This window comes from Misgurnus anguillicaudatus, chromosome 15, assembly GCF_027580225.2.
Source record: "Misgurnus anguillicaudatus chromosome 15, ASM2758022v2, whole genome shotgun sequence".
Classification (NCBI taxonomy): domain Eukaryota; kingdom Metazoa; phylum Chordata; class Actinopteri; order Cypriniformes; family Cobitidae; genus Misgurnus; species Misgurnus anguillicaudatus.
Genome location: NC_073351.2, coordinates 34,999,808 through 35,143,986, shown reverse-complemented (window position 1 = coordinate 35,143,986; position 144,179 = coordinate 34,999,808). Strand labels below are relative to the sequence as shown.

Below are 144,179 nucleotides of genomic sequence, written 5' to 3'. Positions count from 1 at the left end.
CTTATATGGGCACTTCAAAAGCGGACTAGCGCACATACCTGTTCAGCTTCCCAATGAACCCGACATTATGTAAACAATGGATATAGTTTGTTTATCCAGGGTAGCAGCGATGTTGTGCAAGTGTGTTTTTGCAAGTGTGTTACGGACCCATGGGTTGCATGCGGTAAGAAAAATTAAATCAAATATCTGTGTTTTGTTGGCAATCGGCAAGTAAGTGCATATAATGTAAACAACACAAACATGTAGTGAATCTTAAGTTATCCAGAGATAGTGGGATAATGTTTTGTGTGTGTTGTTGCTCTTGACTCGCTCCCCCCGCGGTATGCCTCGAGGGGGTCGGGTTTATTCGGACAAAATTTATAAAGCTGATCTGTCTTTACTAAATCTGATAAAACTAAAGGGGGAATCAAAATTCAGGTGCTGCGTCCTTTGAAAGCAAATGACGTCACCGGGCCGTGACGTAGCCTGTCCCAATTCGAAGGCTCCTTCACATGCAGCCTCCAAATGTGGCATTTGTTTCCCCATAAATGGAACCCTCACAACCTTGTCAATCCCAAGATTCAATGCGCGCCTTGGACATCTGGATATTTTTCAATTCAATTCAATTTTATTTATATAGCGCTTTTCACAATTTGGTAATTGTATCAAAGCAGCTTTACATAATAGATGCAGTGAAAAGCACAGAAAATCGACAGATAGCACAACATAATAAACGATAGCACAAGCAGTTAAATTTGCTACGGCTATAAATCAACATTATAAGCAAACGTATTACTAATGTAACATTTTAAAATGTAGTTTAATAAAAGTTAATATTATTATAAAATAAAATTAATATTATTGCTGCAATATTGTGCATGTTGCATTTTACTTTTGTTTAGTTCTAAGGTTGGTAAATTTGATATAATGTTGGGTAGTTTAACCTGTATTAACATATCAAAATTTCTAAAATAAAATAAAAAAAAATCTGGCTCCATATTTATTTTTAAAAGTCTGATCTCAGCTGTTGTGTCCCACTGACAAGTGGTGTGTGCGGGAACAGCAAGTGATGCAACTCCCCCCATAGGCTAGACCATCTCAATTTATTTCATATGGACTTCAGAGACTGCAGCCTTCAAACACAGAGTCTTAAAAGTCAAAGACTTTTTTTTTAAACCGAGTTACCTTCAAAGTCTGCGGCTTAGAATGATCCAATCCCTGAATTGGGATGCACCCAGACTCGTTGGATATATAAATGATGTAATACTACTCTCACGATTAACATGACATAAGCAGAAACAATGTGTGATATGTGAGCTTGACTGAAAACTCTTTATAGTATCTAACAGAGTTGTTGTTAGGTTTACCATAAAATATTATTTTATATTATTTATTATTTATAAATCTGACCATGAGAAGAAAATCTGAATTGTATTTCTCTGCTTACATTTCAGCAAAAAGTTAAAATAATTGCATTTTTGTGAAGGTATTTTGTTAGAGATCTGATTCAGTGCGAATGTCAAAACATACATGGAGTGTAAAATTAATAATATTTTTTTGCTTCAGTTTTTTTTTATTGGGCCATCTAGTGGATAATTGTGGTATTACAGATAACCATAAAAACTCAGGAACAAGTTTTTTCATGCAAATGTTTTTTCCTAATTGACGAAATAACTCGTCAATGGTGGGGAAAGCGTTAAGTATAGACGGTTTCATCGGACGCACTTGCGCTGACGCGATACACGCCTGGATCCGAACTTTACTTCCGGGTCTTGTTTTTTTTAATGGTCTGACTAGTTGCTAAACTGATCTCTTGAACAAATGCCTCATTGAAAATAACAAATGTTTTGGTTTCCTAGGTAATCTATGTGTTATTTTTTGCTTATTATATAAATAAACTACGTTTAAAGAACTATGTTGTTATTTATTCTTAGCAGAGTTTACCGGAAGTTACGTGCGGACCACGACAGCCGCTTGTTTATGTTGTTACTGATGAAACTAACCTGTGTTATCTCACACGTGTCTCCTCCAGAGTTTCAGAAGAGATCTCAACTTTATCAAAAGCTGAAGCAAATTTGTCGTGAAACAAATGTCTGCCACCTCAGAGATTTCAAAATGAACTTGTGCATCATCATCTATAGCTGTGCTATTTACAGTATTTTTTTAGCTCTATCCTGCATGATGTCTCTTGTCTCATTTATGTCTATTTTTATTTCTCCTAAGGATTTAATGAAGAAAAACCTCAACAACAGCCTTAACTTTCATCAGAGGTCATAAGAAGCTCAGCAGTGACTTGTGAACACAGGTGAAAAGTGGTGCAGTTTGCCGGTCGCAATTGAAAGTAAAAAGTTTGTGGCACAATTTAAAGTTCTGCTCAGTAATTTTCCAATCCCTCAAGACCAAATCTCCAAAACATTCCTCTTTTTATTTATTTTTGGAAATAAGAGCAATCAAGTTTTTTCATGGGAGAATGTAACCCTGTAGCTGTCTGTGATGCTCAGGGAGGAAGGACAAGATATGAGAAATGTTATTTAAACTTTTCCATGTAATATATTTGTGCTTAATTAAATTATTTTGTCTTGTTGAATATATTTAAATATCTATAATAGCTTCCCCAGGGCAGTGCTAACAAAAACAGAAATGCATTTTGTTGTGATATCTCATAAAGATAAATGTTTCTGTGAGGGCTTATGAGAATTATATCCCTTTATGTTTGAGAATTTTGCATAAGGAAGGGGGTGACATAAACACAAACTGTAAGATAACATCTCATTGAAACTTTAACTGAAAACAAGTTTGTGTGTGTCTTTAATTTATTGTTTTGGACATTCTGTTCTTTAAAAAAAAATTAAATTACTGTCTGCAGTATTTTTATATTTCTGTTTGATCTTCCACTGATAGAAAATGGTGATTTGTTGTTGGTTAAATAGGTTTTAACTGAGAAACAGCAAAAGTAAGAAGACGACAGCGTGACAGTGTTTGTTTTCAGTCTTTTGTCTATCAAACAGAGTCCTGGCAAACGTACAGTTGGGCTCCATTCAGAATTACACTGAGAACACATTTTATATTCAAATTCCCGAGGAAGCAAACGGGACACAATTCAGGAAATTTCTCATCCTGTCATTCAAATTGAAACTCCTGGGAGCCACGGACGATTTATTTTAAGCTCTAACTTAGAAAGAGGAAAGGAGACGAAACTTAAGTACTTAAAAATTTTGTCTGAGCCTGACACAAATCTTTTCTCATCTCTCCATCTTTACTTTTACAATCTTTCTTTTGTTTCTGTGCGTGATGGGTTCAAATAAAGGTTGACTAAGCGAATGCCATGATACTAAAGTAAGGATGAAAATATAAAGCCAACACAAATGTCTGTCTGACTAATCTCCTCTTCTGTCTGTCTGTCTGTCTGTTTATACTCTCCTCTTCTGTCTGTCTATTTATTATCTTATCTCCTCTCTGTCTGTCTTTCTGTCTGTCTGTCCTCCTTTTATTTTCTCTCCTCTCCATCTGTCTGTCCTCCTCTCCTCTATGTCTGTCTGTTTATTTTCCTTCCTCTTCTGTCTGTCTGTCTGTCTGTCTGTCTGTCTGTCTATCCTCTTTTCTACTGTCTGTCTGTCCTCCTCTCTGTCTGTCTATCCTCCTCTTCTGTTTGTTTATCTGTCTATCCTCCTCTCCTGTCTGTCTGTATGTTTATTTTCTCCTATTCTGTCTGTCTGTCTGTCTTTCTGTCTATTTATTCTCTTCTCTCCTCTCTGTCTGTCTGTCCTCCTTTTCTCCCCTCTCCATCTGCCTGTCTATCCTACTCTTCTTTCTTTTCCTCTTCTTTCTTTCTGTCTGTCTGTCTGTTTATTCTCTCCTTTTCTGTCTATCTATCTGTCCTCCTCTTCTCTTCTCTCCGTATGTCTGTCCTCCTCTTTTCTCTTCTCTGTCTGCCTTTCTGTCTGTCTTTCTATCCTCCTCTCCTTTCCTCTCTTGTCTATCTTTCTATCTTCCTCGTCTGTCTATCTGTCTGTCTGTCCTTTTATTTTCGCCTCTCTGTCTGCCTGACTATCCTCCTCTCCTTTTCTGTCTGTCTGTCTCCTCTTCTGTCTGTCTGTCTGTCTGTCTGTCTGTCTGTCTGTCTGTCTATCTATCTATCTATCTATCCTTTTCTCCATCCGCTCCTCTTCTCCTTGTCTGTCTGTCTCCCCTACTTTCTTTTTTCTCCTATCCTCCTTCTCTTGTTGTCCATCTCTCTGTCTGTGTTCAGTATGTACATATATTTAATCTCCATCTGTCTGTCTATCATCCTCTTCTGTCTGTTTATCTGTCTATCCTCCTCTCCTTTCTTCTCCTCCTCTTCTTTCTGTCTGTCCTCGTCTGTCTGTCTGTTTATACTCTCCTCTTCTGTCTGTCTATTTATTCTCTTATCTCCTCTCTGTCTGTCTTTCTGTCTGTCTGTCCTCCTTTTATTTTCTCTCCTCTCCATCTGTCTGTCCTCCTCTCCTCTATGTCTGTCTGTTTATTTTCCTTCCTCTTCTGTCTGTCTGTCTGTCCTCCTCTCTGTCTGTTTATTTTCTCCTCTTCTGTCTGTCTGTCTTTCTGTCTATTTATTCTTTTCTCCCCTCTCCATCTGCCTGTCTATCCTCCTCTTCTTTCTTTTCCTCTTCTTTCTTTATGTCTGTCTGTCTGTCTGTTTATACTCTCCTCTTCTGTCTGTCTATTTATTATCTTATCTCCTCTCTGTCTGTCTTTCTGTCTGTCTGTCCTCCTTTTATTTTCTCTCCTCTCCATCTGTCTGTCCTCCTCTCCTCTATGTCTGTCTGTTTATTTTCCTTCCTCTTCTGTCTGTCTGTCTGTCTGTCTGTCTGTCTGTCTATCCTCTTTTCTACTGTCTGTCTGTCCTCCTCTCTGTCTGTCTATCCTCCTCTTCTGTTTGTTTATCTGTCTATCCTCCTCTCCTGTCTGTCTGTATGTTTATTTTCTCCTATTCTGTCTGTCTGTCTGTCTTTTTGTCTATTTATTCTCTTCTCTCCTCTCTGTCTGTCTGTCCTCCTTTTCTCCCCTCTCCATCTGCCTGTCTATCCTACTCTTCTTTCTTTTCCTCTTCTTTCTTTCTGTCTGTCTGTCTGTTTATTCTCTCCTTTTCTGTCTATCTATCTGTCCTCCTCTTCTCTTCTCTCCGTATGTCTGTCCTCCTCTTTTCTCTTCTCTGTCTGCCTTTCTGTCTGTCTTTCTATCCTCCTCTCCTTTCCTCTCTTGTCTATCTTTCTATCTTCCTCGTCTGTCTATCTGTCTGTCTGTCCTTTTATTTTCGCCTCTCTGTCTGCCTGACTATCCTCCTCTCCTTTTCTGTCTGTCTGTCTCCTCTTCTGTCTGTCTGTCTGTCTGTCTGTCTGTCTGTCTGTCTGTCTGTCTATCTATCTATCTATCTATCCTTTTCTCCATCCGCTCCTCTTCTCCTTGTCTGTCTGTCTCCCCTACTTTCTTTTTTCTCCTATCCTCCTTCTCTTGTTGTCCATCTCTCTGTCTGTGTTCAGTATGTACATATATTTAATCTCCATCTGTCTGTCTATCATCCTCTTCTGTCTGTTTATCTGTCTATCCTCCTCTCCTTTCTTCTCCTCCTCTTCTTTCTGTCTGTCCTCGTCTGTCTGTCTGTTTATACTCTCCTCTTCTGTCTGTCTATTTATTCTCTTATCTCCTCTCTGTCTGTCTTTCTGTCTGTCTGTCCTCCTTTTATTTTCTCTCCTCTCCATCTGTCTGTCCTCCTCTCCTCTATGTCTGTCTGTTTATTTTCCTTCCTCTTCTGTCTGTCTGTCTATCCTCTCTGTGTGTCTATCCTCCTCTTATTTTCTCTCCTCTCCATCTGTCTGTCTATCCTCCTCTTCTGTTTTTTTATCTGTCTATCCTCCTATCCTGTCTGTCTGTCTGTTTATTTTCTCCTCTTCTGTCTGTCTCTCTTTCTGTCTATTTATTCTTTTCTCCCCTCTCCATCTGCCTGTCTATCCTCCTCTTCTTTCTTTATGTCTGTCTGTCTGTCTGTTTATTCTCTCCTTTTCTGTCTATCTGTCTGTCCTCCTCTTTTCTCTTCTCTGTCTGTCTGTCCTCATCTTTTCTCTTCTCTGTCTGCCTTTCTGTCTGCCTTTCTATCCTCCTCTCCTTTCCTCTCTTGTCTATCTTTCCATCTTCCTCGTCTGTCTGTCTGTCTGTCTGTTTATTTTCTCCTCTTCTGTCCAACTGTCTGTCTGTCCTTCTATTTTCGCATCTCTGTCTGCCTGACTATCCTCCTCTCATTTTCTGTCTGTCTGTCTTCTTCTTCTCTCTGTTTATTCTTTCCTCTTCTTTCTGTCTGTCTGTCTGTCTATCCTTTTCTTCTCTCTCCTGTTTCCATCTTTCTATTCCTCCTCTTTTCTCCTCTCTGTCAGTCTGTCTATCTTCATCTTCTCTCCTCGTCTGTCTATAGTCCTCTTCTCCCCTCCCTCTCTTCGTCTGTCTGTCCTCCTCTTTTCTCTTGTCTGTCTGTCTGTCTACCCTCCTCTCCTTTCCTCTCTGACTGTCTATCTATCTTCCTCTTCTCTCCGCCTGTCTATTTTCTTCTCTTCTGTCCATTTGTCTGTCTGTCTTCCCCTTTTCTCCTCTCTCTCTCTCTCTCTGTCTGTCTGTCTATCCTCTTCTTCTCTCCCCTCTTTCCATCTATCTGTCCTCCTCTTTTCTCCTTTTCTCTCCATCTGTCTATCCCTCCTCTTTTCTCCACTCTGTCTGTCTGTCTATCCTCTTCTTCTCTTCTGTCTGCCTGTCCATTTATTCTCTCCTCTTCTGTCTGTCCGTCTGTCTGTCTGTCTATCTATCCTTTTCTCCATCCGCTCCTCTTCTCCTTGTCTGTATGTCTCCCCTACTTTCTTTTTTCTCCTATCCTCCTTCTCTTGTTGTCCATCTCTCTGTCTGTGTTCAGTATGTACATATATTTAATACTCAGTACTCGGTCATCATGTGATGGAATCTAGACGTCAGTTTCTGTGCTCTTCTCGTCACAGGTGTCCTCTGTTCCTCCTCTGCCCTGTGGCCCTCTCCTCTTTTGCGTCCTCATTTTCTGCTAGATATAAACAGCAGGGGTTGTTTGAAGAGCTCTCATCTGTTTTACCAGCGTTATTCAGCATCTTAACATAATGTGCTTGTCTCTTTCCAAGACTCATCAAAGAGGGAACCAGAACGGCTCGCTTTTATCTCTGCCCGGGTGTCGAAAAAGGCACAAAACAGTTTGAGTTTATGTAAATGAAAGCATGTGTCTGTGTGTATGCATCTCTCTGCGTGTTTATCTGTCTGTCTGTGTTTTGAACAGGAATGAAATCAGATAGATGTCCAAAAAGATGTTTTCAAGTAAATTCACTGGGGTGCCGGGAATGATAAAGACTTTAATGCAATCTTTTTTTTGTTTTATCAAAAGCAGTTGTGTTATCTTTCCTTATGTGATGTGATGCTGCCTGATGTCTTCCTCAAAATAAAATTATACTGTATGGTGTAATGAACTCATTTCAAATTTATAAAGATGCATACGCAAATATCAAACAAAAATGTTGTTTGGGTATAATAATGTTATGTCAGTTCAGACAAAAAATGTTTTCAATATAGGTGACAACATTGCTGGTCACTTTTTTCTGTTATTTCTTTATTCGCACTATGAATATCATATTGTGGTATTATTTGTATGTCAAATGATTTCTATATTGTATTCTTCCCAAAGGACTCTCTACGTTGAAAGAGGGACTTGAGCATCATCCAAAGATCAGAGTATTATAGAGACCTGACCATCCAAAACACGCTTAACACCTGGGAACATGTCAGAAAACAATAGCAACCAGATTGAAATGTCCTGGTACAGTTATATGTTATAGTTTTATAAAGTATTTACAACAATACACATTAATTTAGAGACTGAGGCATACGTTTTGTGGACCAACACTGCAAGAAATGATTTTCAAGAAAAAAATTCTCAGTATTTTTGTCTTGTTTTCAGTAAAAATAGCTACAATTCTTAAATTAAGTTGCTTTTACTTGATGAGCAAAATGACCCAAGAAAATAAGTCTAGTTTTTAGACCAAAAATATCAAATTAAAGTGATTTTGTGCATAAAACAAGCAAAAAAAATCTGCCAATGGGGTAAACAAAAATCTTGAACATTTATCTTAAACACTAAATTCAAGAAAAATTCAAGAAAAAGCATCTTAATTTTTTAAAATATTTTTACTGAAAACAAGACTAAAAAATACTGAAAATGTTTTCTTGAAAATATTTTTTTGCAGTGCATGGATGTAAGATTGCGAAGAATCATAAGTATGGGTATAAATCTTGAATGCACAAAATCACTTAAATTCGATATTGGTACTTTCTTGGGTTGTTTTGCTCATCAAGAAAAAGCATCTTATTTTTTTAATATTTTTACTGAAAACAAGACAAAAAAATACTAAGAAAATGTTTTCTTGAAGATATGTTTTTGCAGTGCATGGATGTAAGATTGCGAAGAATCATAAGTATGGGTATAAATCTTGAATTAATTACCATAATCATTAATTTCTTATGTTGTAGGCATGCTTACTTTTATTTAAAACACTAATATAGTCTTATAAATAGTACATATCTTCAATTCGTATAGGTAACAAAAAATGCAAGGCATGAATGCATTAAAAACTTTTCTCCGGTAAGTTTTTTTAAGCATATTGACCGGAGTCAACACAAGCAGGATTCACTTCTAATTAAATAACATTTGTAGACAACTTTTAGGGTTCATGTGGGGTTTTACTTCGAACAATGATTGAACAATGAAGTATCGCATAAATAGCTTTTTATTAAGTGAATCACATGTTATTAAGTTAATGTCTTGAAAAACATAATGCAGATCTCACGGAAAGTTGTGTTATAGTCACAAAATTTTTTATTAATTTATTTGTGTCCATGGCACGAAATTCAGCTTTTTTGTGTCTTGAGCACCGATGTCTTTTTCATGTCCCTCGCACAAATTTCTATAAATAGTTTTTCGTCCGTTGCACAACTTTTTTTCGTTTCATTTTATGTGTTGTTCCCCCCCCCTTTTTTTTCTTAACATTGTTGCTTGGGGTTGGAAAAACAAACTGGAGATGTATACTTAGTTATTGTCATAAAATGTTGTATGTTGTATTTAGCATTATAAAACGGTTAGTTCCAATCCTTGATTCTAATTGGTCAATAGGTGTGCTTTATTCACAACAAAACACTGCTATGACCGCTTCACCCAACGGTTCTATTTAATATCACTGCGCCCTTAGCAACACCCTTAGCAACACATACACATATAATGAGACAAAATCTGAGAACAGTTTGTTGTTTTTATTTGAGCTTCCATGTTGTTGTTTGCATTCAGGGACTATTTTTTCTAGCGGAAGGAATGCTTTTATTGATTTAACTTCATGAAAGTTGCACTAATTTTTTTTTACTTTAATATTGTGTGGTAACCGTTTTATAAAAGCAATAAGGTACTCGAGGCAAGTGCTGTATCGTGAATAAGTAACGGCTGAAGGGGTTGCAGGCACTCCGCTTCGCGTCGTGCCTAACAACGCCCTTCAGCCGTTACTTATTCACGATACAGCACAGCCTCTCGTACCTTATTGCTTAAATATATTAGTGTTTTAAAGAAAAGTTAACATGCGTACAACATGAGAAATTAGCAATTAGCCAATAAGCTAATATCCAAAACAGATAATATGTACACAATGTGTTATTCTCATCTCAAATTAGGTCCTACACTGCAAAAAATGATTTTCAATAATATTTTTGTAGTATTTTTGTCTTGTTTTCAGTAAAAAATCTAAAAATTATTAAATTAAGATGCTTTTTCTTGATGAGCAAAACCACCCAAGAAAATAATTCTAGTTTTTAAACCAAAAATAACAAATTTAAGTGATTTTGTGAATAAAACAAGCAATATATTCTGCCAATGGGGGAAGCAAATTTTTCTTGAATTTTTTTCTTGAATTTATTGTTTAAGAAAAATGTTCAAGATTTTTTTGCTTACCTCATTGGCAGATTTATTTGCTTGTTTATTGTATTGATAAGAAAATTGTTTCTTGAAAATAATTTTTAGCAATGTATGTCCCTTCTAATTTAACAATTTATGGTTTCTGAGGTTCTTTGGAATCTTTTTTGTATTTTCTGTGTTTTGATAACTGAATGACCAACATCCTGATACAAAACAATAGGATTAAAGCACACGCTCTGGACATCCATCTCTCTTGGCTTTGTTGTTGTAGGCAATGATGTCTTATTGTTGACATCTGGTGCACTTCATGTGGACTTACAATGGCCGCCTTGTGCACGTGTCCACAAGACTGGTGTCCTATTTGACATTTTAGGTTTCAAAAGGGTGCTCACAGGGGCCCCTTTTTTCAGTCAATATGCACCCTTGATGTGCATTTTTCCTTATCCTGCACTTGTCTGAGCTTTGCAGAAGACTTACGGTGGTATTATGTCACGAAAGTGTGGACTTCCATGAGTGTTTAGGGTGCCATTTGGGACAGGGCCAACCCAGATGCTAGGAAACACCAAGAAATGCCCTGGCAATCATCTATGAGACATGAACACTTCTTAAAGGGATAGTTCACCCAAAATGAATGAAAATTTACTGTCATGTTGTTGTCACAAACCTGTATAAATGTCTTTGTTTTGATGAACACGATGGAAGATATTTTGAGGAATGTTTGTAACCAAACCGATCAGAAGCCTCATTGACATAAATTGCACAGGAGTTCAGTTTTCCAAAACACTGAGAGGACAATTATAGTATGATATAGTGAAGAGGATATGGTATGCAAAACAGCGTGTGGGCGCTTATTAAAGAGAGGACGCACTGTAGTGTGAACGGAGCATAACTGACAAGCTATTTGGAGCATTCCTCCTGTCTGGATTATCCCAACGCTTAAATTAAATTATGTTTATTGAAACGAGCCAGGCGTGGACAGAGGCGCGGCGAATCTGCATAAAAGTAAAACTGTAGGGGGATTGTCCCTCCATCATTATTAAAATGCATGAGTTTTCCTCATGCACACACGGCTTCATCAGCGACGCTTTTGGCCAAGCACATCAGGACCGTAGCAAATGTTGGACATAAATACATAAGCGTTACTTGACCCTGTACATCAAATTCCATAATGTTATTTGCAAACACTAATTTTTCATCCGTATTGCTAGCCTTTCCATGTTTTCATAATTAAAATAAGGACTCAAAGTCGTTGCTTAGAAGCCCATGTTGAAATGATTAACATTGTGAAGGTTTTAGTGCACAATACGCATCCGGGAGGGTTGAGATTCAGCTTCTGGCCGTTTCTGCACACCTCAGCGACTGCATTAGCAGGCTGATTGGAATGGATGACTGTCATGTGCTGGATAGTTGTTTGGACCTTGAATAAGTATATGGCCATTGGGCAGATGAATAATGGAAACTGTGTGCTGTGGCTCATTTTCTTCACACCAGAAGCCATAACACAGACGTCTTTAACATTCCTCCAGTAGCTCTCGTGTCTAAGCCTTCGAGTTTGAGGTACAGAACGACTGAACTTTTTCAAATGGGCTTTTTTGTAGAGCGCCCCAATGACTTTAACTGTACTGAATAATAGTACAAGAGATGTTCTTCATGTGCTGTGATGGATGTCAGCAAGGCCAAGGTCTGGACCGGGACATTTATTTGTGTAAAAATTTAATTGTGAACCTTTTTTCCCCACCAGACCACATTATCTTATCACAAGAGGCGTCATGCACCATTTTTTTTTAAGGGGGCACAGTGTGCAAAGATACCCTTCATACTTTATTATTTGACATTTATAATTAGGATTAATCAAATACATCAAAACCTTTTTATAGGCTTTGTATGACAGAAAGGTAAGAAGCGTTTATTGATCAGCCTAATGTAATCTTACACAAACTAAGTGAAAAAAACCTCTTTTACACCGACAACTCTTTAAACGTTATAGTGATGCGCTCATCGGTCACGTCTGTGATTGGCTGATTGAATGAATGCTAAAATTAAATAACATCAAAAGCAAACAATAAAGAGTTATAGCCTATAAAAACCTAAATATAAATGATTAGCAGACCGCATCATATTTGACCTCAGAGTTAGAGCACATGTGATCGGCGCCCCCTCTAGGGGTGAATCTAAATATAATCTTTAATAAACTTTGGACTTTGATACATAATCTTTGGACAGTTACACTCCAAAAAAAGATTTTCAAGAAAAAAATTCTTAGTATTTTTGTGTTGCTTTCAGTAAAAATATCAAAAAATTCTTAAATTAAGATGCTTTTTCTTGATGAGCAAAATGACCCAAAAAGTCTAGTTTTAAGACCAAAAATATCAAATGTAAGTGATTTTGTCCATAAAACAAGCAAAAAAAAAAAAAAAAAAAAAAATCTGCCAATGGGGTAAGCATATTTTTCTTGAATTTAGTGTTTAAGAAAAATGTTCAAGATGTTTGCTTACCCCATTGGCAGATTTTTTGCTTGTTTTATGTACAAATTCACTTCAATTTGATATTTTTTTGTCTAAAAACGAAACTTATTTTCTTAGCTCATTTTGCTCATCAAGAAGAAGCATCTTAATTTAAGAATTTTTAGATATTTTTACTGAAAACAAGACAAAAATACTAAGAATATTTTTTCTCGAAAATCTTTTTTTTGCAGCGTAGGGCATTGCAAAAAAATTACTTTCTTAGTATTTTTGTCTTGTTTTCATAGAAATATCAAAAAATTCTTAAATTAAAGGATAATTCTGGTATTTAACACTTTGAGTCTCATTTCTGGTTTGTTTTGGATGAACTACAGTGATGGACACAGAAATTTTGACAATGGGTCGTGTCTTGACTTTTCGACTCATTTAGAAGCGTCTCTTGACTGCTTCAGAATGGAAGTCAATGACCATGCACAAAATGTCATTAAAACAACACTTAACGTTCATTTTCAAAACTGTACTACTCACCGAGTGGTTCGTGGTGTTTGTTGATGATGGACAGAATATTCGAATATTCGAATATTCTGGTCCAGCCCTACAAATATGGGAAAAATTTATTCTGAGAGAAAACGAGCGAAAAAACTACAACCACATGTAAACAGTCCCTTTTCTGTTTCCCGGCGGCGGAGTGATATATCAGCGAGCAATGAGTCTTCCAAGAGAAGTCAATGGAATTTTACAAAATGCCAAATAAAACACGACAGAAACTGTATTTCGCTACACAACTTGTTTTTAATCATCAACGAACACCACGAACCACTCGGTGAGTAGCACACTTTTGAAAATGAACGTTAAGTGTTGTTTTAATGACATGTTTGTGCATGACCATTGACTTCCATTCTGAAACAGTCAAGAGACGCTTCTAAACGAGTCAAAAAGTCAAGACACGACCCATTGTCAAAATTTCTGTGTCCATCACTGTAGTTCATCCAAAACAAACCAGAAATGAGACTCAAAGTGTTAAAGACACACTATGCAGTTATTTTACCTTAATATAACAGCTTCAAAGTCATTTCGATGGTAAACGAAGTCATAGTAGGGCGAATCATCCTCCTGTTGAAGCTCGGGGAGGACGCCGCTAGCAAAACCACCAATGCAAGCTTGAGAGAACCGCCCCTGACAAATCTCGCGAGAATCACGACTCGCTTTACGGCAACGACGTCACACACGTTAGGCTTGTTCGACTTCGTGCAGCGCTGCAAGAACCGGCAGTCGGATGACGTAAAAGTACTGCGAGAATGATCCGAGACGGCACTTTGACGTCATCCGGCAGTCGGTTCCTGCAGCGCTGCATGAAGTCAAACAAGCCTATAACAACAACTGCACGCGCGCATTTGAGACGTGATGCTCGATGAGGGAAACAGCTAAGAAAACCCGTTCGGAAGAGAGTAGAAAGCGAAAAAGAGAATCTGACCGAGTTAGGAACCGGACAAGAGTCCAACTCGGTCAGGTTTTTACTCGTTGGCGTGAGCTAATAGACAGCACTGAATGCAAAAGGGCTGCTGATCTGGCGATCTTGTTGATGGACAAGTAAGTAAATCTCTTATTTGTAAATGTGTTTGCGGTCTATGTTGTATGTGGTTGCGCTTGCTTGTAGTGTGTATTTTTTTACTATGCTGTTCATTCATCCAGTGTTGATAATTAGACCAGTAAAATAACTTCAACAAGGGTCTAGCTAGCTTACGATCATAAGAGCATTTAGCAGACTTGCTAACAAACACTCGTTTCTCTTACATGTTTTTTTTGCCATCTAAACTCAAGTGTTGTGTTGTGTACGTAGTCATTTGTCTAATTTCGATTTCTTATGGCCAACGAATAACGGCCAATGTTATGAAATAATGCAACGTATACATTACAATTAACTTTGTCAATGCATTTTGTAATGTTTACAATTAAATAACAAATGAAATTATACAGTAGACATAACGTTAGACTATAGACTGTTTACTTGTGATTAAGCTGCAATCTTGTAAAAACGTAATAAGCCAGCAAACGCGGTAGGCTACTTTATTATTATATGCCTACTCTACACTTGGCATAAACTTCTTATTATCCTATTACCATCTTCTGTAGTTAGTAGACATGCAGTAGCCTAATATTTGTATGAAATTGTGAAACATTCCCTGGTCATTATCTTAGGAGTCCATCTCTGCATATTCACGCCCAACACTATCCTTACAGGTGCGTACAGAGTGGGGGTGCGAAATTACGACAGTTGCAAGTTTTCCCCAGTGACTCTAGGGGTCGCTGTTTGACAAAAACATCAAACTGCATGGAATGCCTTTAAATACCGGAATTATCCTTTAAGATGCTTTTCTTGATGAGCAAAATGAGCTAAGAAAATAAGTTTAGTTTTTAGACAAAAAATATCAAATTGAAGTGAATTTGTGCTTAAAACAAGTACACATATCTGCCAATGGGGTGAGAATTTTTTTTTAAATTAGTTGACTTTTTTCTTAAACACGTAATTTAAGAAAATTGTCTTAACCTATTGGCAGATATTTTTGCTTGTTTAAAGCACACATTCACTAAAATTGTATATTTTTTGTGTTAAATCTAGACTTATTGTCTAAAACTAGACTTATTTTCTTCATTTTCATCATTTTGCTCATCATTGATCTAAGAATTTTAAGATATTTCTACTGATGAAGAGATGAAGCCTCTGTTATCACTGTAAAAAAGTTTTGCTGCCAGGCCAGGCCAGTAGATGGCGATGTTACTTTGTAAAGAAACACTACATGTTGGCACACATAAACAATTAATACTGCAGTGGATCGTCCGTGTAAATGGATAAAAGAAAGATTTATTACTACAAGTGATCCTGAACTATAAAGCAACAACATTTTGTAAACTTAGAGAATGTTAATAAACTTAATGTCTTTACTGCAAAAAAAAAGACTTATTTTCTGTACAAATATCTAAAAATTGTTAAATCAAGATGTGTTTTCTTGATGAGCAAAATGACCTAAGAAAATAAGTCTACTTTTTAGACAAAAAATACAATTTAAGTAAATTTGTGCTTAAAAAGGGGGAAAATCTGCCAATGGAATAAGCAATTCTTGAATTAAGCACAAATTCACTTAAATGTTATGTTTTTTTTGTCTAAAAAGTAGAATTATTTTCTTTTAATTAATATATGCACATGATGTCCATTTATCACAGATTCACGTTTGTGTAGTTTACACAGAGATGACAAGGCTTCATTATAAAATATAGCACTTTTTGGGGGTGTAAATGGCCCCTAAATGGCTTTGGATAAGAAAAGTCTCGGCTAAATGAATGATAGCAATGAAAGCAAACGTATGGTAGTTATAAACCTCCCTCACAGTTAAAGTCATCGATTTTGCTTGTGAGCACAACACAAAAAATCATTACCATCTTCATGACGGGTGATATTTTTTGAAGAGAAATCACAGCTATGGAGGAAAGTTTCCTTTTGTCCTTGAGAAACAAAGCAAGCCTGACATCACAATACTATGATTGATGATTCACGCGCAGCGTGTTTGTCAATCCCCATAACTTTTGCCAAAATGCAACGCTTTCTCCAATGAGGACGGATTGGATTTCCATTCTCATTTTAGTGCTATAACAACTCGTGATAATTTGTAGCCTCGCTGTTTAGCTGTTGGACCGCAGGCTTGTTTTAATGTAATGGCTTAACAGATCATATCATGTATTTCTATGGTGTCTCACAGGGAGAGAGGTTGAAATATTCATCTGTGATGTGCACACTGCCGTTTATAATACGCTGATTCAGTTTACTAGTTACCTCCGGCGGTACATTGATTTGGTTTGAAGAACTTTTAATTGTGATATTTGTGTACAAAAGTCTTTTACATGAATGTAACACACAAGATATACAAACATAACATCTGCTTCAGGGTTAATGGCACAAAAGTCTCAAACTCTTGTTTCTTACATATTAAAATAATCACATCGTTTTTAAGGAATGAATGAATGAATGAATGAATGAATTAATGAATGAATGAATGAATGAATGAATGAATGAATGAATGAATGAATGTTTTCTAGTTTGTTAGTGTTTGTGAATGGTTGTAAAATGTTGTAACTTTTGAAGGGATCTGAATGAAGTTTGAGTGTCAATCTCAGTCAGATCTCATCAGCTGAAGATCATCAGAGTCTCAGTCTTTCTTTCTTTCTTTCTTTCTATTCTTTCTCTTCTTTTTTTCTTTCTTTCTCTTCTTTCTATTCTTTCTCTTCTTTCTCTTCTTTTTTTCTCTTCTTTGTTTCTTTCTTTCTCTTCTTTCTTTCTTTCTTTCTTTCTTTCTTTCTTTCTTTCTTTCTTTCTTTCTTTCTTTCTTTCTTTCTATTCTTTCTCTTTTTTTTCTTTCTTTCTCTTCTTTCTATTTTTTCTCTTCTTTCTCTTCTTTCTTTCTTTCTTTCTTTCTTTCTTTCTTTCTTTCCATCTTTCTTTTTTGCGTTCTCCCATCCTTCTTTCTTTCTCTTCTTTCTCTTCTTTCTCTTCTTTCTTTCTTTCTTTCTTTCTTTCTTTCTTTCTTTCTTTCTTTCTTTCTTTCTTTCTTTCTTTCTTTCCTTCCTTCCTTCCTTCCTTACTTATATTTTTCCATCCTTCTTTCTCTCCTTCCTTCCTTCCATCCTTTCGTCCCCTTTTCTTTCTTTCCTTCTTTCTTTCTTTCTTTCTTTCTTTCTTTCTTTCTTTCTTTCTTTCTTTCTTTCTTTCTTTCTTTCTTTCTATTGTTTCTTCTTTCCTTCCTTCCATGCTTTTGTCCCTTTTTCTTTCTTTCGTTCTTTCTTTCTTTCTACTGTTTCTTCTTTCCTTCCTTCATCCTTTTGTCCCATTTTCTTTCTTTTTTTTTCCTTTCTTTCTTTCTTTCTTTCTTTCTTTCTTTCTTTCTTTCTTTCTTTCTTTCTTTCTTTCTTTCTTTCTTTCTCCTTCCTTCCTTCCTTCTTTCTTTCTTTCTTTCTTTCTTTCTTTCTTTCTTTCTTTCTTTCTTTCTTTCTTTCTTTCTTTCTTTCTTTCTCCTTCCTTCCTTCCTTCCTTCCTTCCTTCCTTCTTTCTTTCTTTCTTTCTTTCTTTCTTTCTTTCTTTCTTTCTTTCTTTCTTTCTTTCTTTCTTTCTTTCTTTCTTTCTTTCTTTCTTTCTTTCTTTCTTTCTTTCTTTCTTTCTATTCTTTCTTTCCTTCCTTCCATCTTTCTTTCTTTCCTTCCTTCCATCTTTATTTCTTTCTATTCTTTCTATTCTTTATTTCCTTCCTTCCATCTTCCTTTCTTTCTTTCTTTCTTTCTTTCTTTCTTTCCTTCTTTCTCCCATACTTCTTTCTTTCTATTCTTTGTTTCTATTCTTTCTTTTTTCTTTCTTTCTTTCTTTCTATTCTTTCTTTCCTTCCTTCCATCTTTCTTTCTTTCTATTCTTTATTTCCTTCCTTCCATCCTTCTTTCTTTCTATTCTTTGTTTCTATTTTTTCTTCTTTCTTTCTTTCCTTCCTTCCATCCTTTCATCCCCTTTTCTTTCTTTCTTTCTTTCTTTCTTTCTCTTCTTTCTCTTCTTTCTCTTCTTTCTCTTCTTTCTTTCTTTCTTTCTTTCTTTCTTTCTTTCTTTCTTTCTTTCTTTCTTTCTTTCTTTCTTCCTTCCTTCCTTCCTTCCTTCCTTCCTTCCTTCCTTACATTCTTCCATCTTTCTTTCTATTCTTTCCTTCCTTCCATCTTTCTTTCTTCTCTTTTTTCTTTCTTTCTTTCTTTCCTTCCTTCCATCCTTCTTCGTTCTCTTCTCTTCTCTTCTCTTCTCTTCTCTTCTCTTCTCTTCTCTTCTCTTCTCTTCTCTTCTCTTCTCTTCTCTTCTCTTCTCTTCTCTTCTCTTCTCTGTATCTCTTCTCTTTTTTCTTTATTTCCTTCTTTCCTTCAACCCTTCTTTCTTTTTTCCTGCACTTTTTGGAGTTCAAAGTCAGAAGTTGTTCCCTGATCAATGTTTTCTTCCTTTGTAAGCTTGGAAAATCATGGACATTTACTAAAATAACTCCAAATGTGCTTGTCTAAAAGATGATGGACGTGTATCTGGGATGACTATACTGTGTTAGACTTGATGAGGCTAGTTCTGGTGCACTTATGTATTTACTATATTTCCTCATCTTTTCACCACTGGACCAACAGTTTTGCATCTCTGTTTGGAGCTGCAAACGGGGCAGATCATGTTATTCTTTTAATCTGCTCTTCACAAATAGTTTGATTGATTGTGTTGCATTACACTGTGAGAAATATCTGTGCTTTATTCTTCGTCTCTCAGATGAAAAGCCAACACATTATTAATAAGGTACCAAACACTTTTGTCAGCTTTATGGACTTTATGGTGAGGTTTTGATATATATTCACAGTTTTATTTGATCTTTTCATCTATTGCCCTCATGTCATCTTACATTTGACTACAGAGACTTCTGTGACATTTCAAGTTTTATTCTAGCGCCCTTGGACCCAAAGGTAGTAGATCACACGCAGATTTATTTGATTTTGGGACGTCTCAGCGTGATAAACTTCATCAGGGTTAAGATCTCCCCGAGGTCTCAGAGAGATCAATTATTCTGACAGAATTATAGAAGTTTGTGTGTCTTACAGGAATAAATACTAAGCATTTTTGTAGCTACTGATTTAATAGAGTAGTTTTGTCCTTTAGTACACTGGAAACATAAGTTATATAAACATTAAAGTCTCTGTGAAATCAAAATGAACTACATGTTCCTGATATAAGTTTCTGATCTTATTGTGTTTATCAGCACCTGTTGTTTCAAAGGAAAATATGTGTAGTCAAAATCTTAGATTTGCATTATACAAAATAAGATTTGCATTACCTCTGAAATGACTTTGTTTTGACAGACATTACTTGCAGTGCTGGTGAAATTTATGTAAAGCAATAGGCTAGCTATTTAGACATTGTTTTAGTTGTAGATCATTACTACATACACGCATACATGCTCCTTATAGACCGATTTTACTTGTTTCTTTCTAGGAGACTAATTCGTTGATTGAGATGAACTTCAAAAAGAAATACATTTAGGAAATGCTCTCCTTTAAAATGAAACAACCCTTACTAAAGCTTTGTAAGAGAGCCAGTGAGCGTTTAATTGCTGTCTTGCATGTTTCATTTGCCTCTGTCAGGTGCGGTGCTGAGGATAGATGTGTTGGAGTCAGCGGAGGATTTGGATCAAACTTTGTCATTAATGCCCATCTGAATTTTGGCAAGAAATGTGAGTTTATATCCAACATAACCTTCTGTCTTGGTTTCTCCCAACAGTAAGAACATTTCTGCTTTTGATTTACTATATAATGGCAGTAGATGAGCTGTAAAAGAGATTTTCAAGGTTAGAAGACATTTTATAAATTCTGTGGACGACATTGATTTTACCCAACGTGATCTCATGAGAATGTGTATTTTTTCATGTAAAGTGTGGTTGTACCACACATACATTTACTTACATTTCCATACACACTTAAAGGTTTAATATGGATGTATTGACAGGACTAATACGTAAATTATTTAAAAATTAACAGCTTTACAGACGTACAGATTTGTACGTATTCCTATTCATAAATATAAAAATCTCAGGGATTGGTGTTTCTTAATCATATTAATAGCATTGACTTATTTATTTAAGACAGTTTACTCATTTACCTACACTGTAAAAAAAATCCGTAAAAAATTGTAAATCTCTGGCATCAATGTCGCCAGAGAAATTCCGTCAAATTACGGTAAAAAAATGTTTTTCAAAATTACATACAAAAACTGTAAAAATACAGAGAATCTTTTACAGTCCTAATTCATTAAATTACAGAATATTACTGTTAATAATTGTTATAAAACAAAACAGGTCAATCCCTGTAAATATACGGCTTTTATTAGTTATTTTATTAAATTGCTCTGTCTTTTAAAATACAGTTTATCTTTGTAAAATAACTAAAAACACCTGTATAAAAACGTATTAATTATGTGAAAATACATGAAGTATACAATGTTCATGACTTTCAAAGAAATATGTACTACACTTTAAAACCTTAAAACGAAAAACATTTAGTAACACTTCACTTGAAGGGGTGTTCATAAGACTGACATGACACCTTTATAATTATGATATGACACGCGTCATGAAAATGAAGGCGATTTTATGCACCTTTATGACAACTATCATTAAGTGTCATTCGCTCAATTATGTCATTTTTAATGCAAAGATAATTGTTTGAGATGTCTTTGTTATGACAAATATAATACATCAAAACTTGTCATGACAACTTGACATTACCAAGACAACGTAACTTGTCATAAAGCTGTCATAAACATAACATAGCAGATTAATTATTAAACTTAAGTAGCTTTATGGGTTAACATTACATTCAACCTCAACTACAGTGGTACAAATTGAACTGGTCATTAAAGTATAATTAAGTGTTAATAGTTAAAAATTGTTGTATAACAGCATCATAAATATTTTTCTTGACCTCAACTACAGTGTTACAAATTAAACTTGTTATTAAAATGTCATTAATACTCTTTTAAATAGTTTTATAACAGCAAATATTCTTAATTTCATAATGTTTTTTTTAGTTAGATAAATAAAATCAATCATCCAATAATAATAATAATTAAAATTGATAAAATTATATTTTATTGCATTTGGAGACCGATTAATCTAAGATTAAACAGTACAATAGAGGGTTAAGCCATGCAGCGTTTGGTCCACATCGTTGCAAAAAGTTAATTACATTAAATTAATTAATTTAATTAATACTTTTTTGGTTAGTGTTTCTTCTGTGTCAGAAAATGTCAGAACCCTCTGTGTGAGGAAAAACAAGTTCTGTTAGTTGTCATTTTTTTTATGCATTTTTATGCAGGAAACATGTTTTAAATGTGTTGAATAAAGTTGTTGAAAGCTTTGTGGTGATGACATTGATGTTGGGTTTGCTTGTGGCCTAAGGTTAGTTTTTCATTTCTAGTCAACGCATTTACACTTTACATTTTAATAAATTTATAAGAACTGTGACAATAAGAACTAAAACCTTAATATTTCTCTGTGAAGTAACTGCATTTAAAATACTTTCTGGCAACAAGAGGGAGTCATTTTAATCCATTCTATGTTTTCTATTTATAAAAAAAGCAATAATGTTTTGCTCATTTTATCTAAGCATATATATTTCTCCCACTGACAATCCTTTTTTAATATAAGATAAAAAACAGATTACTTTATTATTGTTATACAAAGTGAGTTTGTGTGTTCAGTTGTTCCTATAATCAACCGTGAAAAGCTGCCAAGCAATTTTTCGACTACATGGTTTAAACAATTTCTACAGCGTTGTGCTTTGCAGCCCTATCTACATCTCACTTTACATAACTATATAATAAACATACTGATAGGGTGATATTGTTTGACTTTATGTATTAGTGTCATGTTTGGTGTGATCAGATACATTTTTTCTTGCTGTGAAGGACTGTATGTTATTCTTGAGCTTAAATACATCAGTTGGCAAATCAGTCCAACATCGAATAACTGACATCATCGCACTTTATTCAAATGTTTTATTAAAAATCCATTAAAAAGTTTGTATGCATGTTGCATTGGTGAGATTGAAATAAAATATTTAAGATTAAGAAAGATTAGCTTTGAAAAGAATTCAAGAAGCTATAAAGTTACACACAACATGTATGTTAATAGATTAAGTTTTTTTTTTCTAGAATACATCTTGTAGTAGGCTACCTTCAAAGTTTAGTGTTTGGTCCATTTCTATCACACACCTCATATTTTGATAGTTTAATCTAATCTGAGTAGGCATTAAAAGCAAATGTTGTCTCCCGGACATCACTTTTGGGCACTTTTGTAAATCCAATCCTTAAATAAATCCAATGGGCAATTCCTTGCAAATGTCAACATTAGCATAAAAAGTAAATCTATATTTGGTAATTTAAATATTCATGCAAAGTGTCTCTTAATTTTTAAGGTATTTTTTCATTCTTTTCTATAGTTAAATAAGTGCAAATTTCAGAATTGTCACATTAATAAATGTCACATACCATTATTTGTTTCTTAAATGCACATAAAATGTTATTAAAATAAAATAAATGATTTTTTTTTTTTTGAAGAGCTGTCCTTTCTCTATTTGTTGGGAATTATTGGATCTGGTTTGTGCATTTTAATAAACAGAAATCCTACTCAGTATGTTGTCTTCCAAAAACTTGTTTGTCAAATCCATAATGCATGCATGTTTCCTCATCTAAAACTGTCACGACTGGTAACAGGAGTGAGGACGCAAGTGCTGGGTTCACCATGAAATAAATAACATTTATTAACAGAACGGAAATAAAACAACAGGCGGGTAAACACAGGAACATCCAACAGAAGGAACAGGAACAGACATGAACGTAATGACAATGACAATGATCCGGCGACAGGTGAGAAACAGACAGCAGTATAAATACCCAACACTTAACAGGGAACAGGTGTGATGAATCAGTCCGTGAATGTCCAGGTGACGTAATCGGAGAGACCAACAAAACATGACACGGATCACCGTGACATGACCCCTCCCTCTAAGAGTGGCTACCAGACACTCACCTAAACAAAACAAACACAAAAGTCCGGTAGCGAGAGTCCAAGGGAGGGGTGGAGGGCTTGAGGACCCTGGCGATGCCGGCAGCCGCCGGGACGAAACCAACAGGACGGTGGGCCGGACTACGCCAGGAGAACCGGAGCGATCGCTCCGAGAACCGAGGCAGACGAATTACCCCCCTCCTGGGAATCGCCGACGATCCGATGCCCCCCGGAAGTCATCTCCCGTCCCCTCGCGGAAATGGGGACCCTCACTTCGGTAGCCACCCCGGGGAAAAGATCGGGCGTGGTCCGTTCCGGATCCCCCTACGAGCGGGACGGTGGTCCTCCGAGGGACCGTCGACGACGACGACTCAACCGTTGGGGGACCGCCTGGGCCGATCCTCCTCCCCCAGGCCCGCAGGAGCGAGCGATCGCTCACGGTGGTCCCCAAGAGACATCGGGGCTGGTGGAGAATGAACCCCGATGTCACTACTCCCCCTCGACGAAACTCCTGGGGGAGCCGCCCTCCGTGAACCCGCTGCGTCCAGTCTGGCCGGATCATTCTGTCACGACTGGTAACAGGAGTGAGGACGCAAGTGCTGAGTTCACCATGAAATAAATAACATTTATTAACAGAACGGAAATAAAACAACAGGCGGGTAAACACAGGAACATCCAACAGAAGGAACAGGAACAGACATGAACGTAATGACAATGACAATGATCCGGCGACAGGTGAGAAACAGACAGCAGTATAAATACCCAACACTTAACAGGGAACAGGTGTGATGAATCAGTCCGTGAATGTCCAGGTGACGTAATCGGAGAGACCAACAAAACATGACACGGATCACCGTGACAAAAACAAAAAGTATAGACTGATATTTTTCTGATGTCTGGACTCTATCATTAGGGGTGTTGGAAAATATAAACAGATGGTTCAATATATTGGTAATAAATCCATTCTCTGTGAATTTACATTTCAAGTTTTGACTGCAGATGTCACATCCACAACACTGGCATTGCTCCAATGCAGTAATGTGAGCTTACATTCTTAAACATTGCCGCAGTACATTGTTTCTAGGAAATGATCATAAATATGCAATTTGCAAAAGTTTAATAACTTCTGAATATATTTGTTTGGAATAAATTAACTCGGTGCTTGTGTTGCTTTGTGGAACAGTGGCAGAAAATCAAAGTCTATGAACAGATTTGCATCCCTCTTGGCTTCTCCCTCTCTCTCTGTGTGCGTCTTTATGTGTTTGTTTTTTTGTGTTTGTCCAGGTGTTGTATTTGTGCAGTCCATACTTAGCAGATGCTGTGGTGTGTGTTCCTGCATACTGTGATCAACCTTCACACTGTCTTGTCAAACCCTGAAAAATGAACAAATATCAAGCCTTTACCCAAGGAGTCTCTGTGTGAGTCTAAGTTAAGATTGAGCATTCCTAATACTATGAGATGATGCGTCCTACGCCTTCAGAAAAAGGTTTAAAACTGTAAATTTTTTGTCGCTGGGGTGGTACCTTTACAGGTATACTAAACATAATACAATGTTGTACCTTTTTGGGGGTACATTACTGTACCTTACGGATGTATTGTGTACCTTTAAAGGTACAGTTCACGGTTTTGTACCCTTAACATTTCACTGGTACAAAATTATTTCTTAGGGTGCATAATAGTTTCTTAGGGTATACACCAAAAGGTATAACATTTTAATGTGTTATATACCCATAAAGGTAGAAAAATGTACCTTTGAGGATACCACCCCAGTGAGAGAAACTTTAGACAATTTTGTACCTTTTTCTGACAGTGTAGGAAGGCTGCATATCTCTTTTGCCACATCATCAAAGGACATCTCAATCCCAAGGATGCTTCGAAGGCAGCATCTGTTTTGTGCCCTTCATTCTGCCACTTTTAAAGGATGCATGCACTGTATCCTTCGTGCCTCAAATCACCCACAATCCTTTGCACACATTCAAAAAACATTGCAAGAATCAAATTGGCACTTTCATCTCCCATTTTCATTCTTAAAGGTGCAGTGTGTAATTTTTTGAAGGATCTCTTGACAGAAATGCAATATAATATACAAAACTACATTGTCATTGGTGTAATAAGACCTTTTTATAATTAATCATTATGCTTTTATTACCTTAGAATAAGATGTTTTTTTCTACATGCACGTGGGTCCCCTTACATGGAAGTTGCCATTTTGTGCCACCACGTTTCTACAGAAGCCCTTAACGGACAAACATTTTTGTCTCCGACGATGGGATGTTTTTCTGGTGGCGGCTACTGTAGCTTTTTTATGCATTTCAAAAGCGAAGGGTGAGCAGTGGACTGAGCCGTTGGTTGCAATTTGCAATCTCACCACTAGATGCCACTAAAATTTACACACTGTACCTTTAAACCATACAGTGTATAAGAGATAATGTACTGCCAGAACAAACTAAATCTGTGATCAGGACCCTGGGTAGATCACCCTAAAGAGATTTGTTTTGTAAAAATTTTTTGCATTATGGGTTGTAATTCTTCTAATGCACATTAAGGTGTAGACATTGTGTTATTGAAATCCAGTAAACTATAAACAAGACCAGTGGCGGCCACTGCCGGCCAGTCCCTTGTTTTTCGAGGGCGCACAAATTGCGAAGCTTGTCAAAACATATATTTAGCCCTTATGCAATCTCACGAAAATTTGTGTTATAGTCACAAAATTTTTGATTAATGTATTCGTGCTATTGACACTCGATTTTTCACTGTTTTCCGTGCCCCTGGAGCATAAATATCTTTTTCGTGGCACACAGCACAAATTTCTACAGTTTTTCGTTCCTGTTGCACGACTTCATGTATCGTCTCATTTTATATTTTGTTTTCTCATTTTTTGTCTCTTACCCAATTTATAAAAAACTGAAGCAAAAACTAATTTTACAACAGTTAAACTCTAACAAATCTAACAAAATTTCTTTACTAAAATGCAATTATCTCAGCTTTTTTCTCAAAATTTGTTCTTTTTGAAGAAACCTACCCATATTTGAGAGGTGATTAAAAGAGAGCAAATGAAGATAGGATGAAATGCCTTATTTGATATATTTGTATGTTTGTATGTTTATATATATTTATAAAATAAAATTTTCCTGGAAGGCATTTTGTGAAAATCACCAAAAAAATGCATGCAAGCAACTTTATAAAAAAAAGGCATGACGGGGAATGAGTTAATGGAAAGTTGTAATAACTTCATGTGGTGATACATTGCATTATCTTCAACTTTCAAAGTTGTCTTCAACCTTGAACTGTCAGAAGGACTAGGAAGTAAACAGCCTTCCTAGGGCACGTCCTCGCATTCAAGAAACACCACATGAATACTGGATAGTTTAACGCTCAATATGGCCGCTTTGGCATCAAAAGCCCGCCTTTCAGTTAAAAGGACCAATCATCAATCGCTTAAGGCTGATGATTCTATGGGGGAAGGGCTATAAGTACGCTTATACCAAATGTATATGTATGCCTATTGCCAATCCAGTTAACCAGATTGATGATAATGGCATACTAGTAAAATACAGAAAGGCTTTGTAAAGCTTTATAATGTGACCATTAGCTGCTGATTTACACACACTAAATTACACACACTGATTGAACGAGTCTGAGAGCGCATTTCAATTAAACCTCATTAAATATTAAGTTTTCTGCCGGCTTAACTTGAATCCAGGACTAGAGCTGGTTTGTGATAGCTTCAGATAGATTTCTTCTGCAGTGGGTTAGTTAAGTTAATAGCATGACCTTCTGTGTGACCGTGAAGTAGGTGTGCTAAATTTTTCCTTATTTCTTCAAGGTACAATGAAGATGGGGTTATCTTCTTGAAACAGGAAGCAGGATTTGGGTTGCTAGAGTTTTATAGCTTTCAAAGTACAAGTAAAAAAGTGAAAAATTGGGTTTCCAAACTCAACAGAGATAAAGTTATTCCTGCACGACTCTATACGCAAGAAGCAATTGGTTTGGTGTTTTGGACGCGTGCCAGTCGATGGTACAAAAAAAAAACTGGCACAGTTCATCAGAGCGGTGATTCTGTCGTGAATAAGACCATCCGTCCGTTACCAAGCAACGGTTCGGTTCGCTCCATCATCAGCGCCGGCCCGGGAGACAGTACTGAAATGTTGTTATTGATGGCTCTGTACACTCGTCTAATCTCTCGGCTGACACAGAGGGTTTAAATAACCGCAGGAGAAATGAGGACAGATGTCTGCGACTGTGCATGCTGCCCGTGCCCCTGCTGGCAAAGAGTCAATTAAAGTTGAAGAACTTTCCGATCGGAGTTAAAAGTCAAAAGTGATGTGAATAGAAGGCAGTTAATAACTTAAAATATTCCTACGTGTGTATATCTGTATGCATTCCAGATGCCGGGGACCGTGGTTGTCCTGAGGGTTGTCACCATGGAAACGAAATGACTTCGGTTGGACCAAATTTGGATTTAGATGAGCATTATTTCAACCATACAGTGTATAAGAGATAATGTACTGCCAGGCGATTGAACCTGTGATCAGGACCCTGGTAAGGTCACCTTAAAGAGATTTGTTTTGTAAAATTTGCATTGTGGGTTGTAGTTCTTCTAGTGCAAATTAAGGTGTAGGCATTGTTTTTTATCAAAGTTTTATTGTAACATAGTAAGAAGTAAACTATACACAAGACCAGTGGTGGCCGGTGACTTTTAAAGGCGCATGATGTGAAGCTTGTCAAGGCATGTATTTATCCCTTATGTGCATTATGTGTGATGTCAAAATACATGTCTGCTGCAGACGCTTTGAATGGGTTTATAATAAAAGAGACACTCATGAATAATCAAAGTTTGTGTTAATTTAGTGTATTTTATGAACGTGAGTGTCTCTTTTATCACGAACCCTTTCGACGTGCATGCAGTAGGCACGTATTTTGACAAGATGCATGATGCAATAAGCACGTATTTTAACATGATGAGCAACACACATGACAACCCAAACACACGTTCCTAGGTAGATAAGTCACTGGCCGCCACTGCACAAGACCATGCACAAAGAGTACTAAAGATTTTTTTAAATATATTAAATTAAATTCAATTTTATTTATATAGTGCTTTTCACAATTGGTAATTGTTTCAAAGCAGCTTTACATTGATTAAAGCAGGGAAAACACAGAAAAATCGACAGAAAGCATAACATAATACAGATAGCATAAGCAGCAGAATTTGCTGCAGCTATAAATCAACATTATAAGCGAGCGTATTACTAATGTAACGTATAGAAGAGGATGCTAAATTAAGCCAATGAAGGCTGACTCCCCGGGTGGAAAACCCCCTAGGAGAAAAACCCCCAGACTTTTTTAGCCGGGGGAAAAAAGTCCTAGGAGGAAAAAACCCTTGGGAGATATAGTATATATGTAAACGGGTTCTGCCGGTGGTCGTCGGTCAGGCATCAGCTGGGCATCACGTTGAAGGACGGCTAGTAAATCAGGGATGTTCCGACCTTCACATTTACCGGAACTGGGTCTGTTTGTCTCATTGTCCTCAAGATTGAGGACAAGACAGGGAGAGAAACAAAATCCTATTAGCGTTGGGGCCGTTGACATGTAATGTAAGTGTCACACAGTGATGTGGTTTAAGTTAGCTCGGTTCCAGACAGGCTAACTATTGCGGCATAAGTATATTACGCATAATTGAGGATTTAGCAAATTTGTGGGCCCAGGGTGAATCTATGTATGGGGGCCCCCATCTGATCTTCAAAACAGTAACAGAAACTCATTTGACTAAGGTCAGAAGCCCCACTGTCGTCGTTAATACTAACGTACAGTGGCAAACGGTTTTGTATGACATACTATTCTCAAGACCATGGAAAAACGCCAAATCGCAACCCGACCATACGTGCCAAATTGAGACTCAACCATCTACTAATTCAAAGTTTCAACATATTACTTAAGAATATTAATAAAATGTACCATGCTTTGAAGTAGGGATGTGCATCGATGCATCGCGTTCCCATTAAAAAGACCTGTCTAAAATTGATTCTGAATCGTAAGGCTCCGATTCAGTGTTTCATGCACAGCTTGTGCCTGTACTACGGTTCCGTGATCAGTAGGAAGTCCTTATCAATCTAAAATCACTACAAGTATAACCTGCATTTAAAAAAGCAACACTCGTCAAACACAATCATTTAAAATATTCTTTATTATCATGAAAATACCTGAAACAATCTGAAGAACAGCGATATAAATATGCCTATAGATATTTCCTGGAATAGTGTTAGTAATGCTATTTCTTCTGTGGCACAAATGGTGTTTCTAAGCGAGAGCGCCCCCTGGCTCTTGGATGTGGCTGCATTTCACCGTAATTCATTCAAATTCATTCATTGAGAAAACGTGCATTTGCCTGATTAATTGTCACAACCCTACTTTGAAGTGTTGATGATAATAAGGTTTTAATTTATTTATTTATTAGGTTGTACAAGCTAGCTATTGTGAGATAAGTACCATTACTAAACAAATTATGTGAATACCATGTTAAAGAAAAAGTCTTAAGTCTAGATTTAAAGTGATTGACTGTGTCTGATTCTCGGACATCGGTTGGTAAATCATTCCAGAGCTTAGGGGCTAAGTAGGAAAATGATCTGCCACCTTTAGACACTTTTGATATTTTAGGGATAATTAGGAGACCAGAATTTTGCGACCGCAGTGCACGTGATGGATTGTATTCTGATAGTAGTTGTCTAAGATATGAGGGTGCTAGGCCATTTAAAGCTTTTTATGTGATTAGTGATATTTTAAATTGTATGATCGAGCTTGCAAAAGCGTTTTGAACTAGCTGAAGCTTGTTAACTTGATTTGCATGGCATCCGAGTAACGAGTTACAATAGTCTATTCTAGAGGTCATAAAAGCGTGGATATACATGCAAACATTTTAGGACATGAGCATATAAGTAAACCCATTTGCATCTTCACGGTAAGAATATTCAACCCTTGGCATTTAAAACCAGTAATAAAGTTCTGTCTATGATAAGGTGTATGCATTGTATTTGGATATCTGTTTATGTATGCATCTTTGAATTCATAGACGTTATTTCTGCATAATCTTTGAGCAGACAAACAAAAGGATAAAACATTATTCATCATCAGTGCCTTGTGTGCAGGTAAGCTAGCCAAATCACATTCACATTGACTTTATGAAACCATTAAAAGTTGCTCGGGAAGTAAAAAAAAACAATAATATGCACACCAGTTGTCACTAACTTTGTGATTTATGCACAATGGACTACTGAATAATTCTGTGTAATGGGTTGAAGCGTACATTTTGTTTATGTACTACACTTTTATTGGTAGCTGAGAGCATACTCATATTAGGCAAAGTATTTATTACACATTGTGTGTAGGAGTTTGCTGAACGATTGCCGTTACAATTCTGCTGAGCTTTCTGTGGAGTTTGCAGATGCAAATTCATGTTTTTATCTTTTTTATGAGTCATGAGGTAGTTTCTCATTCTCAGAGTTAGTATGAAGTTTTGGGTTCTGTTGGAGGACTCTGGTACTGTAGTCATCTGAAACTCAAATTTACCCTGCACAAATGATTTGGATCGCAAATTCTTAATGAATTTTATTCACAGCGTATAATATATGTGCTGCTTTCAGCTAATACAAAAGCATTCATCGTCTACAAGCAGAAGTTTTAATCCTCTGCCCGTGAGCTTGCGCTAGTATTAGCTTTTCAAATTGAATTAAATAAGCAGTGGAGTTTCTTTTTGCTTTATACAAGAAAGCACTATTATGTGTACCCAAAAATTATAGTCAGGGTCTTTATACTTGTTTTTTTTACCCTTTTGATCTAATGAAAAGGAACATTGCATATTGTAGTGTACTTCTTACATGTGTTAATATAAAATAAAGTGACGTGTATGCTCAGAAAAAAGTCCAGTGTTAAATTAAGTCTTACAGACTCGGATAAGCCGGCGCACTGAATCCCTTACAAGAACCAGAGTCCCGCCCCCAACCAATCGACACCCACCAAGTATCATCAAAAACTGGGCTTTATACTACTCCCTTACTCGACACCCTCCTCCTCAAAAACCTCAGGAGGAGGGCCGAGCAAATGATAACATAATGCAGTACTTAGCTTTAAACTTTACTCTGGTTTGGGAATTAATAGCCCGATTTGGGGTTTTATTAGTCTTGTTTTAGAATTATGGCCTTCTTTAGTGGACTTCTTTTACTGAAAATGGAAAGAGGAATGTCAATATCTATGTGAAGTATTTTGGAAGAGGTGGGTTTTAATTGTTTTTTGAATGTTAAAAATGATGTGACGGACACAATGCCAGAGTTTCTTTGACTCACAAAAGTGTTAAAAAAGATTTTTTTCCCAATGTGCATATCATCGCTGTCCGATGAAAACCACGTCCATGTCCATTTTGCTGATTTTGAGATTTTTCAACGGATTGAACGTCCAGGTTCATTTCCGTATACAGTATGCTTCACATATCTAAATGGCCAATGAAAAGTTGTAAAATCATGTCATCTGATTTTCACGTATATCCATTTTGTGTCAAAGCTGTCAATCACGCCGCGTATCTCCCGCCCTGTGGAAGCATCTCGCTGGTCTCGTGAAGTTTCATCGAAGCTCAGCACTGGATAGCCAAATAAACAGCCTGGTGAGACAATGACTTTCCTTCATCGAGGTAAACGTTTCCCCCCTGAAGCCAGACGTACATCTAGGAGTGATAACATTACGGTAGGACTGTGCAAACAAAGTATCTGTCTAGCACCATGTCAGTGTTTTGATTCATTGTCCCTTCATAGTTTGCAAGAGACATTTAATAAATTTATAATTAATATTAAATAAACTAAGCGTATTTAACTAAGACGTAGGCTATTTAATAAACTGAGCGTATTCATCTGTCAATATGAAACGCGACTTGGCCTTTCTAATAAATGATCGGAAGAACGCGTATCGACCACCGTTACTGTAAAATATGCACGTATTTTAAACTCAATTTTGGTCAAATGTGGATTATATCATTTCACTGGCAAGAATATGGTTACATGTAAAGATGCCGTACCAAGTATGACATTGCTACATTCAACTGCTTTTGAAATACAGTGTTTTTTTCACTTCCTGAAAAGCAACTGTTTTGGACATACGTGAGTTTCATCGGGCAGCGACGATATGTAAAGTTTTAGCTCAAAATAGCTCAGATAATTTATTATAGCATGTTAAAATTGCCACTTTGTAGGTGTTGAGCAAAAATGTGCCCTAAAATATATTTTTGTACTTTAAAGGGGGGTCTCTCATTACTTATAGGAGGTCCGGGACCACCTCAGCCCCCCCCCCCAATTCGAACAGTCAAACTATCTTAAAATGCAAGTGCCTTTTGCCAGTAATTTCTTTTTCTAAGGCATGCTTAAATCAACAAAAGTCTAGTCCTGACGGCCAAAGCTAAGTCTTGTCTTTGAAACCAGGCTATAATCTGTTTAGTTAATTTTAAAAAAACTTTTAGGAGTGCACAGGCATAAATATGGCCTCAAAGAAATGGACTAAAAAGAGTCTTTAATACTCATAGTTTCCCAGGACACCCCTTACAAAAGTGGTAAAATAAAATTTAATGTCCTGAAAGATTAATAAACATTAGGGTGGTCTCTTCTGTCTGCAGCCTCATGATCATCCAGACTGCCAAAACATTAATGAGGCATTAATGATGATGCTTTAATGCCCACATCCTGTACATCCACACTGCACACACAGATAAGATGCTGGTGTTGTTGTTTTTATTAAGCGGTTTTATCTGCTGTGAAGCAGAGGGAAAAATACCTTAATTGAATTCCCATTTAGGTCAGAAGTGCAAAGCTGCCGGAGCTAAGATGTATACAGACTCCTTTACACATATTTAAATTAGATTAAACAATGGAAGCATTTTTATATTTTGATCTTATTTGCACAAAAATGTAATAAAGACAAGAATTATTTTATAGTGGTTAAAAGATTAGAAAAAGACTAGAAAAACGATTGACTGAATGGTTTTGGAAACCCAAAAATGGGTATTTTATGGCAATGCTGTGAAGAATTAAAGATGCACATTGTAACTTTTAAAAAGATTTCTAGACAGAAATGCAATATAATATAAATAACTATATTATCATAAAGACCTCACAAAATGAACTGTATTGTTTTTATTACCTTAGAATGAGACATTTATATCTACATACATCACGAGTTCTCTTACATGGAAGATGCCATCATGTTTCTACAGTAGCCCTAAACGGACAAACTGTATTTTGTTACTACGTTGTCTCAGACGAAGGCGTGTTTGTCCTGTGGTGGCTACTGTAGCTTCTCTATGCATTTCGAAAGGGAGGGGTGAGCTGTGCCGTGCCGTTGGTTGCAATTCACAATCTCACAACTAGTATTAAGTACTGTGATAAATGATGAAGAAAATATGAAGAGTTTGGTTCCAAAACGCAATAAAAAAGAGTTACCGCCAAAATCAGTGTATCAGGTTAGTATTAAAAAGTAAATTCTTAATTTTAGGTAAAATCCAATATCCACCGTGTTATTCTGTCATCTTTACTCACTTTTTCCCAAAACGCGATAAACGCCACTCCTCCTTTTCTGCAGAATGCAATAAATCCGCTTAACCAATCACAGCGCACCATTCCACGTATTGTAAACAACAATGGCGGTGCTTTGAATACACACAGAATCTTAGTTTTCCTCATCTACTTTGTACTTTGTGATCAACAAACAAACGAAAACAAAATAGTAATTTTGATGGCATTGATAAACCTGTGGTGATTTTCTGTTGCGGAGAAGAAACGTAAGCCATCAAAATCGAATAATTTATGCAAGAGGCACTCGGCTGAAGGAAAAATGCCGGCTGTTGCTTCTCACACGACAGCATCAAGCTTCTGTCATGCTAACACATTGACCTCAGAGGATCTTATGAAAAACTTTCCATTATTTTACTCAAAGTCAACAAAAATTAAGCAGGACCAAAACATTTTGCAGCTGATCGCTGTCAAAAAAGTTCAACGATGACGTCCCAACAATGACAATGTTCTTAATATGACAAAGTAAGTGTTTTGATTAATGCCAAATGTTTATTTTTTAAATCTGTGTATACTACTAGTCAACTAAATTAGTATAACATGGCAAAGATGAATGCACATTTATATATTAATTCAATAGATTTATTGAATTTTGTGGAAAAAAATATTTGTTTTTATAATAAATCTTTGAAAATCAAATGATGGATCTAAATTACTAATTTTATTATAATCTAAATATGCTATGTGAAAGCTTGTAACAGAAAATAGTGGTTTTCTTCTTCTCAATTTTTAGGTTTAGAAAACACGTTTTTACCTAAATTAGTCAAAATGAATTTATTGCATTTTGGAACCAAACTCTTCAAATATTATGTAAGTATTGTGATAAATGATGGTAAGCACACAGTTGATGATACCCACTGAATTCCATCGTATTTGTTTTTCCTACTATGGAAGTCAATGGTTACACTTAGCTGTGTGCTTACCATCATTTATTAAAATATCTTCTTTTGTATTCATCAGAAAAAATAAATTCATACAGGTTTACAACAACATGAGGATGAGAAAATGATGACAGAATTTTCATTTTTTGAGTGAACTATTTGTTACAAACTTTCCTTTAAGAGTTCAGTGGTGTGTTGTCGCTGTCCATGGTACTGATTATAATGTTATAATGAGAATTTCTTTAAACTCAGGTTTATACAGAGACCTCTGTATTATCATTTGCTGTTTTATATCAGACCAGAATCGTGATCACTATAACAGTGTAACTGTAATGCAAATAAAATGATCAGACAGCAGTAAAATAAAAATACACAACCTAATTTAATCAACAGGCAACTAACACTTATCCAGAATAGTCTTGATAATAATATGTAAGCTTCTATCATAAATGTTCACTTTAGTGTTGTTTTATTTCAGAGCTTTTGCACTATTTTAATTATAATAATCTATATGCTCTCTCCTCGGGCTTATTTAGGCAAACGTGACTATTTAGTGTTGGCATCAAACACATGTTGAACTCATTTTAGGAGACTGAAGTCCTGAAGTCATTAGATAAGAATGAGAAATTTGAATTTAATTTCATTTAGGTTTAAGAGATCCTGCAGTTTCCTGCTATTCCTCAACATGGGGCGGTTGTGGCGTAATGGTTAGAAAGTCAGGCTTGTAACCCGAGAGTTACTGTTTGGAGTCTCACTGCCGGCAGGTTGCGACTAAGATGTTTTGAGCAAAGCACCTGTTCCCCATACTTCCCTGGGCGCTACTATAATTTTATTCTTTTTATTAATACTGCATGCAAATTTCCTGCATTTTCCAATTGTGTTCCAACAAAAAGACAGAAATAATTAGATATGGTCATTATACCATTGCTAAAACAACAAATCTAATGAAAGCACCAAAGACTTTTGCACAATATTGGGGGTTTAAAATTAATTTGATTGTGTGTGTGAAATCAGATAAATTGTGTAAATGAGGTAAGTGTGTAGATTCAATACGACCGGACCATTTAAGTTGTCCTTATATACATATCTTTATTATATACCTCTCTTTACTCACACGTAGTGTTGTAGTACTCGAGACCATATTTTGGTGGTCTTGTCTGGGTCTCGACTGTCTTTGGTCTCGGTCTCGTCTTTGTGGTCTCAGGATTTTAATTTAAGACCACAACTGCAGAGATTACACAAAATTGCTGTTGCATTGTCCGATTTATGTGTTAACATCATTATTGTGATGGATGCAAAACATCTGGCTTTAAAAGCGATCATTGACTTCTTATTTTCTTGCTTGTAAGAGATGAACGGGGAATGATCATGAAAGAAATATGTCAACAAAATGAATACGAACGCCCACAATATCAAAGATGTAATTGCAAAAAAGGTACTTTGAGATCTTGTTTATTTATATTATAACATGTCACATGATCTAAGAAATGCTGAATATTGATTTTATACAATCGTTAACATACGTTAATAAGTGACTTTAACGCATGATTCTGTAACTGCAGTTGTAGTACATTTACATTGCATGTTTGAAGTGACTCAAGTATGATTGTATCCCTCATGTGGCACATTGTTTTGCCAAGTGTTTAGTGTAAATGCAGATATCAGATACGATTCGCTTTTAAAAGTTGATGTAAGCGGGTCGTCCAAAAAATTGGATACAGGCAACAAAACGGAATTGTGCATCAAAATTGGCAGTCTGAATCCAGAAAACTGCTCAGGTATTCATTAAGGAGAAAGTCATTAGCAGTGCTTTACTGATTCACAGTGGTTTTATTAGCTGTCTTCATTGCCAGTAAATGTAACCTTTTCTGCTCAGCACTTGTTAAATGTTAAGAGTTATTATTGTGGCATCACTACAATGGCCTGCTCAAATCTGTGCCAATTAAGGGTGAGACTGAACTTTATTTATGAGTGGGTGTCTGAAATCCTTTTCTCTCATGTATTAAGACCTTTCTCTGTCAATAATGTCTGCTTTACATTGCAGCTTTTGGACAAGAATGAAATACTTAAAGGAATAGTCTACTCATTTTCAATATTAAAATATGTTATTACCTTAACTAAGAATTGTTGATACATCCCTCTGTCGTCTGTTTGCGTGCGCGTGGGCGCTGGGGCGCGCTGCGGCGCTTCGATGGCATTTGGCTTGGCCCCATTCATTCAATGGTGCCATTTGGAGATAAAGTTAGAAGTGACCAAACACATCAACGTTTTTCCTATTTAAGACGAGTAGTTATACGAGCAAGTTTGGTGGTACAAAATAAAACGTAGCGCTTTTCTAAGCGGATTTAAAAGAGGAACTATATTTTATGGCGTAATAGCACTTTTGGGAGTACTTCGACTTAGCGCAGTAACACTCTCTCTCTCCCATTATGAGAGTGAGAAGGGGAGCGGACTTTTCAGGCGAGTCGAAGTACTCCCAAAAGTGCTATTACGCCATACAATATAGTTCCTCTTTTAAATCCGCTTAGAAAAGCGCTACGTTTTATTTTGTAGCACCAAACTTGCGCGTATAACTACTCGTCTTAAATAGGAAAAACGTTGATGTGTTTGGTCACTTCTAACTTTATCTCTAAATGGTACAATTGAATGAATGGGGCTAAGCTAAATGCTATCGAAGCGTCGCAGCGCGCTCCAGCGCTTACGTGCACGCACACAGATGATAGAGGGATGTATCAACAATTCTTAGTTAAGGTAATAACATATTTTAATATTGAAAATGAGTAGACTATTCCTTTAAATACTCATTTACATGTTTTTGAATGTCTTTTAATCGTGAAATTGGTGATATAACTATATCCGAAAACACTGACAATAAGCAATAATTTGTGTCTACACAGTGATTAGAGCTTTGACATTACAATAAAAATGTATTGTTAGTTAATGTTAACTCATGCATTAACTACAACCTGTATTATAAAGTGTTACTGATTTTATTTTACATACATAACGTAGAAATAATCTCATGACCATATAAAAAAGATCAGTTAAATTGTTTAAGAACGTAAAAAGATCAACTACCCACGTCCATTGCTTTTATATGATTTATATTTTCATAGGATAGGATCGGTAGGAGTCCTGTGTGGTTTAAGGATTCGCTGCAGGAATGTTAAACTGCCGGCCTATGGAGCAAAGCCCAACGATAGAAGAGACACAAGAAAGGAATGAGTCCATTAGGAGATATATATATTTCTCATGTCTGTCTTTCCCACTTCAGTGCAGAGGTAATGAGATCTGAGACTACATTTCCTTGTCTCTTAAAGCATGCTTTTTTAGCGAGTTTCTTTGTTCAGATAAGAACTGGGTTTCCCTGCGTGTCGAACGGGGAAATAAACAGACTGAGAGCAAATAGAAACTGAGGAAACTTGTTCAGGAGGCTTTTGTGTACCAGCGCAGATGAGAGGAGGTGCCAAAAATGCCTCTTCACAACTCAATGTCAAGCTATGCAGTTGAAAGGCTTAGAAATGAAGGGTTGGCCTTTACGGGCAATAAGAGTAAAACACAACTCATTGAGAACGGCGTGCAGAGGAGGAAACCATTTATGAACAGACTTATGGATGATAGAGTGCATCAATGAGAAAAGGGATTTACAGTGAACCCCAGAAATATTTAAGCCCCACTATAAATTCTCTGAATATCTGTCAATGTCACTTCATTAGATGTGTGTCCAAAATGGATGAGATGGTTAATGAATGAACTGCAGATGGTCTATAGGTGGCCCAGTTAGCCCGTGTCCCAAAAGGCACACTCCAGACTTGTGGACTTCCTCAGAGTCCACACTTTGATGACATCATGTAGTGCAGACTTTAGAGACCCTTGACGCGAGTCCATGAGGGCGCACCGGGGTCTTATTTTGGGACAGACTCAAGCGTCACGCCGGAATTAGGAAGAGAAGTGGTGTGAACTCCTCCCATCCGTCATCTGATTGCTCTTTTGCAAGGACTTCTGGGTTGGTAAAGTGTGTGGAGCCTGCAGAAGTGCGGCTTCACCGAAGACCGGATCAAGGGTGCAAAGGGGGCATACTTTGGAGCGTAAAAATGACGGATGGGACAACCTACGGACTCGTAGACTAAGCGAGCACACGCAATTTAAGACCATGAGTCCACATGAAGTATGCCATTTGGGGGCCATTAGATGGTGCCAAGGGGCCCCCAGTTTTATGACATTTTATAAAATACATAAATGTATCATACATTTTGTGTAATTAAACCTCAGAAACATAAGGCTACTAACAAACATTGCATAATTTAATGTTTTGTTTAATTTAAAGAGCCCCTATTACGTTTTTTAAAAACTAAGCTATTTTGTGTATTTGGTATAATACAATTTGTTCATATGGTTTATGATAAAAAACACATGATTTTCTACATACTGTACATTATTGTTGCTCGTTATGCTTTATCTCCCTAAAACACATTGATTTTGTACAAAGCTCATTATTCTGAAAAGCAGTGTCCTCCAATTGGCCAGCTAATAGAAACGACAAACAAGCGCTACTCTGCATTGCACAAAACTTGCGTTTAAGTCATGTTTTAAATAGTCACTGGTAAATTATTTAAATATGAAAACATATGGGTGGGTTGCACCAACAAGGATTAAGCCTAAATCTGGTTTAAATCAAAGCTCATTTAATAATACTGTTGCACCAAACATACGGCGGCGCTTCATGACAAATGCGTCGGTAGCCTACATCTTGTTCATTGTATCAATACAATAGATTGCTTTAATAGATCGTCAAATGCTTTTATTTGAATCAGGCAATCAGCCCTTTATAGATTACCGATGTATGTAGGTGATTTATAATACAAAAATTACATTACCTTTGCCTTCATAAACTGTTTATTTCCTTTTTGAATGACAACGTCAACAACGTTGCTGTTTAATTACACCAGAAAATTCATCATGGTGGACAAAATAATCGGAGATTAATGTTTTAATACAGTTTAAAGTTTTAATCTAAGATTTGTTAATCTGTGTTTCAATTTAAGTGGTGCAACACAACTCAAATTAAAATTAAACTGAGATCAACAAATCCTAGATTAGCTCCAAAGTCTGCTTAATTTAATCCTTGTTGGTGCAACTCACCCATACACTACTTACAGGCTACGAGTCAGTTGCAGAGATTATGATAATTCCCTTAGTGTCCAAGTAAGAAAATGTTGCCTACAATTTGTGTGTTTGTTTCAGGGCTTTGAACCAGATTTTTTTCCAATTGGTTCGTTCCGAACAGAAACAGTATTTTAACATTTCCGGTTTTCTGTTCAACCCTAAACTTGACGTTCCTGAACCGGTTAGAACAAAAAATAAAGTTCCCGAACCGGTTAATAACGTTCCATGTCAGCTGTGGGACATACAGATAAGTAGGCTGATTATTAGGACATTAAATTAAGTCTCTATCTTGTCATCAATCATTAAAAAATGCTACATTTCTGCCATGTCGTTTATTGGCAAACAACTTAAAAAAAATGTTTTTATTAGAAAAAGAATACTGTGGTGTTTCGAGATAATTTTGTTAGTATGTGTCCTGTCAAGAACAAAAAGATTGTTTGCTTGCTTTTTGAAACGCATCTCTCTGTGTATCCACTTTTGAGTGCACTTACCAATGTACTTAAGCGTATGGGTGCTGGAAGTTGGGCAACAGTTTGACGTCCCTTGACCAGTCGCTCTGCTCATAAGGATCCAGTCATTTGATTCCCTTTTTTTCATCATATCTCGTCTTTGCATTAGGATGATTTAGTTTTAAGCTGTATGATCCGACAACGTTTTCTTTAACCAGCTGCATTTTGTAGAATTATATTCTGTTTTTCACACTATTTTTTCATTATTTTTATGCCACAACACTATACCAGCCCATGTAAACGAGCCAAACATACCCATAATTCTTTGCGTTCTGATGACGTTGCCGCCTAGTTGGTCACATGTCTTAGCAATCTCTATAGGGATTTAAGTTGGAGACTCACTTCATCGTTGGGATTTGAAACTTTGCATATCGTTAACATGCACTAATACACACTTACACACCAAGGTGTAAATCGTGAATCAGAAAATATGTGCCTTTTAAATTTTACAATGTTTTATGTCATACATTTTTTTGGGGGGGCCACTAAGAGATGCACCGTACACAAAGGGGGGCACAGGGCAAAAAAGTGTGAGAACCACTGCTTTAAAGTTTTGAATGATGCATAAATCATATCTGTATGTTCAAAATCACCAAAGTAATTTGAGTCTGTTTTGCACGGATAAGAAAAAAGCAGGTAATACCCGATAAAGTCGACCCCTGGGTGTTAAAAGTAGATATGCAACTTATATATACTGATATAAGTACAGAAAAATGTCAGAATCTGACTGAAACACACACACATGCACACTTCAGATGCACATGCACTCTTCATATGCAAAATCTGCCATAGCTCAAAGCCAATACAGGCACACAGAGAATCAATTCATGTTCAGAAATGTATTCAAGTGTTTGTCTTTCTGACCTCACTGCCAGTAATAATGCATGTGTGTGTGTGTGTGTGTGTGTGTGTATGTGCCCATGCATGCGTGCGTGTGAAGCAGTAGTACATCTGAACCCTGCATGTAGAACAAAGACACAAGCTCATTAGAGTCTCATCTGTTCAGCTGACTGAATGCTTTCTCCTCTGTCTATTTTTTCTCTTTCTTTCTCATTTTCATGAATCTCTCTCTCTCTCTCTCTCGATCGCAACTGGAATTTGCACTTAATGATGTGATTCCTCCGCTCTGATTCCTGACTCTCATTACTACAGATTGTCCAGACTGTCTCATGACCACATGAGTCCACTTACATACATACACTTCAGTGTCAAAACCTTCATACTAATGTAGATATGAAATATTCATTATGAACCTGAAATGGTCTTGAAGAATAAAAAATCATAAAACTAATATCTCAGTTCTTTCTCTTAAATAATCTTAAATTGAGGGGAGTGACTGTGAAGAAAAGTCCCAGAAGTTGACCCTCCTTGTATACGTATGATAAGATAATCTCACTTGTTTCTCCTGTATTAGACTTTTCAAGATCTCAACCAGAAAATTTTAACTCAGATTTGTCAAGACACCGTAGTATATAATAAAAAATCAATATGTCCTTACAGATTACCTATCAAATTCTTCCAAGATCAAAATATCTGCTATATATGAAGATTTGAACACTAGTACTATATGGCAACAGCTGTCAGTTTAATTTGGTAAACATCATAAACAGTTGTTCGGTAAATTTCACAATGTGTTAAAGTAGATTTTCCCCCTGTAAAGCAAAATAAAAGATCACATTTTTACATATCGCAAAAAATATATTTTTAAATATAAATTTAGATATATTATAAAATGGCCCCAAAAAAAAACATATGTACTGAAATATATTTTGAAATATATTTACAATTGTTTATTTTTCACCAATATATTTTTTGAATATTTTGAAATATATTTTAAAAATAAATGTGTTTTAAAGTATTTATATTCACGTTGCAACTTTTTATGTTACAAAACTGTAAACATAACAGGTTTAAAAGATAAAAATATAGGATCACTTTACTACGGAGCCCCTCAGGGGACATAGAACAAAAATTTTAGGAAAAGTTTAGTTTTGCGTGCTCACTTGAAACTATTGCGTGCTTACGTGAAACTTTCGCGATAGTGACCATTATATGGTTTAGATACAACATTTAAAACAGATTTTAAAGTCTTGTAATCTGTTCCGGCGCAAGGGATACTACCGAGCCCCTAAGGTGACATTGGAGTAAAAAAATCGAAAGTTTAGTTTTATGTGCTCACGTGAAACTTTCGGGTGTTCACGTGAAACTTTTGCATGCTCACGTGAAACTTTCATGTGCTCACGCGAAACCTTCATATGCAGATTTTTATTAAAAAGTTAGTTTCGTGTGTGCACGTGAAACTATCGCGTGTGCACGTGAAACAATCGCATGCGCACGTGAAACTAAACTTTATTTAATTTTTCCTCCATGTCCCATTAGGGGCTCCGTAATGAGCAATACTTTGTTACAGTATTTATTAATCTTTGTTAATGTTAGTTAAGCTTTTAATTGTTTGTTCATGTTAGTTCATTAACTAATGCTAACTAGATTTTAACAAAGTATTAGTAATTGTTGAAATTAATATTATTAAAGATTAATAAATGCTGTATAAGTGCAGTTCATTATTTGTTCATGTTAACTTATGTAGTTAACTAATATTAACTAATGAACCTTATTGTAAAGTGTTACCAAATTATAATATATTTTCAACTGCAAAAGTATATGTATAATTTTATATTTTATACAAACTTTTATATTTTGGCCAAAAAAAATATTTTTTTGCGATATTGTAAAATTAGAAATGTATTTGTTGCTGATATACATTTTAAAATATATGCACTGTAAAAAATACTTTGCTGCCTTAAATTAACTCAGATTTACAAGTCATGTCAACTTATATTATTTATCTTGACAAGACATGAGTTGTTACAACTTATAAAATGAAGTTGACTTTTTCAACTATATTTTATTAGTTATAACAACTCACCTGTAGTCGTAACAACTCATCTCTAGTCAAGATAAATAATAGTAAGTTGAAATGACTTGTAAATTGATTCAACAACAAAAATTAAGGCAGCAAAGTATTAATATATGAAGGTTAAAACTACATTCAAAATATATTTAATTAAGCTTTACTTTCTACAAAATGTATTTTGTAACAGATTTTTGGGCAAAGAAATGTATTTTTTGCAGTATGGGTTTAAACACCCCAAAACTACATGTCAAATATTTGAAACTCCATTAAATCTTCTGGGCTATGAAAGAGCTTTAAAAGATTCTTCTGGGCTTAGTCACTCGTGTTTGACCTGAACGTTTTTATATCTAGATCTTTTCGTGAAGCTAATGACGTAAAGCCGCGTGTCAGAAAGCCCTGTCTTGCATATCCAATCTTTCTTTGACTGATTTCATCTGCTATCTCTCCCTCTCTCTCATCCTTTCTTCCTCAGACATGCAGAGTAGCTCGCCGCTCATCTCGACAGCTGTCCATCAGACCTTCACTGAGGTTAATGAAGAGGGGAATAAAGGCACACACACATTTTCCTCAAGCCATCCTTCGACTGCGGACAGTTTCATCATCCTGACGTGATCGTAAGGCCATTAAGACAGTGACAGATGATTATGTCGACCAATCCTGAATTCAGATTGATAGATAGGTGTGTATTTGTGTGTGTGTGTTCATAGGTACATTCATAAGATGCAGTCAACTTCAAGGTCGTTGATTTATCATGATTTTTTTCATCTTCTGCTGAGGCAGATCAACACATCAGTATGCAGGGTTGATGACACTTAAATCCTCATCAGAATCATCATGAGGTTCAATTAAATTACTCAAGCACTAAGCACAGATGGGTAAGTTATTTTCTAATATACAAGTCCAAAAAACATATTCCGTAAATACCCCGTAAAATGCCTACAACTAAGTAGTTTCCAATGTTCAGGATCAACATTATGCATGTATCTCTCATTCCACCGTACAGATCGTAGCCGACTACATTTTGGTTCGGATGTCACGAGAGTGAGATGCATTAGTGCCAGGATATTACTCTGTGGGTGCTGTGTCATTTCTCTGTGTTAAATCATTCAGGAGGGCTATGGCTTTTACCTCCTCAGCCAGAAAAATACCCAGAATGCAGTGTGACAGCGCAGCCCTCGAGCCACATCCACAGATATAACTTCAGTTCTAATATCTCGCCTTGTCCAATTTCGGTGTGCGCGGGGCAGAGGAGCATGAGAGGGGTTATGCATACAGAACGTTCCATCTCTTCTCTGGTCCCCGCTGCCATTGGAGACCCTGGAGAGCTATAGACACCCACCTCAAAATAATGAACTCTCACACAAATAGGGCGCTGCTAGCAAGTTGTCTCATTTGAAATGAGTGGGCTCGGTCGCTCTCAGAATCGAGAACTGGATCTTGTTCCAAACTCATTTTGTTATTCAGAAACATCTCAGAATTGATTGACAATGTTTGTTATGACAATCTGAGCATGCATTGTGTTAAGAAAGAAATATGCAGTCAAAGTTTATTCAGCATTTCTCACAATTCGCAGATGAATCATATTGGCAGACAGGGTTTAGATTAATCCAAGACTAGCCCTTAGTTATTTTAGGACATTGAAGTAGTTTTTGCAAGCACACCTTACAAAAAACAATACTGGTGTGCGTCTTATATAAGACAAAACAATGGCACTGATATATATTAAGATAGGTCAGTGCAAGATGTTTTTAAACTTAAAGGAATATTCAATTTTCTTAAAAGAAAAATCCAGATAATTTACTCACCACCATGTCATCCAAAATGTTTATGTCTTTCTTTGCTCAGTCGAGAAGAAATTATGTTTTTTGAGGAAAACATTGCAGGATTTTTCTAATTTTAATGGACTTTAATAGACACCAATAATTAACACAAGAAAAATAACAAATATACACTTTTAAAGCACAACTTCTCGTCTAGATCCGGTCGTGATGCGCCAGCGTGACCCCAAGCAATACGTCATGATGTCAAGAGGTCACAGAAGACGAACGCGAAACTCCGCCCCAGTGTTTACAAGTGTGTTGAAAGAGGACCGTTTCTACGTTGTTGTATGTCAACTGATACTAATTAATGTCTTTGTGTCAGTTTATTGTTTACAATGGTCCGCAAAAACCATTAAAACCAATAACATAATAGGGCAAAGCTTTATGCCTTCCTGCTAATTGGCCGAAACCATTACACCTTGTAATAGTGTGGACAAAACTTCAGATTACTAAATAAATAAATAAAGATATTGTCAAATAAAATAAAAATAAAAATAATTACAAAATTAAGGACAAAATAACCAATGATTACATAAACCAAAACCCTTTAAACAGTCAACTTGTGACTCATGCTGCAGTTATGAACGTGGCACAACCATGGGTACAAATAATAACAAAATACAAATGAAAATAAGACCCAAATCTCATTGTTCTTTTAATTCTTTTAATACTCAATTACACATGTGCACTCTAGCCAGAAAATTAAAATGAACGATACTTGTGCAGACGTTTTACAGGACAAAATAAACGGCATAAATACACAACTTATTTTTGGATACAAAGCAAATTGTTTTTCTCGCTGTACATTGAATGGTTTTCTTTTTTTATGCTTTTACTCTTTATCTCCCCCATTTAATTTTTTGCTTTTATACAATATTGCAATAGCAACACACACACGCACACACATTCGGCCGAATACTGGGCTTTTTGACGGGGTCGGGTTCGGCCGAATCCTAGATTTTTTTTCCACCGAACCCTAGGCTTGCGCTACGCTGGTCGACGTCACGCGGCCGTTGATTACACACATCGGGTGCTGACGTGGAGATGAGCTTTTTCTTTCGGTGAGCCTTAGGGGCTGGACACACCAAAACTTTTAAACACGTCTGAAAATGCCTTGAGGACGCCAAATGCCAGCTGTTTTTCAGCCGAGTGCTTGGTAGCTGTGATGCTTCAGCTGTGAGCCGGTTGGTTGCTGTGGTAATGTCCCGCCCCTCCTCCATTGTAATTGGACGGCCGTGTGAAAACTGACATTGACGAGCGGAGCTTCTCACTCAAAGTTAAATATAGTTTTCAGCGCGGAGCTGCTTGCTTATTGGAAAAACGAGCGTGTCGCAACGCATCGCTTTCATTATGCATATGCTTATGGTAATTGTCAAAATAGTTTTCCAACTTGTCATCCTGGCATAATGTACAGTTAAAATTAAATAAAATGAAAAATACACTGTTGTGGACGTTGTATAATTCATTAATGTGTTTTACTGTGTTAATGGAATAAGGATGCAAGTAGGATTCGGTATTCGGTTTCGGCCGAATCTTAAACGGTGGATTCGGGATTCGGCCGAACCTAAAAAATCTGGATTCGGTGCATCCCTACTTAAAAATAATGAATAAAATGAAGTTGACATATTTCAACTATATTTTATAAGTTATCACAACTCATCTGTAGTCAAGAGAAATGACTTGTAAATCTGGGTTTAATAAACAAAAATGCAGCAAAGAATTTTAACAGTGTGATGGAAAAAAAGATATATGGAAACATTTATTTCCAATTTATATTCATGCACTAGCTTTAAAGGAAATACATAGAAGTACAGGCTAATTAAATAAAGTGTGTGCAACTTTATTGTATGCATATTTATATGTATGCAATGCTCATGCCAAGATGCATATTATAGTATTGAAAATAATAACAGTATGTTTTGTTTAATTCTAATCAAATTCTTTAATTGTTGATTGTGATGGCTACATTAGGCCACATTAGTCAAAATTTGTTTTGTTTTTTTGTTTCTTTGACAGTCTGTTTTGTTTATTGGTTAAAGTGTTTTTCTTTTGTTTTGAATTGGTAGGATTTTTTTATAAAGTTGCTTTGTACCCAAAAATAAGTTGTGTATTTATGGCATTTATTTTGAATACGTCTGCACAATATAATATTTTTTTGTGGGAAATTCTTAAACGTGAAAATTCTTTATAGTAAATTGTAGTTCGAAAGGACATTAAAACCAGTAGTGGCTCCTGTGCTTTTTATCCTCAAGAATCTACAGAAATCAACATACATCAAGACTTCAGACAGTCGAACGGTTAAAGACTGAAGCATTGAGTATGGAAATCAGTAGGTGAGTCTTCCAACATCTACATCTATCTACAGCTAACTTACAAATGGTCTCTTTCAGACAGTTTAAGACAATGTGGAAAAAAACATTTATGAAGTCTTTTCTATCTTACATCAGTGAAAAAGAAAGTGCGAGTCTGTTCAAACCTCACCAGTGCCACGGTAAGATTGTCTGACTTTTTCTGAAAGTCATATTTGAATGTCGGCTGAAGTCGATCTGTGGTCTCTCTCTCTCACTCTCATATGATATCCAAAATTAGAAAGTGGAGGGAAAGCGAGAGAAAGATATGATAATGCACTTGTCCTTGTTAATCAGATCATCTTTTGGCCTTTTGTGTGTTCGGGCATGAAATTAAAAATGCATCGGTTGAAGTTCAGCCTGGGTGTTAAAGGGAAAATACGGCGGTGATAGAGATAGATGCGCTTTACACTGATGTACAGACCATCAGATGTTTAAGATGCACCAAAGCAGAAAGAAACGACTCAAATATTCTTCTGAGATGATTTAATATTGGAATAATTTAAATGGCAGAGGGTGGGACATGTGTGTTGAACAGTGATGCCACAGTTACTTTGAAAAAGTAATCTGATTACTGATTACTGATTACTCCTTTAAAAAGTAACTAAGTTACTTTACAGATTACTTGATTTTAAAAGTAACTAAGTTAGATTACAAGTTACTTTGTTAGTTACATTCCAGTAGCTGCCAACACCCCCACTGCCTCAACATTAAAAATGACAACCGGTTTTGCCAACACTCACTTTATTGGAAGTGCATTTTTAACAGTAACGTCAACAATGTATCTCCTGACATTTTAAGTTGAACTGTTGTGTTTTAAAAAACTAAAATATATATATATGAGTCTTTCTTGACTTCACTTAACATAAATAGGGGTGAGCAGGGGCCATTTTCAGAAAAACTTAATTTTAAAAGTTAATGTTTTAGACAGAGATATATTTTTGTTGTGGTCAATAACTCACAAGTGTGGTCTATCAAAACCAGCTGGAATTTTGAACAAATGTAAAACGACTTCTGTATAATTTCACTTTAAACAAGAGTAGTGAATTGTTACTTTTGACCTTGACAGCAGGGACGAAAGTAACACACAGGTGGGTCAAAAGTAACACAACAAAACATGATAGATTTTTGTGTTACACTTGTTTTTATTAAATATATATTACTATGACCTCTTTCATATGTAACTGCAAACTTATTTTGTCATTTATCTTTGTAAAATATAATTAAATTACATTTTTATTTTAAATTTCAGTTTTATCAAATGTTTCAAAAGCAACCAACAGTACAAACTTAAATTGCTGAGACTAAAAAAAATTCAATAGTTTGAACACTATGAAAATAAAATTAAATAAAATTAGAATAATATCAATTTTTTACCATATTATACACAGTATTAGCAGCGGGACAAAACTAACAAGTGTTACTTTTGACCCGACAGGATCTACTTACTCTATAAACTCGATTTACTTTTATTTTGAAAAACTGAGAAGTCTTCAGGATGTTATATACCTTGTAGATTTATCAGTATTGTAACAAATGAAATGAGAAACACGATGCGTTGTAAGAAAAAAAGACCGCTTTTGGAATGTACTTATCATGGTTGAAAACACAGTTCTGGATCTACACGTGGAAATCGGTGAGTAAATAACGCGATATTTGTCAACTCTTTCAGAGGTTATGTGCTAATGTGCTGTCATAGTGAGATTTAGATGTTATCGGGGCTCGGAGAAAATCGCTTTGTTACTTTCGTTCTTCAACTCTCCCACACTTACTGTTTTTGCACTGAAGTCCAGCTTTTGTTGTTTGGGTAGTGGATGAACTCCTGCTCACTGCTTCGCATCACCGGGTGGGACTTGCTCTTAGTTTGACTGTCTGCGCCGTGCCGCGACTCCAAAATGTTTTTTTTTTTTTTAATTTGACGTAGTGTTTTTGTAGCTGCATCTCTCTTCTCTCTCCATTGTACGTTGTTTACGTTTGTGTCGCTTACACGTGACCTGAATTGTCCTCGTGCTGAAAACGTGACTTGTCGCACACCTGACTTCACTTCCCGAGACGCAAGAAGAAATATACAAGAAAATATATATTTTACTAAGGAAAATTTCAAAATTAGTAACGCACAGTGACTTGGATAAGTAACTTTAATCTGATTACTGGTTTGGAAATATTAACGCGTTAGATTACTCGTTACTAAAAAAAGTGGTAAAATTAGAGTAACGCGTTACTAAGTAACGCGTTACCGGCATCACTGGTGTTGAATGTCACACAAAGCATTTTGGGGTTGGTTATTTATCCAGTGTGTGGATTGATTTGTGCCTAATTAAATCTCAATAACACATCAGAGGAGGGTAAGCTAATATTTCCACTGTCTCACTCTAGAGGCAAGACACCGCTGTAATTCATAATGAGGGAATTAAAAGATTATCCTAAGAAGATTACAATGATGCATTGTATATCCAAAGTTTTATTACACATTATAAATATTATAAGCCATTTATTTGGATTGATGATCTGCACTTGCATGCTTCTTGGCGTATTGGGTGTTGGATCAACGGGGACTTTTGTCATTGCTTAAACAATCTATTTAAAAAAACATTACCCTACAAGAAAGCAACACTGTCCAACAAAGACAAAGAGATGCACGGTGATTAAAACTTCAATGATATGATGCAATAAAACCCATTCTCAAATGTTCACTTCAATAAAATGGGTTGGGTAAAATATGGACACACCCAACTTTTGGGATTAAATTAGGTTACACTTTATTTTGATAGTCCACTTTGGACATTCTACTAACTATAAATAACTTTGTAACTACATGTTAACTAACTTTCATTAATTTCCAACCATATGTCAACTAACTGTCATTAGAGACTGTAAGGGTTAGGGTTAACTAACTTTCATGTCTACTAACTTTCATTAATTTCCCACTACATGTCAACTTACTTTCATTAATATCCCACTATACTGTATGTCAACTAACTTTCATTAGAGACTGTAAGGGTTAGGGTTAACTAAACACCTTTGGCGCTTTTCCATTGCATAGTACCCCACGGTTTGTTTTGTTTTAGTTTGGGTCGGGTCAGCTTACTTTTCCATTAGGTGCACAACGTGGTACCCGATACATTTTTTCGTACCACCTCGGTTGGGGTTCCAAGCGACCGGAGCTGATACCAAATGTGACGCGAAAACACCATAGATCACTGATTGGTCTGACAGAATCGTCACTAGAGCGTCATCGCTATAATGTAAAGTTTAGCTTCACTCAGTGTGCTAGCTTGCGCTGTCTCGAGCAAACATGTTGTCTTCTGTGCTCTGCTAAGTTCCCAAACGACCTTTTAGCGATAAAAAAACATCCACAGGTTGAGAATCAGGGACACCATAACAGTTTTTTCCATTCTTGCAGTTTGTGGTGGAACATTCGCGACGCGCACATTCGCATAGATGCTTAAATAAGGTATGTTGCTAACTGACTTTTTGGTTCTGCTCAACGAAACTCAAGATTTCCTCAAGCAGCGCGCGGTGTTGTGGAAAATAATGCTTTTGTTGGTTTGTTGATGCCGAAATATCTGAGTTTTTATTGTTAACATCACCGGAAGAAGCATAGGTACCTTTTCGTTTTCAGTCACCACCTTTCATGTTTAACTACTGGCCGTGCGAGCTCGCCAAAATCTATTGTTTGTAAAATCGTCGTTGTTTTTGCTGAAGTTGAGTAAAGACATTCTTGAAATTGTAAAGACATTTAGTTTAATTGCTAAACTACAAGTGAACGAAACTTTAATAAATTGAACGACGACCACAGGAGTTTTACCTCCACCAAAATCTGCTTGAATGGACAAAGAATGTGAAGCGGCCGTATAGCCATGTAGTAGATGTCTGTATATATAGACTGAATAAAGAGTGTTATTTGGTGTAATTAGTGTTTTTTTTTATATATCTTACATGTCAGAAGTGGAATATGTAGAGGATCTGGCAAACAGCTTATCCTGAAAGATTCAGGTCAATATCTCAAAAATGTAAAAAGTTATAGCAAAAATTTTATAATTTTCATGATTCAGTCACACATTTTCTAGAATTTTAATGGAAAACATGGGACAAAATAAAGTGATGATTTTCGAGTTTCAAATTACCAGTATTTTTTTATTCTTGAAAGCATAAACATGATCTTGGTCTCATTTAAAAGCTTTTTTCAAGCCCTTTCTATCTGAACAACTAGTTTTAATATTTAACTATTTAGAAAATTTTAGCAACATACCTACTTAAATGCAACTTAAATGAGGCTCAGCGGAGTGCCGTCGACTGACGCCACGGGTGTTTAAACAGAAACTGTCATGTGAGACAGAGGTAGTGATAAACACGATGTGCAAACATCTATTTTTGGTGGCCAATTTTAATTCTGTGGCGGACTGAGAAATAAATAAATGTATGGGAATGTACAACCGCGCTCTCACTTGTATGATGTCACAGCAGGAGGAAGCGCAAATATAACGGCACGCCTATAATCCCACTAAAAGGGGTTGTTTTGTAACGCCAGGCGACGTCTTTTTTTCGACGTCTTCTGCACATCTAAAGGTTGACATCCGTAAGACCTCCGTGTAAGGAAAAGAGACATGAAAAAAGCGAAAAGGGATGATTGTCTCTGCACTTCACCCATCCATCGCAACACCGAAACAATTCAGTCATTTCCGGCCAGCCATGGGATTCGAACTACCAATCTCTGGGTTACAAACAAGTCTCGCTAACCACTCAGCCACACGGCCATATCTGAACATTGTATATAAGGCACACTTATTGCATTCATAGCAAACTCTATGAGAATAGATATTTACGTCTTGCCCGTAAATATGACGTCCAAATGACGTCCAAAAAATTACCCAGTTCAAACGTCAAATGTTGCCGTAAATATGACGTCCAAATGAAGTCCCAAAAATTACCCAGTTCAAACGTCAAATGTTGCCCGTAAATATGACGTCCAAGTAGGGTCATGGTTGGACGTCCAAATAGAGGACCTAGTTTGGACGTCGAATAGATGTCCAGAATTGGTCATGGACCGACGGACCCAATATAGACATGATCTGCACGTCTATCCGACGTCCTGTGTTTAGTGGGATCCCTCCCACTGCGAAGTGATACTAAACTCGATGGAAAAGCTAACCACGCCAAAGTGAGGTGAGCTGACCCAACCCAAACTAAACTAAACCGTGGGGTACTATTCAATGGAAAAGCGCCATAACTTTCTTGTCAACTAACGGTATTAATTTCCCACTATATATCAACTAACTTTCATTAGAGACTGTAAGGGTTAGGGAAGAGGTTTGGGTTAGTGGAATAAGTTGACATGCACATTCAAAGATACTTATAGACAGTTGAATGTCTGTTAAGGGATCATCACACTACAATGTTAACCGGACATTCTAAAGTAAAATGTAAAATGTCTAAATTGGACTATTGAAATAAAGTGTTACCCTAAATGAACCATGGGTCAGAGTTATGGGTAACAATTTGTCCATATTTTAGCTTAACACTGAAAATGCTGAATTTGTTTTAACTCATGGTTTGTTAAACTTTAGATTGATAGGAGTTTAGAAACACATGAGGGATCACAAAACTGTTAAGACTTGTGGTGGACTGTTACTCTAATTCCACTATGTATTTCTTCAAGAGAAGACATTTTTGAAGATTTTAAAGCTGCTTTACAATGCCTGTATACTGTGGTAACATATTGCAGAGACGGTTTAGCATTTCTGTCTACCTTAAAGTCTATCAGCACATGTGGGTATGAAAATGTTTCATGATGGGCGTTTTGTGAAGATGTCCACGTCCGCTGGTTGGATAGGAAACGTGTCTTATCGCCCTACAGCAGAGGCCGTCACACTTATCTATTCATGCTGTCCTCAAAAACACTCAATGTGTTTAGATCAAACCTCAGGTGAGACATCACCCTGCTGGCCCAAAAACCTTAAGATCAAACACATGGTAATCTCTTCTGACATATAAATGCTTGTGATCCATTCGGGCTGAAAAACTGCCAAAACGGACAATAAACATGATTTCTGAGATCAGGTGATTGAACAGTTTAAACATTGACCTCTAGATGGCAGTGTGACTATAAAAACAATTTAAGTGAGAGTACATGTTGGGGTTATATAACATTTCTTAATAACCTGAATGCTCCATATGCAACCCAAGAAACGATGACAATGAGCAAGAAACGCAGGAGAAAGGAAGGTTAAGTAAGGTCAAACTGTGTTGTTTTCATTGATTATATGAGAGAAAGTTCAAAAGAAAAAAAGGCCATGCAGAATGCTTTCATCTAGGGCTGTCTTAAGATTTACTTCCCCAGATGCCAAGCGGCACCTGAAACCTACCAGAGGTAAAATAGAGCCATCGTAAATTTTTATGGACATCATAACGAAGCCATTTGGTCACGCCCTAAAAAAGATTATACCGGATGTAATGGGCGCTGTCTGGAGTGCAGAAATGTGTCCTCGGAGTCCTGGGGCTGTTGTGAGGGGTGTTGGGCCACAAGATTTAAAGGACAGTAAAGTCCTGACAGATTTGTCAGATTTCAGTATCAGACTCTGTGTGACACATGCACCTTTTCTGTCTATATTTCATCTTCAGTTTGTGTTACCACATCACTCTTTCACATTGTCTTTTGCTCACCTTTTTTTAACTTTTAAAGTCAACTTGTAATAGCATTTGGAACCCAGTTGACCTCTGTGAGGTCTATGAGGGTTTTATCATTATATGTATCTACTACTAAATGTAAGTTTGCAGTGGATTGTGAAGGATTCTAGGATTCTATTTTTTTTGACATTTTTTATGCATTTTGAAGAGACTTTTATCAAAAGCAACTTAAGCCTGGTACACCAAAAGATAATCGGGGTAAATTTTGTGATGATTCCCCCTCTTACGACAATCCTAAAGTCCTGATCATCTATGTGGTTGAACCGATTATTTTTCTTTGGTGCAAGGTGTGTTAAGAGCGTCTAAATCTGCTCGGAAGCACGTAGGAGGCGCTCCGATCGTAAACCTAAAATATTCAACATGTTGACCAGAAATCTTGTTGTGTGGGGGGAACCCTGAGGACAAACGCACACCTATATTGTGGATTGTCACTTGAAACAAAACGATACCCGGTCAGATGTAAAAAGCAGTCCACACACTTTAAAAAAATTATTTGCTGCCTTAATTGTTTTGTTCAATCAACTCAGATTTACAAGTAATTTCAACTTACTGTTATTTATCTTGACAAGACACGCGTTGTTACAATTTATAAAATAAGGTTGACATATTTCAACTATGTTTTGTAAGTTCTAACAACTCGTCTCTAGTCAAGATAAATAAACGTAAATTGAAATTACTTGTAAATCTGAGTTGATTGAACAAAACAATTAAGGCAGCAAATAATTTTTTTACAGTACAGTATTAGTGACATTTTATGCCGTCGTGAAGTATACCGTTTGAAGTAACGTTTAACCATGACAGACATTGCGAGTTTCCTTTCGAGGGAACTTGTGCTGCGTCGCCGTAATGGCACTATGGGAACGCCTCCAGGCGTGAGTGCGTTTAAATGTGTATATCAAAATTCAACCAATGGTGAAGTGTAACGTCACCGGCAGGGTGACATGGGAGCCAGGAAGTATAAAAAGCGACCTAAAAAATGTAGAAAATGGCGTAACAGGTACGTAGGACATATGGCAGGGAAGACGCAGCTTCTCGTTCCCTTCCCAAAAACAAGGGTTACATATGTAACCTTAGACGATTTCCTGTGTTCTCCGTTGAGACTCGCGTTGTTTATGAACTTATGTGAAGGGAATTTGTGGTGGTGTGACCACACACTAGAAACAAAACTGGTATTTTTTTCATCGTGTTTGTGGTCTCTCACATTTAGAAAATCTGAAAAGATTCAAAAAATCTTTTGATGTAGCAGTGCATTCAAGGTATTAAATTGTTTTGTACGCATGTGCATTATAGGATTCGAACCAATGACCTTTATGCCTAAAATCCTTTACTAGCAATGGGACTGCATTTTGTTGTTATTGCTGTAACTTTAAATACTGTAAACAGGTACATTGATAGTAATTATTAACGATTTTAGCAGTCTAAAACAAAACGTAAACAACTTTTCTCCACTGATGTCAACCAAAATGGTCAATTCAGAGTTTTTTTTATGAAACCTATAAAGACAGTTACTGTTTTGGGAATTACATGTACATGTGAGTCATGCTCAGTAGGGACTCGAAAGGTCAGTTTTGATTCTAAACATTTCCTCTGCCATTTCTGTTTACAGGTTGCAGGTCAGCGGAGACATTGAGATCTGCCAAGAGAGGAACTTGTGTTAATTAAGTCAGGATTGAAAACTCTCACGACATTAGAAGATCAGAGGCGGTGATGGATTTATCAAAACGAAAGCCTCTCTGAAGCGGGTTTGGTTTGGCTCAGGCCTGTGGCTTTGTGGAGTCCAGCCGGCCGCAGGCTGCCAGGTCCTGATCAGAGAAACTTTCACGCTTGTCTGATTTTCATCAGCTTCGTATTCCTCAACATAATCTCTCAGTCTGCCATAGTCAGTCCCTCATAGCATGCTTATCTCTCTAAGCCCATACTGTTCACTCTCTCTCGTTCTAACAATGGTGAGTTTTGGAAATCCGGCTGTCGTAAAGTATGTCTGCTTTGCAAGTGAAAAGGTCACTTGTTCCTTTTTCATCCCTTCCCTAAAGCGAAGCAGTCGACGCTACATGTTTTTTTGACCTTATGTCATATAAATCTCTGACTGTTCCAGAATTGACGCATCTAACAATCTGATCTTTGCCCCTCAGATGTCTTGACCTTGTGACTTCTCGTTGCTGGTGGTGTGATAGTTACTGGTAAGGTGTGAGAAAAAGCTGAGAAAGAGAAACTGGCTCGTCAAACTGGAACATCATGTTGCCACCAAAGCATGTATTACAAGGTCTGTATGTCCTTTTACTTAAAATCAGAATAGATGCACACAAACACACACTGTAAAAAAATAAGCATGAAGTTAAATCTATTTGGTTTTGCAAGTCAATTCATCCTACTATTTTAAGTTTTGACGTAATAAGTTGACATTCCATACAGCAAAAAAATATATATTTTTAATATATTTAAAAATATATATTTGCAGGAATATATTTTGGAATACGTTTACAAAAATAAATAAATTTTAAAGCATTAAAAATATATTTAGCCCTTCATATATTTGAATTCAAAGAAATATATTCACGTCGCATTGGAAGAAAAACTTTGTTTATGTTACGAACCTGTAAACAAAACCGTTTTAAAAAGGTTAAAAGTAAATATAGTTTCAACTTCAAATTAATGCAACTTATTTAGCACTTATTTAAAATATGTTTAGGCAAAAAATAAATTTTTGCCATATAGGATGTAAAATAAGAAATGTCTTTGCTTGCCCTTGAAATACATTTTGAAATAAATGTTGAAATATGAAGGTTAAAACTAATATATTTACAAATTTAAAAATATATTCAATTGAACATAACATTCTACAAAATGTATGTAGCATATATTTTAAAATATTTTTGGCCAGAGAAATAATTTTTTTTTTGCCGTATGGGATAACTTATAAAATCTTGAAAGCTGAAATAAAAAGTTGACATTGTATAACTTAATTCATTACGTTGTTATCAAATATATCAATATATGTTGATTTGACAAAAATTCTGCAAATTTTTAGATTTACTATTTTAAATGAGTTGATGTAACTTGTTGAAACGGCTTGTTTTGATGAAATAACATATTTAAAAAAAAAATAAGTCAACAATCATGACATATTAATCACATAATAGCTTTGTTATGAGCAATTCAGCGTTATGGATGTGACATTTGCAGTCAAATTTAGAAATTTTCGGTAATTGGATTTATTACCAATATATTCAACCATTTGTTTATATTTTCCTAAACCCCCTGATGACAGAGTCCAGACATCAGAAGGTTTTAGGGAGACAACATTTGTAGGATTTCTGTGAATTATAATAAACAATCAGAAGCAATAATACTCAAGAATGGAGAAGGGACTCTTCAAAGACCAAATTATATTTTTTTATTTTAATTTCATTGCTAAAAAGCCAATAGTTTGTGTATTTGGTATAATACAATGTGTTTGCGTGGTTTATGGTAAAAAACACATTATTTTTCACATACCGTACATTTTTATAGCTCCAGATATACTTGATATACAGATTGGCCAGCTAATCTGTACGTTGTGATTGGTCTAAATACCTCTGACGTCATCTGGAAATGTGACGCTCCTTACCATGTTTGAAAGATTCGCTCACAATGCAATGCTAACAATAAGTAAGTCCGAAGCGGGAGGAATTAAGATAATGCCGGTCTTATCTACGTCACCAATCCCAGGAAGTAAACTGTTGCCTACAATCCATGTGTTTGTTGTAATCCAAGAGAGAGATTTACGTTGGAGAGTATAACTCGCGTCACTGTTTACTTTGGGGTTTGTACCTTTTGCATATCATTAACATGAACTATTTACACACCAAAGGAAATGTAAAATCGTGACCATAGGTGCTCTTTAATTTGTATGTGTTCATTTATGAGAGGAAACAATGTTATGGATGTGATTTCTCCATTATGGACATGACAATTCGGAAAATGATGAAAACATGCTTTAAAAACTTTAACAGAGGCTTTGCATGGATCTTTAAACTGGAACTAAAAGCTAAATGCATTCTTTAAACTGTGAAGACATTTCCCATTGTTTCAGAGCAGTCGACCTTGGCCTTATGCTCTTTTTAAAGCAAGAATCTCCAAGTTTTTTAGGAGTTTGTAACATTTGGAGGATGATGTCTACGGAAATAGAAAGAATTGGTAAAATTGATGCCAAGTCATACTAATGATTTTAAATTGTTAAACGCCCTCTGGTCGCTGCACGGAGGATTTCACAATATTTTAGAGTCAGTCGTCTGATATGAAAGCCAGTGTTAACTAATGACATTTGAATCAGCCGCTGTGATCGAGCAACATAATGGATTAAATGGCCCTGACATTTCAACACATGCGGCAAATTTTACCCCTCATCTGTCACTGTTACACTACATGACCTCTGTGCTTTTAATCTGTCTCTTTCTTTCGGTGATAGTGATGTCCGGCTCATTTGTATGCTGTCTCTGGTCTGACTGTCTTGCTGGTGGCTGGAGCCAAAGTTGTGGGATGGAAGAGATGTTTAGATTTTAGGATATATCAAACGAAAACATGCCTGGGTCACATTTCAACCTGTTTTATACATCATTTCTCATATTAAGCCTTTCATAATACAGTAGGTTGACTATGAAAAGTTATAAAAATGTGGCACTATCAAAGCATGTGTGAAATTTGGCATTCAATTGTATGCTTCTCCTTTAAATTGTATTGTATATACACAATACAACCTGATAGTATTTAGTAGATGACCTTTAATTCTTAATGATATCAAATTAAACATTAACCATTGCATTAGAAAGATTTTTACTGTATCACATTAAAATGCAAAAAAGTGAAAGATCTACATTATGCTAATGACTATTTGAATGTACTGAATGTGTCATGAAGCCTATTTATAGAGATCATTTTAATCATATTTTTTTATGCTAAACATGTCTTTATGCAAAAATGTTTTTTGAGGTAAAATATGACCTTGGCATGTTTTGGGAGAATTCTTTAAATACATACAGCCCATACAAGTTATAAAGCATGGATCACGGTGTATTTTGTCCTTGTGTGGGGTCAGTTTTGTGTCAGATGGGGAGAACAGAATCTGAAACCAGCTTTCATCTGTGGTGGCCAGCGGTCCCCTTCCCACCCACTATAGTCTGGGTACAGAGAGAGGCTGCGAAACAGAAGAGGCAAAGATCTGAAAGTTTAAACTCAAGTTGAATACTGATGAGTCCTGGCTCTGTTGTAATGGCAAGCACAGACTGGGTGTCTTCATAGGGACACATGCATTAGTATGTAAAGCTTTACGTCCTTACGTGTTATGTTTTATTTGCACAACTAGACATTATGTTACATAAAAATGAAGTATTGATTATAGAAAGATAGTGATACAAAAGACTGCATTTACATTCATGCATTTGGCAAACTCTTTTATCCAAAGTGACGTAGAGTGCATATACATTTTTATCAGTATGTGTGTTTCCTGGGTTCAGCTATTTAGCTCAGAGGCTTATTTTGTAATGGTGCGTACATACCAAACGTGAAGCATTGCGTTCCTTGCTCTAGATTACTCACAGGATTTAATTTAGTATAATGCAATTTTTTTACTTAAGTAGAATATTTTCAACTTGCGCAAAGATGTGTTTGAGCTGAATAGCTTGTGTTTTTGCGGATCACCCTGCCCAATTTGTGTCATTCGCATTGCCCAACACAAGTTCGCGTCTACTGGCATCTTTACATTGACTTTGTTTGTAAATATTCTTGCAAATTGTTGAATTTGGTGTTTGGTGTGTATGCCCCATAATGCTGCGTACACAGCAAACGTGAAGCATCGCGTTTCTTGCTTTAGATTACTCACAGGATTTAACTTCATATTATGCAAATTTTTTACTTAAGTAGAATTTTTTTTAACTTGCGCGAAGACGTGTTTTTGTAGCAATCACCTTGCCCAATTTATTTCATTGGCATTGCCCAACGTCAGTTCACGTCTATTCGCTTCTTTACATTGACTTTGTTTGTAATATTTCAAATCATTGAATTTGTTGTTTGGTGTGTATGCCCCATAATGCTGTGTACACACCTAATGCGAAACATCCCATTCCTCGCCCTAGATTATTTGTGGGATTTAATTTCATATTATGCTAAATTTTCACTTGAGTTGAATATATTCACTTTGCGCGAAGACGTGTTTGAGCTGAATAGCGCGTGTTTTTGTAGCAATCACCTTGCCCAATTTATTTAATTGGCATTGTCCAACGTCAGTTCACGTCTATTCGCTTCTTTACATTAACTTTGTTTGTAATATATTCTTGCAAATCATTGAATTTGGTGTTTGGTGTGTATGCCTCATAATGCTGTGTACACACGTAATGCGAAGCCTCCCATTCTTCGCTCTAGATTACTTGCGGGATTTAATTTCGTGTCATGAAAATGTTTTGCTTGAGTTGAATATTTTCAACTTGTGTGTCTGGGGTTAAAGGTGTATGTTTTTGCGGCAATCGTGCTGCTCAACTTGCATAAGGATGAATTTAAGGCAAATAGCGCGTGTTTTCGTCGCAATCACACAGCCCAATTTGCATCATTCGCATCGCCCCGCGCGAGTTTGCATCTATTTGTGTCTTTACATTGACTTTATATGTAATCTATTCTTGTAAATCGTTAAATTCGCGTTTGGTGTGCACGCCCATTATACTGCGTACAAACCATGAAGCATCGCGTTCCTTGCTCTAGATTACTTGTGGCATTTAATATCGTGTCATGCAAATTTTTCTCTTGAGTTGAATATTTTCAACTTGGGCAAAGATGCGTTTGAGCCGAATAGCATGTGTTTTTTCTGCAATCACAGTGCCCAATTCGCGTCACTCACATCTCCCTGTTCAAGTTCCCGTCAATTTGCGTCTTTGCATGTCTTTGTATGTAATCTACTCGCTCAAATTTTAAATTTGGATTTGGTGTTTACTCCCCATAATGCTGCGTGCACACTAAACACAAAGCATTGCGTTCCTTGGTTTACAGAGCATACAAACGTGAGTTCAACGATTTGCGCGAGTAGATTACATAGAAAGTCAATGCAAAGACGTGATCAGACGTGTCCTTACGTGGGGTGATGCGAATGACGCGATATGGGCGGCGCTATTCGCCTCAAACGCATCTTTGCAAAATGTGCATGACACGTAGTTAAATCCCGCAAGTAGGCTAATCTATAGTGAGTACGGGATGCCCCGCGCTTTGTGTGTACGTAACATTAGATTACTAGCGGGATTTAACTTTGTGTCATGCTAATTTTTTGCTTGAGTTAAATATTTTTGTCTTGCTTGAAGATGCGTTTGAGGCAAATAGAACGTGTTTTTGTGGCAATCGTCCAATTAGCGCCATTCACATCTCCCCATGCCAGTTCGCATCTATTCACTTCTTTGCATTGACTCGCACAAATTGTTGAATCTGCATTTGATGTGTACGCCCCAATAAACTGAATATTCTTTACATATATCACAATACACCATCTGATTCCATCACTGTATGTTAAAATCACACCAATGGTTATGTAAATATAAGGTACAGGCTTTATTTTGTTAAACATAGTATACTGTGCAAGCAAACTGACACAGAAACCCAAGGATGCAGAAATTTTTAATAATAAGATGTGAATAAAATTCGTCTTGAAGAGACATACGGCAAAGAAAAGTACATGTAAAATGCTGAAATTGCTGTGAAAACAGAGCGGCAGACTAATTTCTGTCGACTAATTGAGACATACGGTGTTGATGCTTTAATGAAGGTTCTTATGAGTGCAATCAAAACATCCACATGAAATGTGATTTTGGTACTGAACTGATTTTAATTAGGGAAATCAAGCTGTCCATAATTACAGGAGCAACAGAGTCCTCACTCCTGTGTGTCAGGAAACCGCAGGACACTTGATGAACGTCAGGACTTCATTAGCACAGGCATGAGCCACTAAAACACAAAGAAAACAGGAAAACTCTGCAATTTATTTTCCCTAAAGAAACTTTTTAACAACCCTTCACACCATGTGAGCTCACACTGTCAGCTAAATAGACTTGAACTGTGTTACGTTCAATTAGGTAAGTATGGATGGTAGGCTAAATAAAAAATTGCATTGGGGAAATAAAAATGAGCCTTAATAAAAGAAATGTAATATTGCATACAGTAGCAGCACAAGATGCCACTTTGAAAAAAGGTCCCTAGCTGTCACTGTAGGGCAGTACCCAAAAAAAGCACATCTTTGTACGTGCAGAGGTTATATTAGTACATTAAATGTACATGTTGGAACACATATCTGTATCTAAATGGTATTTATTATGACCTTTTCAAAGGGTACTGTCCATTGACAGATTGGAACAATTTTTTGACCGTTTATTTTTTTGTGGGATGCCATGAATACAATACAGTATAACACAGACAGACCTATATGTTTTCTGTATCTGTTAAAAAGTTAAGGGTTACTTAATTAAAAAGTTGTCATGATCTTAAAAACTTCTTAATCTGTAGGCACATGCTTACATTTTTTAAATTAGGTTTATGAACAAATGTATATGTCGTTCATTACATGTGTATGTATGTATGTATCTATGTATCTATGTATGTACAGTAAATAGTACAGTATGTATGTATGTATGTATGTATGTATGCATGCATGCATGCATGCATGTATGTATGTATGTATGTATGTATGTATGTATGTATGTATGTATGTACTGTAAGCATTACTAAGTATGTATGTATTTATGTATGTAGTGTATGTATGTATGTATGCATGTATGTATGTATGTATGTATGTATGTATGTATGTATGTATGTATGTATGTATGTATGTATGTATGTACTGTAAGTATTACTAAGTATGTATGTATTTATGTAGTGTATCTATGCATGCATGTATGTATGTATGTATGTATGTATGTACTGTAGCCTATGTAAGTATGTATGTGTGTATGTGTGTGTGTGTGTGTGTGTGTGTGTGTGTGTGTGTGTATGTATGTACTGTATATATGTAGCTTATGTATGTACAGTAAATAATATGTATGCATGTACAGTAAATTGTATGTATGTACTGTATGTACAGTAAATAGCATGTATGTATGTATGTATGTATGTACTGTAAGTATTACTAAGTATGTATATAAGTGTGTATGTATGTATGTATGTATGTACTGTATGTTAAGTATAACTAAGAATGTATGTAAGTGTGTATGTATGTATGTATGTATGTATGTATGTATGTAAGTATGTATGTATGTATGTATGTATGTATGTACAACTAGTATGCATGTATGTACGTTAATTTTTTTTTTCAAATGGATGATTTGGACTGAATAATAAGGCAGCAAATAAAAGCCCAGAAAATATGCAAACATTTTAATTACTATTTAAAAAGCATCTCAGAGTAAAAGTTTGCTTGATAAAATGACAGGAAAGGCTGACTACACAGGTGATGTAAATTACAAAATAGTTTTATTTCTGATTAGTCACAGCATCATTTATATAGTTACATTTGTGTTATTTTATAATTTAAACGGGGTTTTTATTATTGTAAAATGTGGGGAAAATATAAACAAAACCGAACTCGTCTCTAACAGCAACACACCAACTATCGCGAGATGACGCGTTGCTATGCGACAGCCGTACACAGTTTCCACAAGCAGCGCTTCAGGAAGACAAACGCGTTAAAGTAAGTGACAACTCAATGCTTTCAAACGCAGTCTCACACTTATATACAGCATTGCTATTTAAGTTTAATCGTTTGTATACACGTTTATTAAATAACAAAAAGCCCGTTTTTGAAGCTCATCAGCACCATTCGTTTGGTTTTGCTCTGCTCTTAGATAATGCTAACATCCAAACGCAGTGGCTGCCAAACTAATGGGTATAACGTTATATTTAAACGCTTTTTTTAGTTTGGATAAACATTTAGTACTAACATACGTTTGTAAAGCTTTATTGCACTTTACAAAAACTACGGTGATATCAATGTGTGGGAAAGTATTGGTGTGTAAATTGAAATATGTAAAATGGCAATTGCAACACACAAGATGCTTCTTTGCTACATTATGGTATTTACATACACAGTAGAGTGCATTCAGTTTTTGACAGTAATCCCAATGTCAGTGTGTCTCACTCAACCTGAATGATATATAATTTTGCATTACTTTATGAACCATAAATACATTACATTACATTAAATACCATGTGTTTTTATATCATACTGCAGTATATAACTATGGTAAACATTTAATACTATGGTATATAAGATAAGTTTGCTTCATTGCATATGCACTATTTGACTTGTGTTCACTTCTGTGGCCTCTTTATGAATGAATTCAGTTATTTTGTGCTACTTTGTGCTGTGTTTTTGTCACTCAAAACTCTTTTCCTTTCAGGACACTTGAGTGGAAATTACAGCCTGTGAAGCTTACAGTCTGATCGCAGAGCACCATGAATTTAAACAACTTTGTGGTTCTTCCCAGCAAGCCGAAGTCAATGAAGTTAAATGTCAGGTTTGCACAGTTGCTTCCTTTCAGTTTATTTTCACGCTTCAGATTTTTCACATTAGCAAGTTAGATGTGGTCTTTGCAAATGGAGGAACTCTTTTTCCTGCCTTATGTACACTACTCAACATTTGAAGTGGATCAAAAAGTTAAAGGATTACTCCACTTTTATAAAAAAAAAAAAATCCTGATAATTTACTCACCCCCATTTTATACAAAATTTTGATGTCTTTCTTTGTTCAGATGAGAAGATTTTTTTCATTCCAATCCTTTCCAGGATTTTTCTCAATTTAATAGACTTTATTGGACCTCAACAGTTTACAGTTTCAATTGCAGTTTAAAATTGTAATGTCAATGCAGCTTCAAATGGCTCTAAACAATAGTCTCTTTCACACATACAGTCTTTACTGGTAATTTACTGGTAAATTGCAGTTAACAGATCATGTGTGAACAGAACCTTTCCGGTAAATCAGTGCTCCCAATTTACCAGTAAGACAGGTTGTAAGATTACCAGTAATTTACCGATAAGCGCTGTGTGTGAACGAAAATTATAGGATTACCGGCATTTAGAACGGACGACGTCAGACCGTGCTGACAGCTTCGGGCCAATCATAGCGTTTTAATACAGATGACGCGTTTACCCCCGCACTGTTTACTGACGTTTCCACACACATGCTGCTTGAAAGTTGAGCACACCTGCAGTTTACGTCCACATTTCTTCACCAAAGTTGATAAAAACAGCTGACCACCGAATTGCCGACGTCCTTAGCATGCTCTATGTGAAGCCTAAAGTGCAAACAGTACTGTTGTTAAAAACGCGTTTTCTGTTTGACGTCGTCTCATTCAATGTTGTTTGGTCATGAGCAACTTCGCGACTGTTTACCACAAACGTGAAAACAACAAAATACGGACCGTGGATGTGAACGACGTGGATTGTTTACAAATACAACACTGAGCTCGCCGCGTGCTACAGGTACTTCCGCTCATGGTAATTTACCAGAATTACTGTGTGAAAGAGGCTAATGTCAAACGAGGCATACGGGTCTTATCTAGAGAAATGATTGTCATTTTCGGCAAGAAAAAAATTGCACTTTTAAACAACAATTTCTCATCTTGCACTAGCTGTGTGACGCACCAGCCCAACCTTATGCATTGCGTAATCACGTCGAAAGGTCACGCATGACGTATGTGAAACTACCGCTTCAGTGTTTAAAAGTGTGAAGAAAGAGGACCATTCTGAAGTTGTTGTATGTGAAATGATACTAGTTAATGTCTTAGTGTCAGTTTATTGTTTAAAATGGTCTGCAAGTGTGCATTTCACATAACGGGTGACCTTTCGATGTTCTTACGTAATACGTAAGGTCGCGTTGGCGCATCACACGTCTAGTGCAAGACGAGAAATTGTGGTTACGCATGGTGATTTGGTTTGTTGTACCAAAGAAATAAATATTTTTCTATAAAAGTATGTGGTCACCTTTTAATACATTTGGCTATTTCAGCTACATCCATTACATTAAATGAAGCATACTGCCTAGCTTTTCTATGGTTTAAGCCAGGGGTGTCAAACTCATTTTAGGTTAAGGACCGAAAGGTAAATAACGTCACCATTTGAGGGACGGATACTTTTTTTTAAACCTAAGTGTGCTGCAGGCATTATGCTTTGAAATCGTGCTTGAATCGTTTCTTTGACCACCAGATCAACATCACCAGTTTTAGAGTACGTGCTACTCTCATTTCTATGTGAGTCCAGACCAGCCACAATATTTATTAGTAGTAACCCTTGTAGAAACTAGAACCCACTGCCGTTCGTCGTGTGTTGCCATTGCGGCTTGTTAAGGCAGAAACTGATTCATGGGTGTTTCACATGGTACGCAACAGGCAGCAGAATTTCCGTACGGCTGCCACTTTTCTTCTCACCTGCTTCAAAGAGCCATGCCCGCGGAAACGTCAAGATTTTTGGATGCACCAGCACCATGTGCGGTCTACGCTCCACCTGTCAAACCATCCGTGTTTTGTCGCTCTCCTGTTGAAAATTAACTAGACACTCGCAACTGCCGCGTCCCACCTGAAAGGGATTTTAAAATATTAATGTAATATTTCATAAACTGTATAAATCATCATGGAGGCCAGATTGGACACCTTGGTGGGCCGTGTTTTTACACCTCTCGTTTAAGCTGATTCAGATATGTATCTAAAAATATTTATCAGATGTGTGTGTATATTTTTTACCAGGAATCTTCGGGAGCTTCGTATGGAAAAGTTGCAGCTGGATCAGCAGACCAAAGAGATGGAGAGCAAGCTGGAGGAGCTGAGAGAGCGTATGAGTCAAGAGAAAGAGGAGAGAGAGTGAGTAAGACAATAGTAAAATTCATGAATTCATGAGCCTAAAAGAGAGAGTTTTGAGATAAAGGAGAAATGTAAACAATGATACATAGGAAAAGAGAGCAGATGAAAACTAAAAATTGGTGAAGTTAAAGTTTGGAGGCAAGCTAGAACTAGAAGATGGTTAAAGTGACAGTTCACCTGAACATACAATGTCATTATTAACCAATTGTGGGTTATGTTTCTTAATAAAGAGGAAGCAAAGACACTTAACATATAATAAGAGGCTGGAATCAACATGCATATGTGGCCAAGGTAGCAAAAGCAGGCAGGAATTTGAGAGAAATAGTGAAGGAGACACAATCAGCTTTACAAACCTGAATTTCACACAATGTTCCTGGAGGTGATCTGGAGAGAAGGTTTGGCTTCTGAACGCTCTGCTGATGGAATCGGCGTTGCCATCGAGTCGAGGGAAATTGAGTCATCGGCTCCAGTTTCTCTGCACCGCCATGCTTGTCTTCCCATTTCTCCCAAACAAATTAAGATTAAGTGGGACCCTACGCCAAAATGAGGAAGGCATGAAATTAGTTTCCTGTCAAAATTAAAGAATAGGAAAAAATAACATCAGTAGTTAATATTTTGATATCGCTCTCTCCTCTCAGCCTGGCCTCTTCTTTCTACTTCATTAATAACACTAAAATATGACCCATGTAGGTCCACCTCATGAATTTATAGTGGCATCTGTTTTATGGGTTTGTATCAGCTCATAACTCATAACAGGGATGGAAACACCATGGTATTAGGGTAGATACAGTGAATAGATGATTACATTTCAACACACTTTAATGTGAATGCATGCAATTGAATAAAAATGCATGCAATTGAATAAAAAAAATTAAGTTATCTGCGACTTTGAAGAATGTTTCGGCTTAATATAAGTGGGGTCCAACGACTGCATTTGTGGCATTTATGTTGGTTATTGAAGAAAATAAAGTCTTTATTCCTCAGTTTTTTTTAAATGGAAGAAAACTATAGGGCACTTATAAAGTAAATATAGGCTGGTCAATAAACATTACATTGTACAGTGTTTTTAAGGCCCACCCACAGAAATAATGCCAAACCAGTTCATCCAGCTAGAAAACTTTACAGCTCTAATATTAAACCGATTTTTACTGAATAATTCAAACATTTCTGCTTTTCAAGCTCTTTGCTTTGATCGTAAGTGCATTACAGGTACCGTGATTTTTGCTTTTTGTAGATACTGAGGGTTGAAATCATGATAATCAACATCATACATCAAATGCTGCTGGTTCAGTTTAGCTTGTATGAAACCCAGCGGAAAAGCGGAAAGACAGCTGGAGACGATACAATAAAGCCATTGTTGTGAGTTCTTCTCGGGAACTGACACCGTCAATTATAACCCCATATATCAATAACACACAGGAGCCCTTCGCCATAATCCGATGAATACAGCGGGGATGCAGCTTGCCTCAATGCCCCTGAGATCTGAACCCGCAGCCTCATTTCTTCTGCCGTGTACCGGAACTGTCATATTAAGAGATGTTAGCGGTACTATATCTAAATTACGAATGCCTCCGTACGGAAGTTTTTAAACAAAACCGTTTTAGATTAGTTTTTATCCGAGGTCATTAATCAAAGCAGAAGTTCTGTTGCGGGAGCTGTGCTGGGAATGGTTGATGTTATCTCGCCGCATGCTGAACCGCCTCTGTTTATCACAGCGCAGGCGAAGCACTAAAGGGCCACAGGTGAATTTATACCAGCAGATGAGAGCTGATAGACTCCGGCCTTCAGCGTGCTCAGTGGGCGTCTGAGATGTGTTCACAAACTAGGGTGCTTGCACAAACTTGCCATGTACTTTAGTGTTCTTTTTGTAATGTTTGATACTGTAGTTATCTGTTCTGCTGTGTTCTTAAATCTTGTCAACAAGCAAAAGTTTACTATTGTCTCCTAAAGCACAGAGTAAATATTTTACGTGAACATACGCGCACAGTCGAACGCGCGCCTTGCTAAGTATAGTTTATTTGACCCGTACGTGTACACAGACGTTCGACACATGCACATTACGACAAATTGCAATGCATTTCCTGGGCTACATACTACATTTTCCTGTAGGCACATGCACAACCTACGGATATAATGTACGGGGGTTCCAAAAATCTGACGGTGTGCGTGTACAGTACACGTCTCTCCTGATGCAGAAAATTGCGTCACGCCCTTGCGTACGCATAAAAACAGATCATATTTCGGCCTTAAAGGTACACTTTGTAACTTTTAGAAGGATCTCCTGACATAATTGCAATCTAATATTACCTTACCGTGGGTTCACACCAGCCACGTTTGAGGCGTCAAAATCGCGTCTAGTTTGCCGCTTGAACATTTTGAATACATCTGCACGTCTAGAGCCAAGTACACATGCAGAAAAAGCAAGCATTTGACTCGCGTCAGAGGCGAAATCTGCTTCTTGTGGGAGGGGCAAGTGCTATGCGGTTGTCTGTTTGCAAGATTCATCGAGAGAGTTACCGGTTTGTATTTGGCCACCTTACTATAGGGGGAAAATAGTTTAAAAAACGGCGGGAATGCCGTGAAATGTGTATTTACAACTTACCAGGTTGCCCAATGTCCTCACTGACACTCTTTCAAGCGAGGTCCATTTTATTCCTGTCTCTATAGAAATAAGAACTTGTGTGGTATAGCTCCGGGTGACTGCTCACGGACAATATCAAGCGTTCCTCCATATTGAATGAGTGACTCCGGGTGGGGCTGCTGCCACAGCAGCAAGCAGGCTCCTGATTGGTAAACGCGGTGCGAAAATCCGCCAAAGTTCAAATTTTCAACTTGGGCGTTAGCCGCAAATTCGTGTCAAACGCAAAATGCACAAAAAGCACCATTCGCGCGTAACGCGCCAGATGCTCAATTCGCGCAAACTAGACACGCAAATGAGGCAGAATCGTATCTACCGTGCCGCTAAACGCCTCATTCGCGCCGTGAGACCTCCAGACGCGCGTCAACGTGCCTTCACATTGACTTAACATTGAAATCACTCGCGCTTGACGGCTGTACCGCAGCTGGTGTGAACGCAGCATTAGAATGAGCCGTTTATATATACATACACAGCGGGTCCCCTACATGGAAGTTGGTGTCATGTTTCTACAGTAGCCCTAAATGGACAAACTGTATTACAGAATTCGTTTTAGCCATACTTTGTTTCATTTTCAGACATTAGCATATGCATTTTGAAATTGAGGAATGATCTGTTGGTTGCAATTCGCAATCTCACCATTAGATGCCGCTAAAATTTACACACAACAACTTTAAGTCAACTTAAGGTAACCACAAAGACAAATTTGCTTTTATATGGCACACATATAGTGCTTGCTCCTCTTAAAAAGTGTAATGTTTATTCGCAAAAGTGTCCCAATCAGTGTTGGGTAAGTTACTCAAAAAGTAATTAATTACTAGTTACTAATTACATCTTCAATCATGTAATTAGATTACTTTACAAATTACTCTCTCCAAAAAGTATTTAATTACTTATTACTAATTACTTTTTAAATCCTATTTAGTTAACGATACAAGGATAGGCTTGAAATGGCTCAAAGAAATAATATATAACAGTACATCAATTATTCTGGTCCCACTTTAGGGTCCAATTATCTCTATTAACTAAATATTAACTACTTTTGCCTCAATACTCCAACTACTGCTTATTAATACTAAAAAAAGTTGTTAATTTTAAGTATTGGTAGAAATTGGATGTAGAATAAGGTTTTGCAGAATCAGGCTTTAATATGTGCTATTAAGTATTAATAAATAGCCAGCATCTCATTAATATTAATGCTAATAATCAACCAGTGAATAGTGAGAATTGTAAACTTAAACCATGTTAAATCCACTATTGTATTATACTATACATAATTGTTTAAGAGTCCATACACAGTATTTAGTTACATCAGAAGTAACTGTAATTAGAGTAATCCCTTACTTTACTTTTTCAAGGGAAAAGTAATTAAATTACAGTAACTAATTACTTAGTAACTAGTTACACCCAACACTGGTCCCAATACATGCATCTACTATCCTATGGTATAATACAACATTTGCAACTCGTAAAAATGAAGTTTGGCTTCAGAAAACTATTTTTTTGGCTGTATGTGCAGAAGCATGCATTTGGCCCCCTTAATGAAAATATTTAAAATGAACCAGACAAACCTAAACATAACCATCACCAAATCACCACTAACCAGCCTAGAGCTACTTGGAAGTTCATACTGGTTAGACTTTCAGCAGGAGCATCTTCTGTGCTTTTCCAGATGTTTCTTTCATATGAGAAATCTGAAAGTACAAAGACTGTCAACTGGTCTTACTTTCTGAGTTTATGTAGTTTTTATCACTCTAAAAATTTGATTTAACAGAAGGTTAAGTGTGCAGTCATGTAACCTTTCACCTTTCAGTCCTTTTGTCATCACACACTGGACAGCCTGGTAGGTGAAAAGTTTGTCTTGTTGGTTTGCACTTGATGATAATCCGCCAGTTGTTAGCACAACTGCCACGTCGCTTGTGCGTTTTCCTATAGTGCTGACAGGCAGACTCGTACGCGGTTAATCCCCATCCCAAACACCCGTCTCCATCAGACTGATAAAGGCCAGCACATAAATGGCTCCTAATAAGAGTGGACAGCATGCAGAAGGAACGTCTTATACTCCCGCAGGCCCTTTCCCAATACTGTCCCTGCATAATATAAGATGGGTTTTAGTGAAGCTGGTGAGCTGTGCAGTATGTGTGCTTTTAATTATTAGTGGTGCAATGCTAAGGCAAACATCACTGTTTATATTGCTCATACTTATGATTGAGAATTTAAACTAAATGCTTTCCATACACTACAGTATATGGGTTGCTCTGTGACATTCAATTTGATTGGCAAACAGAAAAAGTGGGAGCTCTAATTGGCTTATCAATAATCTGACTGAGAAGTTTTATTAATATAATGTTTAAAATAAAAAGTGAAATGTATTTAGCATTTTTGCACGTTTCTGTTTGGTCAGATGTTAGTGGTCCAATTTAACTATGATTTAGTTTTAATGATGACAACATTATTAAGCCATGAAATGGTTGATCTATTATGTAACTATCACCAGCGTTCCCTTGAGAAGACACAGGTTGCTGTCAAGTCACTGTCTATTAAATCAACAGCTAAATGATAAATTAGTTGACTATTAATTAGTACAGTAAATAGCTCACACATGAATGCATATCTTGCTTTTGTCTGAGCACGTGAACATGCATTTTAACTAGGGTTGCAATAGTCTGGGAATTTTCAAGGCTGGAAAATTTTCATGGGAATTAACAGGAATATATGGGAATACATTTTAATAAATGGGAATATATGGGAATATATGGAAATTAATGGGAATATATAGGAATAAACTAGAAATTTGAATTTTTTTTTTATTATTATCACCTTTATTTAACCAAAAAGAAAACTCATTAAGATTAAAAATCTCTTTTTCAAGAGCGTTCTGGCCAAGACAGGCAGCAGCACAAATTAACAAGGTTACAGACATAACAACAAGAAACATGTAACATAAAACAAAGTACAATAAATAGTAAATTACAAGGTTATAAAATATCCAAATTTTCATATATATATTATCTCATGCGATAAACAACAGCAAGGATCATTCCAATAATCAATCGAAGCATTTACATCCATTTTGAGTAGCCTCCAAATCATTTAAAAGTAGTTTAAAAACACCTAAAGAAACTGGCTCCTTAAGATTCAAAACTGTTTGCAGCTGATTCCAAGCACAGGGGGGCGCATACTTAAAAGCCCCTTTTCCCAATTCAGTCCGAACTTGAGGGACAGATAAAACTAGTAAGTCCTCAGAACGAAGACAATATCCTGTACCTTTCTTTTTAATGTAAGATTGAAGGTATGGAGGAAGCAGACCGAGAATAGCTTTATAGATAAAAATGAACCAATGAGTAAGTCTACGTGTAGACAATGCAGACCAACCAACCCTCTCATACAAAGAACAGTGATGAGTAAGTGCTTTAAAATTCATGTATTTTCGTGTAAAATTATCAGTATTACGTTTCTTTAAAATTTGTATTACCTTGCATGCATGTCTGCTTATGACCAAACAAAATGTTAATATATGTTTGTATGTGAAATACACTCACCTAAAGGATTATTAGGAACACCTGTTCAATTTCTCATTAATGCAATTATCTAATCAACCAATCACATGGCAGTTGCTTCAATGCATTTAGGGGTGTGGTCCTGGTCAAGACAATCTTCTGAACTCTAAACTGAATGTCAGAATGGGAAAGAAAGGTGAAGCAATTTGAAGCGTGGCATGGTTGTTGGTGCCAGACGGGCTGGTCTGAGTATTTCACAATCTGCTCAGTTACTGGGATTTTCAACTAGGGTTTACAAAGAATGGTGTGAAAAGGGAAAACATCCAGTATGTGGCAGTCCTGTTGGTGAAAATGCCTTGTTGATGCTAGAGGTCAGAGGAGAATGGCCGACTGATTCAAGCTGATAGAAGAGCAACTTTGACTGAAATAAGAACTCGTTACAATCGAGGTATGCAGCAAAGCATTTGTGAAGCCACAACACGCACAACCTTGAGGCGAATGGGCTACAACAGCAGAAGACCCCACAGGGTACCACTTATCATCACTACAAATAGGAAAAAGCGGCTACCATTTGCACGAGCTCACCAAAAATTGACAGTTTTGCCTGGTCTGAAGAGTCTCGATTTCTGTTAAGACATTCAGATGGTAGAGTCAGAATTTGGCTTAAACAGAATGAGAAGATGGATCCATCATGCCTTGTTACCACTGTGCAAGCTGGTGGTGGTGGTGGTGTAATGGTGTGGGGGTTGTTTTTTTGCCAAACTTTAGCCCCTTAGTGCCAATTGGGCATCGTTTAAATGCCACCGCCTACCTGAGCATTGTTTCTGACCATGTCCATCCCTTTATGACCACCATGTACTCATCCTCTGATGGCTACCTCCAGCAGGATAATACACCATGTCACAAAGCTCGAATCATTTCAAATTGGTTGACAATGACAATGACAATGAGTTCACTGTACTAAAATGGCCCATTCTAAATAATGCTTTCAGCACCTTGTTGAATCAATGCCACGTAGAATTAAGGCAGTTCTGAATGTGAAAGGGGGTCAAACAAAGTATTAGTATGGTGTTCCTAATAATCCTTTAGGTGAGTGTAGTTTATATACATCTCCCAAAATTTCCCATAAATTCTCGTTAAATTTCCCTAGATTAGGTTTCGATGGAAAGTGTCTGGAAATTTCCTGGAAAGTTTTCGCCCCTTTGCAACCCTAATTTTAACAGAGGTACTGTAGTTCTGCCAAAATGTCACATGACCCCCGGTCATGCGACGAGCACACCTTTTATGAAAAGTCTTATTTTAGATGATGGAAACAACCTAAAAGTGGCACTAACCTGCAGGAAAGAAACATTTTAAGAGCATAGTTGCTGCTTCAAAACAAAAAACCTATTATTTTGGCAGAGGCATATAATATACATTTCTGTTCTTTGAACATACTGAGGCCTGCGGCTCCATTGCAACATGACAACCCATCCTAAACAAACAGCCTCCTCCACAATCATGATGTGAATTATTTAGGCTGTTGATTTCATGTGGCAACCAAAACAACACATCAGAAAACAGACTTCCATCTCTGTATGTGTATGAATTATGCAGGAAAAATGCTGTAATGTTCTGTTTGTGTTTGTTTTCTATACTATGATATGTGCATAATTAAAGGTTATCAATCAGTTTAAAGAGTTAATAGGACACCTCAACAAGTCACAGTATAAATATTATCCAGTGTTCCAGTTCTGTGTTGATCAGCCGTCTTTGAAATTCCCACACAGGAAAACGGGTGCATCCCGCTGGCGTTCCGCTCAGCCCAAAGTTCTCGCCCCAGCGTTCCACAACGCCAAGACTAACAAGGAGAATGCAACTCAAAGAGTAAGAGATCACCTTTTCTTCCTGGCACAGTAATAAAATCTGCCTATCTTGAGATCAGATCGGGTCTGCCTGCTCATTCAAACCAGAGTTGGTCTCAAATCTTGGACACAGCATCTAAAATAAAGTGCAAAAATGATTCCCTGCTGGATTTGGTGATAATGTGGTGTTTGAAATATGTTGTTTTGGCCAGCTCTCTCCAGGAAAAATGAAGATTAGAGTGCTGAAGGATGAGCCTTTGCCAGGTGGGTGGACTTGAATCTGAGATCTGCTTTGCTCGGCGCTACTTGAAGCTTTTGTTTTGTTTCCAAATGTATTACTTTAACACTGCACACCCTACTTTTCAGTCGTGTTTTTCTACTAAGTAAAAGTCATTTATAACTTTGTTTTTAACTTCAGTGATCTGCCTAGAATCAGATATTGTAATTTTGCTTCCTTTTATGCAAAAAATGAAGATACTAGAATGCATTGCAACAAGCTTATAGTGCGTTCACACCAGACGTGAATGAAGCATTAAGCACAAGTGCTTTACATGTTAAGTCAATGTAAAGATGCATGAGAGACATCATGCGGCGTGATTTGTGCGAATGAGGTGGCATGAATGATGTGGGGCGATTAGCTTGAATGAGCCAGCATGAATGACGCGGCATGAACGACGCAGCACAAATTTTGTGTGTTTGACGCATGTAACGCAGGATTTAAAAAATCTGAACTTTGGTCGATATTCGCGCCTCATTTACAATCAGGAGCTTGCTTTAGTAGTGACATGATTATGACATAGCGAGGTGAAATACGAAACAACAATGGAGGACAAAATCATAATCCCTGTATGTGGACACCCGGAGATGTACAACACATCTTCATACTTTTATAGAAACAGGAATTAAAAGGATGCTTGGAAGAAAGTGGGTGAGGAGGTCGGACAATCTGGGAAGTTTTAAAAAAAGATTTCTCAATTTGAGCTATATGTATATACATATTGAAACTACAAGCTAGCTAAAGCAGGCAAATTGAGCATATTCACGTCTGAATTTAATCCCGCCCAACTATGCGCAAATAGCGCAATATATTCGCGTCTGGTGTGAACGCACAGTTAATAGTAAAATTAATACACAATGGTGCCTAGGGCAGATCCACTGGAGTGGCATGGGGTTGGCACCCTAAGAAACCCTAAAAAAAACATTGCCATCCCATATGTATAAAATATACATTTGAATCAGTTTCTTTGACCGTTTTACAGCAACAATGCTTCAATGTGATGGAATGAAAAGACCACGTCCCGATAAATTTAGGGCTGGGTATTGTTAGGAATTTCACAATTCGATTCGATTTCGATTCTTGCGGCTTCGATTCGATTCGATATTGATTTTCTTGCTTCGATATCGATTCAATAATAAGTCAATACACGAGCAATTAAGTACCTCAGTTTATTTTTAAATAATGTGTGTAGTATTACTAATGTTTAAGAACAAATTGACCCCAGCACGTTTCCTGTCATGGTTTATTTAGCAGTGTGACAATGCTTACAGACCACTTTAGTTTTATCCACCTCGTCATTTGTTACCGGCTTACAGTAGAACCCAAAATGAGCCCAAACATCGCCTTTTAACGTTGATGGTGCAGGCTTGAAAGAAGTGCTGCTGTTTGCCATCTTTGATCTTTTTGTTTTGATAAAGCGCGTCTTGTACAACGCTGAACGCTCTCACTGGAGTGTTTCCCACAGCGCCGCCACTGGCCGGGGGGGCTGAATCGATTCTTAGGATTTGATGAATCGATATTGAATTGAGAAACAAATAATTGCAATGCACTGATGAATCGATATTTTTACCCAGCCCTAGATAAATTATGACAAGATAACACGTCTTTCTAATACAGTGATGTCCAAACAAACGACTCTTATGAACTAATGTGAATCAGTTTTAGTGAATCAGACACATTCAATGCAACCAACATTATCACTGATAACGAACACATGACTCTATTCAGCTCTTTAACAAATCGAAGCATTTGTTTCAGCTTGCATCTTCAGGATTGTCCAAACTTTTGACAAGTGACGACACGTGACAACAATGCATTTTGCACAGTCAATAAAGTTGCACATTAAGAAATGGTGGGCAAATAGATTGAAATGTCTGTTATAAAATATTGTGTGGTGTTTAAGTTGTTTGTGTTTGTGTAAACTCAGTTGTACAGAAGCAGGTGGTGGGACAACCGGCTGTCAAAACACAGGGTGCACACAGAAAACTCAGACTGAAGGGTAAAGTGTGTGGACAGTGTGAAGTTCAGCTGGCTGGACTGGTGAGTTTACATCTATTCTGTTATACGAGCTGTTATATAGTATACTTATAACTCAAGCTATCATGCTGTCTTCCGTTATGCAGCTATCTAGACAGCAACTCAGACAGTAAGCCAACAGACCACGATGCATATTGCACACAAATATGTTAAGAGCTGGTTCCAATCTGGCTGGCTGGATTTCAGAAAGTCAAAGTGCACAGGTTTTTATCAAAGTTCTCAGACTGCTGCTTTGAGCACTTTGGAGGAAGTACTGATAACTGGATTTGCCAAAGTGGCATCAAACCTTTGGAAGATACTAAGTGCGGACTAATTAGCAGTTAAACCAGATATCAATGAGCAGAATTGAGTGTTTGTGAAATTGTCATTATTTATTACCTCGGGACATGCAGAAGTTCTGATCACAAGTCTTTTTGCTTTCTCAGAACCAAAAGCAGGGCGGTTATAACCGGGTCCATATTCAGACATTCATAGTAGTTGATTGCATTTTAGGCATTTTCAAAAGATACATACAGTATAAAGATTTAAACGTTAAGTGAAAAGATTGCTGTGTCTGAATTGAAGCGTTTGTATGATGCAGTATGCCAAATAATTGTAATCTGCATAATGCTTCAGAATCTAGCACTCAGAACTGGACTGCAAGATTGCACTGCGATTGCATGCTGCAAATTGCGTTCATCACTAATGCACTTGTTGGTGAATTTTACTGTTATGTGATTTGCATAATACTTTCATGAATTGGAGTGTAAACAAACTGCTTTCGATGGGCACAATTCATTCCTAGTGAATTTCCTCTCAGTCATGTCATTTTGTAATATTATTGTGGAAGATCAGAACATCTTTAATCATTGTCCCCCCAAAAAAATTCTGGTTGCATAAATTGCATCCTACAAAATGTTTTTGGGAAAAAGAGAGACTGAGAAAGGTGCACTAAAAGTGTCATTGTTTTAGCTATGAACCTTTAAGCTAGGTGATTCATTACAGGCACCAGTAGACTCAATTCTCAGCAAGCCATAACCGAGACAGTGAATTAACGACTAATTATAGATCAGATATAGTCCAGGTTTGAGTAACCCCACTTCTACCCTAAATAACATTTAACATTTATAACGTAATAACATTTGGTTACATGCCGTTTTTGCCAAATAAACCCATACGGCAAAAATATATATATATATATTCAAATATAATTGTACATGTATTTAAAAATAAAATAAAATTGCCAAACAATGTTAGAGTATGTTTACAAATTATATGTAATTTTAAAATATATATTAAATTATAAATATATATATTTTTTGGCGAGTTTTTAAAATTGTATATTTTCACGTTTATTCACGTTCATTTATATTCACGTTGCATTGAAAGAAAAACTTCTATAAATAATATATATATAATATAATATATAATGTTATAAACCTGTAAATGTAACATTAAAATTACATTTATTTTCAACAGCAAAAATATACTTATAATGTTATATTTTAACTCCGCCAGCGTTTTAAAAAAAAGTTGCCAGCCAGCGCCAGCGTTTTTCATGATTTTCACCAAAGTTTAATGCCTTCCAGAAAATTTTCTTCTTTAAATATATAAACATACAATATACCAAATGAAAGAACAGACCCTCTGCTTTCAAACAAACAAAAAAAAAAAAAACGTTTCATCCTACCTTCAGTGGTTCTTTTGTAATCAGCTTTTGAATATGGGTAGGTTTCTGCAAAAACACCACATTTTGAGCAAAAAGCACAGATAATTCCATTTTTGTGACGGACTTTTCATAGAGCGATCTTTAAAACAGACACGGACATGCAGCTGCTTGCCATAGGGCATTACTTCCGGCGGAAGGGCGCCACCTGGTGGATAATAGCGATATTGCGGAAAGACGGAAAATCTCGTCATTGGCGGGGAAGCGTTTTCTCTTAATTGACGAGATATCTCATCAATGGCGGTGAAAGAGTTAAACAAACTTTTATATTTTGCTCATTTTTTTGCCATATGACTTGCAAAATGTATTTGTTGCCTCTGAAATGTATTCAGAAATATATGTTGATATATAAAGGTTAAAACTAAATCTATTTACAAATTCAAAAATATATTTAATTAAGCTTCACGTTCTACAAAATGTATTTAGCATATATTTAAAACATATTTTGGTCAAAGAAATATTTTTTTGTGTATGTATTATATTCCATAGTAAGCAAAGTCAACAGGTGTTCAAGGTGTTTGCTTTAATTTATTTAAAATTTTCTAAGCCTAGTTGCTTCGTGGTTGGTTAGACGTCTATTATGTTGCTTACACACTTTGCGTAAGTAAATCACAAAGTCATTGCAAAGGCGCGAACAGATGCAAACTCACACGAGCAATGTAAATTACGCAAATGAGGCAGCGCGTTTGCAGCAAAAACACATGCTATTTGCCTCAAACGCGTCTCTGCACAGTTTTAAAAATATTCAACTAAAGTGAAAATTCGCATGAGACGAAGTTTAATCTCGCGAGTAATCTAGAACGAGGAACGCGATGCTTCATGTTTGGTGTGAACGCAGCATTAGACTTTCACTGACAGCCAAATTTTGCCATGTTTTAGTCAAAATTGTTGCAAGCTGGGTTGGCAGCAGTAATCGCAAATACAATGTTTCTAGCACGAATACCCTCTTAAAAAAACAGTTTATAGAGAATGTCTTAGTAAAGCTGCGCTCATGTCCACTGATGTGCTGGTGTAATTTATGTCAACGGTGGTGTGCTGAAATGAGACCTTTTTTATGTGGCCATTAAAGGTGCCAGTAATGGACACAGCTGTAGATTCACAGAGCAGCACTGTATTTCCCCTTTCTTCATTCACCGTGTGTGTGTGGGGGGGAGTATTAAAGGGAACCCTGTCGCCCTGGGGAGATTTGGGGCTTTCATGCACTCTTCGGGTGTGGGTGAGGAGGGATAACTCTTTGGGAATCTAAAGTCTCGAGGGAAAATGTACCTGTGGAATTTGCACTGTGGCATTTGGCCGTCAAGGACAGAGAGAGAGAGTGTGTTAAAGTCTGTTTCAGTGGATTTATAGATGCGTAGAACTGAGAGTTCCTAGGGGTTCTCTTTATACTCGCGCACACACACAACCCTAAAGGTACATCCGAGCTACCTGCAGGAACAAATCTGAGACTAAAAACTTTGGCTAGCTGTGTTCAGAATGAAAAATAGTACTGCATACTGACTTCAAATAGTATGCAAACTTTTTGCATTTGGCAATGACAGTACGAACTGTATCTATGTTGTCTGTTTTGTGGGGTTTCACTCACTGATCTACTGTATATTGACGTCACAATTGTAAAACCCCCGCACCGCCATATTGGTATGCCCATACATTCTATTAAATTAATAGGACGTTATCATATTTTGATGTTAAAACTACTTTACCAGTTTCTGTTTTTATATCTGAAGTCTCCCTGTACATTATTACAACGGAAACGTCATAAGTATGTAGATTTTACTTTTTCAATTTGGGTGTTTTAAGCATAGAGAACTTTTAAGAAACTAATGAAAATCTTAAAAAAAAGTTTGGTTTATATATATCACAAAGGGTTTGTAACATCACACACGCACATAGAGAAAACTTGCCCATCAAATCGTCCTTCACACGCATTTTTAATCAGTAACAAAGTAATAAGATCCCTTAAGATCAGGGCAACCACATCTCCTGTTTTAATGCGTGTCGTGCATGTTTAAAAGGCAGAAAAAGTGCTATATATTTAAATAAACGTAAAAGTTATTGTAAAAGTACTTTGCCTGCAGTATTCTGAGTTTAATTGTTTATGTCTGTTTTAGATGTGCTCAGAATGTGGAGAGGATTACTGCGTAGGCTGTTTCGTCAGATTCCACCAGAGGGGGGCACTGCAGCGCCATCGAATGATACCCATACAGGTGAGTAGGTGTTTTGTAAACCCCCGTCCATCCCACACAAACGTACATAACCACACACACAACTGCACACGCCAGCGGCTGCAACCGAGAGCAAACGTCAGCACACACCAGATTTTGTTTCTCAGAATGGTTGGTCACCATTAGCAGACAATCTGCTCACTGTAACCCAACTCTGATTATACGCACCTGTTCCAGGGTTAGAGAGCAGCTACACAAACACAAAACGCACACATCCAGAGGACAACAGATGTGTGTTTACACTCACAGAGTCGCATATATCATCTGGAGTTTGTTTTAGAAACTTGAGTGGCCCCATGGTGAGGTGTTTGATTGAAGTTCTTATCAACTGGTCAATACATCCATCATCTCACCGGATCAGACCATTAAAGCAGGAGGACGGGAGTGATGTTGGGATCGCTCCTGTTCTGTTGAAGCAGATGCATGCTTCTTAAGGTTTCCGATTAGACACTGTGCTTTATATAAATTTTAAGAAATCAGACATAATAAATTTCAGACATTTGAAGCACTATTGCTGAAAATAATGGTATGGAACTAATACAAGTAAGTTTTACACGTTTCCAGGATAAAATTTAATGACTACCATCCTGATGTGTTGCCAAAAATGTATTGCTACATAAAAAGTCATCTTAGCAAGCGTTGCATAAATATTAAAGTTTTGGTGTTAAGTTCTAGGGCCCTATTTTAACGATCTGAAACGCAAGTGCGAAGTGCAAGGCGCAAGTGACTTTGTGGGCGGATCTTGGGCGCTGTTGCTATTTTCCCGGCGGGAGAAATAACTCTTGCGGCAGGCGCAAATCAATAAGGGGTTGGTCTGAAGTAGGTTTATTATTCATAGGTGTGGTTTGGGAGTCAGAACGTCATCCAACATTCCCTTTAAACGCAAGTGCGCAAGTTCCATGGCGGGTTGCTATTATTATGACGGATTTACCAGGCGCACGCCAGGAGCGGTTCACAGCTGAGGAGACCGACGTTCTTGTAGAGCAGTCAAAGACAGAGAAGTTGTTTTGTATGGGGATGGGAGAAACCCGCCCAAATCCGCGTAGATTAAACAGGCATGAGAGGAAATAGCCACAATTGTCTCATCAGCTGGCATCCCCGCAGGACGTTGCCCGCAAGCGCTACAATGATGTCAGGAGACGGGGGAATCCCAAGCTTGCCAGCATAAATCGGGCACGCCGTGTAACGGGAGGTGGATCTGCCTCTACACATGACCTGACGCCAGCAGAGGACATCACTGCGTCCACCTTCACCGCTGAAAGACAAGAAACGCAACATCCATACCCAGAGTACACTTACAAATCAAGTTCACATACATTAAGGTTTCTTATGAAAACATTTTAATTATTATTTACATAAAATAAGCGTAATACAGACACACAACAAACTTATGAAAATATTTGAATCGTTATGTGCATGATAATTTTTTAACGCAGCCACACAAAATAAATAAAAACTATCACCACAATGCTCACCACAATGATTTCCCTTATCTCATGTGTTAATATTTTTTTATTGTAACAATTTATGATTTGCAAAAATAACTGTTGCATCTGTGTAGATTAAATAAGCAAAGTGTGTGCGCGTTGTTCACGCTTTACATTATGGTCAAGCATGTGCCCTTAAAATAGCATAATGAACAATGCGCAACGAGCCACTGACTTTAGACTAGTTTTTCTGGTCAGTGGCGCAATTGTTTTTTGAAACTGCAAAATGCATCAGGGATGGTTTGCGTCGGAACACGCCTCCTTTTTTTGCGCTGAACCGCCCAGGGAGCGCAAGTTCATTCCCTAGTTTGCAGACGTGCGTCTGTGGAGGGAAAAACCCGCTGTGCGCCGGTGCAAAATACGAATAATACATGCGTCACTGACAAAGTCTTTTGCGCTGGGTGCAAGATAGGGCCCCTAGTGTCTTACTCTGTGTTCAACCTAAAAGTTTTTTTAATTCATTAAACCAGCATCCAGTGCATCCAGCTAAGTGGACCGGTATAGCAATAAACTCACCATGCTGAAGAGCATCCAAAAGTCCACTATAGTAATGTCCATCTAGATGTTATATTCTCCTTTAACACTTAATGGGCTCCATCATACACCCGGCGCAATGCAACGCAATGCACGACGCAAGTGTCTTTTTTTCTAGTTTCGACAACGCGGGTTTGCTTATCACACACATGGATGCACAGCAGCACAAAAAAACTCTTTTAAATACGGAAAATTAAAGGATTAAAATGTAAAAGATTATTATTGAGTATCTTGGACATAAATGAGGACCGATTATGAGACGTAAAGAACAGCTTCACCTGTAGCCTGGTAAGTAAATAAATGCTTTGCTTTAAACAAATGCATCTATTTTAAATGTTTTTAAATGCTTTCCATTGGATTTATTGTATATGATGACTCTCTATCTGTGGATATGGTGAGATGAGAAAATTTTTTAAGTAATGCTTTAAAAAAATTTAAACACGGAGCTGTCCGAGTGCTGAAATGCCTCTCCGCACGTTTGAAAATTCTTTATCTCTTGTTTGTATTTTTAGAGTACAAACCTTTTCTTGCATATTTGCTAATTTTTTTATGAGATTTAAAAAATTATGTAGGATATCAATACATTTACAGCAATTAAAGCCTGCTATTTTTACTTCAATGACTGAAAGAAGATGGATTTTAAAATCAATACAAATAAAAACAACAAATTTTTTTAACATTATTCTTAAACTGGTGGTCTTCTTCCTCAACTTTTCAGTTTACAAATAATTTTGCTTTCTAAATAAGGATTAGACATAGCGCCAGGCGCAACTGGCTTTTAAAGAGGATGAAAGCTGAGACTTTCATTGGTTTATTTCACAATATGCCCAAAACACACTCATTACGAAAATAGAAACAACCCTTTTAGGCCGTGCACTTGGCGCATAAACCATTTTTCCCGTCGTTAAATTAGCAAAAGTGGGTTCGGACATGCCCGTTTAGACCGTGCGCTTTAGACTGTGCTCTTTGATCTTTAAAATAGGGCCCTATAAGATCTATAAGAAATTCTGGACTCTAGTTTTGGCATGGACAGAAATCTGATGTCTCAGATCCATGTGATATCATTCATGTCTGTAACATGTGTAAGACTCTACATAGTAAACAACAGTTATAGCGATGTTTGCCTCAGAAAAAACTTTTAATACGAAGCATATTAATATATTTTCTCCTATTACACAGATGTGTGCTCATTAAATTAGCTTTATGCTCTGTGTGATTTTAATGTTATAGTTTCACTCTGAACTACAGTTTCACAATGAGCAAATTAAAGTATAAGGTTCATGTAATTTATTTGCAGTCTTATGCTTGTAATTGATATAACTCAGGCCACCAAGATAATAAAAATGCTATATAAAACATCCATAAACATTAATATATAGCTCTCTGCTGTTAAGCTGTGCATATGCGTGGTAAAAACTGTTATCAGTCGGTGTTACCTTGTTAACTTTGTGTTAAATGAGAATGTGAAATGTAGAAATTAATTCTGTAGAACCTACATTGCAAGCTCACACTTCTGATAATTTACTCACGCCCTTGTCATCCAAGATATTTATGTCTTACTTTGTTCAGTCGAGAATATATATATATATTTTTGAGTACAAACATTCCAGGATTTTTCTTCATATAGTGGACCTCAACAGTAGGGATGCACCGAAAGGAAAATTCTGGTCCGAAGCTGAATAAAATGGAAAAACTGTCTGAAGGCCCTACTACAAACAACCAAACATGTTTTATTTATTTTCCATTTTCCTAATTTTTGGCCAATTTTCTCATCATTACATTTTCACAAGTTACATTTTCAGAATGTATTTTTTTGCTATTTATTTCACATTATTTAAATTTTTTTTTTTGAACATTTCAGCATTTAATATTATACCTTTATACACCTGGTCACTTCTCTGACCAGACAGACTTGTAAAAACTCTTCCATTTACATTCAGCCACCTAAATGAGTCTTGGCTAAATGGATATTGATCCGATCTTTCATTCCCGCACAAAATGCAAATAACCTATTTAATACTCTGCCTTAAAGGTGGGGTGCATGATCTCTGAAAGCCAATGTTGACATTTGAAGTCACCTAAACAAACACGCCCCTACCCCAATATAATCTGGACCTTCTTTTGATAGACCCACCCCACACATACGCAACCCAGGCAATGATGTCGTTTAGTAGACACGCACCTTACTGCTGATTGGCTACAAGTGTGTTTTGGTAGTCGGCTCGACTCCCTCTTCCAAAGCGTTTTTCAGAAATCTTGCAATCCGCCTTTAAACTTGCAACGACACTTTTATGCAGCACTGTATGTTGAGTAGTGGACACTTCCTGCGTGCACAGTCAAGCACGAGTACAGGGAGAGAGATGGTGGCAAGTTTGAGCTGGAGCATGACATTTGTTAATGAACGTTTAATTTCTGGTTTAATATAAGCGTGTTTTTCATTGTAGGACTTTACTGGTTCCAGAAAGTTTTTATTTTATACTGCAGTTGCTTTCCATTCTTCCTCTTCTCATCTATGACATGAAATGAAGAGATAAAGTCTCTCATTCTCTGTGTTACAAATACCCAAGATTGCTGCTGCCGTGTCTTTCTCATACGCTGCATTGTGTCTTGATTTTAAATAATAAATGAAACATTCTCAAACACTTTAAATGCTTTCATCAACGTGTTTGCTGCATTTGCACTCCTCTCACTCTGCGCTGGTTGCTATTCGATCATGTCATCAAAATGTATTTCCGGTCTTTTCACTTGTTTGGCCGAACACTGACATTTTTTGCTATTTTCAGGCCGAAGAATTTCAGTTGCCAAACATTTGGTGTACCCTACTCAACAGTTTACAGTTTCAATACAGCTTCAAAGGGTTCTAAACAATCTCAGCCAAGACATAGCGGTCTTATCTAGCACCATGATCGTCATTTTCGGACAAAAAATACAAAAGAAGTACTTTTTTCTAACAGCTTCTTGTCTTGCACTAGCCATGTGACGCGCCAGAGTGACCTTACATATTACGTGATCACGTCGATAGGTCATGCATGACGTATGCAAAACTACCACTCCAGTGTTTACAAGTGAAGAGTTTCGTTGCAAAACGAGATAACCACCGTTTTGTTAATTGTTCAGAATTCACGTTTTTTGGTTGTGCATTCCAATTCATTTCAATGCAACTGCAGTTGGTTTGTTTTGATTTAAACCTTCATAACTTAAAAAATACAGCCAAGTAGCACAATAAAACAAAATAATAACATGATAACATAATAATAAACATGTTTTGACAAAAATGTTAAAAAATGGATTTATCTCGTTTTGCAACGAAACTCTTCAAGTGTGGAGAAAGAGGAACGCTTAGACACTGTTGTATGTGGAATGATATTAGTTAATGTCTTTTAGTCAATTTATTGTTTAAAACGGTCTGCAAGTTTCACATATGTAACGCGTGACCTTTCGACGTTATTACATAATACGTAAGGTCACACGCTTGCGCATCACACAGCTAGTGCAAGATGAGAAGTTGTGGTTTAAAAGTATTTTTTTGGTGAAAATAACGATTGTTTTACTAGATAAGACCCTTATGTCTCGGTTGGGATTAGTGTTTCAGTAGTCGGTACCGATACCAGTACAAATTTACGGTTCTCTGTACCAATTTCGGTAACAATGCAAAACACAAAAACATTAAAAACTATTTTATTAATACATTTAAATGTTAATATAAAATAATAATATAAAAGCATTGCTATTCTGTATAAAATGCATTTGTTGCTGAAAGGTTTCAGCAGCTGTTGTCTCTGTGTGTTTGCTGGGGTCCTTTATGCTGATGAACAACATCATCTGATGCTTTAAAAGACAAATACAAAAAAATTAAGTAAGACGACTGGTTGAACATAGATGCATATACAACATTAGATGACTGGCACTAAATAACTGTTTTTAAATACCAAAACTGAGATATTACATTTACAAAAGACTACATAGATTTAAGTACCTGCATGCATAAAACGAGAAACATTGCTAGCCGAACATTCATTACTTTCTAACACAATAATTTTGTATATACATGTCATCAAAAAGAGAAAAAGTGTTTCCTCATTTATTTTACACATGTAAAAGTTTTTAAAGCATTTCTGTTCTTTCTATAAGTTTATTAACGGTGCTTTATTTTAATCCAATATTAAAATGCTACAACACTCATAATGCAAACGCAATTAAAACTGAAGCTCACCTGCTTGAAGTCTAATGAATCCAGCCGACGCCTTTAATGTTTTTCCTCCTTCCATCCGGACACTTCACTTGTTCTCTTGGTGATGCGCTTTAAATCTGAAGTATTTCTGTAAGCTGGTAACGCGACTCTGCACGTCTTTAAATGATTTTGTGGAGTTCAGTGACCCTGCATTGCGAATCGCGTCGCTCACGTCTTCTTGTTGCGTGACGTCTATGAAAAGTTTTTGACTGACAACCTGTCAAACGGCACATTAGGTCCAGGTGGACCCGTTTGGACCCGGTTCCGCGATTGTTCCGGATTGTGTTATTTTTTAGTACCGGCTTGGTACCGAAGACCCGGTACTTTTGACAACACTAGTTGGGATCGTTTAGAGCCCTTTGAAGCTGAGCCCGCAAACTGTTGAGGCCCACTAAAGTCCAGTATATGGTGGAAAAATCCTGGAATGTTTTCCTTTAAAAAAGTAATTTTCTTTTCCACTGAACAAAGAAAAACATAAACATTTTGAATGACATTGGGGTGAGTAAATATCAGCATTTTTTAATGAAAGTGGAGTAATCCTTTAAAGGAATAGTCTACTCATTTTCAATATTAAACTATGTTATTACCTTAACTAAGAATTGTTGATACATCCCTCTATCATCTGTGTGCGTGGACGTAAGCGCTGGAGCGCACTGCTACACTTTGATAGCATTTAGCTTAGCCCCATTCATTCAATGGTACCATTTAGAGATAAAGTTAGAAGTGACCAAACACATCAACGTTTTTCCTATTTAGGATGAGTAGTTATACGAGCAAGTTTGGTGGTACAAAATAAAACGTAGCGCTTTTCTAAGCGGATTTAAAAGAAGAACTATATTGTATGGCGTAATAGCACTTTTGGGAGTACTTCGACTCGCGCAGTAACACCCTCCCTCTCCCATTATGAGAGTGAGAAGGGGAGCGGACTTTTCAGGCGAGTCGAAGTACTCCCAAAAGTGCAATTACGCCATAAAATATAGTTCCTCTTTTAAATCCGCTTAGAAAAGCGCTACGTTTTATTTTGTACCACCAAACTTGCTCGTATAACTACTCGTCTTAAATAGGAAAAACGTTGATGTGTTTGGTCACTTCTAACTTTATCTCTGATTGGTACCATTGAATGAATGGGGCTAAGCTAAATGCTATCGAAGTGTCGCAGCGCGCTCAGATGATAGAGGGATGTATCAACAATTCTTAGTTAAGGTAATAACATAGTTTAATATTGAAAATGAGTAGACTATTCCTTTAACTCTGGTGCATACAGAAAGCACACAGCACTCCAAATGCATGAGTATGTTTGTGCGTTGATGTGGTTTCAAGGTTCATTAATTGTACATTTAAATGTTTAATGCACAGTACAGGTTTGGTGTCTGTCCTCCTCTTTCTAAGCGAGGGTGACCTTGCATGTGTCCCACATAAATGCTGTCCTCATGTTAACATCCCACCACGCTCTATCAGTCAGCACACGTGCACCACAAACCTTCTTTGTCTGTGTCACGAGAAGCTCACCCTGCCCAGCCAGCCGCATACTGAAAAACATTAAAGTAGTTACACAAATGCAAGCAAACAAGCCCAGATGGGAGAGAAACAGAAAAAGGCTCTGTTCCAAAACTTTCTGATCTGCCTGCGTAGCCGGCTGCATGCTAACTGATGGATCTTCTCCACTAACTCGACTGACAAATGAGTTTAATAGTGTTTATATAGCTCAACTAGAGATGTAACGATACCCGGTTTAATGGTTAAACGCGATAAAAATGTCCAACGGTTAGTATTACAGCGTCACTTTTTTATTACCGTTTAACTGGGTCAGTGTCATGGCTCGAAAACCCCTGTCCAGCAATAACCAATGTGAGACAAACACATTTATTTGCGTCTGCTCCCATGTGTTTGTGATGACAGACAGTGCCTCACAAAACTCACATTTAGGGAAATCTAGTTGTACTGACACATGTTTACTTGATATTTCTTCAGACAGATCCATCTTTTCTATTCATTCTCCATTAAATTATGTGATCTGACGAGTTTAAAGCTCTGTTTGTTTCTTCTGTGATTGTTGTTTAGTTTTACTCCTGAGTCTTAAAGTTCTCCTGATTTCTCACAACATACGCAGACAGATGACTTGCCTATTTTTTCTGTGTTTAAATGAAAATCTGATTTACTCACTTGTGTTTTATCTGAACTAGATGAACATTTATCTCACGGCACATCAGTGGTGGCCGGTGATTTATTTTTTTGAGGGCGCTCGATGCGAAGTTCGTCACAACATGTATGTAGCCCGTCATGTGTGTGGTTCGTAATTTCAAAATATGTGTTCTGTGCGTCGAATGATCGTGTGTGCATCACGTGTTTTGTCGGGGTAGGTGCCTGCTACAGACGCGTCTAAAGGGTTTATGATAGAAGAGACGCTCGCGTTTGTCAGATACTCACATAATCTCATGCGTAATCGAAGTTTACTGTTAAGGGAGCGTCTTGGGTGTATTTTGTGAACGTGAGCTTCTCTTTTATCATAAACGGTTTTGATGCATATGCAGCAGGCTCTTATTTTGACAAAACACGTGATGCACATGGTTCAAATGATGCAACAAACACATATTTTGAAAACACAAGCAACACACGCCACTGGCCGTGATTAATGTTAATGTTTTTTATTTGATGTTTATGCGAACAAAATTGCACTTACATGTAAAATCTATTTTTTATTTGGTTTGCATCAGTACTTTCTTTTAACATTTCTAGAAATTGTTCACAAAACCATGATAATATTGATAACCGTGGTGATTTTGGTCACTATAATCGTGATGTAAAATTTTCATACGTTTTATCTCCAAGTTTAACTGGAAGAGCTCAGTGTTCGCAGAGCAAAAGTCGTGGAGTCGATTCCCCTGGGAAAACACATGGTGATAAAATGTGTATACCTTGTAATCCACTGTAAGCTGCTTTTATCCAAAGTGACTTACTGTGCATTCAAGCAAATTAGTTTGAAGTTCGCAATAAAGACTAATGTACACCGTTTGCACAAATACTGGGTTAAATGTTGTATAAAGCATAGATGCTTTTTAGTATAAATTATATTTGCAATCTGTATTTCACTCATATTTTTTGTTTATTTTTCACTAAGCTTACTGCAGTGCATTCTGGGATTTTCTTCCCCACATCCCTGTCACCTTTTATGGCACCCAGCAGGTTTTAAATGACATAAAATGTAGTTCACAGGGCATGTTGTAGGTCATCTAAAAAAAGAAATCAGAGCGTAAACCAAAGCAATTCTGCAACTTTAAGAGAGTATGCAGCATTGGCAGATTACAACAATCATTTTTAACTCATTCACCGCCAGCCTTTTTGAGAAAAGTTGCCCACCTGCATTTTTGTGATTTTAACAAAAGTTTCACAAAATTCCTTGCAGGAAAAATTATCTTCTATAAATATATAAACATACAAATTTGTCACGGGAACAAAGAGGACCAAAGGCAAATTAGCAGGTGAGTCTTTTGCTTTAATAAACACAGTTCGAGCCGTACAGGTAGTGGCACTTGGTGAACAAGAAAATAAAACAAAACACAGTTAAAGCCACTCAGGTAATGAAACTTAGGAGGTCACAGTCCTTTAAAAGGTAAAGCAAAACTTGTCCGCGTGGCTGAGTAACCAGGGGTAGGCAGACAGACTTGGCGACACCGCGGCGTTCAAAGGCAGGCTGTGACCGGCTGCGGCAGCAGCGACGGGCTCGAGAGAGAGAGAGGAGAAATACTGGAGCGCCTGAGTTTCCAAGGCTCTATCCACACACCTCCTCAGCAGAGTAACTGTACAGAGAGCAGACTGGGTAACACACAGGAGAAACTGCTTATCACAGATATTTCACAAAGACACGACTCGACTGGACAGGACAGGAGCACGGCTCCGTATCTAACACAGAGTGAAACACAACACAACGTGACCATCATATAATAATCCAACAGAGGAAGGGAGAAAAAAGGGAACTATATATATGGAGGTAAATCACAAGATGAGGAGCAGGTGAGAAAATGAGGAACACCTGGGGGAAGCGCTAATAGGTTAACTAGCGAGTAAATGAGAAAAGGTAAAATAGAGAAAGAACCCAAAGACGTAACACAAATTATATCAAATTAAAGAACACACCCTCTGGTTTCAAACAAACAATAAACAAACAAACAAACAAAATGGGGAAAAAACGTTTCATTATATATTTACTTTTTCCACTTAATTTAACTACTGAAATATAGATATTTCTCTTCAAAAATACAACATTTTGAGAAAAAAAGCTTAAAAAATTGCGTTTTTGTAAAGGAATTTATGTTAGATATCAGACACAGAATGACTATCAAACATAAAGGCAGTTAAAATAAATCATTACATTTTTTTAACTTCCGTTTTCGATTATTTCTATTTTGCCGCCATCCAGTGGATAAAAGCGGTATTACACTTTCACTTTAAAATTCGTCCTGAAAGGCATATTTATCAGTTAAATATTAACTCGTAATTGGCGAGATAACTTGTCAATGGCGGCGAAAGAGTTAAAGGGGACACACTTACAAAGTGGCAATTTTAACATGTTATAATAAATTATATACATTATTTTTAGCTGGAACTCTGGGGACACCAACAAATTATTTGACATCTTAAAAAAGTCCTAATGAAATGTCCCCTTTAAAACACACTAGGCTCAGATGCCGCTGTACATGTCCTAATCTTATTTAATTTGCCTCCATAGAGGGATAAAGGGAACAAATAATATTATTGTCCCCAGGGTTTGTTCTTTCCCATCTTGCATTGTCTTCTCCTAAGAATCTGCTTTTGATTCAGTTTTTTATATACGTTTTTAAAATCCGGCACACTCTTAAATAGTTTTCTTTAGTTTTTATTGTCTTCAAATGTACACCTCCGATAAGCAGCGATAACAGTGAATGAATTGCACTGATGTGGAGTCTGGCTGTAGCACGTGATGAAAGTGTTTTCACAAGATTGTCTTATCTGCTGCGGTAAGAGAGAGAAGACATTGAGAGCGTCTCATGTTATTCAGCAGGCATCACCACTGTAATGGCCAATAACAATGTTATCTAAAGTACACGATGACATAGAGAGGAATTAGTCGGATGGCTACCGGTTATTGGCTAAATTATGTGATTTAATCACTCTTTTCTCTGGGGCTGTCATTTATGGCCACTTTTTTATGTAGAGCTTTCATAATGTTTGCAGTAATCAGAAAAAAATGAAGAAAATTTCCTTGCAAATGAAAATGTTATTGCTCAAATGTTGCACTTCATAGTTTATGAGACTCCACAGATTTCTTTATTATATGTCATTTAAGTATCGATTTTATCTTGGATGTTTGTCATAACATTTCTTTGGAAAAAATATCAATTGTTGCATTGAGCTATACACTAGTCAACATTTGAAGTGGATCAAAACTTTTTTTTAAAGTTCTCTTAACACCAATACCTATTCTTGTCGTCAGACAACTTTAATCAACCTTTTTTGATCTACTTCAAATGGAAGTAGTATATTTGTTTTTTAATTGGTCATTAAAAACTTTGCTGAGAAACAAACTTTAAGTTCATATTGGAATGACTAATCCAAACTTTGGTGCTTCGAAAAATTCAGCGTGAGACATCTTCTGAAACCTAGAAGAGAAACTTTACGTTTCTATAGTAAATGTTCATTTATAGCTCACATACAAACATTTTTCAAAATATCTTTTTTCATGGTCATCAGAACAAATTTTTTTATTCAATTCAATTTTATTTATATAGTGCTTTTCACAATTGTTAATTGTTTCAAAGCAGCTTTACATTATTAGATGTAGGAAAAGCATAGAAAAGCGAGCGTAGTAATAATGTAACGTATACAGTAAAGTAGTAAGTTGAGCCAAAGGTGGCGGACTCCCTAGGGGATGAAAAAAAACCTCTAGGAGAAAAACCCTCCTGGCTAGTCCAGGGGGAAAACTCCTAGGAGGGAAAAAAACCAATGAGAGATATATATATATATATATTTATATATATAAATACTATCGAGGTATGTCAACGTGTAAGCAAATTAAACTGGTTTAATTATACAGGTTTGTAAGAATGTAAGAGTGAGTAAATTATGACAGAATTTGGGTGAACATATTGTATGTGGTTATTAACAGCATGATACAGAAGATGTTAATGGAACTGAACTGGTTTGAACCCATAACAGTCCTTATTAGGAATATTTTAATTATATTGTGCGCAATTTGATTATTAACAGGATGAGCAAATAAAAATCTTTATTTTGCATGCTGGCACAACCAGGCACAGCTCCAGACCCCTGTCACCACTCGGGATGTGTTGGATCGCAACCATCAGCAGGTATCACGTGAGCAGAACGGCACTATCCCCAAATCTGCTGATGAGAGAGAAACACCAGTGACCAAGAACATACAGCCCGTGTCTGATGTCCAAACCCAACAGGTGAGTCACTGTTCAATGGGTGTACTGTAGATCAAAGTCAGGTGTAAATTATACAAAATATGTTTACAGTATAACACAAAAAATGTATTATGACCAATTCCAGTTTGCTCCCCCATACGGAGGGTTTGGACTCCATTTCTTTGAGTTTGAACATTTTTAACAAGTGCTTCTCCTTTAAACTTTCTTTGAGTGCACTGTAAAAATTATGTGTTGGATTTATTTCAAATATATATATGCACCATTTTTGCATCATGCTTTTTAACTCTTTCCCCACCAGCGTTTTTAAAAAAAATTGCCAGCGCCAGCATTTTATGATTTTCACAAAAGTTTAATGCCTTCCAGAAAATGTTCTTTTTAAATATATAAACATACAATATATCAAATGAAAGAACAGACCCTCTGCTTAAAAAAAGTTTAATCTTACCTTCATTTGTTCTCTTTTATCACCTCTCAAACATGGGTAGGTTTCTTCAAAAATACCAAATTTTAAGCAAAAAGCTGGGATATTTGCATTTTTGTGAATGATTTTTGATAGAGATCAGAATCAGAGTGATGATCAAAACATCCACGTAATTTGAACAGTTTGGCCTTTGCGGTTGCTTCTGGGTTTTATAAGTTGGTTAAGAGCGCCACCTGATGGATAATATTGGAAATACAGATTGCCGGAAAAACTCGTCATTGGCAGGGAAGCGTTTTCTCTTAATTGACGAGGCAATTAGGACAAAGGCGAGATCATAAAAAACTGACTTTTACCATGTTTAAGTGCTATAATTGGGTCCACAGTGCTTCTATTAACCTAGACAAATTTGAAAAAGATCAACCCAGTAACTTGGTAAATCATTCTCTGCAAGCATGTGAAAAAATAGGTCTCTGAAATTTGGCTATTATCTATATAGTATTTTGAGCTAAAATTTCACATACTCTGGAGACACCAAAGATTTTTTAAAATCTTAAAAAGTCTTGTGAAATGTCCCCAAAAGCTTTTTTTGTATTTACACAAATACCTTTTTTACTTAAAATATGTAGCACCAGTTCACTTAACTCGGTACTCAAATTGTTGAATGCATTTAACTTAGTGTTCAGGATACTAATGCATATTATAAGAAAGAGTACTAATAAGCAAACCACCCAGATTTTTTGTTTAATTAATGCTTACTTTTGAGTTTATCTTGTAATTTATTTATTTTTTTGTGTTGCATAAACAATGCATAGTTAAAAATGTTGTTAATATATATGTTTTAAAGTAAAAGGTACATATACACTCACCTAAAGGATTTTTAGGAACACCTGTTCAATTTCTCATTAATGCAATGTTGTAATGGTGTGTGGGATGTTTTCTTGGCACACTTTAGGCCCCTTAGTGCCAATTGGGCACCATTTAAATGCCACGGCCTACCTGAGCATTGTTTCTGACCATGTTCATCCCTTCATGACCACCATGTGCCCATCCTCTGATGGCTACTTCCAGCAGGATAATTCACAATGTCACAAAGCTCAAATCATTTTAAATTGGTTTCTTGAACATGACAATGAGTTCACTGTTCTAAAATGGCCCCCACAGTCACCAGATCTCAACCCAATAGAGCATCTTTGGGATGTGGTGGAACGGGAGATTCGTGCCCTGTATGTGCATCCCATAAATCTCCATCAACTGCAAGATGCTATCCTATTAATATGGGCCAACATTTCTAAAGAATGCTTTCAGCACCTTGTTGAATCAATGCCACATAGAATTAAGGCAGTTCTGAAGGCGAAAGAGGGTCAAACACAGTATTAGTATGGTGTCCCTAATAATCCTTTAGGTGAGTGTAATAATACATCATAGTTGTTGAAACAACAAATCACTTTTTACAGTGTAGATACAGTCCTGTTTTGAGGTTTTTAATTGGTGGAAGGAATAGTGTTGCAAATATTCATGACATACGACTTTCTGCACTGTGTGCCTGCCAAACTGTGGGATCTTGCAGCTTGGCAATTTTCATTTAGTATGTCACTCTCTTTCACTCTCTCACCCTCATACAGTTTTCTGTATCATCGCCTCAGGTGTTGTTTGTGAATGACGGAGTTGACGTTGACAATGAGGAGGGTGGTGAGGAGGACGACAGCTCTCTATTGAAAGGATACTTTGATGAAGAAGAGTCAGCCAGGTCTTTCCAGGAAGCTCTGAATGAGTGGAGAGAAAAAGGGCAGACAGGAGACACATTCAGACCCAGACCAGGTAACGCACACCTCAGCCGAGTGTGTGTGGATGTGTTACAGTGCAATATAATGGCATACTGTCAGGTGCATGTGAGCTGTCACACTTATTTTTTTGGCAAGCTGTCAGAACCCATGCATAGTCTCTCTCAAAAAGCACAAGGCATTGACTGAAATAACACATACTGAGACTCGCTGATTGGTTGCCAGGTAACTACATGCATGCATTACTAACATGCGATCAACGGTGGCTTATACGTGTATCCAGCGGCGCACAGTTTGCAGAAATGCCTGTGTGATTTGACAACATGTGACACAATGAAAATGATTCATGATTTACTGTGTCACAAGAGTTCAGTCAATGAGGGATTTTAATAAAGAATATATGGGTGCATTTGAAGGATTTGAAGGTCTGAAAGTAAGAGGATGTCACGTTTACTCACTACATGTGCCAACGCATCTGTCATATTTCAGCCCAAATTTAAATAAAAATGATATTTTATCATGCATAATGAAAATAAAGCCTCTTGGATGATATTTGTGCATTGCACCCTCCCTTATCGAAAGACCTGCTGTGTATAATAATGACACCCAAAACACTGTGCGCTGCCATAAATAGATACATTTACACATTTCACACTATTTTTTTATTGAAAGTGACTTACAGTGCATTTAAGCTATAGGTTTTATCAGTATGTGTGTTCCCAGTGAAGTTTGTGTTCCTATACCTGAACTATAGGAACACCTAAAATTGATGCATTGACCGCACCGGTCACAACAAGAGATTCATTTGTGAAATACGCCCGTACTACTGCAGCCATATCATTAATAAATCATTTATTTACTTGAAGCAGAATAATACAAGCATTCTATCCACCTTATATTCGAATGCGGAAGTAAGTGATGTGACATATTTCCCTTGTTGCGAGACGTCCGTTTCAATAGCCAGCTGGTAGAAAACAGGAGCACTCATAAAACTTGATTAAAACAGTTATGGTAAATATTTACTTCACTTTCCATGTATGAACCAGTGGCCTGATATACTGTATCATATGAAGATATGAAGAGTTTGGTTTCAAAACATGATAAATGCCATTAAAAAAAATTAGTTACAGCCAAAATCAGTATTGTATCTGGTCAGTATTAAAAAGTAAATTCTTCATTTTATTCAAAATCTGATATTCGCCGTGTTATTCTGTCATCTTTTTTTGCCTTTTTTCCAAAACGTGATAAACGCCGGTCCTTCTCTGCAGAATGCAATAAGTAAGGAATAATTGACGACGGGCCGTTGAATTATAATAAAATAATGCACACCAAAGGTTGTAATGCAGAACAATACGAAGGGGAGTGCCGTTACACCGTGGGTGTGCATTTTTTCAGAATAATTCAAAGGACCGGAGTCAATTATTTCCCTTATACCACGGTTACCAAAAACATTGCTCTGGTGTCTATTTTTAAGAAATTTGACAAATTAGGTGTGCGTTTTACAAAAAAATAATCCACCCATGGAACATTTCTCAGCCAATCAGAATAAAGTGTTCAACAGCCCTGTGGTATAAATCCGCTAAACCAATCACAGCGTACCATTCCACACATTGTAAAAAATAGCGGTGCTTTGAATACACAAAGAATCCTAGTTTTCTTCATCTACTTTGTACTTCGTGATCAACAAACAAACGAAAACAAAATAGTAATTTTAATGGCATTGGAGAAGAAACGTAAGCCATCAAAATTGAATAATTTACGTAAGAGGCACTTGGGCGAAGGAAAAATGCCGGCTGTTGACATTATGAAACTTCTGTCATGTTAACACATTGACCCCAGCAGATCTTATGAAAAATTTTCCATTATTTTACTCGAAGCCAAAGAAAATCGAGCAGGACCAAAACATTTTATAGCTGATTGCTGTCCAAAAAAGTTCAGACGACATCCCAAGGATGACAGCAGAAATGACAGTGTTCTTAATATGACAAAGTAAGTGTTTTGATTAATGCCATTAATGTTTTTTTGTTTTTACTCATTGTATACCACTAGTCAACCTAATGAATATAATATGGCAAAGATGAATGCACATTAATATATATTTATTCAATGGATTTATAGCATTTAAAAAAAAAACTTGTTATGGATTTATTGCATTTTGCGGACAAAAGTAATCAGTTTTTATAATAAATCTTTAAAATCAAATTGTGGATTTAAATTTTTTATGTTATTGTAACCTTAAGATGCCATGTGAAAGTTTGTAACAGAAAATAGTGGTTTTCATCTCGTCACTTTCTTGGTATAGAAAACATTTCATGTTGTTGCTCGGGAGTGACGGATCTTCCATGCGCAAATAAAAGCACAGAGAAATAGCAGTATCTTTACAATAAGAAAGTCAGTTGAGTGTTTGTACATGGAATAGACCAAGACTGTCCTTCTGGTGTGAGATTTTTTAAACGGCAATTTTTAATGGACTTGTTTGAGTTTTTATGGCGACACATCAAGCTTCACGCGATCCGACAGTCAGCAGCATTTTTCTCATTCAACACATTGTAAGTTATTTGAAAAACTACTATTACGTGTATTCAGTATTGTTTCCGTTTTATGAAAATATTATTATGCAGTGGATAAGACATGAGCTTTTGAATTTATTTGCTAATTTTTTTTTTTTATTAAAAGCGTAACAAAAGTAGGGCAAACACATTACAAACTATTATAGACATTAACTAATAAGCTGTTTATGTCATATATAGTATGTACTGTAATCGCTTTTTTGTAATAATATATAATAGCAGAAAATTCAGGATAATATTAGCATAATATTATTGTATTTATTGTTTACTGCCAGTGTCTATGAAAGGTTTTACTGGATGGATGTGTGAATAGATAATGGATGCATGTGCACCACATACGTGATCGGCTCTTGTGTGTGGATTACGGTCAAAACAAATGTTTTTTTTTAGAGATTTACTGGGTTTGTACCAGCTATTATGGCAACCCCTAACTGCACAAATGATGCCGGTCTTTCTGGATTTCATAATAAACATTAAAAAGCCAGTCAAAACGACACACTCGTGTCTTTCGCAATACGACTACCATTAGGTTTAGTGGCTCACCGGAAGTCTTCCACAAAGGAGCTCAAAGATGGCAGCACCTACATTTGCGTCAAAAATAAGGTGTAAAAAATACTTAAGAGTATAGCATATCATCTGATTTTTGCTACCCATTCTCACCAAGATGCGTACAAATGACACGCAGTGTGATCATCGTGCAATAGATTAGCCAAATTCCGCTTTTGCATGCATATGATACGCCAGTCCTTCCCATTCACTTATATGCGAATCGTTTCGTGTCATTTTATTTATTGTTTTCACATTTGTTTTCTTTTTTTAAACCATTTTCGCTTGGGTTTAGGGTTAGATTTCAGATTTGTTTAGGCAGGTTATTTAATATACAGTTTCTCTGTTTTTTCTATATTTAAGCCATGGTCGCTTGGAGTTGGGGTTAGAGATGGGGTTTGGGTTAGGATGTCATTTTTATATAACAAAAAGTTGTTTTAACTCTAAACCCAAGTGACAATGGTAAAAAAAACAGAAAACAAATGAGAAACCAATAAATAAAACGACACAAAACGATTCGCCATATAAGTGAATGGGAAGGACTCGCGTATCATATGCACGCAAAAGCAGAATTTGGCGTATCTATTGCACGATAATCACACTGCGTGTCATTTGTACGCTTTTTGGTGAGATTGGGTTGGATTTTTGAGTAAATGTACTTGTGTTTTATTGCTCTTTTAATGTAAAGCTGCTTTGAAACAATTAAACAGTTGTGAAAAGCGCCACTGTATATAAATAAAATTGAATTTAATTTTTTCTTTCTTTCTTTCGTTGTGTGTGTGGCCTGCAGGCGCTCCATGCATCCATAGAGCTGCACGCCTTGTCCTTTCTCTGATAATCACTGCTGTGTTATGGGGCTTTCAAATGCACTGAAGTCTTACTACTCTTTATACTCTCAATACCAAGAGAGAATACTCAAAACAAAGACACAATTATGTCAATGGGAAAGCTTGAATTCTTTTGACGGCCTGTTTCTTTTGTTGAGGTTGTGTTCGGTATGAATACCTCAATGGTCTGCTTGAAGCCAGAAGGGCAAAATCCTCTTCCAGTGTGTACTGTATTTGGTAAATATACCAACCATAGTGAGTTCACACCTAATAAAAGCCTTAAAGGGATAGTTCAGCCAAAAAAATATATTTTCCCATGGTTTACTCACCCTCAAGATCATTCTCAAAGTATATGATTATTATTATTATTTTTGCTGATAAACACAATCAGAATTATATTAGAAAATGTGCTGGCAGTTCCAAGCTTAATAATGGTAGTAAATTGTGCTTCTGATTTGAAGTAATCAACGTGGCGCCAGTGGGTTAATAAAGGCCTTCTGATGGTAATCGATGGGATTTTGTAGGAAAAATATCAATATTTAAAACTTTACAAACTATAATAACTAGCTTCCGTTAATAACTGACACATCGACTGCCCTTCATTTAACCCCCTGGAGCCGTGTGGATTACATCTGTGAAGGTTGGATGGACTTTTTGGGCGTTGAATCAGAAGCACCACCATTACTTAGCTTGGAGGAGCCACAACATTTTCTAATATACCTCTGATTGTGTTCGTCTGAAAAAAGATACATCAAAGATGGCTTGAGGGAATGTAAATCATGGGGTAATTAAAATTTTTGGCTGAACTATCCCTTTAAATTTAACCCTAAAGCTTTGAAGTATGTGTATATAGCCATTTTCACACAGAGATTACGGAAAATACATGGCAAATGCGCCCGGGATTTGTCTGGGATCATTTGATTGTTGTTTCATTCACACTGTTAATGATTTGCCGGAATCTGTGCATGCATTCACACATTTATTTTTTATTTAACCTTTATTTAACTAGGTTAAAGTTCCATTGAGATTGTAAACCTCTTTTACAAGGGAGACCTAGCCAAGACAGGCAGCAGACAGAATAAAAAAAAAACATAGTTTAACCACATCCAACATAAAACACAAAAATATTACCATATCAGTGTTAGAGATAAGTTAAGTTAAAAGCATCTACATTTTAGAGAGTCCGTTTTTATGTCATTTATTCTTGACTTAAAAGCATTCAGGGAAATTAAAGTACACATTTTAAAATCAGAATATACGAGAGCCTTTTTCCTATTTCCGATATTTTGGATAGCAATAAACACATTTTTCAAATCCTCAATGGCCTTTTCAAGAATAGCCGCACATCAATATAGGACTGTGTCATCAGAATAAATATGAACATTTGCAACAGAAACGTTTTGCCCAAGGTTATTAATATAAACTGTAAATAAAAGTGGCCCTAATACAGAGCCCTGCGGGACACCCTTGTGGATGGGTACAACATCTGAACATAGACCATCATATTTAATGCACTGTGACCTATCACTCAGGTAGTTCGAAAACCAAGCAACGGCAACCTCAGAAAGCCCTGAATTAAGCAGCCTAATTTTGAAACATCATGATCAACTTGTCAGGAACAGAGGTCGAATGAACCCAAACGCAAACGATATCGGGGAGTGAACATAGAACATTTATTACTTTAAACATGAAACAAAAAGCCCACGAGGGGGCAAAACTACATAAAACATGATATACAAAATACAGACACAACTTGATTAACAAGACTAAAACTAAACTGAAGAACAGCATGACATACAGCAACATGGCACGGATGAACACAATGAACCAGCACAAGACAAGAGACAAGAGGAGATTAAATAGGGGAACTAAACGAGGGTAACACAGGTGCAGGGGATAACTAATAATGAATAATTAACAGGGAGAACAAGGGGGCGGGGACTAGAGACGAGACACCAGAGGCACATGCCACAATAAACAAGGCATGAGCCTCCACATGAAACAAGAGACTGTCAGAACCCTGCCATCACTATAAAACATAAATATATAACAGACTGTCGTGGCAGAGTCCTGACACAACTGTGTCGAATGCTTTAGACAAATCAATAAAAAGTGATGCACAATGTTTCTTTTTATCAAGGGCCACAAAAAATTTCCTTAACCACCTTCAGTGCAGCTGTGGTGGTACTATGTCTTTTCCTGAAGCCTGATTGATAAGTTGATAAGATAGCAACTTAGAAACTTCTTAAGTTGATAACTCACAAGGTTTTCAAGAACTTTAGCTAGTACTGATAAGTTAGAGATTGATATATAATTATTTAAAATTGCTGGATCACCCCTTTTTTAATACAGGGAGCACACAGGCAGTGTTCCATATTTTTGTGATTTCCTTGTTTTCCACCATAAGATTAAAAAGATATGTAAGGGGTTCTGCTACAAAGTCAGCCACCAATTTCAAAAAGTAAGAATCCATAAGATCTGGTCCTGGGGGCTTTCTCGAATCTAAGGTTTTTAGGGCTTCTAAAACCGAGAAAGGTACAAAGTTAAAAAACTGACCAACAAGAACTGGAATGTCAGAGCAGGATGTCACAGGCACAGAGCCGACAGCATCAAACAGGGAGCCAGAGGAAATAAAGTGCTCATTAAAACAGTTAAGCATCCCCGTTTTATCATAGACAGGTATCAAATCCTTCATACAGTACCGTAAAAAAACATGTAAAGACTAGTATTTAAAGTCCTGTACTTGGTAGTTTTTTTCCACATTGTCTGAAGTTTGCTTAATATTCGTGATCTCTTTCTCGAGAAACAATTCATTTTTGTTTATGACAAGATAAGGAGAGCGTGATGTGCTGTTCTGTCATGCTGGTGATCTCAGCTTTAGCGCGGATAGTGACGAGCTCCCTGATCTCCGCTTCATTCCAGTTTGCCGACATTTCTCGTTGTGAATGTTGATTTGCGTTTAAATCCCTGTGTCAAAGAGCTGAACCATAACTTCTGGTTGCGATGACACGTGCCTCCTCACTACTGCACGGCCATTACGGCATTGTTTCTGCCTTTTGTTCACACCGAATGATTTTCGTAAATGTTATGACAATGTTACTAGGTCCTCTTTATGGGAGCGATCCCAGAACATTTATGGGACGTGTTTGCGTTCGCACAGAAGCCTCTCTGACAACTTTACAGAGATTGTCTGGGACCAAAGTGCTGTGTGAATGGGGTTTATGTTGAACCAAAGTGATTGTTTGGTAATAAACCTGTTTGCTTTACTACACATACCTGATTGATCTCTCATTCTGTCTCACTTTTAGTGTCTGCAATGGAAACACAGACAGAAAAGAGACTTCAGCAGTTTATCCATCTGGACTTCAAAGAGGACACTCTAAGCTACATGGAGAAGCTCCTTCTAAAAAAATCCCGCAGGTTAACTTTACACTTAATTGCCAAAAAGAACTCACATTGAATACGAGTATTTCAAGGCTCATTTACTTCCTCAGGCCCTAATTAAGGTCCATTTAAGATCAATTAATGACTTATGGTTGCTAATGACAAAAGCCTCACCTTTCAGCTGCATCACAGTAGATTAGACCGAATTTATCCAGCTAATCTGCTCCAGAGCCATTTCAGGGATTCGTGTTTCGCTTTGAGTAACGGTACGTAAACACACTGGCTTGGTTGCAAATTCATGCATCATTTTAAGACATCATAGACATTATCGCTGCCTTTTAAGATTTCTTCTTTTGGCGAAAATTGATTCATGCTGATTTTGATTCATTGGATAGGCAATCCCACAATGAGCCTAGAAAAATACCAATAGCAGGAAAAGTGACAACAGAGAAGTTTGATGTCATTAAAAATAGATCATTTCACATTTTAAAATTTGAATGCATCTTTATGAGGTTGAATTTTTGTCCTGATCTGCTTGCTGAATAGCATGCTGAGAATTGTGAGGCACATTGCTCCTTTTAAAGACGTCCATTCAATGCACATATATATATATATACAGAATTGCATTTAGTAAAATGGATGTCCCATCTGAATGGCCCCTTAAAAGGAAGCTGTCCATGTAGCAAGGCAGCTCAGTCTTGTAGGTTTTACAATACAGTCGTTGACACAGTTAATCCATCCCAAAAAATTCAATTTCTTACCTAAAAATAATAAAAAGCTTTGACAAAACTACACAAACGCAATTGTTGTACACCCTTTGAAGTGTGCCTTAAGCTTCATGAGTGGTTTGGTATCTATGGCAGTGATGGTTTTTAGGTCGGCCATTCAGGAATGGATCCACCGAATTGCCTTCTTTTGAGCCGGATGTGTGAACAGGAAACAGGATTTTGGAGCTTGTGTGTGTTTTGGGTTATTTGGAAGGAGGGCAGACGCGTGCCCCCGGTTTCAGCTCGTATTCTAAAGGAACGGAGTGTGTGATAGGGGTGACTAATCCCTTCAAACACACACAATGTGGAAAGCAGGTTTTCCTGCTGAGGCAGTAAGGGTTGGCACCAGAGAGAGAAAGAGAGGGTTTGTTTTTGTGTAGACGGTGCAGAGGGTTTGAGAGCTTTTCTGTTAATACGCCTGTATGGTAAATTAGCAGTAAAGAGAGGAAATGGGTTTAGAGGACTAAACCAGCGGGTCAGGGGAATCTGGATGAGCTGGGATTTTCTTTTTCAAACACAAAGTCTGGGTCATTCATTCCACTCAGCCGCTTTTGTTTTCTGTTGCTTTCTCTCTGTGTATTGACAGATGGTTTATAAGCTATACATCAAAAGTCACATCATTTAAATTATTCATAAAAGTCATATTATTTCATAATATGATGTATAGAGTTAAAATAATATTGTATAAAATAATGTAGGGATGGTATATGATGGTTCACTAAAGCAGTGACAAACAAGAGGATGCGCAAGGTAATAAGTAAATAACTGTAACTGTGGTTAAATCATGGTAACTTACAGTTCTGATGCAACACATAGAAAACAGACAGACATTTTAATAATCATCTTATTTTTTACTTTAAGAAAATCATTGGTCTTTTCAGATCTACAAAACCTAAATGTGACCACCCTGAACTAGAGGTCTTCTTGGATCCAAAGAAATGTACTTTTTATCCATACCCGACGTGCATAAATCATTTAAATAAAGACCAGCCCCAAGCCAAACCCAAGAAAATTAGACCCGAGTCCGACCCAGACCAGTGCCATCGACTGGACTCGAATGTAAACGGCACTGACGTGTGTGCAGTCTGCATCCCTGCATAAATCTGTCAGACAGAAAGAAATACTGTTGGCCTTGCATCCAATTTGCCCCAATTTTCTTGGTTTTCTGACGACTTCACCAAGATAATCGCTAAAATGTACATTCAAAATTGATTGACAGGTCTATCTCAACAAAAATTAACCTACCACCAGCCATACGGTGTTGCAAGCGCTTTTAACAAAGGGGTTGGGGGGTTGGACCAGTCCCGGCGCCATGGGCGAGTCTGCGGTCTCCCTTCACTGTTCAGCTCCATGTCACACCAACCAACAGTCCTTGCTTGTTTGCACTTTTTTAAGTTATTGTTTTGTATATACAACTCCTTAATAAAAATAAAAATGTGTTTGGTCTGATATTTTAGATGTATTTGATTGGTTTGTCAAAAGTGTGCATGGAAATGTTTGGTTGTTTGCTAAGCAAAGCGCCACCGCTTAACGCTAAGACACGGTTGAGTGCTGCAGCGAGACGGACACGTTATGGTTCTGCTGTGATCTTTAAACTATTTTCGCTGCTGAAACATCAAAAACAGTCAACATTGCGTCTAAAATGTAAGTGACTAAATATTAATTACTTGTTTAGTGAACTGTGATATGAAATCTGTAAATTTTTAACCATGATGTGATGCTGCTTAACTGTATCATGTTATTAAAAACTCCACATTTTTACCACAGTATGTTTAACCCACTTTCTTAACACACTGTTAACTCACTTCGTGTTTGCTGTGTAACTTGTTTAACTTGTTTAACACTAACGTGTGTTTTTAGACTGCTTCAGTAGGCTAGGTTCAATCTTTACGACTCCTCCGTTGTATTGCATATGTCAGTTCTTCGTAGTTTTTGTCCATTTAATTAATAATTAATGATATTATGCATTGCAGTGAGGTTGATCTCATTTATGCCCCCCTTGAAAAATGAAATGCCCGTCCGTGAATTTGTGTCTGGCGCCCGTGTCTGGGTTGGATACACGTGAGATAGTTCGGGTCTTTTCAAGTTCGTTTGGCAAAAACACATTCATTTTAAACTACCTGAGTCCCGATGCTGCTATTATTATTCCCGACCCGCTCAGGTCCCGGGTTGGACCTCGGTTTTCGGATCTAAGTGCACCTGTGAAGACCTCTACCCTGAACCACAAAACCAGTCAAAAGTGGCACGGTTATATTTGAAGCAATAGCCAACAATTCATTGTATCGGTCAAAATCCTGTAATATTTTGTACTTTTCCTACTGTAAATATATGATAAATGTATTCATCATCAGTATTATGCATTGCTATTGACTTCATTTGGACAACTTTACAGGTGATTTTCTCAATATTGCAACCTCAGATTCCAGATTATTTAAATAGTTGGATGTTTACCAAATATTGTCCTATCCTAATGCTGCGTTCAGACCAGCCACGGTAGCGTCAACCGCTAGTGATTTCAATTTTATGTCAATGTAAAGACGCATTGAGGTGGGTCTGAAGGGCTCGCGATGCAAATGAGGCGTTTAGCGCGGTAGAGGCGATTCCGCCTCATTAGCGCGTCTAGTTAGCACGAATGCAGCAAATTGAGCATTGCCGCGGCAAACGTGCAAGTTGAAAAATGTGAACATTGGCGGAAAAACGCGCCGCGGTAACCAATCAGGAGCTTACTCTAGTAGTGACGTGATTACAGGAAGCGAGCAGAGTCACAGATACCCCTCCCATGATGCGAATGTTCGTGTAAATGTCTTGATGACTAGAATTTCATGTGTAAATCTCAATTTAAAAAAAATACCCTTGTGACTGGTTTTGTGGTCAAGGGTCACAAATCTGAGTGATATCTTTCATTGCTTTCAGTATTGTAAAACTGTGGCAACAGCAATATAGGGTGGGAGTGAAATATGTGGCATTTTTATTTAGTTTTTTTCACATATTATCACAATTATGACTAAATAATAATCACTAAATAATACCAAAAAATGTATTAAGAAAGTAAATAATGATTTATTTTTCATGTTGTTCATTAAAGGGGACCTTGATATAAAAAAGCTTGACTTTCTGTGTGTGATTTACTGCAAACAGCATTTTTTTCTGTCCCTCAGGGGCCAAATTGAAGAATTTCGGCAGCAGCTTGATGGCCAGCATCATCCAGACCTGACAGCACCTCCACCTGCCGAGACGGATGAACTCAGTCAAAAACTGACAGGTGTGTCCCTTTTCATCACACACACTTACAGACTTCGGTTCTTCTTTGCTCTCTGAACGTAAACTAATGATAAACATTTACATCTCAGGTTAATGTCAAAATTAAATTGTTGAACTTTGTTTGCTTTTAAAAGGGATAGTTTACCCCCCCAAAAAAGAAAATTCTGTCATCATTTGCTCACATTGTTAACCAAACCGATTAGAAGCCCCATAGGCTTTCATAGTATTCTTTATTCTTACCATAAAAGTCAATAGGGCTTCTAATCAGATTGGTTACAAGCATTCCTCATAATATAAATTTGTAGAGGTGTGTTACAAATAAACAATGAGAGAATTTTTATTTTTGGCTAATCTATTCCCTGAGTAGACTTTAATTTTATATATGATTATTCTCTTAACACTTGATCATTTGAAAACATTAAGAAGTTCATTCCAGCATACTGTATACAGTACATGGGTCTACCGATTTCACACATTATTGCTTTAAATGTCTTAAAACAACTTTTGAGAAAAGAAGACAAAAATAACAGTGATGATTAGCCTTTACATAATCTTAAACTTTTCTTAAACTTTTGACTTGTTGTAAGCCAGCAGGTGACATTCACAAAGTCCCACACATGTGCAGCCTCTCAAAAAAGTTTTGAGAAATTAGCTTTTGTGAGTGAGAGCTTCTCTTCTCCCAGAGCTCTGATCCATCACTACGTTTCTGAAGGGTAATCACAGAGCTCTTATTATGCTGGGGGGGATCGTCTGACAGAACATTCTCAAAGCTGATTGAGAGAAGCTTCCAGTGAGCCGACGGGCAGGGCGCTTGATCACAGCTGTCAAAGAACTGACCACCTTCACCCTCTCCAAAACAGTCCCATGATGAGGGCCGTCTCTCTTCATCTGTGCCAGCCTGTGCCACTCTTTACAGAAGCCCACCTTCATGATCCTCACATCCAGAGCGCTTTCACTCTCATGTGCTTCTGGTGGATTTTGATTACCTTTAGTCGACAAGCTTGTGGAGGGTTGTCATCTTAAAAACAATAGGAAATGCAAAGCATTTGGTAGATGCTTTTATCCAAAGTTGTCTATCAAAAATGCGCTTACATGCAAATCAATAAACCAGCTATGCAGAAAACTGTGTATTTGGAGATTTGTCAGGATTCTTGCAGGGAGTAACGTCACCACCTACACTGTAGCCATTCAAAAAACTGGCTGCCGTACAAAACTCATAATTGGCAGGGAAGCATTTTCTCTTAATTGATGAGTTAACTCGAAAGAGTTAAGCATGTTGTTACATTGGGTGAACGCAGGCAAAGGCAGTGGATCCACTCTCAGTAAACATTTATTTAATAAACAAAAGGCAGGCAAAACAGAAACAAGATAATCCAAAGACAACAAGAACAGAAACCAAACCATAACATTAACACACATCGACTGACAAAGGACAAAAGAAACACTAAGGCTATATATCCAAAAACCAAAAAATCTTTGACTAATTTTGACTAATTAAAAACATGTAAAAACATGTTTTCTATACCAAGAAAGTCACAAGATAAAAATTACAAACGTTCACATAGCATCTTTATAAAAACATTACAATTTTAAAATCCATAATTTTATTTTCAAAGATTTATTATAAAAACAGATGACATGACAAGTTAATCATCGTATCTTCCTGTCGACCCTAATGGCTATGGGTGTCTCTGACACAGCGCTTCTATGGTTCAAGTCGTACCTCTCAGGTAGGTCATTTCGGGTATCCTGGAGAGGTGACGTCTCCGAACCCCAACGTCTCGATACCGGGGTGCCTCAAGGCTCTGTGCTTGGACCACTGCTCTTTTCGATATACATGACATCCTGGGCTCTGTCATTCAAAAACATACCACTGCTATGTGGACAACACTCAACTCCACTTGTCGTTCTACCCTGATGATCCCACGGTTTCTGCCTGCATCTCGGCATGCCTGAGGGACATCTCACTCTGGATGAAGGATCACCATCTCCAGCTTTTGGGAAGACAGAACTGCTTGTCATATCATCTGAACCAAAGATACAGCACAATCTTTCCATTCAGCTAGGTTCTTCAACCATCACGCCTTCCAGGACGGCCAAAAACCTGGGAGTGGTCATTGATGATCAGCTTAGCTTCACGGAGCATGTTGCCAGCACTGCTCGTTCTTGTAGATTCATCCTCTACAATATTAGGAAAATTAGACCGTTCCAAAATGAGCATGCTACGCAGGTCCTAGTCCAAGCTCTTGTCCTGTCCAGGCTGGACTACTGAAATGCACTACTGGCTGGACTTTCAACCTGCACAACCAAACCCCTACAGATGATTCAGAACTCAGCGACAAGAGTGGTCTTTAATGAGCCAAAGAGGTTGCACGTCACTCCTCTCTTTGTCAAGTTACACTGGCTTCCAATAGCAGCTCACATCAAATTTAAAGCTCTGATCCTGGCCTTTTAAACCACTACTGGGTCAGCACCCCCTTACCTTCACTTACTTATACAGCCTTATGTACCCTCTCGATCCCTGCACTCGGCCACCGAGCGATGGCTTGTGGTGCCATCGCAAAAAGGGAAAAAACATTAGCACTTACCTTCTCAGAACGCAGACATTTTTTATAATCCAATCAATTTCTCGAAATATGCTGCTTTACTCTGAAATTACAGATTACATTGGCTGGCGAATCTTCATGTGTTTTTAGTTAAAGATCTGTCACTTTGTATTATGACTAAAGTGGCACATTCAAAACAGTTTGGCATTACTGATGGTTGAGCTGGTTATGTTTTAGTGTTTAAATGTAAATATAAATCTATTTTACTGCCTCTCAGATCATTTGCTCATTCATCGGTCTCTCTGATTTGCAGAGGAGCAGATGGAGCTACGTAAGTACTTTGCTTCTCTCTTCAAAATCACACCCGCAGAGGATGCTGGGAAAATAAACTGCCCTGCAGAATCCTGTTTGAGCATCGTAGAGTTAGATGAGGTAATTGTGAAGTTCCTGCGATGTACTGCTTGTCTGTAGCCAAAAATAAACAATTCTGGTGTTTGTTTTTTTTACAGATGTAGCATCCTCCATTTCTCCTGTGTAAACTGTTATTGTTTGTTTGTTTGTTCTTTAGAGCTAAGTTTGTGTTTAATGTCACTTTAATTTTTCCAGATGGATACGGATGCTATGACGTACAGATCCTTGGGAGTCGAGGAGAAAACTGAAAGCAAAATGTAAGAAATACAAGATCAAGGCGCGAGACTTTTAAAAAGGAAGCTAAAGAAAGGTTGTCACCATGAAATGAGACCTCACGTATTATTAAACTGGATGTTTTTTCCCAAGCTGACATAACTACAGTTTTATGCTGACATTAACACTTGTATAAGTCACCATTTTTTTTTGCACAAATTTTAAAGCAATAGTTTAACAAAATATGAAACTTCTCTCATGATGTACTTTAGGGGAGAGCGGGGCACAAAGTAACACTTTTTGGCTTTGGCTCTATCATTCAAATAATATTTCAGTTTTTACATTTTTTACACCATCAACACACATCTCTGCTACAAATGAACACTTAAAGTTTGTTTGTGGGACCTGCTGTTATCATGCAATTACACCGAAAGTGACAGGAGTGCAAACGGTACCCCATAGGTGGGGTTCATTGTGACAAACAAAAGGTTTGTTGTAACACCTGCTAGAAAATTCAGTTTAAACACAAATAATTCAATCAAATTCTGTCTATATAAAGGAGGATATGGTTTATGTATCTGCCTATAATAGATAGATATCCACACATTCATCCATCCATCATCCTTCATCTAACCATCCTTGTATTATGCAGGAATGCATAGAAATGTGTGATTTTTTTTTGAAAGCATAATTAAGACAAAAAAATCATAAATGTAAGTTATTTTCCCTGATGTTGTATTAACAGTTATCATTTTGATGAATAGTATTTATATTGTTTTCATTTTATTATCATTGTATACTTGAGGCTTCATTGTAATGCTGCGTTCACACCAGCCACGGTAGAGGCGTCAAGCGCGAGTGATTTCAATGTTAAGTCAATGTGAAGACGCGAATCAGTGTGAAGTCTGGAGGTCTCGGGGTGCAAATAAGGCGTTTAGTGCGGCGCGGTAGATGGCGCGAATTAAGCGTTGCCACGGGAAACGCACGAGTTAAGAAATTTGAACTTTGGTGGAAAAACACGCCACTTTAACCAATCAGGAGCTTGCTCTAGTAGTGACGTGATTACAGGAAGCGAGCGGAGTCGCAGAAGCTCCTCCCATGACACGAATTTTTGTGTGAATGTCTAGATGACTATAATTTCACGCGCGGCATTCACGCGCGAATGAAGCGAGTACACTCAAAATGTTCAAGCGACGCGGTAGACGCGAATTTGACACCTCAAACGGGGCTGGTGTGAACCCACAATAACACTGTGTGACAACAAACCCGTATTCAACATTTTGTTGTATTTTTAAAAGCAAAATTAAGACTCCGCATTTTTTCCAAAAGGTTTGCATCCATTAATTACCAAAATAAAGTAGTAGAATTTGGATGCTCGATCACCACTTCCACACCATCCCAGATGACCAAAGCTACGAAGCTCAACTCTTCCCTTCAGCTCTGGCCGCCAACACAAGAGACTGACCGATTTCCATCATCTTTGCCAAAATCAGAAAGCTCTCATTTACTCCAGGAATCAAGTTCTGAATCATTCCCAAATGTTCCAAGGGAAGACCGAAAAGTTGAATGTTCCTCTCAAGTAATTCTGTCCACCAAACTCAGTGACTCCCCAGAACCAGAATCATGGACGAGATCTTCTACAGCACAACTGAACAAGTCTTCAGATCTTGTGCCATCATCATCTTCTTTGTCCCTGAGAAGAAAATTGAATCCAACCAATTCAGACCATGATGTCAATCCCTCTCCTGGCAGCCTACCATCTACTCGAAAGCATTCGCCTTTGCTTCTCGCTAAAAGTCCAAAACCTCCAGATGCTCCATTCTCAACATCCAGATTGGCTTCCTTCTCCGTGAACCGTAGACTTGAACATTCAACATCACAATCTAATCAATCATCAGAATGTGTCACTGCATTATTAAAAACAGCATCACCTGACTCCATCAAGAGTCACACTGATGGGAACACTTCACCCCCATCTTCCAAATGGTTAAAGAGTGCACGGAAGTCACCTAAAACTACAACACTTTCCTTACACCTCGACATTTCAGGTCAGTAGGATTTTAACTGGTTAATGGAGTTAAAAATTATAGCAAGTTTGTTTTTCTTACTTTACATGCTCGAGCCAACATTGGTCAGTGAAGTAAACAATGAAATATTGTTTCTTGTAAAGCTGTTTCTGTAGCTTAGTAGGTAGACCATCAAGTTAGCAGCCTAAAAGTTGTGGGTTTGATTCCCAGAGAGCACACACATATTGATAAAAATGAAACTTTGGAAACCAAATGCATAAAAAGTAAATGTAAAGTGTGAATTATATCAAGCCTGGCGTTGCAGTACCATCATTTGACCATGCTCTTGCAGTGTTTCCCACAAGATTTACAATAATTTCACATTATATTTCATAAATCCAACCACCCCAAACTCTCTTTGCCATGAACAAAGCAGACACTGTTTTTGCACTGATATATGAAGCAATTCTTGTGAAGATGACCCCTTTAAAAGGATTTATTAACATTGTGAAAGGTGTAGAAAGAGTCAAACTCTATTGAATACAATAGGCAATGCAGGTCTTGAGATTATAGATGTGACTGGTGTTATAATGGTTTATGCAAATTTCTTTACTTTCTATTAGATAGATAGAGCAGAAGCAGTAAAAGTGCCTTTCTCTTTCCATTCCTCTCTTGCCGATTAAACAAGCTTAATCCACTCATTTTTTTCAGATATTTTGCTGGCCCGGTGACCGGTGACTTTACATTACAGATTTGCGTTTTTCTTGAGTCAGATTACATAATAAGGCTTGTTTGCCCATTCAGTGCAATGGGCTTGACATTAGGATCACTCCTTTGCTATCATCTCTGCTTTCTGAGCAAACATTTTAGATATAAAAAGATGGTTCGTTAATAATAATATTATTTAAAATAGTGCAGCGTGGTCTTGATTTTTAAAACAAGTGCCAGTTATTATCGCCACAGAAACTGGAGGTGCGCTTGACGCTGCACATGCGCTTTCCGATCGATCCGTTTTACACACAATAGGTACGTCTACATGCAACCAAATAATCAATTTGTAATCGTATTGATGGCTTAACATTGTGCACATGCGCAGAACATCACGTGTTTTGTCAAAATAAGTGACTGCTGCACATGCGTCAAAAAATAACTAACTTAACAGTAAACTCTTATTTTGACAAATTACAAACCACACACATGAAGGGCTAAATACATGTGGTGACAAACTCCGCATTGTGCGCCCTCGAAAAAAGAAGTCACCGACTGCTACTAGTAATAGGGTCACGCGTTGTACGTTATACAGCGTTCATGTTTACTTTCATAACATTATGCTACATAAAGCAATAAAATAGCGTTGTGATTTTTGAAAATTGTCTTTTCATCACCCTTATCTGAACACTTCTTACGAACAACTTTCTCTTCAACTTTGTATGTTTATCCCAAAAAAAGCATGAACTTGATGGAAGATGCTGTGCTCTGCGTTGCCAAGTCCTCTGCTTTTTTTCAAGTTCCGATACTGTTAAACTGTCCCCGCGGGTTGTTTTTTCCTGCGGGTTAAAGATGTAAGGATTTCGTTCATTAGTTATTGATATTTGTGCTGTAAGTAATCATTGGGGTGCTTTTGGGCTAGTTCTGAATGTCCATTGGGATGGTTTAGATACGCGAAGCTGGCAACCCTGGCTGTGCACTTGTGCAGACGTTTGGTTCAGATTATATAGATTGTACATATAAACACGCATTTTAATCAGATTGCAATGTTTAGGGTGCATGTAAACTGTATTGTCGTAACCTTCAATCGTATTAAATTTAGTCAGATTGACAAAATGTTGTGCATGTAAACATAGCCAATGTTAATCAGACCCGAAGTAATTAAACTGGGACTGACCCGGACCAGACTGCCCATTAACTCATTCACCGCCAGCCTTTTTGAGAAAAGTTGCCCACCTGCATTTTTGTGATTTTAACAAAATTTTCACAAAATTCCTTGCAGGAAACATTATTTTCTATAAATATATAAACATACAAATTATATCAAATTAAAGAACACACCCTCTGCTTTCAAACAAACAATAAACAAACAAACAAACAAACAAAATGGGGAAAAAACGTTTCATTATATATTTACTTTTTCTACTTAATTTACCACTGAAATATGGATAATTTCTCTTCAAAAATACAACATTTTGAGCAAAAAGCTTAAAAAATTGCGTTTTTGTAAAGAAATTTATGTTAGAGATCAGACTCAGAATGACTATCAAACATAAACGCAGTTAAAATAAATCATTAGCTCTTTTTAACTTCCGTTTTTGATAAATTCGTTTTGGTGGATAAAAGCGGTATTACACTTTCACTTTGAAATTCGTCCAGAAAGGCACGTTTATTAGTTAAATTTGAACTTATAAATGACGAGATAACTCGTCAATGGCGGTGAATGAGTTAAAAATATAGACCCGGAACTGTACGGGTCCTGGGTCCTCAACTCGGCTCAAGTACAGAAAGATGGAAGGATAAAATGTGTAACGGAGCTCGCTTCATGATGCACCCAATTCTACGAGAAACAGAGCACGCGAACGCACACCAAAGTCATCGGGAGAGACATGACATGCTGGCACGCAATATGTTAATTGTCAAAGACTAAAAAAGACTAAATATGATGCCAGATAAAAGTTGGACAGCTGACCCAAGTAAAGTCATTATGTGGGAAACATTAGCTCAGTGGTAGAGCATTGCATTAGCAGCTAAAAAAGTCATGGCTTCGAACCCAGAGAACACACATACTGTAATACACTGTAAGTTGCAAATGCATAAATGTAAATGCTTAGCTGGAGTGAGGTAGGATGTAAAGCGCTTCATGTGGTGTCTAACAACAGTGGTTCCCAAACTTTTTCAGCATGCGGACCCCCTTGTGTACAGTGCATTTTTTCGTGGCACCCCGAAAGAAAATTTATGACTAAAACAGTTTTAAAATATATAAAATTATACCTAGTAGTGCTGTTAGTTAGTTTATAGCTAGTTATTTGTTTAGGTTTAATTACACAGAATTCATGATAAATCAATGCATTTTATAAAACGTCATAAAACTGGGGCCCCCCTGGCACCATCTCGCGGCCCCCAGTTTGAAAATCACTGTTCTAAACCATGGTAAAATGATTGTACAGCCAATTATACAGACATGATTGATTGCTTTCCAGCTCATTTTCCAACATTGAAAAACACATTGTAAATGACAATAGTGCAGTCTCCGTGACTTGTCAAGCACAAGTGCCAACCCACAGACACAACCCTTTATTCACACAGAGTTTGTTTCTCCATTATTTGCTGACTTGCAGAATGATGGAAACTTCAAACTGTGAAGATAAGCATTATTAATGCAAGAGGCAGGGAAGCTCTGTTAGACCATGTCCAGGCTTCTCAATGAGGGCCGTTAGATAAGGCACATGTTTGTATCCTCACCGCAAGACTCCATCTCCTCCCTGACTCAATGTCCTCTTCGCTTTGTGTTCTTCATTACCATTTCTGTGTTTGTCACCACTCAGATTCAGAGGAAGAAATGACAGGGGATGATGTTTGCCTGGTGCCCAGTGAGGAAGACTCCTCGGATGAAGAACTGAGATGTATCAATGATTCAGAAGTGATGAAGAACATTGCTTCCTCTCCCCGTCCTGCCACGACCTATTCAACAGATTCTCTCTTGTCCTTTCGGTGTCTCTCAGAGTCGGGCCTGTTAACAGGATCTTCCCAGGTGATCAGATGTTTTGTATTGCATGCAGCCTGTATACTGTCAATGCATTTGCATTTGTAAGACCTGCACACAGATATGCAGTATGTGTGCATAGCTTTTCTGTGTATAATGTGATTCCATACAATACAAACGAGATTTTAAACCCATATCCAGTGGAAATTTTTGCTTTTCAAACCTGAAAGCATGTGAGGTTTAATGTTTTTGTGAGATTCAAACACTTAAACTCAGTTGTAGCTGACGGATGCATCATTTAAGTAATCTGAATTTCATATCGTTGTCTACGCTTTTCAGAAACAGTAATTCTGAGGCATGATGGGAATTTCTGTACATTTGCTGTCAGCGGGCAATACAGCCATTAATGTTATTCTAGGAAATGGAGCTTTTCCGAACACCGCTGGAAATATTGTAGCACAGAGAGCCGAGAAAAAGTGAGAGAACGGAAAAAAAGGAATTCCATAGTTCATATTGAATAGCCCTGCGGGAAACTCTTGGATACTAAAGACTTAATCAGTTAGATATTACTCGTATCTAATTTAATTGTGGATTTCATGCTGCGTGAGAGCTAATAACAGGAAAGACCCTCAGATCCACACCGCTGATGAAGACCACTGGAAACAGAGCTCTTCATCCGGCCACAAGCTCTGACTATCAGAGAGAGTTATATTAAACACCTGAAATTAAACGTCTGATTGGAGAGCTGCCTTATCTTTGCTCTTTTGTCTGGCGATCAGAAAATTGTGTCCCTAATTACCACCCGCCGATATTTTTTTATTCACTACCTCATTTCCCATTTAAAGGACACCAGCCGGGAACCAATCAAACATAATTGTTTCTCATTTCCTTTCAAGGTAAAAAAGATATATAATTTCTTTAAAAGCGATTCGGTCTGCCCAAATGCTACATCTGAATGTGACGAGTGCAATTTGACCTTTATTTTAAAACGCATGAGAGAAAAGGCAGTGCTCATTCGCCACTCGAAAAATAAGAATAATGAAAAGAAAAACGTGGTATACACTGGTGTGAAAAAGTGTTGGCCCCTTTCTGATTTTTTTTCATGCTGTCACACTTCAATGTTTCAGATCATCAAACTAATTTAAATATTAGTTCATCAAAGATAACACATGTAAACACAACATGCAGTTTTTAAATGAAAGGAAAACAAAATTCAAGCACACGTGGCACTGTGTGAAAAAGTGCTTGCCCCCTAAACCTAATAACTGGTTGGGCCACCCACATTTGCAATAAGGGGGCGTGCACACCCAGTGTTGTGCCTGAACGAGTTAATTTAACGAAAGTTCATGAACTCGTTCATATTTTGGGCGAACATGAACTGAACGTACTGTATTACTGCCTGAGGAACGTTACTGTGAACTCGTTCATTCTGGTGCTTGTGAACGGCACGCTCTCTCAGTTTAACGTCATTCAATAGGGTGCCAGATTTCTATAAAGTCTTTCAGGTGAAAACCCGGCTAAAACACACTGTAAACAGGCCTTAATGTGTAGCAGAAAAACACCCAATCTGGCAACACCGCCACCAATCAGTGTTTCACGCTGCATGCGTCATCAAAACAACATTGACTCTGGACGCTGCTGAAATCCCTGCCGCGCCACTCACACAACGTATATTCTGGATCTTGAACTAGACTCTGACTAACCTCACGCTATTTAACGTGCACGTGCGGTGTGCGATACCTGCGAGTTGTCCTACACGCGACACCCGGTGTGTGACTCCCTTGAAGCACCTGGTTAGCCTTTCAAGGTATGTGCAAGCAAATACAAAAATTAAAAGACAGTCAATGCTAATGTAAACCCTGGTTGGATAAGAATTTAAAGTTGGATATAAAGATGAAATCTGACGCATTTAGCTAGTTAAAACTGATAAAATAATTGCTGTCTGTGGTTCTATATGGGCTATAATGGCAATAATTAAAACAAATAATATGGCAAAAATAACTATAAATTAGTTCATTTTTGGAACTGTGCTCTAGTTCAAAATTTTGAAATAAGAACTGAACTAGTTCATTTTAAAATTTGTGAACTGTGAACTGAACTAGTTCATGTAGAAATTGAACTTTCCCAACACTGTGGACACCAAAGGTTTTACGCCCGTGGCTGGAGCAGGTTTTTAACTGTTTCCAGTGGAAGCGTGGCGTTTTTCAAAACAGCCAGCAGCTAGCGTTTTTTTTTCCGGGCTGAAAACCGGCGCTCTGCGGTTTTTCCCCGCTCAGCTCTGAGCACCGAGATTTGAAAGAGATTCAACTTTAGGTGAAAAGCTTCCCTCGTCAATGTCAGTTCTCATACGCCCGTCCAATCACAGTGGAGGAGAGGCGGGACAAGTATCACAACAACCAACCGGCTCACAGCTCAAGTATCACAGCTACCAAAACGCTCGGCTGAAGAAAGCTGGCGATCAGCTAAAAAAACAGCTGGCATTCAGCATCCTCCAGGTGTTTTCAGCCACGTAATAAGGCTTTGGTGTGTATCGCCCCTAAAGGGGGTCGCACACTGGACGCGCAGCTCAGCGTCGAGTCGCGTCTAGGACAACTCGGAGGTTTCGTACACCGAAAGTGCACATTAAATAGCACGAGCTTAGTCGTATAGCGTCTACTTCAAAATGCAAAATATACGTTAGCAGCCAATGTTAATCGCTAACGATTTGGGACAAATATGATGTTATTTAATGTTAAATGATGTGAGTGGCGCTCTGTGGCGCGACAGGGATTTGAGAAACTTCCTGAGTCAAAGCTGGGCGCCGCGGACAGGCGCCACCTGTCGGCACCGGTGTGCGTAGTCTCATAGAAAACAATGTGTTAGATTTTTTTAGAACGGCATGGCGCTGAGCTGCGCGTTCGGTGTGCAACCCCCTAAAGTCTGTTGCAGTGCTGTGGAGGAATTTTGGCCCACTCATATTTGCAGAATTGTTGCAATTCAGACACATTGGAGGGTTTTCGAGCATGCATCTCTGTAGGATTGATTCAATTCAATTTTATTTATATAGCGCTTTTCACAAGTGTTAATTATTGCAAAGCAGCTTAACATGGGAAGATGTAGAGGAGAACACAGAAAATCAATAGATAATATAAGAAGTAGAGATAGCGGCTAAGGTTAAACCATACAAGCGAGCATATTAATAATGTAACGTATACAGTAAAGTGCTAAGTTAAGCCAAAGTTGGCTGACTCTCCCTGGGACGAAAAAAAACCCTAGGAAAAAACCCAATGGGTAAAACTCCTAGAAGGACAAAAACCCTTGGGAGGAATTAATATATATTTATATATATATATATATATAGATACAGTAGGGATAGGAGGCGGGTAAGCGGATTAAACTGGTTTAGCCAGTGGTCGTTGGCCGGGCATCGGCTGGTCATCACGTTGAAGGACAGCCAGTAGATCAGTGGTGCGATGACCTTCACAGCAACAGGAACTGGGTCTGTTTGTCTCATTGTCCTCGGGGTCGAGGACGAGACAGGGAGACAAAAAAAGAGTTCTATTAGCGTAGGGGCCGTTCACATGTAATGCAAGTGTCATACATTATAGTGGTTTAGGTTGGCTCGGTTCCAGACAGGCTAACTATTGCGGCAATAGTATATTACCCATATGAGGTATGTGAGTACTTTGCTCTAGACAAAATTGAGGTCAGGACTTTGACTTACTAGGCCACACCAAAGTCTTCATTTTGTTTTTCTTCAGCCATTCAGCAGTGGACTTGCTGGCGTGTTTTGGATCATTGTTCTGCTGCAGAACCCAAGTTCGTTTCAGCTTGAGGTCACGAACAGATTGGTGGACTTTGACTTCAGGATTTTTTGTTAAACAGCAGAATTCATGGTTTCATTTATTACAACAAACCTTTCAGGTCCTGAAGCAGCAAAACAGCCCCAGACCATCACACTACCACCAAGATATTTTACTGATGGTATGATGCTCTTTTTGTGAAATGCTGTGTTACTTTTACACCAGATGTAATGGGATACACACCTTCCAAAAAGTTCAACTTTTGTCTCGCCAGTCCACAGTTTTGTCAGTTTCTTCCCAAAAGTTTCCCAAGCACTCTTTCACACAGGGTTTGGATTTTGTTTTTTCTTCATAATAAAAACCTTTATATAAAAACTGCATCTTGTGTTTACTTGTGTTATCTTTGATTAATATTTAAATTGAAAATGTGACAAACATGCAGAAAAAAATCAGGAAGGGGGCAACACTTTTTCACACCACTGTATGCACTAGTAAATGAAGTTCTTGGTAAATTAAATCTTTCTATGCCACAGGGTTCCTCTATGATATTTCCTTGTCTCATGGCAACAAAATAGCTCCCTGCATTTTGTTTACTAAAACTGTATTTGTTCATGACTAAAATTGAGCAAGAATACATAAAATGCAGAACAAGAGCAGACATTCACCACAAAAGAAATTTATTGAAATGTTGCATTATCTTTAAATTAGCAAATCAAAAACAAGACCCATTTGTGTGATGGTGTTTTGTGTTTATGTCTGTTTTCCTCCCCTCAGGCCCTTCTTTCATTAGCCCAGCGACAGGACGTCCAGCCGGGACAGGACCAAGGCCTGGAGGGGTTCTTCACATTGGGACTGAAGGGTGAAGATCTACAGCTCAGCCCGACTCCAGCTCAGACCTCGAGAGAAAGACGAAGCAGCACAGATTGTTCTCTGGGTCTGTACACAAACAAGATAAGAGTTCAATTCTGGCAAAACAAAGCCATATATTTCTGATTACAGAGGATAATACATTGTTTGGCCTAAAGGTTTGTCACAAGTTGCACTCCGTTTAAAGTGCCCCGGGTAAAATATATATTTCTTGCAGTGATTGCAGAGAGGATGATTATGTTTCCAGCTCTGAAAACAATTTGAAGAAACTGTGTTTAATGTTTTATGCATTGAAAAGCGTTTATTTAATGTTTGTCTTTCGTTCTCGCTGTCTCTCATGTTGTCAGATTTTTGACGGTCATAAACTTTAAACAATACTCATTGAAATAGAAAGCGGTTGTCTGAATGAAATGTCAGCTGACCTACACTTTATAAAATGCAATTTTCTCAAATCAACATTGACGTACAAAACAAGTTGTTTTAACTTCATGCTGCATTTTATTTCACAGTATTTTTATGTTTAGGACAGATACACCCACCTAAAGGATTATTAGGAACACTATACTAATACTGTGTTTGACCCCCTTTCGCCTTCAGAACTGCCTTAATTCTACCTGGCATTGATTCAACAAGATGCTAAAAGCTTTCTTGTTGGCCCATATTGATAGGATAGCATCTTGCAGTTGATGGAGATTTGTGGGATGCACATCCAGGAGACGAAGCTCCCGTTCCACCACATCCCAAAGATGCTCTATTGGGTTGAGATCTGGTGACTGGGGGGGCCATTTTAGTAAAGTGAACTCATTGTCATGTTCAAGAAACAAATTTGAAATGTTTTGAGCTTTGTGACATGATGCATTATCCTGCTGGAAGTAGCCATCAGAGGATGAGTACATGGTGGTCATAAAGGGATGAACATGGTCGGAAACAATGCTCAGGTAGGCTGTGGCATTTAAATGATGCTTAGTTGGCACTAAGGGGCCTAAAGTGTGCCAAGAAAACATCCCCCACACCATAACACCACCACCACCAGCCTGCACAGTGGTAGCAAGGCATGATAGATCTGTTTATGCCTAATTCTGACTCTATCATCTGAATGTAAACAGAAATCGAGACTCATCAGAAAAGGTAAAATTTTTCCAGTCTTCAGCTGTCCAATTTTGGTGATCTCGTGCAAATTCTAGCCTCTTTTTCCTATTTGTAGTGGAGATGAGGGGTCCCCGGTGGGATCTTCTGCTGTTGTCAAAATTGCTTACACACAAAATTGCTTAAATCACCTTTCTTTCCCATTCTGACATTCATTTTGGAGTTCAGGAGACTGTCTTGATCAGGACCACACCCCTAAATGCATTGAAGCAACTGCCATGTGGTTGATTAGATAATTGCATTGATGAGAAATTGAACAGGTGTTCCTAATAATCCTTTAGGTGAGTGTAAGTCTGAGATATAAAGTAATCAAGGATTTCGTATATACTTTTCTCAAGCTAAAATATTTCAAAGCCATGAAAACCATATTACATTTAGTTAGTAAGTAGTTCAGGGAAGGCATAAGGCAAGCCAGTCGGCTTTTATTTCAATAAAATTAATTTACATAATTAGTTTATTAAACACAGTTATCTAAATTGACTTGCAGTGCTTTACAGAACATTACATCAGTATGTGCATTCCCAGGAGTTGAATCCGTGACGTTACTGGCCAGAAAAGCTGCTTATACATTAAATAAGTCTAGTAAATGTGCATGTGCTAGTGGGCGGTCCATGGGAGTGACATCAGAGACTGAGATTAATGAGCCTCATTGGCAGCTACATTAACAGAGAAGTTTTTCTACTGTGACTGGAGGATTCACTATAGCCCAGAGTGATCGTGCAAACAGCACATTATTCTCTATAAAACTCACAGCATGTCATCCCTCTCTTCACACTTCTATAAGTGTACAGAACATAAATCTTATTTAAAACGAGTTCTCTCGAGTTAAGATAAAACTTAGCCAAACTCTGCCTTTTATGACCTAAGCTGAACCTTCAAATCGTGTTTCTAAAATCACAGAAACATAAGCATGGATATTAAAACATCTAATTTTAACAACTTTTTTGTAGCTTAAAGGGCTCGCTTAGGTCTTACGCCAAAGCCTTGACGCCGTGCACTTACACATGGATCGCTAGTAGGCAATGTGCACACCGGTCATGATACACAGTATCAAGGCAAAGCCAAAGAAGAGAAGGCATGTGATAAATATTCAGGTACTATTGTTGCAGCTTGGGTTAAATACTGTATCACTTCTCAACTTTGTCCATCTTTGTTTTTACTCTCACAAGCGGAAATGTAAATGAAGAAATGCAACGCATTTTTGACTTGGTTCTAGTGGACCAATCACAGCGCTTAGATCCGCATAGAACGGACGTGTTTTTACATTTTTGGAGAGGTGCATGCCAGGCTGCACTAGGCGTAGATATGGCGCTAATTATCAATCACCCTTAACTCGTAAAAACACATGCTATAAAATGTAATGTTTGACTGCACTGGTCACAAAAACAATGCACAAGTCGCTTAAAGGCACAAAATGTAAGATGTTTGCATTAAAATTTCCAAAAACTACTAGCACAATGTTGTTTATTTAATGTACTTGTATACTGACATTATTCCTTATATTTTTAACAATGTTTAAATTCAGAGAAGTAGCAGTTTACAATATAACGTTCATAAGGTCGCTTGTCTATTGCGCCATGTCCACATTATCTTAGGTTTTCAGTTTAAATGTGGTAGAAATCATATATGTGTTTAACTTCATGCAGTGCTGCACAGCCACACGATGTTGCAAGCGCTCCCGGCAAACAGAGGAGGGGTTGGAAAAGGACTCGATGCACACACTCAAGGGGCCCTATCTTGCACCCAGCGCAATTGACTTTGTCAGTGACGCATGTATCATTTGTATTTTGCACCGCCGCACAGCGGGTTTTTCCCTCCACAGACGCACGTCAGCAAACTAGGGAATGAACTTGCGCTCCCTGGGCGGTTCAGCGCAAAAAAATGAGGCGTGTTCTGGCGCAAACCATCCCTGATGCTATTTTGCAGTTTCAAAAAACAATTGCGCCACTGACCAAAAAAAAACAACTAGTCTAAAGTCAGTGACGCGTTGCGCGTTGTTCATTATGCTATTTTAAGGGCGCATGCTTGACCATAATGTATAGCGTGCACAATGTGCCCACACTTTGCTTCACAGATGCAACAGTTATTTTTGCAAATCATAAATTGTTACAATAAAAAATATTCATACATGAGATAAGGGAAATCATTGTGGTGAGCATTGTGGTGATAGTTTTTATTTATTGTGTGGCTGCGATAAAAAATTATCATGCAAATAACGATTAAAATATTTTCATAAGTTTGTTGTGTGGCTGTATCAAGGGGATCGCACACCAGCCGCGCAGCTCAGCGCCGTGCAGCGCCGCGCCGTTCTAAAAAAATCAAACACATTGTTTTCTATAAGTATACGCACACCGGCGCCGCCAGGTGGCATTAAATAACATCATATTTGTCCCATATCATTAACGATTAACATTGGCTGCCAACGTATATTTTGCATTTTGAAGTAGATGCTATCTGACGAAGTTCTAATTAATGTGCACTTCCGGTTTACAATACCTCCGAGTTGTCCTAGACGCGACGCAGCGCTGCATGGCGCTGAGCTGCGCGGCCGTTGTGCGATCCCCTTCAGGCTTGTGCACAATTCAGAATTTCCGAATTGGCCTCCATTCAATTCATGAATTGGAATTCAAAGAAATTCAACAGTCACACAACAGAAAGAATCTCACATACATTCAGTGTTAGAAAAGTTACTTTGGAAAATAGTTTGGCAACCATTTTAAATACTTGATTAAAGTAAAGCATTCTGGGAAATGAAGTCATGTTCCATCTTGTTCCACAAAATTTCAATTAATTATTTGTTATGTGACAAGAGTTTTTAACATTAATTGCTGGGGGAAAACATTTCCTCTTAATGTAATCTGTAAAAGTAGTTTAAACTTATATAATTTCTAGAATATGCAATGCAATCATATCTGACATATACTGAAAGCTTCATTTTTAACACTTCACTTACTGTATAATATGTATTTCTTTGAATTTCTATTGAATTGCAATTCTGCTTCCTTTAATTCAAATTCGAATTGTAATTCTAGATCCTGTTTTTGACATCAATTAAAATTCATGAATTGAATTGGAATTTAGGAGTCATTCTCAATTCAATTCTGAATTGTGCACAAGCCTGGGTTGTATTACATTTATTTTATGTAAATAATAATTAAAATGTTTTCATAAGAAACCTTAATGTATGATTTGTAAGTGTACTCTGGGGTTGGACTGCTTGCGTTTCTTGGCTTTCAGCGGTGAGGGTGGATGCAGCGATGTCCTCTGCTGGCGTCAGGTCCTGTGTAGAGGCAGATCTGTCTCCTGACATCAGCTGATGAGACAATTGTGACTATTTCCTCCCACGCCTGTTTAACTGACGCGGATTTGGGCGGGTTTCTCCCATCCTCATACAAAACAACTTCTCTCTCTTTGACTGCTTTTACAAGAACGTCGGTCTCCTCGGCTGTGAACCGCTCCTGGCGTGCGCCTGGTAAATCCGTCATAATAATAGCAAAAGGGACTCTATCCTGCTAATATTATACCTGACCCGTGTCCGAGGCACATGTGAAACTTTACGTTGGACCTCAGGTTTTCTGATCTTTTTGCACTCGTGAAGACCTGTGGCTAGGGTGAAATTTTATTACATCATCCATGAACATATTTAATGAGTCCCGTCGGACTGATTTCCAAGTGAAGGTAAAGACTATATCTTACATCATTCCACGCTCCTTCACAGCGTCATCAAGCTCCGATTTTGTTTTTCTAGGATGACCTCTTGTGGCGAAAATTACACAGTGTGCCTTTAAATGCATAAATGTAAATGCAAAAATACATCCTTAGGCTTTCATTTTCAATCAAGGCAGGAATGTCACTCCAGATTAAATATGCAAGCATGCAGGGGCGTCATGCACCAATTTTTTTTAAGGGGGCACAGTGTCAACAGCTCACAGAAATTTGTGCATACACAGAAATCAAACGAAATATTATAGAGCTTTCAGTCTTTTCCATGGCACTTACATTTCTAACAATCTGAAAACCCCTGCTTTCATGCAAAAACCTCCAAAATAAGAGTGATGACTAACTTTCATATCAAATACTATTCAATCAGAATAATGACACATTTGCATCATATTTACATCTGAAACGGCATGTTTTATTTAAGTCTTAATGGCTCGTTTAATTGTGTCATTAATGCATTTTGCACAACAACTACATTATCATATGTAATTTTAAATCCATAAAGTATATAAACAAGGAAAATGACATAAGCTATAGCCACGTGATTGATTTTAATGTTCAATAATGATTTTAAAAAATATGTTTAGATAAAATTATTAGAGGAACGGATTTTTGCATTAAATTTTACCTCATGTGAGCATGTGAGATTCCGCGCCCGCGTGAACTCTGGCGTTTTTTGGCATTGTGCCAAGAAGATGAATCTCTACTAATATAACGCTGAGACGGTCACATTTAAAACCATACATTTTCTACACAGAGGAGGTTAACTGCACATTACCGTACTGGGGTTTGGTAATGTTGTGAGCGTTTCTAACCCGTTTTAATTCCTCAGATAGCCAAATGCAGCAGCAAGCCATCGACAGCAGAGAGCTCTTACGAGCGCGCCCAGATGCTGATGACGTCTGCGACTGCGCTGACTGCAGCTCCAGCTGCCGCCAGAATAAAAGTAATGTAACATGATCAAAACACTATAAAAACGGCGAAAATCTCCGAAAAGTGACAAGGATGCACCACAGAATGTATAATATTGTGCATATTAAACAGATTAAAATTCAAATAACAATGGATGCTTATTTGATTTTGAGGTTGAATGCAAAATCCATTGGCTCAAAAAACCAAGGGGGCAGGTGCCCCCTCAGTTTGAATGGGCATGACGCCTCTGCAAGCATGCTTTAATGAACGCCATAGACCATCTCTCTTAACAGTACATTTGTTCAGCTCATGTTATTTAGATACCTAATTATTCTATACTTAGATGGATTGGCTATTGAAGAGAGCTGCTAGCTTACACATTTATTTATATGCCCGTATTATCCTTTAGCTCTTCAGTTTTAATGTTACCTTGGCAAGACCATTAGACTGAGTGTAAACACTAATATATCTCTTTAAACAACTCGATTTAAAGTGTCATGAACCTCCTTCACTTCATGATGAGTTCTTTACCACACTTTTGAATAATGTAAAGTTATGCACAATATGCTCAGGAACGGAGGAAGCGGGGAATATAGCAACAGTCTGTATGAATAAATCAGATTTATTGCGCTTTAATTGAGCGGCATCAGGTTCTCATGAAAGCATGCTGCGAATTACATATAGCGTATTATATAGTATGCTGTTTTAAAACCTTACAACACATAAAAAATACACAAAGGTCATTTTATATCTGATTTAATGCACAAATAAATTCTGAGACTTTCGCATCTCTACTCAACAGCTAAAAAAATATGCAGGAATATAAATGAATATAAATGTGCGCTTTTGCATTTTTAATAACTTTTGAGACTGTTATTCTGCAACATTGATTCATAAATATAAACACTGTGATGGGTTAAGACTCACAGAAAGAATTGATGGCGTTTGTTATGAGCTTCAGTGTCTTAAACAAGTTCCAGTTCTCGGTTCTGGTTCACGTTGTACACAAACATTTCAAAGTTGTTGTTGTTATTGATTGAAAGCTTGTTGTTCTGTCAGAATCGCAGGGGACGAACATTCGCAGGCCATGTTTCGACTCGCTGCACGTTTGACTTCTGAAAACATAATGAAGAGTTGATTTCAAAACTGAAGATAGCACAAGAATGCTTTAGTTTAGCCATTTTTCTCCCAACATTAAAACTAATGGATGGTGCCATCTTTCATCATGCGCAACACGTCTCAAAAATGTTCAATTCAACATCCTTTAAAGACATCATTTGAATATTCAAAGTCATTTTTTATAATTATGGAAAAGGGTGTTGTTAAGTAATATCGTAAAATATTAAACGTCTGGTTTGTTCATTTGGCATTCAAGGTTAATGAAGACGAAGGAAAAATAAGCCCTAATGATGCTTCTGTTTTAGCTCCATCTCTCTGTCATCTCTGTTTTTACCGGCTGGTTCGTCCCTCCATCAATTTCCTGCAAAGTCATTTGTGTTTCCTCTTTTTCGTCTCCATGTCACAGTCGAACTGTTTTTATCGGCCTGTCTGTGCATCTGCAGTCCCTGACGGGCAGTGAGAGAGTCAGCGGCCATTCAACTAGAAAAAGGCTTAATTACAGCAGGCGTTTAAGATGCTGATAGAAGCCACACATGTTTAACCTTCACACACTCATTCTATCGATGTTGAGATCCAGGATGTGTTTGCCGTTCAGGACTTAGGGCTGTTTTGAACCATAAAAGTGAGAAATGAGCTATCGCCATCATACCCTTGAGCAGAAACTTAACCCAAGGTTAAAGAGAAAATGTTGGTTGTACTGGCAAAAAGGCTGAACGTCACCAATCACCATTAGGATTAGCATTAACCATTAACATTTTTTGCATTGTGTCATTTTTAATGGCAATTAAGCAACCTCATGTCCATTGCCATTTCTATAATGCAAAATAACATCTCATCACATTTTTAAGAAATGACATTGTAGTAAAGTATGACAGAAAGGGAACTGAATTCAGCCTAATGGGTTTCTAGAAATGTTGTTACAGTTTTGTGTAAATATTCAGATCTTGTCGTTCCATTGACTTCCACACATACCCATGCGAATGCGTCAGATGGAAAACGCAAGCTCACACAAATATATTTCACATACCAAAGTTGAACTCTGACCTGTGAATTCATATCACGTGAAGATGTCTGAGTAGTAGAAATCTGGTTCTCTACAAAAAAAAAATTAACGAAGCCAAAAAACGTATATTGACGAATCGCCCCCTGCCCATATTCGCAGTAACTGCCAGAAAATATATGCATGCACAAAGTCTAGCTTGAATGCCCCTTAATTCTTTTAGTGGTGAGTGTGATAGTTTAGGATTCAAAGAGCCACATTATTCACATTATTTTGTGCATATGGTATAATGCAACGTGTGGTTTATGGTTCAAAAACACATTTTTTTCCACATACCTCTATGCCCTGCCTCTCCAAAACATTCCTCGCGATTTTGTACAAAGCTTATACTGTAGTTTTGAAAGGCACGTTGTGCTCCGATTGGCCAGCTATCCAATGTGTTGTGATTGGCTGATTACCTAAATGTGACGCTCCTTACCATATTTGTAAGATCAGCTCCCAACAGGAGTTAATATCGTCTTTACTACATTATCAATATGAGATGAATCTGATTCAGAAAATGCAGATGACCAAGCTGATCGATCAACTTTACAAGCGCAGCTTGAACATAACGTAACAGATTGATAAGGTAAGGATACTAAAACATAAAAACATGTCTGCATTTGTGATCGTAGAAATGACAAACAACAAGCGCATCTCTGCACTGCTCATAGCTTGTGTTTGAATCGTGGTTTGAATAGTAAATTCAGTAGTAAATTATTTAAATTTGAAAACATAGGCAACTTACAGACTGTGAGTCAGAAGCGGGAGGAATTAAGATAATGTGCATCAGGTCAACGTCAACTCGCTGCGGAAATAAACTCTTGCGTTTATTGTACTCCAAGAAAAGAGATTTCAGTTGGAGACAATAACTTGCATCATCGTAGACTTTGTAATTTTGCAGATAGTTAACATGAACTAATACACACTTACACACCAAAAGAAATGTAAAATCGTGAATTGGAAAATAGGTACTCTTTAATCAACATGCTCACTGTTGCTTTTTGTGAAGATCTTTGATTTATTTCCATTCTTATTGTAGCTGGAGTCCAGGATCTTTGGAGACCCAGCAGCAGTCTTCGGCATAACGCAGATGAAGGGCTGGTCAATGTTCTGGTCAACAGTCGACCAATCAGAAGCCCCCTTCGTTCGGTCACACCGTGCCGTGACGCATCATCACAGAGGCAGAGTTTCTCAAGTCATCAGGGTAATTTAATAAAAACATCAAAACCTTTCATTTCTTGCACATTTAGGTGTTTAATTTGAACATATGACCAAGTTTTACATATTAAAAAAGTTAAAATAATATTCAAACTTTCATTTAAAAAAAAAAAAAACATTACATTTTAATAATTTACTCCCCCCATGTCATCCAGGATGTTTATGTCTGTCTTTGTTCAGTCGAAAGGAAATTAAGTTATTTAAGGAAAACATTCCAGGATTTTTCTCCATATAGTGGACTTTAGTGGACCTCAACAGTTTACAGTTTCAATGCAGCTTCAAAGAGCTCTAAACGATCCCAACCGAGGCATAAGGTTCTTATCTAATCTTCATTTTCACCCAAAAATAAAAAAAATATTTACTTTTAAACCACACTTTCTCTTTTAACACTAGCCTTGTGATGCTCATACTTTACATGTGATTACGTAATACGTAAGGTCGCGCTGGCGTGCTAAAAAGTGATTTTTTTTTAGCAAACATGACAATGGTTTTGCTAGGTAAGACCCTTATGTCTCGTTTGTGATTGTTTAAAGCTCTTTGTAAGCTGCATTGCAACTGTAAACTGTTTAGGTCCACTAATGTCAACGATACAGAGAAAAATCCTGGAATGTTCTTAAAAAACTTCTTTTCGACTGAACAAAGAAAGACATAAACATCTTGGATGACATGGGGGTGAGTAAATTATTAGGATTTTCTTAATGAAAGTGGAGTAATCCTTTAAGTACTACATATTTAATTTTATTTGAATAAAAAGCAAAATTGTGAAGGACAGAAGTATGAAAAATCCAGTATAAATTCAGTGGACATACTGTAAACATGGGCTGTGAAAAGTATGGACACAGGACTTCAAGACAGTAAGACATTATTGAGCAATCTTGTGTTGAATGCATCAGATGAAAGATGCCGTCTACCTTACGTAAGGTCTATATTTATGCCAAAGTCATGCGTAACTTGATACTTGTGGTAATTTCATGTTAAAGATCTTAGCAGTGAGCTTCTCCACTGTCACTTCAAATGCACGTGCACTTGAAGTTCAACTAGATTTGATTGGCTTTCATTAGTTTATCGTTCATCAGGTAGGAAAAAAATCGTCAAGAAAGTGATCCAAACGATATCGTTACTTGTATCTGTGTCGTTACAGTTGTGATGTAAACTCCGCTATTGTCTTTAATATAAAATGATTTTTAAAACTGTATTTTTATAGTTATAGTCAGTGTTGGGGAAAGTTACTTTTAAAAGTAATGCATTACAATATTAAGTTACTCCCCAAAAAAGTAACTAATTGCGTTACTTGGTTACTTCTCATGGAAAGTAATGCTTAAGTTACTTTTGCGTTACTTTTTCTTACTTGGCTGAGGCTTGATCTCTTTCAGGCTTTGCGGGTCTTTTTTATGACAGAGAAGTTCTGCATTCAGAAATTGCATATTTCCATCTCTGTTTCTCACTTAAACTGTTACCGCTCAGCCGCGACGCATAGAGTATACACTTTTACGTTAATATGTAATGAATAATTGATGACGGGCCGTTGAATTATTAAAAAATAATGCACACCCAACACCACGGTTGGTGTGTGCATTAATTCATAGGACCGGAGTCAATTATTCCTCTTATACCACAAACATCGCTCTGGTGCCTATTTTTGGGACGTTTGACAGGTTGGGTGTGCGGTTTACAGAAAAATAATCAACACCCATGGAGCATTTCTCAGCCAATCAGAGTAGAGCATTAAACAGGCCAGTGGTATAAGTTCAGTTTAATTCAGTATATCATTTTATAATCAAATGAATTTAACTGAAAAGTAACTCGCATGACTTTTTTTTTTAAAAAGTCACTCAAATGTTATTGTGTACATTTATAAAGTAATGCGTTACTTTACTCGTTACTTCAGAAAAGTAATATTAGTACGTAATGCAAGCTACTTGTAATGCGTTACCCCAACACTGGTTATAGTTATCGTTATAATGTGAACGGCCCTTAAGTCTTTTGATTTCTCTTTGGTGTCAGTGGCGGAGCCAGAGGGGTGTCCAGGGTGGCACTGGACACCCTTGACATGTCACTGGCCACCCCGTGTGCCACCCCAAATTTTATGCGCTACTTTCACTTAATCGCTATGTTTATTTTCGACGTGCGGCAGCGCAGCACATTGTTAAAAACAAACACTATGAATATTAATTCCCTGCGGCGCAAACTCTTTATTTTTCAATCACTGCGCAAAGAGACTTTAGAGAGATTACTCTGCTTATTTTGGACATGCAGATATGATTTATACATCATTTAAAACGTTAAAGTGTCATTTTTTGTGTGTCTATAAAAACTGAATGTTTTGCTTTTCACAAAATTAAGAAAATATACATTATGCGCGTTCTGTTATCTCTCCATCAGTGACGTCTTATCAAAAACACGTCCGAAAAATTACTGTAACGAATACTTTTCATATCATCAGAAGATAAATGTCTATAATGCTTGGAATCTCTTTAAAATTATGTAAGTGAAGTCGTACATTGCTAATACTACATGATTTCACCGTATATGCTGGAAGTGTGGTAATTTTCTTGTGGACTGAATAAAGTCTAAGATTGCCAATTCTTTTTACAACAAATCCCAGCACAATGTTTTCATTCTTGACGTGATCTTTATAGGCTACTGTATGATTGTTAATTCGACTGGATTGCCACATTGAACTTGAAAGCGCGACGCGCATATCCGATAGTGCGCGTTCACAGCCAGAGCTTAAACGACTTCATATTCGCGTCTTTTTTGCTTAAACGGACAAATGCTCATATGTCAAAATAGCTGTCTTGGTGATTTTCATACTAAACATTTGGTTACTGTACGTCTTAAACGAATAAACATTTTATTGCATTCGGTCTTAGCCTAACCTGTTGAAGTCTCTCTGTCATTAAAGTTAATTAAATATCGAAAGAAAAAAGAAAACTTTTGCATCTTCTGTATCTTCGTAAAGAAAGATTAATCCAATTTGTGTTGAGCACCGCTATTGAAGTAAGTTTAAGGTTTATCATGGAGTTTAGATTTCCTAAACTTTGGTTTCATTAAAGGGATACTTCACAAGATGAAAATTCTGTCATGGTTTATAATCCTTATGTTGTTCTAAACCTGTACGAATTTTTTTTTTCTGGTGAACACGGGGGAGGATATTTTGATGGTATGCACACAGCTGTTAACCATTGACTTCCATAGTAGGAATAAAAACAACATGATGGAATTCAATGGATTGTGTGCTTACCATCATTTATCAAAATATCTTCTTTTGTGTTTATTAAAATAAAATACAGGTTTAGAATAACATAAAGGTGAGTACATAATGACAGAATTTTAATTTTTGGGTTAATCCCTTTAACAGACAGTAAATCAGATGTAAGAAATACAGTAGAAAGATTTAAAATTCACCCTTATTATGTTGACATATAATGCGATCAAAAGATTCATTTATGATTACACATCATTTTCTTTTATGGACTATGGACCCCCTAAAGTACCTTTGGCCACCCCCTGGCCACCCCATTAAAAATATTCTAGTTCCGCCACTGTTTGGTGTGCAACTAGGCTGAATTAAATGCTTCAACCACGCATTTTTTTTCTCAAAAACTTCCCTAAGTCATGTTAGCAAACACACAAATGATTGACACGCAGACAGTTTCTACATAACATTACTTTTACACATTTATCCAAAAACTTGTAGTGCAATACAAGGTCATTCAACTTTTTATTAGTATGTGTGTTCGCTGGTTTGAACCCATGATCTTTTGCACTATTATACACAATGTTCTGCCATACAGGAGCTTGTTTCTAACTAGCATATTCTGCCCTACAAAGCGAAAGCGCAGTAACTACGCATTTGGTCAAAATTGAGTTAAGGGTTAAAATGGGCTTTGTGAGATCTGTTGTGTCTTGTGACAAAGTCTCCTGGTTAAATTTTGTCCCATTTCAGAGAAATGTGTGTGCCAAAATTGCAGTAACATGTTTGACTGGCTGGTGTAAAAAACTTTAAAGCCATTTTTTCTCAGTTTCAGTGTTTGCGTAGATACTGCACTTAGCCTTTGGAGGGCAGTATTGTAAGGTGGATCAGGTGTGATACAGATGAATATCTCTGAGCTAGTAGAGACATTTTATGTGTGTTGTAGCAAAAAACTCCCTACTGTTTAATCCAGATTTATAAGGCTTAATGTGTGTTTAAAATGTCACCCCAGAGCCCGTCTGATGTCATATCTCTGCCGTGACTAAACGGTCATTTGCTAAAAGTCTACACCACCCTGCTGGACTCAACGGTTATGGCCAAGCAAACATCAATAACACGGCCGTATAAGAGTCATGCTAACGTGTGATTTATTGGCTGAAGTACGTAATTAAAGCCGAGCTGATTCCCAGCATTCTGCGCCGGCACACGCGGCAGAGGTTTCATAAAGAGATTACTGTGTTGCCGTGTGCGTGCCAGCGAAGGGAAAGCAGCTCCTCAACGCTCGGCTCGGATCAGCTGAGCTCGCTTTATCAGCCTATAGCTCAACATCTTTTCCTCTCTGTCTCTCTGGTCATCGGTTGCAGGTCTGCAGAGAAGGGAAAAATAATCAGTTTAACAGCACGACAGCTCAGATTTTCGCTGGTGCAAATCAAATCGTCAGAAATCCCTGCATGCTCTCTTCTCTGTCTCTCTCACTTCCCTTCATTCTCTCTATAGCTCATGAAACCCTGTCAGGTTAGACATGCCAGATTGAACCTTGTGCCGCAAGGGGATTCACAAAGCCGGCTGTCCCCGAGCACATACCTGAAGAAGCCGTATCAGCTAATACCGCTCGCTCCGGCTATGCCACCTCTGCTAAACGCGACCCCGGGGGGTGTTTGATTAACTTGCTCTTTCATAGCTCAAGATGTCGTTTTGAAATGTTTTTCATGAAATTGAATAGGGTAGTAAGCGGTGCTAGCATCCACCATTTTAATATACAACAAACCACACACGTACCTGTGATCAGGTAGCTGTTACAGTAATCCTAAAGCACTTCTTTATGCATGCTTTACTTGTCACATTTATCAGTAGTGCTTTATAAAGTCAGCAACATTTTTGCTGCTGTGCATCTTTGAGTTTTGACAGGAAAAAAGTGACTAAACTGTACCTTTTCTGTCCTTGGGGTGGTACCCTCAAAGGTTTATTTTTGCACCTTTATGGGTATACAACACATTAACATGTTGGGGTACAATATTATACCCTAATGAACTATTGTGTACCTTTAACTCTTTCCCCCCCAACGTTTAAAAAAATGCCAGCTTTTTTATGATTTTTATAAAAATTGACTGCCTTCCAGAAAATGTTCTTCTTTAAATATATAAACATACAATATATCAAATGAAAGAACAGAACCTCTGCTTTAAAAAAAAGACAAACGTTTATCATACCTTTATTTTTTATTTTTATCACCTCTCAAATATGGGTAGGTTTCTTAAAAATGCAAAATTTTGAGCAAAAAGCTGAGATAATTACATTTTTGTGAAGGACTTGAAAGAGATTCAGAACGATGATCAAAACATACACAGAGTTCTTACTGTTTGGCATAAGGCCATACTTCTGGGTTTTATAAGTTGGGTAAGATCGCCACCTGGTGGATAATAGCGGAAATACAGATTGCCAGAAAAACTCATCATTGGCAGGGCAAGAGTTAAAGACCAATTTTGTGCCATTTAAATCTTAGGGGTACAAAATATTTGTTAAAGTACAGTAATCATGATTCTGAAAGTTTCAGGTAAGTGTAGATCATCTTTAAATTCACTTAATGTTTAGAGTGATTATGTATTCATTTTATTACTTTTTTAAAAAAATATATATCGTATTTTTTGGACTATAAGTCGCTCCAGAGTATAAGTCGCATCAGTCAAAAAATGCGTCATGAAGAGGAAAAAACATATATAGGTCGCACTGGACTATAAGTCGCATTTATTTAGAAAATGATTATTCTTTTGGGGGCATTTTGTTTGTTAAGTCTTTCTCCTTTCTCCTCCCTGTCTTTAAGTTAATGTTTCAGTTAACAGTTTTTTTCAGGGGTAGGCAACAGAAGCAACATAAAGCGCTCTCTCATGGCTGTAGACGGTAATGTTTTCCTTTGGTTCATGTTAATCAGTATGAATTAATTTTGACATATAAGTCGCACCTGACTATAAGTCGCAGGACCAGCCAGTCTATGAAAGTGTGACTTATAGTCTGGAATACGGTTCATCTTAAGTAGCCTAAATTAAAAATTAAAAAAATTTGGTGCAAATTGCTGCAACATGGATTTGACATTACTTTATGGTAATGAGCTATAAAGCGGTTCGACGGCAGCCAAGCGCAAGGCGGAAACTTTTGGTGGCAACCAATCGGAACGCGGAAACCTCCGCTTGAGAGGATTCCAGAGAATGCATTCAAGCGTCAGAGCGTATTTAGACGCTCTCGCTGGCAGCATTAACGTCCATTGGTTGAATAAATCTACATGCAAGCTTAATCTTCACGCCCACTAGAACACTTGGGCCAAATACAGGAATACGTATTGTAAGTGGTCAAGTGCAAAGACAGCAAATGTGGTTATTTCATTTGGATGCACCCAATGTTTCCCCCTGTGCTACAAACCCTTTCGGAAGAGATAAGATCCGGAATAAGATCCTCTTTTTGGTACTAAAAAAAGTCAAGGTTCTTGTCGGAGGTACCTGCGCATTGCTCTTCAGTTTCTTTCTGTCTAACTTCTCGGTGAAAGCATCCGCTGTATCAGTGAAGCGAACACGAGCACATCTGGCTTGCGCAACAATAAATGTGATTTCAAGACGTCATTGCGGCGGCTCTGATTGCGTGTTGTCGAGAGAACTGACGAGACTGCCTCTTTCCTCTTTACCTGAATCGCCGAAATGCTGGATTAAGATTGTTTGGGTGGTCGAATCGAGATCACGATCTTTTAACGATTAATCGTGCAGCTCTAAAAAGTACAAAACGGAAACTCAGGGTACCATCCCTGTTACCTTTTTTTCTGACAGTGTAGAGAATGGACGAGTGCACATGAAAACTATATGCACTAAAAATATGTACAGATTATATCTGACCTGTGCTGAGCAATAAAAGATTTTGACATTCTCTATTAAAAAAAACTTCAAAACAATGTATCATTTGTTGTTATCTGACAAATACTGACAGAGTTGTCAGAGTCAGCAAAGTCAATTTTGAGAAAAATCCAGAAAGATTTTTGAAAGATCATAAGCAAAATCATAGCATGGCACATTAAAAGTCGAAAAAATTTCTATAGGAAAAACATATGTTCAACTTTTTTCTTTCTTTAATTGTTTGATTGACATTGAGACAGACAGCTTTAAGATCTACTGTAATGCAAGGATCTAATATAATCTTACACCTCAGATATTTTCCCCCAACAGTTAACCAAACATTCACTTAAGACATAATAGATTATATCTGCGTCATTATGTGTATATATCGGTCTCACACATCTGTGTGCATGCTTCGGATATGTCAGTCAGCACGAAGAAGATCATTTTGGAGTCTTGTCACTCTAAATAACTCTTTTAACATCAGTCAAGTGCCGAACTTTGTCTCTCTTAAAGCAACACCAAAGAGTTTTTTTTTTTTTACCTTAAAATAACTTCCAAAAAAGTTTCAGTCGTTTATCCACTCGAAACAGGGTGAACGGCACTTTCACATTCGCTTTCCAGCCCTCTATCGGCCAAAACCGAACTAAAGAAATTTCCAACCGTCGGGTCGCGGTCCTGTAGTTCGAGTGAAAACTACAAAAACTTGCTTTACGGAAGACCTACAATCCAATCAGAGCCAGCTATGCTGCAGTATTTATGACAGTGGTAATGGACAATTACGCTTCTAACCTGTAGGGGGAGCAAAGAGCAAAAACTCTTTAACAAAGTGTTGCTTTAATAACTCTTTAAAAACCAAGCAAGTCCTGCACTTTATTTTCTAATTCCAACATGTTTTAAAACCCAAACCACGCACAAGTGGATGGAGACGCATCTTTGAATAGTTTAAGCATTCAGGACGATATACCTCTCAGAAAACTGACAAATAAAGAGTGTTTTAAATGTTTCATGACTATTAAGACCATTGGGATTGCTAGATGAGGGCCTAATGTATACTTTCTTTCGCCTGTAGCTCAAAATAAGATTCATTACTTATTTTTAAAAATATAGAAGAGAATTATATAAATATAAATAATGTATATCTTCTTAGACGCATCATAGTGGTGATTTTTGGAATGCACCACTCATTTTTTTCTTTATAAAATCAAAACATCTAGTTTCCTTCTGGTTTCTATACTTTTCTACATGCAGATGTTCTCAGCAGACGTTCCTCAAGCTCTTCTCTAATCCAGAGCATCAGCACTCATCGGGTCAGCTCATCTTGTCGTCCTCTGTCCCGTGCAGCCCATGAGATCATGGAGGTCCAGAGCGTAGAGCGGCCTGATCTCCAGAACTCAGATGAGGAAGAGCAGGATTGTCTGGCTTTGGCCTGCTTGGAGGAAGAGTTCAGGAATATGAGCTGTACACCACGTGATCAGGATGAAATGGCTTAGATTTTACTTCCACTGCTTTTGAATTATTTTTAAGTAGAAGGTATAATTTAATATCTACAGTATATGATGTAGAGCTTGAATATGTGTGTAAAAAAATGACATTCATTTTATAAAATTAATAGAATTTTTTTGTGTTATTAATGTCTTGTTGTGCGAAAATAAGTGAATTAATCTGATTTTGAGGAATTATATCTATTAGTTTCCTTGTGATATTCTTATCTTTTGCACTGCAAACACATTTTATTCACTCACAACAATTAACCAAGTAAATGTGTGCTTCATCATCATGTTACTGTATGGAGTATTGTCCAGGTCTAAAACCACAACTAATTTAATAATGTATGAGACTGGCTGGCACACAGCCAGTAAAACAACACATCACATCACATGCTGGTTACCTGCTACCCATGGCAACTCACTCATTAGATACCATAAAGTGAACTAAATAACATTCAGACTGCCTGCTCATTAAACAAGCCTAACATGCCCACTCTTGAATATTTTTCTTATTTCAGCATTCACATTAAATAATACACACCTATACAGAACCATTAACACAGCAACACACACAATTAATCCAGATCTGATCTTTCACCAGCATCAGTTGTGACCCTGTGTCAGTTTTAAAATAGGTTTGCATGCAAAAATATTTGAATTTACATTTATGCATTAGGCAGATGCTTCAATGCAAACAAGACTTACAGTTTATTACAAGATACAGTACAAATTTGATCAGTAAGTGCGTTCCCTGGGATTGAGTACCTAACCTTTGGTGCTGCTAACGCAATATCACTATTAGACTCGTTCTCTCTGTATCAGTTTTTAAGTCTAGCTTAAAACATACTTATTTGATAAGGCTTACAATCTGTGTCAACGCTTTCTTGCCTTACATTTTGTTGCATTTATTTTTTCAGTTAATGCGTTTTTTAAATGTTTTTATTGGTGTAAAGCAACCCCTGGTTGTAATTAATGGTGCTATATAAAAATGCCATTGCCATTCCCTGTGCTCCACCACTGAGGAAGGCATGCAATCATTTGTAATAAGCCAAAAACTTGCTTATAAACAACATTGTATGGCATCTTTGAACTAATTGCACTGCATTCTGGGAGTTTTTTTTTTGCAGATGCAGGTTGTCATGATAAACTGGGCCAAAATAAGTAACGTTGGGGAGTTACTAAATTTTTCATGATGGGCCTTAACATGTTGCCTCACTAGGTTTAGGTAAAGAACTTCTTTCTCATCCCTCTCTCAACATCTCAAGATGATTTTTTCATTTATATCCATCAAACACCACGTTCAAGATTGCCACCAGTCGTGAGCGCATCAGTTGCAAAACATTTAACCATGACAGCTTCCTTTAAGCATCATTTTGAGTATTTGTGTGTGTTGCTGTAATGATAGTGTTGATGGTACATGTTGCTCCTCCAGCAGTGCTGCTTTATATTTTCTGACAACATCATGCGTGTAATGTAATATTAGCATGTCTAAAGGCTTTGCCATATTTTTGATACGCTTTTGTGTTTTCTTGCATGGCTCAGTGGTCCTTTGCCTTATCTCTATGTTTTTGAGAGCACCATGCAGTCGTGCGTGCGTGCGTGTGTGTGTGTTTGTGTGTTTGTGTGACAAATCTCAGTTGAAGGTCGACTGTTGTGCAGTGTGCTGTATGTTGTCGTAACAGGATTACAAGGGCTACATAACATGGAAATTGGACTGGATTATGAAATGTCTCCTCCATAAATATACAGATACAGATCGATCCAACAGCTGTAAGCTCAACACATTGACACAAAAATACATCTTAACAGTTACATGTCTGTTTTCATTCATTTTAGAGACTCGTGACATGATAGGGTTTAAGAGGGCTCTTTAATCAATTCAGTTTTATTTATATAGAACTTTTCACAAGTGATCATTGTTCCAAAGCAACTTTAAAAAAGCAGAACAACAAAAGTTAAATATTTAGGAGTATACTTGAAGTTACATCCAATGTATTTCTTATTTAAATAATGTAATGAGTAATACTCCAATTCCAAACTATATCTTTGAATCTTTTACAGAAATTGAGTACATGGATGTATTCAAACTAATTTCCTAATAGAATTATGTATTCAGTGGTAATAATAACATATAATAATGCCAGAGGCATTTTGCACCAATTTTTCTAAGGGGGCACACTGTGCAAAGCTGACAGAATTTTTTGCAAAAACAGACATTAAAATAAATATTATAGAGCTTTTAAAGTCTTTTCTATGACACTCCCACTTACTTTTCTAAAAATTTGAGCCTTCATGTAAAACCACTAAAATAAATGTGTTGACAAACTTTTATATCAGTTAATTAATTCAATCAGTATAATGACACATTGGCATCATATTTACATCTGACTTTTTTGTTTATTTACATTCTGTTTAATTTCTTTTTTAAGTGTGCCATTAATGGATTTGTACAACAACTGCTTTATGTTATAAAATTAATGTAATTTTTAAAACCATAAAGTACATAAACAATGAAAATGACATAAGCAAGAGCAGCCCAGTCTCACGAAATTTCGTTATATTACTTTTTTCGTGATATCACAAATTTCCGCGTTTTTTGTGATCATATAACAAATTCATGTTTTCGTTCGATTATCACGTATTGGTTACTCAACTGTTTTGTCCTATTTTCTTACCATTGCCACTTCGGTTTAGGGTTAGACTTACATAAAATGACACCCCTACCCTAACGCCGGGCGACATATAAAAAATAAATCAGAAAAAAATAGTATAAACCAATATATAAAGTGACATTCTAATGCAAGCACCAAATCTAACTGAAGCGACAATGGTTTGAAAATAGGAAAAAGCAGTTGAGTGACCAATACGTGATAATCACGAAAAAACAGGAATTCGTTATACAGTAACAAAAAACGTGGGAATTTGTGATAATATCCCGAAAAAAGAATCAAAAATTCACTGGATAGGCAAGAGTCACGTGATTGATTTTAATATTCGATCATAATTTTAAAAAATATGTTCATATAAAATTATTAGAGGAACGCATTTTTGCACATGCGATTCTATATCCCCGCAAACTCTGCGCTGTACCAAGATGAATCTAGAAATCTACTAATATAACGTTGAGATTCACATTTTAAACCATAAATTTTCTACACAGCGTAGGTTGACTACACTTTAAAATACATGGGTTTGGAAATGTTGTGTGCGTTTCTGACAACGTTTTATTTCTTCAGATAGCTGCCTGAATAAAGTAACATGCAACACGATCAAAATCCTATCAAAATTGCGAAAATCTCTTAAAAGTGACAATGCTTCTGCACAAAATGTATAATATTGTACATATTATTCAGATAGTAACAGTAACAGTTGAATGGACGCTTCTTTGATTTGGAGGTTGCATGCAAAATCCATTGGGCTCAAAAAATGGCATCTCTGTAAGATTGTAACTGAACCATAATAATGAAAGCAATATTAACATAATGTACTAAAGGCAGTTGTAAGTTAAAGGGGCCAAGCGCTATAATTGGGTCCCCAGTGCCTCTATCAACCTAGAAAATGTGAAAAAAGATCAACCCCGTAACTTAGTTTTGGTAAACCATTTTCTGCAAGCACGTGAAAAATTAGGTCATTGAAATTTGACTTTCCTTATGATGTCATAAGGAGATCTTATTATAATAATACCGCTCCTTAATCTGCATTATCCAACCACGGCACAGCCATTTAGTGCAGAGAGAAAGAGAGAAAGTGTATGCACTTCATCTGCTCATTTGCATTTTAAAGGACACACCCAAAACGCCACATTTTTGCACACACCAACACAGTGGCAATTTTAACATGCTATAATAAATAAGCTATATGGTAAAACTTCACATGTGTACTCTGGGGACATCAACGATTTATTTTACATCTTAAAAAGTCTTGTGAAATGGCCCCTTTAAGCTAATATCAGTAAGCAAGCCGACAGCGATCAAGGGGTGAAATAGAACTCCATATGACAAAACAATCAAAAAGAAAAAAATGTGAACTTTATAAACAACAAGGTACAAATAAAGATGATGAAAGCATTGGGATTTCCCTTTCAGGAGAGAGAATTGGAAAGAAATCAGACTGTAGACAGAAAGCTATTAAAGGCAACATAAGGGCACCCAATGGAGGTATAAAAGAAAATCCTCATTTAAGAGACATTACGCCAGCAGAAAAGCATTTGTTTATTGATGAGGCAATTACTTTATTAGAATTAATTTCAATTAATTTAATTTTTTTCCAATTAATACAGTATTGACACACTATCAGAAAAAATGTCCTAAAATAGACCCTAGCATCACTTTAAAAAAAGTACACCTTTGCACCTAAAGAGTTTATATTGGTATCAAATGTATACGTATCTGTAACCAAATTTTATTTTTTCTCCATTTAAATGCAATTATTTATAACAGATCTTATCGTTTAAAATGCTCAAATCCAGTAAACTACTCTTAACCCGGTCACTGTTCTCCCTTGACAGTTAACTCGTCCAACCAGGGGCTTTTCTCTGAAAATAATGACTTTCATAGTTCTCACTCTTCGCTGGGTCTGTTTTCTCCGAGCAGACACAAGAGATGCAGCCCATGACCCGGTCCATTGATTCCTATCAGGGAAAGACTTGCAGAAGCATTGTTTCCAAAAGCCTGTTGTGAGGGATACACGTTATTACATTTTTAAAACACTACCGGTGTGCTTTTACTGCAGTCTCATTTCACACATCTCATTGCCCAGAGGACTCACACACCACATGCCAAGCCAACAGTTACTAGGTTCAACAGTAGGTAGATGAATGACCATATACAGTACAGTTATACAATCCAAAACAATGTTTACCTCTCCGTTAAATATAGGGCCATATTAAATCTTAAATGTCAAATCTGAAGCTATTCTGTTTAACTGGCCTCTATCTTACTTTAAGTGAATATTTGATGATGTAATGAAATTTTTCTTTGCCTTATTTGAGAAAAGTTGAATGAGCCTTGGATTTGCTAACACAAGTTATTCAGTCAATTAACCGAAATTGATTTCCCAAACGAAGTTGGATGACACCTAATCTCACAAATCATGATATAAAAATCCTAAATTAATTGCATTTTCAATCTTCAAACTGTTACTGCTGCATGAACAGAGATGTGCTTCATTTTCATTTCTCATTTCTGTGTCAAGTAGTTTTTTTAAATTATGCATTAATGTTTCAGAAGTCTTTAAAATAGGATGAAGTAATTAAAGTAAAAACTGTCATAATGAAAAACATAAATCTTGCTGCATCTACAAAGAAAACATTATATTTCCATATTTCCAGTATTGGTTATGTATGGGTTGCCAGGCCAGTTCAGGGCAGATCTGTTATTGTGGTGATAGATGTTTAAGAGGGATTCACACGAACCTATTACAGAATCCACTGGAGATCAGACTAACAAACAGCCTTTTCAATAATCCCACTCCAAAATGAATTATTTTGTAGGGATTCATAAATTCACATGGGAATTTGCTTATACACTCACCTAAAGGATTATTAGGAACACCTGTTCAATTTCTCATTAATCACATGGCAGTTGCTTCAATGCATTTAGGGGTGTGGTCCTGGGGAATGGGAAAGAAAGGTGAATTAATAATTAATTTTGAGCGTGGCATGGTGG

General features: G+C 37.2%; 1 protein-coding gene across 3 annotated transcripts; it reads left to right on the top strand.

Moving 5' to 3' along the window:
• Positions 1 to 63,529: 63,529 nt before the first annotated feature.
• On the top strand, positions 63,530 to 139,211 carry zbbx (zinc finger, B-box domain containing). Of its 3 annotated transcripts, none has more exons than XM_055174359.2 (18): positions 63,530 to 63,659; positions 64,369 to 64,485; positions 66,709 to 66,822; positions 74,727 to 74,823; positions 75,014 to 75,065; positions 77,006 to 77,118; positions 80,929 to 81,024; positions 93,582 to 93,740; positions 95,763 to 95,958; positions 103,173 to 103,284; positions 107,174 to 107,277; positions 110,136 to 110,254; positions 110,429 to 110,490; positions 111,776 to 112,494; positions 115,989 to 116,194; positions 120,703 to 120,862; positions 129,774 to 129,938; positions 138,275 to 139,209. In XM_055174359.2, exons 2-18 carry the CDS (start codon positions 64,424 to 64,426, stop codon positions 138,514 to 138,516), a joined length of 2,778 nt encoding a protein of 925 aa, XP_055030334.2. In that variant the 5' UTR covers positions 63,530 to 63,659; positions 64,369 to 64,423; the 3' UTR covers positions 138,517 to 139,209. The 3 variants fall into 3 exon arrangements, with proteins under 3 accessions (XP_055030334.2, XP_055030335.2, XP_055030336.2); XM_055174360.2 differs by having other exon boundaries at positions 95,784 to 95,958; positions 138,275 to 139,206; XM_055174361.2 differs by lacking the exon at positions 63,530 to 63,659 and having other exon boundaries at positions 64,369 to 64,480; positions 138,275 to 139,211.
• Positions 139,212 to 144,179: the final 4,968 nt, after the last annotated feature.

Coding starts and splice junctions, on each gene's coding strand:
- zbbx (XM_055174359.2), top strand. CDS start 64,424: ATGAATTTAAACAACTTTGTGGTTCTTCCCAGCAAGCCGAAGTCAATG. Junction 64,486..66,708: donor TCAATGAAGTTAAATGTCAG/GTTTGCACAGTT, acceptor ATTTTTTACCAG/GAATCTTCGGGAGCTTCGTA. Junction 103,285..107,173: donor CTTCTAAAAAAATCCCGCAG/GTTAACTTTACA, acceptor TCTGTCCCTCAG/GGGCCAAATTGAAGAATTTC.